Source organism: Ylistrum balloti, unplaced genomic scaffold (genome assembly GCF_031769215.1).
Source record: "Ylistrum balloti isolate Yb309-2 unplaced genomic scaffold, AGI_CSIRO_Ybal_v1 Utg370898, whole genome shotgun sequence".
NCBI lineage: Eukaryota > Metazoa > Mollusca > Bivalvia > Pectinida > Pectinidae > Ylistrum > Ylistrum balloti.
The window spans coordinates 25,871-147,766 of NW_026782510.1; the positions used below are offsets into that span (position 1 = coordinate 25,871).

At 36.4% G+C, this 121,896-nt stretch overlaps 4 protein-coding genes across 4 annotated transcripts; 1 reads left to right on the forward strand and 3 right to left on the reverse strand.

Moving 5' to 3' along the window:
- The first annotated feature begins 18,643 nt into the window (after positions 1-18,643).
- On the forward strand, positions 18,644-43,453 carry LOC132559367 (adenylate cyclase, aggregation specific-like). The gene is made up of 8 exons (XM_060223975.1): positions 18,644-18,868; positions 19,646-19,885; positions 29,825-29,956; positions 40,820-40,931; positions 41,210-41,308; positions 41,418-41,509; positions 42,216-42,544; positions 42,808-43,453. The coding sequence occupies exons 1-8, from the start codon at positions 18,644-18,646 to the stop codon at positions 43,451-43,453; spliced, it is 1,875 nt and encodes a 624-aa protein (XP_060079958.1).
- A 17,709-nt stretch (positions 43,454-61,162) lies between these two features.
- On the reverse strand, positions 61,163-64,315 carry LOC132559368 (uncharacterized protein K02A2.6-like). Its single transcript, XM_060223976.1, has one exon. The coding sequence runs from the start codon at positions 64,313-64,315 to the stop codon at positions 61,163-61,165; it is 3,153 nt and encodes a 1,050-aa protein (XP_060079959.1).
- Positions 64,316-74,691: 10,376 nt separating this feature from the next.
- Positions 74,692-99,777, reverse strand: LOC132559370 (forkhead box protein J3-like). The gene is made up of 10 exons (XM_060223977.1): positions 99,412-99,777; positions 93,110-93,184; positions 91,007-91,093; positions 88,156-88,272; positions 82,402-82,537; positions 80,073-80,141; positions 77,813-77,941; positions 77,029-77,175; positions 76,488-76,618; positions 74,692-75,693 (listed from the first exon to the last, which is right to left on the reverse strand). The coding sequence occupies exons 1-10, from the start codon at positions 99,766-99,768 to the stop codon at positions 75,577-75,579; spliced, it is 1,365 nt and encodes a 454-aa protein (XP_060079960.1). The 5' UTR covers positions 99,769-99,777; the 3' UTR covers positions 74,692-75,576.
- Positions 99,778-113,589: 13,812 nt separating this feature from the next.
- Positions 113,590-120,519, reverse strand: LOC132559372 (protein mono-ADP-ribosyltransferase PARP12-like). Its single transcript, XM_060223979.1, has 8 exons — positions 119,739-120,519; positions 118,486-118,633; positions 117,494-117,781; positions 116,990-117,173; positions 116,432-116,649; positions 115,409-115,571; positions 114,282-114,421; positions 113,590-114,070 (listed from the first exon to the last, which is right to left on the reverse strand). Exons 1-8 carry the CDS (start codon positions 120,517-120,519, stop codon positions 113,662-113,664), a joined length of 2,331 nt encoding a protein of 776 aa, XP_060079962.1. The 3' UTR covers positions 113,590-113,661.
- Between the last annotated feature and the right edge of the window lie 1,377 nt (positions 120,520-121,896).

Consider the following 121,896-nt stretch of genomic DNA (forward strand, 5'->3'; position numbering starts at 1 on the left):
GTTCCTGCCTGATAGTTAGTTTAGGTAAAAGTTTGTTTATTTCAGGTGGCTTCTGTACATTGTTAGGGTTAATTAAAAACACTCACTGAGCCGGTTAAATGTCTTTCATGCTAAACTTTACTCTTGTAAAATATATAATAAATTGTTGAATCTGTTTAATTCTTCTCGTCATTATTGCCAGTACTTGGTCAAAATTTGTTTGTGAAATCTGCAAGCGAAAGCGGCAGTCGAACCCATTGGGCACTTTTATTATTGTAACTACAGAGGTGACGTCCGCGGGGCGGCCACTAGCGGGTCGCGAGACGTCGTTCGTTACACATGTATACTAACGGGCTTAGGTTACGTAAACACATGCATGCTAACGGGTTTAGGTTGCGTGAATACATGTATACTAACGGGCTTAGGTTACGTGGGAACATGAATACTAACGGGCGCTTAGGTTACGTAAGTACATGTATACTAACGGGCTTAGGTTACATAAGTACATGTTTAATAACGGGCTTAGGTTACGCGAGAACATGAATACTAACGGTGCTTAGGTTAATTAAGTACATGTATACTAACGGGCTAAGGTTACTTAAAACATATATACTAACTGGTTTAGGTTACTCAAAACATATATACTAACGGGCTTAGGTTACGTAAACACATGCATGCTAACGGGTTTAGGTTACGTGAGTACATGTATATTAATTGGCTTAAGTTACTTAAAACATATATACTAAAGGGCTTAGGTTACGTAAACAAATACATGCTAACGAGCTTAGGTTACGCGAGAACATGTATACTAACGGGCTAAGGTAACGTAACCACATGTATCCAAACGGGCTTAGGTTACGTGAGTACATGTCTCTTAACGGGCTTAGGTTACGTGAGTACATGTGTACTAACGCTCTTAGGATACGTAACCACATGTATACTAACGCTCTTAGCTTACGGGAGTACATGTATGCTAACGGGCTTCGGTTACGTAACAGCTTTTATCCAAACGGGCTTAGGTTACGTAAACACATGTAAACTAATAGGCTTAGATTACGTAAACACATGTATACTAACGGGTTGAGGTTCCGTAACCCCATGTATCCAAACGGGCTTAAGTTACGTAAACACATGTATACTAACGGGCTTAGGTTACGTAACCACATGTCTACTAACGGGCTAAGGTTACGCGAAAACATGTAAGCTAACGGGCTTAGGTTACGTATGTACATGTTTACTAACAGGCTAAGGTTACGTGAGTAGATGTATACTAACGGGCTTAGGTTACGTAACCACCTGTATCCAAACGGGCTTAGGTTACGTAAACACGTGTATTCTAACGGGCTTAGGTTACGAAAACACATGTATACTAACGGGCTTAGGTTATGTAACCACATGTCTACTTATGGGTATAGGTTACGTAACCACAGGTATACTAACGAGCTTAGGTTACGTAAGTACATGTATACTAACGGGCTTGGGTTACGTGAATACATGTATACTAACGGGCTAAGGTTACGTTACCACATGCATACTAACGGGCTTAGGTTACGTGAGAACATGTATGCTAACGGGCTTAGGTTACGTGGGAACATGAATACTAACGGGCGCTTAGGTTACGTAAGTACTGTATACTAACGGGCTTAGGTTACATAAGTACATGTTTAATAACGGGCTTAGGTTACGCGAGAACATGAATACTAACGGTGCTTAGGTTACATAAGTACATGTATACTAACGGGCTAAGGTTACTTAAAACATATATACTAACTGGCTTAGGTTACTTAAAACATATAAACTAACGGGCTTAGGTTACGTAAACAAATACATGCTAACAGGCTTAGGTTACGCGAAAACATGTATACTAACGGGCTAAGGTAACGTAACCACATGTATACTTACGGGCTTAGGTTACGTGAGTACATGTCTCTTAACGGGCTTAGGTTACGTGAGTACATGTGTACTAACGCTTTTAGGATACGTAACCACATGTATACTAACGCTCTTAGCTTACGGGAGTACATATATGCTAACGGGCTTCGGTTACGTAACAGCTTGTATCCAAACGGGCTTAGGTTACGTAAACACATGTAAACTAATAGGCTTAGATTACGTAAACACATGTATACTAACGGGTTGAGGTTCCGTAACCCCATGTATCCAAACGGGCTTAAGTTAAGTAAACACATGTATACTAACGGGCTTAGGTTACGTAACCACATGTCTACTAACGGGCTAAGGTTACGCGAAAACATGTAAGCTAACGGGCTTAGGTTACGTATGTACATGTTTACTAACAGGCTAAGGTTACGTGAGTAGACGTATACTAACGGGCTTAGGTTACGTAACCACATGTATCCAAACGGGCTTAGGTTACGTAAACACATGCATGCTAACGGGGTTAGCTGACGTAAGTACATGTATATTAATTGGCTTAAGTTACGTAAACACATGTCTACTAACGGGCTTAGGTTACGAGAGAACATGTAAGCTAACGGGCTTAGTTTACGTACGTACATGTTTACTAACGGGCTTAGGTTACGTAACCACATGTATCCAAACGGGCTTAGGTTATGTAACCACATGTCTACTTATGGGTATAGGTTACGTAACCACATGTATACTAACGAGCTTAGGTTACGTAAGTACATGTATACTAACGGGCTTAGGTTACGTAAACACATGTAAACTAACGGGTTGAGGTTCCGTAACCCCATGTATCCAAACGGGCTTAAGTTACGTAAACACATGTATACTAACGGGCTTAGGTTACGTAACCACATGTCTACTAACGGGCTAAGGTTACGCGAAAACATGTAAGCTAACGGGCTTAAGTTACGTATGTACATGTTCACTAACAGGCTAAGGTTACGTGAGTAGATGTATACTAACTGGCTTAGGTTACGTAACCACATGTATCCAAACGGGCTTAGGTTACGTAAACACATTTATACTAACGGGCTCAGGTTACGTGAATACATGTATACTAACGGGCTAAGGTTACGTTACCACATGCATACTAACGGGCTTAGGTTACGTGAGAACATGTATGCTAACAGGCTTAGGTTACGTAAGTACATGTATACTAACAGGCTAAGGTTACATAAGTACATGTTTAATAACGGGCTTAGGTTACGTGAGTACATGGGCTTAGGTTACGTAAACACATGCATGCTAACGGGTTAAGGTTACGTGAGTACATGTCTCTGAACGGGATTAGGTTACGTGAGTACATGTATACTAACGGGCTTTGATTACGTAAGTACATGTATACTAACGCTCTTACGATACGTAACCACATGTATACTAACGCTCTTAGCTTACGTGAGTAAATGTATGCTAATGGGCTTCGGTTACGTAACAGCTTGTTTCCAAACGGGCTGAGGTTACGTAAACACATGTAAACTAATAGGCTTATGTTACGTAAACACATGTATCCTAACGGGTTTAGGTTCCGTAACCCCTTATATCCAAACGGGCTTAGGTTACGTAAACACATGTATACTAACGGGCTGAGGTTACGTAAGTACATGTTTACTAACAGGCTAAGGTTACGTGAGTAGACGTATACTAACGGGCTTAGGTTACGTGAGTAGATGTATACTAACTGGCTTAGGTTACGTAACCACATGTATCCAAACGGGCTTAGGTTACGTAAACACATTTATACTAACGGGCTTAGGTTACGTGAATACATGTATACTAACGGGCTAAGGTTACGTTACCACATGCATACTAACGGGCTTAGGTTACGTGAGAACATGTATGCTAACAGGCTTAGGTTACGTAAGTACATGTATACTAACAGGCTAAGGTTACATAAGTACATGTTTAATAACGGGCTTAGGTTACGTGAGTACATGGGCTTAGGTTACGTAAACACATGCATGCTAACGGGTTAAGGTTACGTGAGTACATGTCTCTGAACGGGATTAGGTTACGTGAGTACATGTATACTAACGGGCTTTGATTACGTAAGTACATGTATACTAACGCTCTTACGATACGTAACCACATGTATACTAACGCTCTTAGCTTACGTGAGTAAATGTATGCTAATGGGCTTCGGTTACGTAACAGCTTGTTTCCAAACGGGCTGAGGTTACGTAAACACATGTAAACTAATAGGCTTATGTTACGTAAACACATGTATCCTAACGGGTTTAGGTTCCGTAACCCCTTATATCCAAACGGGCTTAGGTTACGTAAACACATGTATACTAACGGGCTGAGGTTACGTAAGTACATGTTTACTAACAGGCTAAGGTTACGTGAGTAGACGTATACTAACGGGCTTAGGTTACGTAACCACATGTATCCAAACGGGATTAGGTTACGTAAACACATGCATGCTAACGGGGTTAGCTGACGTAAGTACATGTATATTAATTGGCTTAAGTTACGTAAACACATGTCTACTAACGGGCTTAGGTTACGAGAGAACATGTAAGCTAACGGGCTTAGTTTACGTACGTACATGTTTACTAACGGGCTTAGGTTACGTAACCACATGTATCCAAACGGGCTTAGGTTACGTAAACACGTGTATTCTAACGGGCTTAGGTTACGAAAACACATGTATACTAACGGGCTTAGGTTATGTAACCACATGTCTACTTATGGGTATAGGTTACGTAACCACATGTATACTAACGAGCTTAGGTTACGTAAGTACATGTATACTAACGGGCTTGGGTTACCTGAATACATGTATACTAACGGGCTAAGGTTACGTTACCACCTGCATACTAACGGGCTTAGGTTACGTGAAAACATGTATGCTAACGGGCTTAGGTTACGTGGGAACATGAATACTAACGGGCGCTTAGGTTACGTAAGTACTGTATACTAACGGGCTTAGGTTACATAAGTACATGTTTAATAACGGGCTTAGGTTATGTAAACACATGCATGCTAACGGGTTTAGGTTACGGGAGTACATGTATACTAACGGGCTTAGCTTACGTAAGTACATGTATATTAATTGGCTTAGGTTACTTAAAACATATATACTAAAGGGCTTAGGTTACGTGAGAACATGTATACAAACGGGCTAAGGTTACGTGAGAACATGCATGCTAACGGGCTTAGGTTACGTGCGTACATGTCTCTTAACGGGCTTAGGTTACGTGAGAACATGTATACTAACGGGCTGAGATTACGTAAGTACAAATATACAAACGCTTTTAGGATGGGTAACCACATGTATACTAACGCTCTTAGGTTACGTAAGTACATGTATACTAACGGGCTAAGGTTACGTGAGTACAGGTATCCAAACGGGCCTAGGTTACGAAAACACATGTATACTAACGGGCTTAGGTTACGTGAGTATATGTCTCTGAACGGGCTTAGGTTACGTGAGTACATATATACTAACGGGCTACGGTTACGTAAGTACATGTGTACTAACAGGTTTAGGTTATGTAACCACATGTATACTAACGCTCTTAGGTTACGTAAGTACATGTATACTAACGGGCTAAGGTTACGTGAGTACATGTATACTAACGAGCTTAGGTTACCTAAGTACATATATACAAAAGAGCATAGGCTACGTAAGTACATAAATACTAACGGTCTAAGGTTACTTAACCACATGCATACTAACGGGCTTAGGTTCCTTGAGTACATGTATACTAACGAGCTTAGGTTACATAACCACATATATATTAAGGGGCCTAGGTTACGTAATTAAATGTATACTAACGGGCTAAGGTTACGTAACCACCGGTATACTAACGGGTCTAGGTTACATAATTACATGTATACTAACGGGCTAAAGTTAAGTGAGTACATGTATACTAACGGGCTTAGGTTACATAACCACATGTATATTAACGGGCCTAGGTTACATAATCACATGTATACTAACGGGCCTAGGTTACGGAATAACATGTATACTAACGGGCTTAGGTTACGTAACCACATATATACTAACGAGCTTAGGTTACGTAACCACATGTATACTAACGGGCTTAGTTGATGTAAGTACATATATATTAACGGGCTTAGGTTACGTGAGTACATCTATACTAACGGGCTTAGGTTACTTGAGAACATGTATACTAACGGGCTTAGGTTACTTGAGAACATGTATACTAACGGGCTTAGTTGATGTAAGTACATATATATTAACGGGCTTAGGTTACGTGAGTACATCTATACTAACGGGCTTAGGTTACTTGAGAACATGTATACTAACGGACTTAGGTTACGTGAGTACATGTATACTAACGGGCTTCTGTTACATAACCACATGTATATTAAGGGGCCTAGGTTACGTAATTACATGTATACTAACGGGCTAAGGTTCCGTAACCACCGGTATACTAACGGGTCTAGGTTACGTAATTACATGTATACTAACGGGCTAAAGTTAAGTGAGTACATGTACACTAACGGGCTTAGGTTACATAACCACATGTATATTAACGGGCCTAGGTTACAGAATCACATGTATACTAACGGGCCTAGGTTACGTAATTACACGTATACTAACGGGCTTAAGTTACGTAACCACATAGATACTAACGAGCTTAGGTTACGTAACCACATGTATACTAACGGGGTTAGTGGATGTAAGTACATATATACTAACGGGCTTAGGTTACGTGAGTATATGTCTCTGAACGGGCTTAGGTTCCTTGAGTACATGTATACTAACGGGCTTAGGTTACATAACCACATATATATTAAGGGGCCTAGGTTACGTAATTAAATGTATACTAACGGGCTAAGGTTACGTAACCACCGGTATACTAACGGGTCTAGGTTACATAATTACATGTATACTAACGGGCTAAAGTTAAGTGAGTACATGTATACTAACGGGCTTAGGTTACATAACCACATGTATTTTAACGGGCCTAGGTTACATAATCACATGTATACTAACGGGCCTAGGTTACGGAATAACATGTATACTAACGGGCATAGGTTACGTAACCACATATATACTAACGAGCTTAGGTTACGTAAACACATGTATACTAACGGGCTTAGTGGATGTAAGTACATATATATTAACGGGCTTAGGTTACGTGAGTACATGTATACTAACGGGCTTAGGTTACTTGAGAACATGTATACTAACGGGCTTAGGTTACGTAAACACATTGATACTAACCGGCTTAAGTTACCCGAGAACATGTACACTAACGAGCTAAAGTTAAGTGAGTACATGTATACTAACGGGCTTAGGTTACATAAGTACATGTTTACTAACGGGCTTAGGTTACGTGAGAACTTGTATGCTAACGGGCTTAGGTTACGTGAGAACATGAATACTAACGGGCGCTTAGGTTAAGTAAGTACATGTATACTAACGGTCTTAGGTTACGTGAGTACATGTATACTAACGGGCTTCTGTTACATAACCACATGTATATTAAGGGGCCTAGGTTACGTAATTACATGTATACTAACGGGCTTAGGTTACATAACCACATGTATATTAACGGGCCTAGGTTACAGAATCACATGTATACTAACGGGCCTAGGTTACGTAATTACATGTATACTAACGGGCTTAAGTTACGTAACCACATAGATACTAACGAGCTTAGGTTACGTAACCACATGTATACTAACGGGCTTAGGTTACGTGTGAACTTGTATGCTAACGGGCTTAGGTTACGTGAGAACATGAATACTAACGGGCGCTTAGGTTAAGTAAGTACATGTATACTAACGGACTTAGGTTACGTGAGTACCTGTATAATAACGGGCTAAGGTTACTTAAAACATATATACTTACGGGCTTAGATTACGTAAGTACATGTATATTAATTGGTTTAAAATACTTAAAACATATATACTAACGGGCTTAGGTTACGTAAACACTTGCATACTTACGGGCTTAGAATACGTGAGAACATATATACTAACGTGTTAAGGTTACGTAACCACATGCATACTAACGGGTTTAGGTTCCGTGAGTACATTTATACTAACGGGCTTAGGTTACATAACCACATGTATAAGGGGCCTAGGTTACGTAATTACATGTATACTAACGGGCTAAGGTTACTTAACCACATGTTTACTAACGGGTCTAGGTTACATCATTACATGTATACTAATGGGCTAAAGTTAAGTGAGTACATGTATACTAACGGGCATAGGTTACATAACCACATGTATATTAACGGGCCTAGGTTACATAATAACATGTATACTAACGGGCCTAGGTTACGTAATTACATGTATATTAACGGGCTTAGGTTACGTAACCACATTTATACTAACGGGCTTAGTTGATGTAAGTACATATATACTGACGGGCTAAGGTTATGTAAGTACAGGTATACTAACGGGCTTAGGTTTAAGTACATGCTGATGACAATAGAAATTCATATCCGGTTTCATCTATCTCAATCTTTCGAAAACATGTTTTGAAAACAGTCATCCTTTTATGAAAATGCTGACATTGAGAACATTTCCTTCAATATGGATCAAGTGTGACGCGTAGCCGTCGTCGGTTTGGGAAGCCCGAATGTTATCTATGAACAGATAGCTCATAATAACTTAACTGAAATCATCATAATTATCATACAGACTAGTAGAAATAAGCCCCTGTTTTTGTTTGTAAGTATCTACTGATATTACATGGTGTCGATTTCCAATTCTGGCGGCGACTCTGTGTGTGAAACCCCTTGCAGATCGAAATTCTATGATTATTACTGTCGATAGAACAAAAGGGAGCCTTCGAATATGGTATGCAGCATTCCACTGCATGTTCGTATGTGAAATAAGTTTTTTTCACCATCCGTACCTTCTACTATGAGGGCTAAAATGACCAAAACAAATCCGTTGCCGCAATCGCAACATCCAAGATCTTGATATTTCCTTCCTGTTCCTCTTTCTTTCTGTATTTTGTTTCCATTCTTGGCGTTCCTCCTGACATCCAACCTCTTATGACCTGACACCCGTCCTCTGATGGCATAACACCAGTTATCTTATGACCTGAAACCTGTCCTATTATGACCTGACACCTGTGCTCTTATGACCTGACACCTGTCCTCTTATGACCTGATACCTGTCCTATTATGACCTGACACCTGTCCTATTATGACCTGACACCTGTCCTCTTATGACCTGACACCAGTCCTCTTATGACCTGACACCTGTACTCTTATGATCTGATACCCGTGCACTTATGACCTGACACCAGTCCTCTTATGGCATAACTCTCGTCCTCTGATGGCATGACACTAGTCCTCTTATGACCTGACACCTGTCCTCTTATGGCCTGACACCCGTCCTCTGGTGGCCTGACAACCGTCCTTTTATGACCTGACACCTGTCCTCTTATGACCTGACACCCGTCCTCTTATGACCTGACACCTTTCCTCTTATGACCTGACACCTGTCCTCTTATGACCTGACACCTGTCCTCTTATGATATGACACCTGTCCTATTATGGCCTGACACCTGTCCTATTATGTCCTGACACCTGTCCTCTGATGGCATGACACCAGTTATCTTATGACCTGACACCTGTCCTCTGATGGCATGACACCATTCCTCTTATGACCTGATACCTGTCCTCTTATGGCCTGACACCTGTCCTCTTATGACCTGACACCTGTCCTCTGATGGCATGACACCAGTTATCTTATGACCTGATACCTGTCCTATTATGACCTGACACCTGTGCTCTTATGACCTGACGCTAGTCCTCTTATGACCTTACACCCGTCCTCTGATGGCATGACACTAGTCCTCTTATGACCTGACACCTGTCCTCTTATGGCCTGACACCCGTCCTCTGGTGGCCTGACAACCGTCCTTTTATGACCTGCCACCAGTCCTCTTATGACCTGACACCTGTCCTCTTATGACCTGACACCTGTCCTCTTATGACCTGACACCTGTCCTCTTATGATATGACACCTGTCCTATTATGGCCTGACACCTGTCCTATTATGTCCTGACACCTGTCCTCTGATGGCATGACACCAGTTATCTTATGACCTGACACCTGTCCTCTGATGGCATGACACCATTCCTCTTATGACCTGATGCCTGTCCTCTTATGGCCTGACACCTGTCCTCTTATGACCTGACACCTGTCCTCTGATGGCATGACACCAGTTATCTTATGACCTGATACCTGTCCTATTATGACCTGACACCTGTGCTCTTATGACCTGACACTAGTCCTCTTATGACCTTACACCCGTCCTCTGATGGCATGACACTAGTCCTCTTATAACCTGACACCTGTCCTCTTATGGCCTGACACCCGTCCTCTGGTGGCCTGACAACCGTCCTTTTATGACCTGACACCTGTCCTCTTATGACCTGACACCCGTCCTCTTATGACCTGCCACCAGTCCTCTTATGACCTGACACCTGTCCTCTTATGACCTGATACCTGTCCTATTATGACCTGACACCTGTCCTATTATGACCTGACACCTGTCCTCTTATGACCTGACACCAGTCCTCTTAAGACCTGACACCTGTCCTCTTATGGCCTGTCACCTGTCCTCTTATGACCTGACACCTGTCCTCTGATGGCATGACACCAGTTATCTTATGACCTGATACCTGTCCTATTATGACCTGACACCTGTCCTCTTATGACCTGACACCTGTCCTCTTATGATATGACACCTGTCCTATTATGGCCTGACACCTGTCCTATTATGACCTGACACCTGTCCTCTGATGGCATGACACCAGTTATCTTATGACCTGACACCTGTCCTCTGATGGCATGACACCATTCCTCTTATGACCTGATGCCTGTCCTCTTATGGCCTGACACCTGTGCTCTTATGACCTGACACCTGTCCTCTTATGACCTGATACCTGTCCTATTATGACCTGACACCTGTCCTATTATGACCTGACACCTGTCCTCTTATGACCTGACACCAGTCCTCTTATGACCTGACACCTGTACTCTTATGATCTGATACCCGTGCACTTATGACCTGACACCAGTCCTCTTATGGCATAACTCTCGTCCTCTGATGGCATGACACTAGTCCTCTTATGACCTGACACCTGTCCTCTTATGGCCTGACACCCGTCCTCTGGTGGCCTGACAACCGTCCTTTTATGACCTGACACCTGTCCTCTTATGACCTGACACCCGTCCTCTTATGACCTGACACCTTTCCTCTTATGACCTGACACCTGTCCTCTTATGACCTGACACCTGTCCTCTTATGATATGACACCTGTCCTATTATGGCCTGACACCTGTCCTATTATGTCCTGACACCTGTCCTCTGATGGCATGACACCAGTTATCTTATGACCTGACACCTGTCCTCTGATGGCATGACACCATTCCTCTTATGACCTGATACCTGTCCTCTTATGGCCTGACACCTGTCCTCTTATGACCTGACACCTGTCCTCTGATGGCATGACACCAGTTATCTTATGACCTGATACCTGTCCTCTTATGGCCTGACACCTGTCCTCTTATGACCTGACACCTGTCCTCTGATGGCATGACACCAGTTATCTTATGACCTGATACCTGTCCTATTATGACCTGACACCTGTGCTCTTATGACCTGACGCTAGTCCTCTTATGACCTTACACCCGACCTCTGATGGCATGACACTAGTCCTCTTATGACCTGACACCTGTCCTCTTATGGCCTGACACCCGTCCTCTGGTGGCCTGACAACCGTCCTTTTATGACCTGCCACCAGTCCTCTTATGACCTGACACCTGTCCTCTTATGACCTGACACCTGTCCTCTTATGACCTGACACCTGTCCTCTTATGATATGACACCTGTCCTATTATGGCCTGACACCTGTCCTATTATGTCCTGACACCTGTCCTCTGATGGCATGACACCAGTTATCTTATGACCTGACACCTGTCCTCTGATGGCATGACACCATTCCTCTTATGACCTGATGCCTGTCCTCTTATGGCCTGACACCTGTCCTCTTATGACCTGACACCTGTCCTCTGATGGCATGACACCAGTTATCTTATGACCTGATACCTGTCCTATTATGACCTGACACCTGTGCTCTTATGACCTGACACTAGTCCTCTTATGACCTTACACCCGTCCTCTGATGGCATGACACTAGTCCTCTTATAACCTGACACCTGTCCTCTTATGGCCTGACACCCGTCCTCTGGTGGCCTGACAACCGTCCTTTTATGACCTGACACCTGTCCTCTTATGACCTGACACCCGTCCTCTTATGACCTGCCACCAGTCCTCTTATGACCTGACACCTGTCCTCTTATGACCTGATACCTGTCCTATTATGACCTGACACCTGTCCTATTATGACCTGACACCTGTCCTCTTATGACCTGACACCAGTCCTCTTAAGACCTGACACCTGTCCTCTTATGGCCTGTCACCTGTCCTCTTATGACCTGACACCTGTCCTCTGATGGCATGACACCAGTTATCTTATGACCTGATACCTGTCCTATTATGACCTGACACCTGTCCTCTTATGACCTGACACCTGTCCTCTTATGATATGACACCTGTCCTATTATGGCCTGACACCTGTCCTATTATGACCTGACACCTGTCCTCTGATGGCATGACACCAGTTATCTTATGACCTGACACCTGTCCTCTGATGGCATGACACCATTCCTCTTATGACCTGATACCTGTCCTCTTATGGCCTGACACCTGTCCTCTTATGACCTGACACCTGTCCTCTGATGGCATGACACCAGTTATCTTATGACCTGATACCTGTCCTATTATGACCTGACACCTGTGCTCTTATGACCTGACACCTGTCCTCTTATGACCTTACACCCGTCCTCTGATGGCATGACACTAGTCCTCTTATGACCTGACACCTGTCCTCTTATGGCCTGACACCCGTCCTCTGGTGGCCTGACAACCGTCCTTTTATGACCTGACACCCGTCCTCTTATGACCTGCCACCAGTCCTCTTATGACCTGACACCAGTCCTCTTATGACCTGACACCCGTCCTCTTATGACCTGCCACCAGTCCTCTTATGACCTGACACCCGTCCTCTTATGACACTGGCTGTTGCAAGGATGCTAAATATCGTATTCAAACGCGAACACAAATACAGGGAGAACTCACAAATTAGTTTTCCTTTACAAAATGCAACATTCAAATGAGTGACAATGCCAATGCTACCTCCAAGGCAACACTTGGGATATTGACCAGTTCGTAGTGTTTGTGGTAACTTGTGACGTTTGCCACGTCAAATGACCCTGCATGTAAGACGTAAATCAACAATAAACTAAACCAAGCAACCATCCCATCAATCAATCAAGCGACAAGTCCTTGTACCGATGTCTGTCGTGTCGGACTTCATTGTTAGACGAACGGCCATTCCGCTATAATTGCAGCTTACAGTCTCATCATTACTACCGTTGTACTATTACCATTAATACTACTTCAATAAAACCAGAACGTTGTTTGCTGTCACACAACAGCAGCACCTCCTCAATATGAAGACTAATTACAAACCGTTTCCAACGTTACCATCCAGGTAGATCTAATGAACCGGAAGTTATTACCATGATCTGCTGTGCTAGAATGGCCTTAGTATGGATATTATTTCGGTAAGTCAGTTTTCACAGCTAAATATGCATTGAGTAGCGGAACCATTAGCTGTGCTGATATTAAGGCAGCTTCACTAGTAGATTGAATACTTTATATCACGCTACCTTTTGTGTAATTTGAGTTCATTAAGATGTACAAAATGGGAAGGAATGCTGACAAACTATATCATGTAGTTTTATCATTATCATTAACGTAATCGTATCCGGCAATATGATATAAAAGTATCTATATTTGATAAATGCTGGTCTATGAAACGAAAATGATGTCTTAGCAGAAAAAAAAAAGAATCTATCAATGATATGAGATAAATGCTCTGCAGCTATTTAATATTATTTATCAGGTTAATTCCGCTTGATGCGCGTATGAATAGTGAATAGATGTTCAATGAAATATTCAATAAGTAGTCCGGGCATTTTTAGTTTTTTGTTTTTTTGTTTTTGTTTTTAGGTTTTTTGCTTTTAACAATGATATGTTAATATAGCCAAATGACGATATATACACAACGTATACATTCTCTGTTTGAATTCCTCATTAATTATCACCAACAAAATCGATGTTTACGTCTCTCGATTTTTATCGTTTAATCCCCATTCTAAAAGAATGTTTATGTAACGCATATTTTGATTGGATACTTTTCGTGATGTAGTCCCTGATATACTCATAAATTCTAAAGCTTGTCCAAAGATGGCTACCATATTTCTGGTTGTGGCAGATGATTGACATTGACATTGGAGAAATTCATTATAGCGACATACTAAAAGGTGTCCTCGAAATTACACGTGGATAAACGATGTTGATAACCTTTACATTCTGATGGACTCCTTTTCAGCTGGCTTTGGTAGTGATGGCAGAATGTCGACAAAGACGATACAATTAATCGTAACGAAAGGTGATACTTTTAATCCAGGGATCAACTTCATCACAACTAGATAAAATCAATCTCCGTTTGAAATAAACTAACTGACAACTTCAGATGAATTTACTCTCTTGTCAATGTCTCTCCATAACGTCCATTTTTTATCGATATACTTTAGTGAACAAATACCTTTACCATTCAAAGATAGGTATGACGAATGTCAGTGATGTACAACAGGAATCAACATAAACAGACAGATAATCCATGCAGAGTATTTTATCCTTCGAAAAAACAATCAGGTGTTTTCAAGGAGTTGTATATAAATACTAATCATCCGAAGAAAGATCTCGATATTAATGTCCTATGTTACCTTAAACAGATCGTCAAAATTGCTACCTCGAGCAATATCTACCAAAACGCGAAGTTTCCCTGGCTTCAAATGCTATATCGGCACACAGCGCACATACGTACGAATTTTTAGGCAGCAAAACCTAAGAGGTTGGTTAGGGATGTTTATATCTTACAACAGATATGAACACATGAAGAGAAGACTTGTGTCAATTGATAACTTAACGACTCAATGACGTTCAATTGTCTCGTCACACTAAAAGGGCATGATACACCAATCGGCTATATTTTACAGACAAGTTAATTCTAGTTTATTAAGAGTTTTTATAATTCGTCAAGTCATGAAGTTAAAATCTGCCAGGTACTGACAAAGTTTACTCCAAACGACATATGCGATATTCTAAACCTTGTATCTGATTCGTCTATTGCGATCTGTGCATTTCTCGCGGTAAGATCGTAAACATGATAGCGAAATCTGGGCCAGCAACCGTAACTACAAAGAACAATTGTCCATAATCACATAATGCAATTAACTCTCGGGTCCCTTTGGTAGGTCACAGTACAATTGCTGCCGTTTAGTTACATTGACTTCTGATTGCAATTGTTTATCAGCAGTATTGGACTAGCATTTTATATTAGAATTTGCTATTAGATTAAAATATTCGGAACTTGTCCCTATAGAAATAAATATCAAATAGGATACATCAAGATCCATGTTGTTGTTGATTTGCCTTGATCACAACAAATACAAGCTGTCTTCGCTATTAAGCAAAGCAATGTATTATCAAAGGAAAGGGATAGTAAGATATAAAGAACACAAGAGAATAACATATTACTATGCACATTTACAATTAGATGCAGTAGTCCCAAAGTTTATTACAGCTGTTTCGTCCTTCTCTCCGTAAATGAATCTAAAATCTTGGCATATTGAAACCAAGGAGGTGACTAAGGTTTGAATTCCTGAAAACATTGACAACAAGTTGTTATTGGTAGGTTGCTGCCATTAAATAAATCAATCTGTATTGGATACAGTAATGACAATTTGTGGCGATGTTATTCAAGTCTAGTATCGATTATTAAAGGCCTACATGCCTTCTGATTTCAATTAGTGAACACCACCTTATAAAGGAGTGGAAGATTTATCGACCAAGTAGAATGTATCTCCTAGCTGATAGTAAGTGATTTAATTAAGATTTAAACTCTGTACAAATATACCCTATAAATATCGTTGCCTTGAAATTGGAACTGCGATAGACATATCGAAAGCTAGAATTGTGAAATGAAGTGGTAAGGACATATTGATAAAATGTAGTAAGTGATGGAAAATATAAACCACCCAATTCCAAAGTGATAAGCATTTTTAATTTTACCAAAATGAACAAAATATAGAAAATGGAATGATAATCGTGTATTTAAAGTGCCAATTAGAAAGCACAAATTCATGTCATAGGTGAACATCTGGAAACTGAGGGAAAGGAATTCTGAATAAGATAAAGAAAATTAGAATTACAAAGGACCCCAACATTTCTAAAACTATTGAAGTTAATATTCTGTCGAAGAAATCAAAATCCCACAGCCATATTAGAAACTATTCCAAAAGTTTGAAAGGTATTCGGCAAAAACTAGGAGAGGAGATCTGAAAAAAAATTGAAATACGAAAACAAGGAGCTAAAACACATTCAAATAAAATGTACATATCTACTGCGTTTCAAAGCGTAGGAAGAAAACAGAAAATTAAAATGTTGAAAAAAGCCAATAAATCTATCTAATATAGTTTTACTCAGGAAAACACAACGTCATGTCTGAGGGATAGAGGTTTTCAACATTTCTGTTGTGTTAGTCTAGAATTGTTATACCTTGCCGTATGCATCTTGACCCGCCAAGGAACACAACATGTATTCTTAGTTGATTTTTTTTGTTATTAAACAAAAAGGGTAATTGACTGACACGAACTTACAATATATAATAAAAGTTGAGGCGACCCTGTCATTATGGGTCATTTTTGAGCGATCTTTCCGATTTTCAGCCCGCAATCTACAGAAGCCTGCTGTGTCTCATTCGTATCAAAGAAGAAAATTTATTTCGAGAAACCATCCAGAATCAGAGTCTCTCTACATTGTCTTCGCCTAATGGGACCTTGAAGACCAAAATTGATCTGTAACCTCATTTGCAAAAACATTCTATTTATTTTCCTGACTATCTTTCTGTGTTTTTTCCTTCTGTTAAGTGGTTGTCTCGATACTCATTCGAATATTACCCTGGCTGTAATATAACGCCCTTGACAAGCAGGCATCTAATAATGGCGGGCACTCCCTGTCGCTTTCTGTCTGTCGTCAATTCGCAAGTTCATTTCATAGACGATTTTTATTACCATAGTTATGAAGATATTTTAACCAGGCCTTGAAACATAAAGATGATAAGCTGGTATGCTATATTTTGGGATTAAAGATATATTCAAGATGCCCTTCAACAGACATTTTGAATTTTGACATTTAAAGTTTGTCACTACTTTTCCGAATGACGACAGTGATCTCTTTTATATGCACTATGCTGATACAACATCAATAAAAATTGCAATATATCCTATGTCAAGAAAATCATAATCCCTAAAAAATGACACAAAGTTAAATGGTGTTTCTTACACCATTGTGTTGTTCATTGTTGAATCATTGTGAACATTTCTCGTATTAATTTCCTATAGTTTGATTGTCATCGGACTTGGATGACGAAGGGAGTGTAAAATCCTGTATATGTATAATATGACCGGTTGTGTTGGCTTGGCATGTCATGGTTATAGCATTTCAGAAGGATGAGACAATAATTGGTAGGAAATGTCTTCAAATGATCTTCTGTTACGGAAACACTCAAATTAAATAAACATATAATATGATAAAATCTGACAAATTTAACATTTGGAATCAGCAGTATCTAGTGGTGAAGCGATAGAGAAATTAGCCGTTTGTTATTTTTAAATAGATTTAATATCTAACACTTCATTTACCACATCTGTTACGGAAATCGTGTAACAGTTTTTGAGACCTTCGGTGTTTGCAGTCGATGCCTCGTAACACATATATAACAAGAAGTATAGGTAGGATTTACTGTTACATCCACAGTAAGATTAACATAGAGTTTTGTCCTGGTGACTAAAGAAGAAAATGCTAATAATGATACAGTTAAAGATATTTAAGAAAAGCTTCATTGAACATGCATACATGGTAAATATCCTGCGATAACAATTGTTACATGACCTTGTACTAAGTCATACACTCAGTAAAAGTAAATAGAATCAAGCTTTTCCCTTTCAAATATTAAGATTCGATCACGGAATGTTATCCTCGTCGATAACACGATGGCAGACTGAATGTCTATAATCTACCAAAGTGTTCTGTGTAGTGTCACACGCAGTGTGTTGCGCGGAGGATTAGCTGTCTTAGTTGATGATCGTTCAACGACGCGGGGAAGTGTAACACAACAGAATCACAACCCTTAATGTGTGTAAATACAAATTGGATTTTATTGGAAAACTTCAGTCAATACCAAATACGACGGATGGGTTTATGAAGAATTATTCTACACAAAGTGGTCTATTTTAGAAAATGACTTTTCATTTAATGGATGGTTGAATTCAACATAAGAAGAGATTCGAGGTGGTGGCTCTGAAATTTAACATGAAAAATAAACGAGTGGAAAAAGTAGCGCCAAGAAATTATTCCTGCAGGAAAAGCACATAAAAGAGTCAGTCAGCATTATGTGCATGGAAAATTCATATATATGTCGTATCCGCCTTTGTGTAGCAGGGATAAAATGTTGTCGATACCAGAATAAAAAAGGCTTGCAAATGTGAATAGAGACCATTGAAAGATCGATTAAAAGTGAAAAAAAATTGCCATGTCTGTTGCAAAACAAAACAAAGTGCATCCTGCACAATCTGTACATAGTTTGGGTCATTGGGATCTCGAAAAGGGACTTTCGTCTGATGACGGTAAAAAGTGGAGAGTTAGAGTACCACGAATTTACGTGGTCTCCATGGTAGCTTTTATCCTGATTGCTGCCGTACTAATTGTTGATATCTACATAGATTTGGCCGAAATTTACATATTTGAGGAAATGAGAGTAAAATTTGATTTAGCGTACAAGCAAATATCTAATGTAATTCATATCTTTAAATTTAGGCTGGCAAATTCTTTAACGGACAATTTTGGTGACTTCCTACAAAACGATTCGTTGTCGTGTGGTATATATGATAAGTTCGTCACATCCTTTGTCAGTGCTAACAATGCATGTCGAGACAACTCGCAACAGGGTGACCTTCACAATTTATGTGAACTTTTTGACATGTGTCCGGCAAACAACAGTACGTGTGATATATGTGATATGATGGTATCTCTACACAGTATAGAACAACACGTTACAAGTAAAACTAAACATCTTATAAACGATTTGTCATTATCTAAGTTCGGTTTGCTTCACCAGATTGGAGAATTATTCCAAGTCGAAACTGTTATCTTCCTTGATGCGTTTTACTGTTTAGAAAAAAACTGCAACACTATTGTATCAGATATATCAAAATTCTATCATACTTCTAAGTTACTTGTGTTAGCGGATCTTCAGGTTACACGGCCGTCATTTCCTAACTGGAATTTCTTCAGTACTGGAAATATATCTATATCGTCTCGGTGTGAAGAAATTAATCAGTTTGCTTCTACATTTCTTTGTTATTTCTATAATGTATTCCATTTAAGCGAGTACGTAGAGCGTGAGATAGTGACACTGAAATCTACATTTATCCATGAAATCGACAGCGATGAAAACTCTGACATCATCCGTGTCATAATTCGATCCCTTCTCTGTATTTTTATATCAGGAACAATGTTCTTTATTCTCCGACAGTCGAGAGCCATCAACAATAAATTCTACCAGTTTGCCGTCCAACTCAAAGATAAAACACAGGAGCTCGAGGAAAAGCGGAAAGTAACAGAAGAGCTGTTGTATCAGATGATACCAAAATCAGTAGCTCACCAACTACAAAACAAGGAAAAGATATCAGCTGAATTCTTTGAAGCTGTGACAATATTCTTCAGCGATATAGTCGGATTTACTTCGATCTCGGCTCGATGTTCACCAATGCAGGTTCGAAATTGAATTAATTGATTGTGTACTCGCCACCAATTTAAGATGGCGGTGTTTGGGACAAAATGTTTTCCAAACGTATATTACCAGATTATATTTATGTTGACATGTTGGTATTATTTTGTTATTATTTTTTTGGTTTTTGAATTTTTTGTTTTTACCACATGTATCATGCTTGTTTTATAACCATTTAGTTATTCCATTATAATCATTTCCAAGTATAGATATAAAACACTCCTTGTAAACATAAACATACAATGTTAGGGACGGTTCACTAAGAAACTTTTTATGTTTGTCAAATTTTGATTAAGACAACAAGATATATACGGGTACTTTTTATATCGTATACATGATATGTTGAAGTGGCTTTTTCTTTTACATTTTCCTTGTTTTTGACGTCATTTCTTTTACTGTTTTGTGGATCTCTACACATTGTTTTAGTATTGCACTATTATTTATATAAGAGTCCTAGTTTTCTGTTCTGTATTATAATCATGAAAACATAAGCAAGCATTTCCATTCTGATAGATCGAAATTTTAGATATCTCAGAACATTGCCAACAGAAACTGAATTTGATTACGTTTGCCTGTAATATAATCAAAAGGTTGAACGCTAAGCTGTTTGATGAGCGTGTTGGTTTCGGTTTCCCTATGGCGATTTGTCCATTTCTAGAGAGAAGCAACCTATGCCATCACCCTGGATGTGTACATATTACAGTTGATGTAATTATTCGAGGGCTTCTAGCCAACATCAAGAGTTCCGGGGAAAATGTGGACAGCTTCAGACAAACTTATCATAGAGGGTCTTGAGAGATACAGATTAATGAAGAATAAAGTTTATGGTTTCGCCATCATGACCTCAATAAGAAGTATTATTTTTCTTGGTGACGGTAGATATGTTCCATGCTCGTTAGAGTGCCTGATGCTTTCTTGATTAAAAGCCTGGTTCTCGTCTGGGAACGTGACATCACTTACTTTGATTAACATGCCGGATGTCGTCGATAAAAAAAACAACAGGCTTCCCCTTCCGGAGAACCTGGTCTTGGCAAGCGATTATCTTTGTATTTTCCATTGTCTTTGATTTTTACAACACTAACCATCACATAGACATAATATCTCCACCGAGGAAAAAATATACGGTTAATAGAATGTTAATTTAACAGATCCACCATATCAATATGTTTTTGTACTGTTCGGTGTACGATAGAACAGGTAGTAATATGTTTTTGTACTGTGAAGTGTACGATAGAGCAGGTAGTAATATGTTTTTGTACTGTAAGGTTTAAGATAGAGCAGGTAGTAATATTCCTGTTTTGTGATTTACGATAGAACAGGTAGTAATATGTTTTTGTACTGTGAAGTGTACGATAGAACAGGTAGTAATATGTTTTTGTGCTGTGAGGTGTACGATAGAACAGGTATTAATATGTTTTTATGCTGTGAGGTGTACGATAGAATAGGTAGTAATATGTTTTTGTACTGTGAGGTGTACGATAGAGCAGGTAGTAATATGTCTTTGAATTGTGAGGTGTACGGTAGAACAGGTAGTGATATGTCTTTGTACTGTGATGTGTAAGATAGAGCAGGTAGTAATATGTTTTTGTACTGTGAGGTGTACGATAGAGCAGGTAGTAATATGTTTTCGTACTGTGAGGTGCACGATAGAACAAGTATTAATATGTTTTTATGCTGTGAGGTGTACGATAGAACAGGTAGTAATATGTTTTTGTACTGTGAGGTGTACGATAGAGCAGGTAGTAATATCTTTCTGTGCTGTGAGATGTACGATAGAAATAGTAGTAATATGTTTCTGTGGTGTTGGGTTTACGGTAAGAGCAAGCAGTAGTATGTTTTTTGGTGTTGTGAGGTGAAGGATAGAGCAGGTAGTAATATGATTTTTTGTTGTGAGGTGGACGATAGAGCAGGCAGAAATATGTTTTTGTGTTATTAGGTTTACGATGAGAGGAGGGCAGTAACATGTTGGTTTTGTTGCGATGTCTACGTTAGAGCAAGTAGTTATATTTTTCTGGATTGTGAGATGTACGATAGAGCAGGTAGTAATTTGATTTGTACTGTGAGGTGTACGATAGAGCAGGTAGTAATATGTTTTTGTACTGTGAGGTGTACGATGGAGCAGGTAGTAATATGCGTTTGTGCTATGAGGTGTACGATAGAGCAGGTAGTAATATGTTTTTGTACTGTAAGGTTTTCCATGAGTGCAGGTAGTAACAAATTTTTCTGTCGTGAGGTGTACGATAGAGCAAGAAGTAATATCTTTCTGTGCTGTGAGGTGTACGATAGAGCAGGTAGTAATATGTTTTTGTACTGTGAGGTGTAAAATAGAGCAGGTAGTCATGTTTCTGTGCTTTGAAGTGTACGACAGAGCAGGTAGTAATATTTCTGTGTTGTGAAGTGTACGATAGAGCAGGTATTAATATGTTTTTGTGCTGCAAGGTGTACGATAGAACAGGTTGTAATATGTTTTCGTACTGTAAGGTGTACTATAAAGCAGGTTGTAATATGTTTTTGTACTGTGAGTTGTACGATAGAACAGGTAGTAATATGTTTTTGTACTGTGATGTGTACGATAAAACAGGTGATAATATGTTTTGATACTTGAGGTGTACGACAGAGCAGGTAGTAATATGTTTTTGTACTGTTAGGTGTACTATAAAGCAGGTAGTAATATGTTTTTGTTCTGTGAGTTGTGCGATAGAACAGGTAGTAATATGTTTTTGCACTGTCAGGTGTAGGAAAGAACAGGTAGTAATATGTTTTCGTACTGTAAGGTTTTCCATGAGTGCAGGCAGTAACATGTTTTTCTGTCGTGAGGTGTACGATAGAGCAAGAAGTAATATCTTTCTGTGCTGTGAGGTGGACGATATAGCAGGCAGTAATATGTTTTGTACTGTGAGGTTTACGATAGAGCAGGTAGTAATATCTTTGTGTGCTGTGAGATGTACGATAGAGCAGGTAGTAATACATTTCTGTGTTGTGAGGTGTACGATAGAGCAGGTAGTGATATGTCTTTGTTCTGTGATGTGTACGATAGAGCAGGTAGTCATATGTTTTTGTGCTGTAAGGTGTACGATAGAGCAGGTAGTAATATGTTTTTGTAGTCTGAGGTGTACGATAGAGCAGGTAGTAATATGCTTTCGTGCTGTGAGCTGTACAATAGAACAGGTAGTAATATGTTTTTGTATTGTGAGGTGTACGATAGAGCGATTAGTAATATGTCTTTGTAATGTGAAGTATACGATAGAGCAGATAGTAATACGTTTTTGTACTGTGATGTGTACGATAAAACAGGTAATAATGTTTTGATACTTGAGGTGTACGACGGAGCAGGTAGTAATATGTTTTGTACTCTGAGGTGTACAATAGATCAGGTAGTCATATGTTTTTTGCTGTGAGGTGTACGATAGGGCAGGTAGTAATATGTTCCTGTTTTGTGATGTACGATAGAGCATGTAGTAATATGTTTTTGTACTGTGAGGTGTAAAATAGAGCAGGTAGTCATGTTTCTGTGCTTTGAAGTGTACGACAGAGCAGGTAGTAATATTTCTGTGTTGTGAAGTGTACGATAGAGCAGGTATTAATATGTTTTTGTACTGTGAGTTGTACGACAGAGCAGGAAGTAATATGTTTTTGTACTGTGAAATGTACGATAGAACAGGTAGTAATATTTCTTCGTACTGTTAGGTGTACTATAAAGCAGGTAGTAATATGTTTTTATACCGTGAGGTGTGCGATAGAACAGGAAGTAATATGTTTTTGTACTGTGAAGTGTACGATAGAACAGGTAGTAATATGCTTTTGTACTCTGAGGTGTAGGAGAGAGCAGGTAGTACTAGTACTTTGTTTTTCTACTATGAAGTGTACGATAGAACAGGCAGTAATATGTTTTGTACTGTGAGGTGTACGATAGATCAGGTAGTCATATGTTTTTGTGCTGTGAGGTGTACGATAGAGCAGGTAGTAATATGTTTTTGTACTGTGAGATGTACGATAGAGCAGGTGGTAATATGTTTTCGTACTGTGAAGTGAACGATAAAGCAGCTAGTAATATGTTTTTGTACTGTCAGTTGTACAATAGAACAGGTAGTAATATGTTTTTGTACTGTCAAGTGTGCGATAGAGCAGGCATTAATATGTTTTTGTACTTTGAGGTTTACGATAGAGCAGGTAGTAATATGTTTCTGTGCTATGAAGTGTAGGATAGAGCAGGCAGTAATAATTATGTGTTGTGAGTTGTACGATAGAGCAGGTAGTCATATGTTTTTGTGTTGTGAGGTGTATGATAGAGCAGGTAGTAATATGTTTCTGTGTTGTTGGGTTTACGATAAGAACAAAGAGTAGTATGTTTTTTGGTGTTGTGAGGTGTACGATAGAGCAGATAGTAATATGTTTTTGCATTGTGAGGTGTACGATAGAGCAGGTAGTAATATGTCTTTGTACTGTGAGGTGTACGATAGATCAGGTAGTCATATGTTTTTGTGCTGTAAGTTGTACGATAGAGCAGGTAGTATTATTTCTGTGTTGTGAAGTGTACGATAGAGCAGGTAATAATATGTTTTTGTATTATGAGTTGTACGATAGAGCAGGCAGTAATATGTTTTTTGTTGCGAGGTGTACGATAGAGCAGGTAGTGATATGTAGCCGTGTTTTAAGGTGTACGATAGAGCAGGTAGTAATAATTCTATGTTGTGAGGTGTACGATAGGTTAGGTGGTAATATGATTCATTGTAATGAGATGTACGATAGAGCAGGTAGTAATATGTTTTTTGTACTGTCGGGTGTATGATAGAACAGGTAGTAATATGTTTTTGTACTGTGAAGTTAACGATAGAGCGGGTAGTAATATGTTTTTGTACTGTGAGGTGTAAGATAGAGCAGGTAGTAATATTTCTGTGTTGTGGAGTGTACGATAGAGCAGGTAATGATACGTTTTTGTGCTGTGAGGTGTTCGATAGAGCAGGTAGTAATATTATTTTTTGGTGTTTGGTTTTCCATGAGAGCAGGCAGTAATATGTTTTTTGTTGCGAGGTGTACGATAGATCAGATAGTGATATGTCGCCGTGTTTTAAGGTGTACGATACGGCAGGTAGTAATATGTTTTTGTACTGTAAGGTTTTCGATAAGAGCAGGTAGTAACATGTTTTTCTGTCGTGAGGTGTACGATAGAGCAGGAAGTAATATGTTTCTGTGCTCTGAGGTGTACGATAGAGCAGGCAGTAGCATGTACCTGTGTTGTGATGTACGATAGAGCATGTGGTAATATGTTTTTGTACTGTGAGGTGTATGATAGAGCAGGGAGTAATATTTCTGTGTTGTGAAGTGTACGATAGAGCAGGTAGTAATGTTTTTGTGGTGTGAGGTGTACGATAGAGCAGGTAGTAATATGTTCCTGTTTTGTGATTTACGATAGAACAGGTAGTAATATGTTTTTGTACTGTGAGGTGTATGATAGAGCAGGTAGTAATATATTTTTGTAGTGTGAGGTTTACGATAGAGCAGGTAGTAATATCTTTCTGTGAGATGTACGATAGAGCAGGTAGTAATTTGTTTCTGTGTTGTTTGGTTTACGAGAAGAGCAAGCAGTAGTATGTTTTTTGGTGTGGTGAGGTGTATGATAGAGCAGGTAGTAATATGTTTTTGTATTGTGAGGTGTACGATAGAGCAGGTAGTAATATGTCTTTGAATTGTGAGGTGTACGGTAGAACAGGTAGTGATATGTCTTTGTACTGTGATGTGTAAGATAGAGCAGGTAGTAATATTTTTTGTACTCTGAGGTGTACGATAGAGCTGGTAGTAATATGTCTTTGTAATGTGAAGTATACGATAGAGCAGATAGTAATACGTTTTTGTACTGTGATGTGTACGACAAAACAGGTGATAATATGTTTTGATACCTGAGGTGTACGACAGAGGAGGTAGTAATATGTTTTTTTACTGTGAGGTGTACGATAGAGCCGGTACCTATGTGTCTTTGTAATTTTAGGTGTATGATAGAGCAGGTATTAATACGTTTTCGTACTGTTAGGTGTACGATAGAACAGGTAGTAATATGTCTTTGTACTGTGAGGTGTACTATACAGAAGGTAGTAATATCTTTCTGTGCTGTGAGATGTACGATAGAGCAGGTATTAATATGGTTTTGTACTGTGAGATGTACGATAGAGCAGGTAGTAATATGGATTTTTTTGTTGCGAGGTGTAGGATAGAATATGTAGTAATATGTATTTATACTATGAGATGTATGATAGAGAAGGTAGTAATATGTTTTTGTACTGTGAGGAGTACGATAGAACAGGTAGTAATATGTTTCTTTGTGGTTTGGTTTTCGATGAGAGGAGGCAGTAATATGTTTTTTGTTCCGAGTTGTATGATAGAGCAGGTAGTGATATATAGCCGTGTTTTAAGGTGTACGATACGGCAGGTAGTAATATGTTTTTGTACTGTAAGGTTTCCGATAAGAGCAGGTAGTAATATGTTTTTCTGTCGTGAGGTGTACGATACAGCAGGAAGTAATATGTTTCTTTACTGTGAGGTGTACGATAGAGCAGGCAGTAACATGTACCTGTGTTGTGATGTACGATAGAGCAGGTAGTAATATGTACTGTGAGGTATACGATAGAGCAGGTAGTAATATGTTCCTGTTTTGTGATTTACGATAGAACAGGTAGTAAATATGCTTTTATACTGTGCAGTGTATGAAAGAGCAGGTAGTAACATGTTTCTGTGCTGGGAAGTGTACGATAGAGCAGGTAGTAATAATTCTGTGTTGTGAGGTGTACGATAGAACAGGTAGTAATATGTCTTTATACTGTGAGGTGTACTATACAGAAGGTAGTAATATCTTTCTGTGCTGTGAGATGTACGATAGAGCAGGTAGTAATATGTCTTTGAATTGTGAGGTGTACGGTAGAACAGGTAGTGATATGTCTTTGTACTGTGATGTGTAAGATAGAGCAGGTAGTAATATTTTTTGTACTCTGAGGTGTATGATAGAGCTGGTAGTAATATGTCTTTGTAATGTGAAGTATACGATAGAGCAGATAGTAATACGTTTTTGTACTGTGATGTGTACGACAAAACAGGTGATAATATGTTTTGATACCTGAGGTGTACGACAGAGGAGGTAGTAATATGTTTTTTACTGTGAGGTGTACGATAGAGCCGGTACCTATGTGTCTTTGTAATTTTAGGTGTATGATAGAGCAGGTATTAATACGTTTTCGTACTGTTAGGTGTACGATAGAACAGGTAGTAATATGTTCCCGTGTTTTGAGGTGTTTGATAGAGCAGGTATTAATATGTTTTTGTACTGATAGCTGTACGATAGAGCAGGTAGTAATATGGTTTTTTTTTTGTTAGGTGTATGATAGAACAGGTAGTAATATGTTCCTGTTTTGTGAGGTGTACCATAGAGCAGGTAGTAATATGTTTTTGTACTGTGGGATGTATGATAGAGCAGGTAGTGATATGTTTCTGTGTTGTGAGGTTTACGATGAGAGAAAGCAGTTCTATGGGTTTTTTGTGTTGTGAGGTATAGGATAGAGCAGGTAGTAATATGTTTTTTTGGTGTGAGGTGTATATTAGAGCAGGTATTAATATGCTTTTGTGCTGTGAGGTGTACGATAGAGCAGGCAGTATTATGTTCCTGTGTTGTGATGTACGATAGAGTAAGAAGTAATATGTTTTTATACTGTGAGGTATTCGATAGAGCAGGTAGTAATATGTTTTTGTATTGTGAGCTGTACGATAGAGCAGGTAGTGATATGTTTTTGTACTGTGAGATGTATGATAGAGCAGGTAGTGATATGTTTCTGTGTTGTGAGGTTTACGATGAGAGAAAGCAGTAGTATGGGTTTTTTTGTGTTGTAAGGTGTACGAAAGAGCAGGTAGTAATATGTTTTTGTACTGTGAGATGTATGATAGAGCAGGTAATGATGTGTTTCTGTGTTGTGAGGTTTACGATGAGAGAAAGCAGTAGTATGGGGGTTTTTTTGTGTTGTGAGGTGTAGGATAGAGCAGGTAGTAATATGTTTTTTTGGTGTGAGGTGTATATTAGAGCAGGTATTAATATGCTTTTGTGCTGTGAGGTGTACGATAGAGCAGGCAGTAATATGTTCCTGTGTTGTGATGTACGATAGAGTAAGAAGTAATATGTTTTTATACTGTGAGGTATTCGATAGAGCAGGTAGTAATATGTTTTTGTATTGTGAGCTGTACGATAGAGCAATTAGTAATATTTCTGTGTTGTGAAGTGTACGATAGAGCAGGTAATAATATGTTTTTGTGGTGTGAGGTGTTCGATAGAGCAGGTAGTAATATGTATTTGTACTGTGAGATGTACGATAAACAAGGTAGTAATATGTATTTGTACTGTGAAGTGTACGATAGAACAGGTAGTAATATGTATTTGTACTGTGAAGTGTACGATAGAACAGGTAGTAATATGTATTTGTACTGTGAAGTGTACGATAGAACAGGTAGTAATATGTATTTGTACTGTGAAGTGTACGCTAGAGAAGGTATTAATGTTTTTCTACCGTGAGGTGTACGATAGAGCAGGTAGTAATATTTTTTTGTACTGTAAGGTTTTCGATGAGAGCAGGAAGTGACATGTTTTTCTGTCTTGAGGTGTACGATAGAGCAAGAAGTAATATGTTTCTGTGTTGTGAGGTTGAGGATAGAGCAGGTAGTAATATGTGTCTGTGTTGTGAGGTGTACGATGAGAGCAAGCAGTAGTATGTTTTTTGGTGTTGTGAGGTTTAGGATAGAGCAGGTAGTAATATGGGGTTTTTTGTGGTGTATAATAGAGCAGGTAGTAAATATGTTTTTATACAGTGAAGTGTATGATAGAGCAGGTAGTAATATGTTTCTGTGCTGGGAAGTGTACGATAGAGCAGGTAGTAATAATTCTGTGTTGTGAGGTGTACGAAAGAGCAGAAAGTGATATTGCGAATATTTAAAGTTGTATGTAATGATAAAGATCGGCAAGGAAATAAAAAAAATGATACACAAATGTTTGATATTGTGATATGGTGTGTTAAGGTCATATATATAGTGTTGATGGATGAGGAAGCACTCGAAATATCCTCTTGTACCATAGTGCTGCCCCGCCGTCATGACATCCATCTGGTCCCAATCTACTAGCAATTAAAAAACTCGTTCTTACAGCGAACTCATTGTAAATATCAAAAGACAGAAACATCGAAATGAATAGACATTAGTTTGTTAAGTACAGGAAGTTTAATACTCATTTACAAATGTGTGTTAGCCTTTGCTATAAAGAGATAACAAAGAAAATTGTGATATGTCAACAGTATCTGAATGCATACTAAAATTCTACGAAACGAGTACATAAAACGAAGAAAATAACAATTAACACAGAGAATTCTTTAAAAAGCACACTAGGTGTTAGGAGAGGATAAGCGTCTTTTGCCTCCTCGCCGACACAAACCATATAAATATTGGACAATACAAGTGCATTTAAGTAGTGTCACTTTGAACCACCAGGGATACTACTAAGCATCACACTCAGCTTCAGACAGCATAAACAATCAAAATAAGATCGTTTTGACAACCATAAAACTTCCCCATAATCTTCATCAACCTGTTACTCTCGAAACTCAGAGTTGTTAGTCTAATTGGCAGTTGTCGACATCTTGCACAAAAAGAGTGATATTCTCAATAAGCCCTTGATATGTTGAAACACCGGCGGCGTGTAAACACCATCGTTGGGGAATCAGATATATGCCTAGCCAAAAACGGAAAATTCACAATACAGAAATTGAAAATCATTATTCTTAAAATCATTTAAGAGAGGTGGATAGTCAGCAGATAAATATTGTTTACCACTTAGTGAAGGGTTCATGGCAAACAATTCAGATATCAGTGTTAAGTGATTGTATTTCATATATTTTTTTTCAGGTTGTGGAATTGCTGAATAGTTTGTATTCGACGTTTGACATCAGAATTGATACTTATGATGTATACAAGGTGGAAACGATCGGAGATGCCTACATGGTAGCCAGTGGAGTACCAGAGAGAAATGGAGAAAGGGTAAGATATTATTTTAAACGCGTTGTTTCTTTGTATTCGGTTTTCTAGAATCCATGTCAAATTTTTTAATTGTCCAACTCTTGATGACAAAAAGGAATAAGGCAACAGGACTATCCCATGAAAGTCTTCTCCATACAATTACAAACAATATACATACATATTAATAAGTAAATTATAGAATGATATCAGATAGCACTGAGACTGAACATGAGAATCGATTACATAGTTATAAATATAGAAATAACTAAAAAGGAAAAATTTACACTAGTATCATTAATGTAAAAAAAACAGCTTTATATATGTATCAATAGTTATTACGAATGTCTCTTTATGTGGAGGCAGGCACAAACACAAATCTCCATTTGCCCTCAAAATCCTGGGCTTGGTCCATAAAAAATGGACTAGCATACCTTGAGTCAATATTTGTTGACTGAATGAATGAGAAAAGGAATTGACATAAAAGAGACGTCCGATATCGACAATGAATATCTTATCTAACATAGATACATATATATTCATGTCTGCATTAGGTGTATGAAGACCTTCAGGGAATGCTTACACGTTAAGAATAAGAACGGAAATGGAGTTTAGGAGGAAATGTCTCTGAATAGTGAGAAGGAAGAAATGAAAAAAATTGTCTTGGGGATGGCTACAATTACAGGCAATTACTTAAGTGGAAACTACTTAAATCTGAATTCAAATTACTAGTAGAGTACCTTTGCTAACAAAGAATTATATTTACCTTTATGTTTCCACGATATTAAAAAGATGTCTGGTGATATACATCAATATATGGTTGTAGAAAAATACCTTATTCTGGATGTCGTTAATAGAAACAGACAGGATGTTACATTGAGAAATGATTTTGGGGAAAAAACTGATGATATATTAATGAATACTAACTAGATGATCAAAAAGTACATTGTGTCGAAGAGGATAATTATCAGTAGAATAATTGATAAATAGTCGGATACAATCTGTTTACGCGAGGAGTTTATCTGTTGTTTAAAGTGTTTTTTTCAAATGGATATTTTGATGCAAATGCCAATGAAATTATGCCTGAGTCATTATATAGGATAACATGGCAGTGTGAACATTTGCCTAGAAAAGAGTAGTGATTCAGTCTTTTCAGTATTACAAATGAATTAAACAATGACATAGTCATCAAGATCCCCCTCCCATGTTCATTTATAAAATATATACATTCAAAGTGAGCAACATAATACTGTGAATATTAAAATCATTTTCATACCTTTATATTCCCTTCTTTTACTCAATGGTGATGATAGAATATTTGTCACTTAATTTCAGTGATGATGGATCAATCAATGATTATATTAGCACTCAAGTATAACAATTTGTTCCTTCAAAAAGAGTGCCAATCAGGTTACAGCAGTCTCATTAAATGTGCCGTTAATCGAACTTAGGCAGGGAATTTAGGTAACAAGTGTACCAATCAAATTCTATCAAGGTCCGACCAGTCCTCCAAAAGATATTTGAATAGATAAAAAAGTACCTAACTCCGCCATTTCCAGAATCTTAAAGACGAGGCTGAGGATCCTGTATCTAGCATCGAATAATTCTATTATTTCATTTTCTGTACTCTTGTTTGTGCCTTATGAAATAAAACTTTGGCAGTTGACACGAAAGAACAGTTCGTACGTGTTTTCAGATAATCAAAGCATCTCTTTAAAAGTTATTGAGAAATCACTAAAGAAGACAAAAAGAAATAGCTAGTGGTGATAACATGGTGCAGGTCATTGAGTTATTAAGTGTCTTCAACACCACAGCAGGAAATGAGAGGATCGTTTATATTGTGCCGAAATCAAGTTTGTATGCGTCTGACCTGAGAAGTAATCAATAGCAAGCCCTTTCAGAACTGAAGTAGTGTTTAACCAAAACGAAAGTAGTGATGTTTTCCAAAACGAAAGTGATAAAATTTGTTTTTCAGAACAGGAGTAAGTAATAAGGTTTAGTAGGCACAAAGGACGTTAGTGGGGTTTTTTCCCCCAGTCAATTCAGGTGTCGCATTTCTGTTAAAACAATACATTTTGTCAATATCTCCTGTGACGAGTTATTCTGTTACCGGAAATGGAAAACAAAACATTTTCTCTACATGAAATCTTGCATTAGAATAAAAACTGGGTTTCTAATGTTTTGAAATAAAATCTGTCGTTACAGGAAGTGGCCAACATTTTACATAAACTTTAACTGACATTGCCATCAGAACATCAAAAACTTCATAAACATGTGGGAATAGACTTGATGTTGTCAAGATTAATATTAAAATGATCATAAATGAAACTGATCTGATATAGTGCAAGTCGTTAACTATAAATTACTTTTGTTCTATAAAAGATGTCATCTGACGTTGTACGGGCAATGCACTTAACCCTGGGTACAATAAAAAAAACAAGAATAAAGACGAAGATTTCTTTGATCAACTTGGTTGTCACACTTGATTATTAAAGTGAAACCATGTAAATGATGTGAAGCGGATGTATACCTGCTGTACACGTACTTTACTAATTCGTGACATTTTGCTCCATTATCCATGCATCTACCCAGCAAGTCATTTGAAGGATGAATGCCGATAGTTCAAGAACGCCGTCAGTTTCCTTCTCCTCGTGGATCTATAATATAATATTTCCATTTATGGATATATAGAAAGTGAAAACGACGAGAGTGTATGAATAACATATCGGCAATAGACGGGACATGCTTATGGTTAGGAAAACTGCTTCATCAAGTTATTAGGTATTGAAGGAAGGTTTAACCGTAATTGTATGGTATTGTATTCCATTGTCAAAGAAACGTTTAAGTTAGAAAATGCCTAGAATTTCTCATCACCCTGAATACCGTCTTTTAAAGCGAAACTTCTCATTGACGCAAATTCGCGGGCCAATCTGTCAAAGTAACCTGGCTCTGGGCATCACGGTGAATAGTGAAACGCGTGTTAACATCAATATCTCATCGACTTTTTATGCTTTTATGAATTGTAGGATAAGTTAAATGATATGTTTGAGTTTCGTTTCAGATGACTGCATTTGATATTTCAAAACAATCATTATTCATAATCATATTTATAGTAACAAAAGATCTCCTAATATGACGTCAGACAGCCAAGTGAAATGAAGCAACATAGATACCTGATTCAGAGTGATATCTGATCGGCTAAAAATGAGGTTTCGTGTTTCGTTTCAAGGATTTATTTACTTATCAAACGATTACATCGCGTGAGTGACAGGTGGATACGTCATCTCCTCGTGTTCATTAAGCGATAATTAGTACTAACTGTGTTGTTTAGTATATTCCTGTAAATAGAGATACTAATTTGTTACATGGCGTGAAACTGTCATGGTTACCTTATCTTTTAGAACCTAATTTTTCCATCACCTAATGGCCCATCTATCCAGGTCAGTGATTGGTGGAAAATCAGGAAACCTGAAATAGACCGCAGAAAAAGAAAAAAATACAAAATACTATTTTAAAATTTCATTTTGTGTCCTGTGGAGACAAATTATGTAATCAGTTGATGTAGATGAATATGTCTGCATTCGTTCACTGTTTGTTGTAACAGGCTTTGTAGTTGTTAGTTGTCGTCACCATTGTTTGCTATCCGTCTGACGCCAATCCTTCAGGGACTCGGGCTTATCTAATTGCTGGTTCGATCAATATCGTTCAAATTATTCATGTAAAGTTTCAGATTGCGTCATGTACTTCTCTTCGTTATCAGTGTATCCGTTATCGTTTCATTGAGTGAGCAAACAAGATAACGGGTACTGTCTAGACAGGGTAACGGGTACTATCTAAATAAAGTAATGGATACTTTCTAGACAGGGTGAAGGGTACTGTCTACAAAAAAGTAATGGGTACTGCCTTGATAAGGTTACGGGTACTGTCGAGACAGGGAAACGGGTACTGTCTAGACAGGGTAAAGGGTACTGTCTAGATAAGGTAACGGGTACTGTCTAGATCAAGTAATGGGTACTGTCTAGATAAGATAATGGGTACTGTCTAGATAAGTTAACAGATACCTTCTAGATAAGGTGACGTGTACACTCTAGATAAGGTTATTGGTGTTGTCTAGATAAGGTAACGGGTACTGTCTAGATAAAGTGACGGGTACTGTCTAGATAAGGTTATAGGTACTGTCTAGATAAGGTAACGGGTACTGTCTAGACAAGGTAACGGGTACTGTCTAGATAAGGTACCGGGTACTGTCTAGATAAGGTTATGGGTACTGTCTAGATAAGGTAACGGGTACTGTCTAGATAAGGTAATGGGTACTGTCTAGATAAGGTAATGGGTACTGTCTAGATAAGGTAACGGGTACTGTCTAGATCAAGTAATGGGTACTGTCTAGATAAGATAACAGGTACTGTCTAGATAAGGTAACAGGTACTGTCTAGATAAGGTTATGGGTACTGTCTAGATAAGGTTATGGGTAGTGTCTAGATAAGTTAACGGGTACTGTCTAGATAAGGTAACGGGTACTGTCTAGATAATGTAATGGGTACTGTCTAGATAAGGTAACATATACTATCTAGATAAAGTGATGGATACTGTCTAGATAAGGTAATGGGTACTGTCTAGATAAGGTAACGGTTATTGTCTAGATAAAGTGATGGATACTGTCTAGATTAGGTAACGGGTACTGTCTAGATAAGGTAACGGGTACTGTTTAGATAAAGTGATGGGTACTGTCTAGATAATGTAACGGGTACTGTCTAGATAAATTAACGGGTACTGTCTAGATAATAAGGTAATAAGGGGTACTGTCTAGATAAAGTGATTGTACTGTCTAGATAAAGTAATGGGTACTGTCTAGATAAGGTAATAAGTACTGTCTAGATAAGGTAACGGGTACTGTCTAGATAAGGTGACGGGTTCTGTCTATACAAGATTATCTGTACTGTCTAGATAAGGTAATGTGTACTGTCTTCATAAAGTGATGGATATTATCTAGATAAGGTAATGTGTACTGTCTATACAAGGTAATGGGTACTGTCTAGATAAGGTAACGGGTACTGTCTAGATAAGGTAACGGGTACTATCTAGATAAGGTAACGGGTACTGTCTAGATAAGGTAACGGGTACTGTCTAGATAATGTAACGGGTACTGTCTAGATAAGATAATGGGTACTGTCTAGATAATGTAGCGGGTACTGTCTAGATAAGGTAATGGGTACTGTCTAGATAAGCTAACGGGTACTGTCTAGATAAGGTAACGGGTACTGTCTCGATAAGGTTATCAGTACTGTCTATACAAGATAGTAACGGATACTGTCTAGATAAGGAAACGATTACTGTCTAGATAAGGTAACGGGTACTGTCTAGATAATGTAACGGGTACTGTCTAGATAAGGTAACGGGTACTGTCTAGATAATGTAATGGGTACTGTCTAGATAAGGTAACGGGTAGTGTAGTGCCTAGATAAGGTAACGGGTACTGTCTAGATAAGGTATGGTACTGTCTAGATAAGGTAATGGGTAGATAAGGTAACGGGTACTGTCTAGATAAGGTAGATACTGTCTAGATTAGGTAACGGGTACTGTCTAGATAAGGTAACGGGTACTGTTTAGATAAAGTGATGGGTACTGTCTAGATAAGGTGATGGGTACTGTCTAGATAAGGTAACGGGTACTGTCTAGATAAGGTAATGGGTACTGTCTAGATAAGGTAACGGGTACTGTCTAGATAAGGTAACGGTTACTGTCTAGATAAGGTAATAAGTACTGTCTAGATAAGGTAACGGGTACTGTCTAGATTAGATAATGTGTACTGTCAAGATAAGGTAACGGGTACTGTCAAGATAAGGTAACGGGTACTGTCTAGATAAGGTAACGGGTACTGTCTAGATTAGGTACCTGGTGCTGTCTAGATAAGGTAACGGGTACTGTCTAGATAAAGTGATGGATACTTTCTAGATAAGGTAATGGGTACTGTCTAGATAAGGTAACGGGTACTGTCTAGATAAGGTAATGGGTACTGTCTAGATAAGGTAACGGGTACTGTCTAGATAAGGTAATGGGTACTGTCTAGATAAGGTAACGGGTACTGTCTAGATAAGGTAACGGGTACTGTCTATATAAGGTAATGGGCACTGTCTAGATAAGATAATGTGTACTGTCTAGATAAGGTAGCGGGTAATGTCTAGATAAGGTAATTGGTACTGTCTAGATAAGGTAACATATACTGTCTAGATAAGGTGACGGGTACTGTCTAGATAAAGTTATTGGTACTCTCTAGATAAGGTAACGGGTACTGTCTAGATAATGGATACTGTCTAGATTAGGTAACATATACTGTCTAGATAAAGTAATGGGTACTGTCTAGATAAGGTAATGGGTACTGTCTAGATAAAGTAAAGGGTACCGTCTAGATAAGGAAATAGGTACTGTCTAGATAAGGTAACGGGTACTGTCTAGATAAGGTACTAGATAATGTGTACTGTCTAAAGATAAGGTAATGTATAATGTTTAGACAAGGTAACGGGTACTGTCTAGATAAGTTCATGGGTACTGTCTAGATAAGGTAACGGGTACTGTCTAGATAAGTTCATGGGTACTGTCTAGATAAGGTAACGGGTACTGTCTAGATAAGTTCATGGGTACTGTCTAGATAAGGTAACGGGTATTGTCTAGATAAGGTAATTGGTACTGTCTAGATAAGGTAAGGGTACTGTCTAGATAAGGTACTGTCTAGATAAGGTATGGGTACTGTCTAGATAAGGTTATGGGTAGTGTCTAGATAAGGTAACGGGTACTGTCTAGATAAGATAAGGTAATGAGTACTGTCTATACAAGATAATAATGGTACTGTAGATAAGGTAACGGTTACTGTATAAATAACGGGTACTGTCTAGATAAGATAATGGGTACTGTCTCGATAAGGTTATGAGTTCTGTCTATACAAGATAATAAGTACTGTCTAAATAAGGTAACAGATACTGTCTAGATAAGGTAACGGGTACTGTCTAGATAAGGTAATGGGTACTATCTTGATTAGGCTATGGGTACTGTCTAGATAAGTTAACGAGTACTGTCTAGATAAGGTTATTTGTACTGTCTAGATAAAGTGATGGGTACTGTCTAGATAAGGTAATTGCTACCGTCTAGATAAGGTAATAAGTACTGTCTAGATAAGGTACCAGTTACTGTCTAGATTAGGTACCTGGTGCTGTCTAGATAAGGTAACGGGTATTGTCTAGATAAGGGTACGGGTACTGTCTAGATAAGGTAATTGGTACTGTCTAGATAAGGTAATAAGCATCGTCTAGATAAGGTAATGTATAATGTTTAGACAAGGTAACTGGTAATGTCTAGATAAACTAATGGGTACTGTCTATACAAGGTAATAAGTACTGTCTAGATTAGGTACCGGTTGCTGTCTAGATAAGGTACCGGGTACTGTCTAGATAAGTTCATGGGTACTTTCTAGATAAGGTAACGGGTACCGTCTAGATAAGGTAATAAGTACTGTCTAGATAAGGTTATGGGTACTGTCTAGATAAGGTAATTGGTACCGTTTAGATAAGGTAATATTTACTGTCTAGATAAGTTAACGGGTATTGTCTAGATAAGGGTACGGGTACTGTCTAGATAAGGTAATTGGTACCGTCTAGATAAGGTAATAAGCATCGTCTAGATAAGGTAATGTATAATGTTTAGACAGGGTAACGGGTAGATAGGTAGTACTGTCTAGATAATAAGGTAACGGGTACTGTCTAGTAATGGGTACTGTCTATAGGTAAGGTAATAAGTACTGTCTAGATTAGGTACCGGGTGTTGTGTAGATAAGGTAACAGGTACTGTCTAGATGATGTAATGGGTACTGTCTAGATAAGGTAACGGGTAATGTCTAGATAAGGTAAATTTGAACTGTATAGATAAGGTAACCTGTACTGTCTAGATAAGGTAACAGATACTGTCTAGCTAAAGTGATGGATACTGTCTAGATAAGGTAACGGGTAAGGTAAGATAACAGGATAAGGTAATAACGGGTACCTAAGGTCTAGATAAGTAATGGGTACTGGGTACTGTCTGGTGTTGTCTAGATAAGGTAACGGGTACTGTCTAGATAAAGTGACGGGTACTGTCTAGATAAGGTTATAGGTACTGTCTAGATAGGTAACGGGTACTGTCTAGATAAGGTGATGGATACTGTCTAGATAAGGTAATGGGTACTGTCTCGATAAGGTTATGGGTACTGTCTAGATAAGGTAACGGGTACTGTCTAGATAAGGTAATGGGTACTATCTTGATTAGGTTATGGGTACTGTCTAGATAAGGTAACGGGTACTGTCTAGATAAGGTAACGGGTACTGTCTAGATAAGGTAATATGTACTGTCTAGATAAAGTAATGGGTACCGTCTAGATAAGGTAATAAGTACTGTCTAGATAAGGTAACGGGTACTGTCTAGATAAGGTTACGGGTACTGTCTAGATAAGGTAATGGGTATTATCTTGATTAGGTTATGGGTACTGTCTAGATAAGGTAACGGGTACTGTCTAGATAAGGTAATGGGTACTATCTTGATTAGGTTATGGGTACTGTCTAGATAAGGTAACGGGTACTGTCTAGATAAGGTTATTTGTACTGTCTAGATAAAGTGATGGGTACTGTCTAGATAAGGTAATTGCTACCGTCTAGATAAGGTAATAAGTACTGTCTAGATAAGGTAACGGTTACTGTCTAGATTAGGTACCTGGTGCTGTCTAGATAAGGTAACGGGTATTGTCTAGATAAGGGTACGGGTACTGTCTAGATAAGGTAATTGGTACCGTCTAGATAAGGTAATAAGCATCGTCTAGATAAGGTAATGTATAATGTTTAGACAGGGTAACGGGTACTGTCTAGATAAAGTAATGGGTACTGTCTATACAAGGTAATAAGTACTGTCTAGATTAGGTACCGGTTGCTGTCTAGATAAGGTACCGGGTACTGTCTAGATAAGTTCATGGGTACTGTCTAGATAAGGTAACGGGTACTGTCTAGATAAGGTAAAGGGTACTGTCTAGATAAGGTAAAGGGTACTGTCTAGATAAGGTAACGGGTACTGTCTAAATAAGCTAACGGATACTGTCTAGATAAGGTAACGGTTACTGTCTAGATTAGGTACCTGGTGCTGTCTAGATAAGGTAACGGGTATTGTCTAGATAAGGGTACGGGTACTGTCTAGATAAGGTAATTGGTACTGTCTAGATAAGGTAATAAGCATGTCTAGATAAGGTAATGTTTAATGTTTAGACGATAAGGTAACGGGTACTGTCTAGATAAAGTAATAGATAAGGTACTGTTTATATAAGGTAATAAGTACTGTCTAGATAAGGTACCAGGGTTGTACTGTCTAGATAAGGTACCGGGTACTGTCTAGATAAGTTCATGGGTACTTTCTAGATAAGGTAATGGGTACCGTCTAGATAAGGTAATAAGTACTGTCTAGATAATGTAATGGGTACTGTCTAGGTAAGGTAATTGGTACTGTCTAGATCAGGTAATATATACTGTTTAGAAAAGGTAACGGGTACAGTCTAGATAAAGTAATGGGTACTGTCTAGATAAGGTTATGGGTACTGTCTAGATAAGATAATTGGTACCGTTTAGATAAGGTAATATTTACTGTCTAGATAAGTTAACGGGTATTTTCTAGATAAGGGTACGGGTACTGTCTAGATAAGGTAATTGGTACTGTCTAGATAAGGTAATAAGCACCGTCTAGATAAGGTAATGTATAATGTTTAGACAGGGTAACGGGTACTGTCTAGATAAAGTAATGGGTACTGTCTATACAAGGTAATAAGTACTGTCTAGATTAGGTACCGGGTGTTGTGTAGATAAGGTAACGGGTACTGTCTAGATAAGTTCATGGGTACTGTCTAGATAAGGTAACGGGTACTGTCTAGATAAGGTAATTGGTACTGTCTAGATAAGGTAACATATACTGTCTAGATAAGGTAACAGATACTGTCTAGATAAAGTGATGGATACTGTCTATATAGGGTAATGGGTACTGTCTAGATAAGGTAACAGATACTGTCTAGATAAGGTGACGTGTACTCTCTAGATAAGGTTATTGGTGTTGTCTAGATAAGGTAACGGGTACCGTCTAGATAAGGTTATTTGTACTGTCTAGATAAGGTAACGTGTACTGTCTAGATAAGGTTAAAGGTACTGTCTACACAAGGTAACGGGTACTGTCGGTAGTTAACCATGTGACTGTAATGGTTCCGAGGACGAGAAGCCGCATACAAACCTTCAAATAGCATCGTGATAGGCTATATTTTCCACTACCTACTCACCAATGGAAAAATGTTACTGGTGTTCGTCACACCATAAGACTTCCCATAAATCGTTCATTGATCTCGCTTGTAGATCTTAATTATTTCTGTTGCTAAGTTATTCGTTCTAGTGTATTACATTATTGATGGAAACTGTTCGTCCCGACTGTCATTCACGGTTTGCCGTGCTGATATTGCCTTAAAGCATCAATAAGTGTATAGGTACATGTAGTGTGACAAATAGATAACAACACATAACAATGTAAATTATTCACTTGTTTTGAATCATCTTGTTGACAAATTTTACTGTTGTTGTAGTTAAAAGCGACTGACAAAGAGAAATATTTGACAGTGAGATTCGTTTCAATGATATTAAAACGAAGTTGATAATAGGTCTCAAATGTTTACTCTATACAGATATTGCAATTCCGGAAAACTCGTAATCCAGAAGATTTAGGCCGGGAACGAAGGTGTCGAGATCATCATGAGTCCTCTGTGTAATATATGTGAGTTCCCTGGTACAGGTAACCCCTGTCAAACAATTAAGAATTGACCTGTTTTGGTATCTGTTATTGCAGCACGTTGAAGAGATCGCCACTATGGCCATTGATCTACTGGCAGCCATCAAGCAGGTCAAAGTTCCCCACACCAATTCTGAACATGTCCAGATCAGGATAGGATGTCATACAGGTGAGCTTCTCCCCTAAAACGGCCATAACGAAGGCTACCCAAATAAGGACCAGACATTTTAAAAGAACACTTTCGAACATAACCAAAAAGTACAAACTGTTTTACAAGTAATTCTAGCTTTCATTCCTGGTACTTATGTGACTTACAGTGCGATACTATAATGTACAGTATAAACAATACATTTTGGAACATTTCCGTAGGGTTTGTAATGTCAATAGCAAAGAAATCTACCGTAATCATGCTGAACAACATCTTCGTCATTTGTTTTTGTTAATAAGGCGCATGTGTGGCTGGAGTAGTCGGACTGAAAATGCCACGTTACTGCCTGTTTGGGGATACGGTCAATACAGCCTCGAGAATGGAGGCGAATAGCCAACGTAAGTAACAAATTAAATGTGAGTTTTTATATGAGGAGACGGGAGAGTATCCCGTAGGATATACCAAAGTTGTCTCCCATTAAACGCTGTTTTACAATATTTTTTTCAGCATTGAAGATCCACATCAGCAAAGATACACGTGACAGACTTGTAGTGAGCGATAAGTACACAATGGAATACCGAGGACTGATAGAAATTAAGGTACGTAGTTAAATTGGCTGGTAGTTATCAGGGTCTCGTATCTTTCAGCAGGGGTGGGGGGTTGGCGGTTCTGACGCAAAAATCAAGGCCATTTTTAATAGAAAAAAAATTCTGCAGAATTGATTCAACTCTATCTCAATGATAATACGATATTCTCCGCTGCTTCTTCATAGGAAACGCTAGGACGAAATTGCTTTTCATGTTCAGATGTCAAAAGTCGATGCCACCTACCGCCGAAAATATATCATATCTGAATGTTAGTAGTAAACATCTGTTTATAATGAAGTATAATTGACTGAAATCAAACGATAAGTCACAAGTCCACAGGCTAAGGTCATCAGGTCAAAGGTCAAATTCAAATTCGAAATATCTCAATATTTTGAAGTGATACAGCGAATCACTAATCACTCATCAGGACAAAAATCAACTTTCCAGTATTCCAGTTTCACTCGACAGCAGTAGTTGACATCGGTAGAAATTATTTCTCGAAATCGATTAAATGGATTAAAAGTATAAATACAAAAGAATAGTAAGATACAATCTCGTCACCATTCTAAAATTCAAAAATAAATATGGTTAGTGTTGAATATGTATCATTTGGTTCAGAAAAATTGTTCAAAACAATTTGTCATCTATTATCAACTTAACTTGTTGAGTGATACGAGTATGATTTCCGAAATCAAAATATATTGATATATTTGAATAGGGAAAAGGACAGATGGACACTTACTGGCTGACCGGAAGAAAGGATATGGGAGAAGCCAATGAAAGCATGGTTTGTAAATGGCAACCACGTAAAAGGAAAAAGAAAAAACAAGACAATTCTACGAGTATTGAGCATTCGGCAGTATCTGTAGGATCATCTCAAAAGGAGAGTCAATCAGAATTGAATTCGCAGACGATAGACGATGACAATAGTTCCGTGATCGGAAGTACATCTTTGGTGAAAGGAATTTATAGCGAAATAAATGCTGATTCTAATATACATAATCCTTCATTAATTGACGTTACCGGTTTAGAAGGAGCCGTAGAACAGCAAGGAGCAAGTAAACAAAACCTTTGTATCGAAAAACAAAGCGAATCCGATAGTAATGGGATATTGATTAAGGACGACATATCACCCGCGTTGAGTGACGTACAGATTCAAGTGACCGAAGCGTCCTCTGATGGGGTTCCTGAAACACCAATTTACGTTAGTGAAACAGAAATACGTCAACCTACACCAATCTGTGACACTAGATCTGAACGTTCGTCCGAAAACCAAAGTCAGTATTATCGCTCAGATGATATATCAGCAGACACAGGAAGTGTCATAGCGACAAGCAATGCATCGTCAATGACATTGTCAACGTCACATTCAACGTCACTGCCAATGTCACCTTCAACGTCACTGTCAACGTCACCTTCAATGTCACCTTCAACGTCACTGTCAACGTCACCAACAACGACACTGTCAAAGTCACCTACAACGACACTGTCAACGTCAACGACACTGTCAACGTCACCTTCAACGACACTGTCAGCGTCACCTTCAACGACACTGTCAACGTCACCTTTAACGACACTGTCAACGTCACCTTCAACGACACTGTCAAAGTCACCTACAACGACACATTCAACGACACTGTCTACGTCACTGTCAAAGGCACCTTCAACGACACCTTCAACGACTCCTTCAACGACACCTTCAACGACACTGTCAACGTCACCTTCAACAACACTGTCAACGACTCCTTTAACGACACCTTCAACGACACTGTCAACGTCACCTTCAACAACACTGTCAACGACTCATTTAACGACACCTTCAACGACACTGTCAACGTCACCTTCAACAACACTGTCAACGACTCATTTAACGACACCTTCAACGAAACTATCAACGTCACCTTCGACGACACTGTCAAAGTCACGGTCAAAACAGAACAATCCATCGCCAGATAACGCAATTCTTCCTTTACACACAATATACGAAGATAAATCCAGTGTAGTCCCTTATAAATTTACAAACTAAGAATTAAACAATGACGGTATGGATGTTGTTCATACGTCCAATACTGCGGATGATATGCAATAACCCGAGCCAATGTCACATTTTATACAAAATTCGTCATTCTACCTGAAAACCAATTATAGTGTTCTTCATGTTTATGACACCCGCAATGTAATTGTATGCCCAAATCAAAGAGCAAAGAACTTGATAGCATATGACCTTAGTAAAAAGGTGGAAAAGTGATAGATCTGTTTAGACCAAATACCTTAATCAACAGAAGGACAGTTGCTATGCTAGAAATGTAAAAAAAATCGTTTACGAGTAACTGAAAATAAAGGAAATTGGCTACAGCGTAAAACGTAGCTGTTGTTGGTGACGTTAATGAAGTTGGTGTTAGAAGTGTTTGTAGTTTAAATAGATAGCGAGCACAGCGAATGATGTATGGTAATGTGTGTGATCAGCTCGTTTGTTCTCCGGGTTAAAATTCAGAAACTTATATCACTTTCGGTGAACGAGAAATGCATCTTCTCTAACATGGCAGCAGTCGAAAGGTCCCGATTTGACGTGAAAAAAATGCAATATTTGTGCATGTACAATAGATATTTGATTGTGTTTTATATGATAAATATTTGAATGTTTGGGGGAGAGGTAGTGTAGAAAAAGGCTGATTAAGCTTTATTTTGTCATGACAAAAGGTGTGGAGAACTTTCTGATTTTAATCATGAAAACGGGTTAAGTATATCAGCAACGTCTTTACAAATCACTCAAAACGATATGGTATTCCACAATATTTGAAATACAAACTCATTCCTTTTTTAAAGCAAAACGGAAAGATAGTCCTCTCTTCAACCTCTAAAACACTGAAAGGAAAACAACTGTACATATATTTTGAAAATGTGATCAATTCCAGAGTTCAGTTCAAAGTATAGGTATGTTGTCGAAGGCGTTATTCCTACATTTTTTACTAAATAAACAAACACATATTTTCGGTAAGATCAGCAACATTTCAATATAAAAGTTTATCTAACAGATGTGACGTCAGCTGTAATGGCCTTTCGGCAGACAAGATAAAGTTGACGATCAGGTTATTCAGCATATAAAAACATGTCCGTACACAAGTCACTTAATATTAATTTAATAACCGAGATGTTGTTTTACTTGATATCAATGTGCATCACGGGATAGGTAATGTATACCGAACGTATGTAAATCAGATCCGCTACATCAGAACCCAATAGCCATATTCGCGAAAATATTGCTACGTAGTTTGCTACTTTAAGCATGAATGCCCCTCGATAGGTTGATTTTATTAGTTGCATTGAATTTTAAGTGAAACAGCGTAATGTATGCAAACCCACACAGACGACTATATACATCAAAGGGACAACGATGGGCATGTCCTCAAAAGCAGGCTTTCAAACGGGTCATGTAGGGTATGAACTTAAATTTGCCTTAAATATCGGCGTTGCGTCGTACAAATTGTATAAAAAAGAAAAACAAAATAGGAAGACTTTGGTATTATTTTAGTGATACTATGGCTGATCAGAACAGTGTAGCTATTTAAACTGGAACACTTTTTAAAGAAAATTGTAAAACTTTTCTACTTAGCCTTCGAATCCTGTTTTTTCTTGGTATTTCACTAAAAGATACCCTCAGCTTTCATTTTATGCTTTCGTTACTTGCCAGCAGTGCACGTGTAAATAATAAGAACGTTTAAAAACATGATCGAATATTTGTGTTGTCGCATGGCTTCATTTTCCGGGATTTTCGTTTACTTTCATTTTGAAAATTTCAAATAGAGATGATAAACAGCAGGGAAGAGAGAGGCTGCTAAAACATGCCATGATTATCTATAAATACCTTAAATCTTGTTCCATTTTCGGTAGCGCCACGATAGGGCCGTCCTTCTCTCAATCCATCTGTCGCATAGTGCAAAACATGAAAATCATATTGTCATATATACCCGTTCATATCTAAAACAAATAACAAACGAACACTACTTTCTCTATTTTCACATATTTGCCTCACCGAAGTCATAATTTGATCACGGTAAAGCAAATTGATTATCAAACTTTAACGTTTATTCAACGTGGAGTTCGATACAGCTGAGCCAAATAATGAACCAAACTGCATGATACAACGTGGAGTTCGATACAGCTGAGTCAAATAATGAACCGAACTGCATGATACAACGTGGAGTTCGATACAGCTGAGTAAAAAAATGAACCAAACTGCATGATACAAAGTAGAGTTCGATACAGCTGAGTCAAATAATGAACCAAACTACATGATACAACGTGGAGTTCGATACAGCTGAGTCAAAAAAATGATCCAAACTGCATGATACAACGTAGAGTTCGATAGAGCTGAGTCAAATAATGAACCAAACTGCATGATACAACGTAGAGTTCGATAGAGCTGAGTCAAATAATGAACCAAACTGCATGATACAACGTAGAGTTCGATAGAGCTGAGTCAAATAATGAACTAAACTGCATGTACAATGTAGAGTTCGATACAGCTGAGTCAAATAATGAACTAAACTGCATGATACAATGTAGAGTTCGATACAGCTGAGTCAAAAAATGATCCAAACTGCATGATACAATGTAGAGTTCGATAGAGCTGAGTCAAATAATGAACTAAACTGTGTGATACAACGTAGAGTTCGATACAGCTGAGTCAAAAACGAACCAAACTGCATGATACAACGTAGATTCGATACAGCAGGTTTTTCCTCGGTGTAGCACTTGCCAACGATAGGGTATTAAAAGACAAGCCTAGGAAGCGACTAAGGCAAATGCAAAGACTTAACTTCAAGTGTTAATTTTATCAGTATAAATGCTTAGTGTAAAATGACATTCGGGTATCAGTTTTCTTTTCTGAAAGAAACATTAACATTCAAAACTCGGCTCCAAAGGTACTTGGTCGAATGCAGCGTTTATCTGTATTTTTTTTAATTGAAGAAATATTACACGGTATTTTTCCATCTTCCTTCCTGCGAATATGGGACAAGTAAATGTGCACATATATCTATTAATTCTTTCATTGTCTCAAATCACAGTGTATGTCTCTTTCTCCATCAACAACACAAATGTGGAATGACATAGATATTTGTATTAGAACCTCTACTCTCCATTAATTGAAATCAATTATCATTAAGACAGAAATGACATAAAAATGCTTTCAGGTATGAGGTTTACATTAATTAAACATACTTCACTTCCGTTTGAGAAATTGTGTTTGCTCTATTAATTGTGTTACCATTATTCTGAACAATTAAGTGAATTTGAGTGCCAATGCTTTTTTTCGCAGTAATTGGTGATGTTCTTAGCAAGTGAAGCGAAGCCTGAACTAGTCGCTCGAGCACGTGTACTGTATTAAGTATAAGGCAACTTCACAGAATTGTACAGTAGCAATATTACGTTAAAGGGTTCAGTAAATGTTTATTAAAGAAAGATAGTTGGTGATATTCAGCTGTCAGTGGGTTATTTTGTAGTATTTGGTACTTTTCCTATATGAAGTACAACCTGTAAGGTCACGTGTGTAACTTTTACTTCCGGCGCTGACCGGAAGCTTGGGGAAATGTAAACAAATATGTGACTAGATGGAAAACAAAGAGTTTTGGTCTTGCAGGCTCCGTGGTGATTGTGTGATGGGGTAGACAACAGGATGGGGACCAGACCAGGACGGCTGGGCATGACTGCCGCTGATTTCATACCAGTTCAACGTACAGGAGAACATAGGCGAACAACCTAAACTGTATTAGTGACTTGGGCGACGTCTATTAGCTGACCACACGGACCATCCCTCTACGGATCTGGGACAGCGGCACATCAACGTAGATGGTGATACACCTGAGGTTCTCGCAACGGGACTCTCATTTGTGAATGGTGGTAATGAATCGGTGGCTTCCAATATGTGACCATCGTGTAATTGGTATTTAAACTGTGTACTGGAACTGTGAATTTTCAACTGTTACTGAACATTCAGTGTTATCATAGTCTGTATAATGGAAGACTCACAGTGAATAGGATAGAATAATAGGCAGTTAGTAATGCTTAACCTATATTTGTTGGATAGATGCACTCTAACGAAGGTAATGAAATAGTAATGTTAGATATCTTATGAAAATTATCCTTCTAGTCATATTTCAATTGATGAGTAATCTCCGTGGCCAGTATTGTTATTTTTAAGCTGGCTTGACATGAGATGGGATCTTAGAACTAGGATTGAATACTCTGTAAAACTTAATGTTCTTCCCTTGTTTCATATTTGTATATAAATTTATTATTTATATTCGGGTTTGCGTGTTCCTTTCACTTAGCACCAGTCCTGCAGCTTAAATTAACAAGATGGTGGTAATGATTATGGTGTTGATGTTGATGATGGTGGTAGAGTGGTTGTGGTGGTGGTGGTGATGATGTTGGTGGTGGTGGTGGTGGCGGCGGCGGCGGCGGAGGCGGTGGTGGCGGAGGTGTTGTTGTTGTTGTTGTTGTTGGTGGTGGTGGCGGTGGTGGAGATGATGATGGTGATGATTGTGATGGTGGTGGTGGTTGTTGTTGTTGTGGTGGTGGAGATGATAATGGTGATGATTGTGATGGTGGTGGTTGTTGTTGTTGTGGTGATGGTGATGGTTTTGGTGATGATGGTGATGGGGATTATGTTTGTGATGGTGGTGGAGGTTGTTGTTGTTGTTGTGGTGGTGGTTGTGGTGATGGTGGTTGTTGTTTTTTTGATGGAGTTGGTGGTGGTGATGCAATGGTGTTTAGAAGAAGACGATAATTACCTAACACAATTTACCTATGGGTGATTCAGCGTGTATCTTGTGCAAATCTTACATTTAAACAATTAAAAAACACGTTTCAGTGAAGTCATGATCCGACAGTTAAAAATCTGCTTCTTGTTAATCATGTTGCGCATGCTTTTAGGCAGTGTTATACGATTGTCATGATTTTTTTTTGAAAACATCACAACATAGATATAACTTTATATCTTAACACAGCCTTGGCAAAGTCTGTACGATCTGTTCTGATAAGTTCTTTCTCATATGAATACAAAGACAGAAGCCAAAAGAGGGTATCAGCGAGCCAGCACTGCCATGGATACGTCATTTGTCTAATGAAAGGCATAGTAACCAACTTGATTCAGTCCTTCTCATGATTTCATTCCTGGTGTAAAATTACCTGTATCTTGGCTTCAGTCATGGTTCTCACTTGCTTTGCTCTAAACAACTGTGTTTACACTTATATTTTGAAAACTGGGAACCGAAGGTACGACTACATTGTTGAATTCGGAAAGTGTTATTTTAACATTAAAAACCAACGAGAACACTCCTTCATCTATAAGGGATGAATCGCTTTATTCATATCTTACTAATGTGGATATTCTGTTCACCTAGTATCACCTCGAGACATAGTTTAAAATAAGTGAAATAACATTATTTTTATGACAAAACAGCTTGAGTAGATATTACGACAAGAGGCCTAGCGGCCTTGACAGTATGACACTGAATATAAACCGTGCCAATTCATGCATACCATCAAAACTGTCATCCTATAATTGACTTCAGTTTAGCCTTATCTTTGGATGGATGAGAATACGTGTCTGTGCTTGACATTTCAGTGCAGTGTCAGACGTCTCAGCAGTCCCAGTGGCAGATCCCTCATCATCACGGGATAATTGAACAGCATCATCTTCGTAGGCTGGGAACGAAACTGTGGTGTAGTGTCACGAGAATTTGTCGTTGAACCGTTGGAACCAGCAGTGGAATCGGCATCAGACTGTGGTGTCTCTTGTGTGGGTGGTGTTTGGGGTGTAGTCGGTGAACCGACCCTGGTTCTTCCTCTTCCTTTCCCTCGGCCTCTGCCTTGCTTCCTTCCAACCATGGCTAATCTCTAGGAAGTGCCAAAACTGAATGACAATCGCATTATTTAGGCACTCGTTTTTATACAACGCGACAATGACGCTGTGACTTCGTATCAGAAACGCGATGAGGACTTCAAAAACGTCTCGCGAACGCAATGGACGTCGTAAGGACGTCATGAAAACTCCGGATGAACGCCGAAGACGCCGTACGGACTTGTAGTTTGACTTCACAAGAACTCATAGAGGACGTGGTAATGACGGGGTGGACTACTTGTGAACGTCCTAAGGACGGGCTAGAACTTGCCAAAGACGCCTGATGGATTACCGGCACCCAAATTTCCGCAAAATTTTTGAGAACTTCAAGAACGTCGCATGAACGCCATGCAAGGACGTGTATGTGTGACAAGCCCTTTAGAATAGAGCACCACGAGACTCAGGTGACCTAAAAACAAATGGAAAGTACGGTGTATCGAATCTTAAGAGGTGAATTTATCCATGGTGAACCAAGGGGAATAAAACTGTTTAAAACAATCACCAGCGAAAAATTTTAACCCTCTAAATTACCAACATCGGATAGCATTCGCTTGTGAGCTTCGTTGATTAAAAAGCAAGTATATAAAGACATATTAAGAAACCGCATACATTTAGCAAATCTATTCCAGAAGCAATGTTACGGCCATATACTAATGTTGCATATATATAGAATAATCACATAGTGAATCTTAGTTAGAATATCTCGTGTCGCACTAATGACCTACATGAAATCAATCGTCCGTTGAACACGCAAGAATCGGATTCATTAAGGCAAGGTCACAGTACTAAAATCAGTGACCATTAGGCGAAAATACCTAAGCGAGGAAGATCCATCGATGCTATTGGGTAGTTTAATGTTACGCATCGATCGCTTCTTACGTAGTTAGGCACTGCAGACGAAACTATAACTGCAGGCGTCATATTTAGTTTATCGCGTCTAGAATTATGAAATGCTGAGAAAGCCATTTTCAAATACAATCCTATTTTTGGGTGAGCTGGCCCCAATGATCTGGAGGAGATATCATTTTGTTTGTCCGTCGTCGTACGTAAATCTTTCATATTTTAAACTCGAGATAGTCCTGATCAAGTATTGATATGCTTCAGCTTTATCTCGGAATTAAATATACGCATACCATCGACAGCTGACATCACGTAATGGCAACCTTTTTTTTTATTACACTTTGGAATAAAATCTTCGCATTTCATTGGATAATTTGGTCACTTGACGACCATTAGTACTTTGGTAAACTACTGTCTGTTAATAGAAATATACAGGGTCTATCAGATTGCCAAGCAAAGACCCTCAAAAAGTATGTAGACTGAGAGTAACCACACCAACATTTTTTCCTTGCGGAGGAACTTTCCGGGAGAAATTGTGTAGAAGATTTACTTTTTTTCTCTATCCCTGAAAGATATCAATTTTCCGGCTGTAAACCAACAGGAAGGACGTCAGGGAACATAACTGATACCAATTATGACACAGTTGTGATTATGTTTTCTTTGCACTGTTGACGGCAATAGTTTTGTCTTTTATTCAAACGATGGGTAGATTGGGAAGAATGCAGCTAGACTTTCTCGATCATAATTTGGCCGCCGATATCGTTTCTGGTACATTCACTGCTTCTGACCCTTTTGATTCCGTCCACCAACAGATCTAATATTATACACTAGGTAACGTTTTATGGCAAACAAAAAAAAAAAACATGAAGTCATCATAATGGTTTGACGAGTTAACGTGGAGACTAATTGTAACTACATAACTGTGTAAATTCACGGAACGATCAGACTGAAAGATCTACTCAAATACAAAATTATTATGATTTTAAGAGACAAAGGAAAGGTTATTTTTATACAATGGCGATAAGTCTTGAAGGCCAGTAAATCATAAAGAAATATTTCGAGTTACTTAATTGTTGACTAACTTCATAAACAAATTAGGCCACAAATACAACGCACTATAGAGGAAATGGAAAACATCGTCAAACGACTTTACAGAGCCATTATTTGGTCTTTATTTGTTCTATAAAAGGATTACCTTTTCCCGTCTTTTTACTATTTTTGGTCTTAATTATATGGAATTTGAAAATTTCCCTAAAGAAATACCGGTAATGATTTTTAACTGCCAAATCCAAGATGATCGTCTGTCAGCATTAAGATTATTTTCTGATCAGTCCAAAATTAGTACAACTAGTGACAAAAGGGTACCGACACATCAAATCCATCCCGCCCGTCTCAAATGTAGTGATAATAACTTCCATAGTCTAAATCCAAGGTGGCTTTCTGTTAGCCATAAGATAGGAATAACAAGAGACCAAGGGAAACCTACATATAAAACCTGAAAATACTCATACAGTACTTCCTAAAGAAATAGCAGAAACAAACTTATTCGTAAATGGTCGAAATCCTTGATGGCCAGCTGTCAGCCATTTCATTTTCTGATCAGTTGCAAAATTAAAAGGGCACAACAAAGGAACCTACATATGAAATTGACAGGCCCATTAAAACACTTTCACATATATGGTACTGCATTTGGTAAAAATACGTTTATTGCAACAGAACATCATTTGGATTTTAAAAAGTGATTTCCCTGTTTCCTGTTATTGGTTCCACCCCGAGAAGAGACAGACCAATCGTTTGTACCAAGTTGAGTCTCCTTCTACCAAGGATGCTTCAGACCAAATTTGGACAAAATCCATTCATTTCTTGAGAAAGAATTTGCTTACTGTTTCCCTTTGAGCTAGGTTCTCAGGCCCAAGAGACCAAACATATAAACAAAATTGTGTCCTTTTCTCCTACGAGAATGTTTCTGATAAATTCTGCTCAGTCGTTCATGACTAGGAGTCATTTTTTGGAAAAAAAAGTACATGGATACCGTGCCTTTCACCGGTCCCGCGGCGAACATGAAGGCATTATTGAGAACCTACAGATGAAATTTTACAATTATTTATCCTTACGTAACGATAAGAATTCATTATGTTGAAGACCAACATTTCGACGAACAGTCATCTTTCCTTTCCGATCAGTCTCCAAAAATGGACAATCTGCAACTAAAGATCAAGAGGAACTTCAGTTGAGAATGACACAGTCAGTACTTCTTCAGAAATTACTAACAAGCATGATTGTCAAAAACCCAAATGATCACATCACATGAACAAGTAGAGACAAATAGGAAACTACATATGAAATTTGAGAAAAATCTATTTAGATCCAGTTATAACAAGATTTGTTTAAGGACGGATGGACATACAAACGGACGCGGTGCGAGTTGAATAGTCAATCATTGGATGGTATATCCGTTTGGACTTATGCCAGAAAAGATGAAATGAGGAAGGTGATAAACCAGCATTTACAACCAATTGAAAAAAACTTACTTATGGAGATTTGAAGCATCATATTGCCAAACAGTATTTTTTTTATTCATTGTTTTATTCAATACAATGACAGGTACATAATATAGCAGTAGTATATACATGTGAGAAGCGCACCTCCACACTAACATACATTTTCACATCCATGGATGCATGAAAACATGACCACACACATACAGATGTACATCAAGAGAATACTTGCATGTATACACATTACATGTACAAGTAATACGTACATGCGAACAGCCATACCCCATACACCTTATAGAACCGTTACCCATGTAAGCAAGGGCATGTATTATGCATCATGTACATACACGCACTCACACCTACAAGTTTCCATACCTACAACCACACCTATAAACCTGATATGTAAACTACAGGTGTATAAATATCAAAATTTACTAACCACTTCTAAAGTAGTTAATTAGACATATTCAAAGTTGTAATGTTGTTATGGAGAGCTGTTGTTGTGAGGAGGTATGGAAGTCTTACTGTACATTGTATTGTTTTTGTTTGCTTTTTTTAGAAGAAAGTGAAAGAATAAATTAGAATAAGAGAGAAAATGATTAGTTATTATTCTATATTTATTTTGAGATGTTTTTTTTAGCGAAGAGCTTTCGCAACACAGTGAAATAATCAAATATATATACAGCAAAGCAACTGCAATGTATAGAAAAAGATGGAATACTAGTGTATATGAATTAGAAGGGGCAGGTGTAAGACCAGAAGACAAGAAGAAGAGATTGAGAAGATAGACAAAGGAGAAATGAGAACAAGCATGATATGGAAGGAACATGACAGGATTACTTTTCGGTAACAGAGGTTGTTACCAAATGAGTTCAGTATTGAGTATATATATATATATATATAGATAAAGAAATCATCAGCCTGAGAACTGCCAAGTTTTAAGTGATATCTGCTAGTTGTTTTTTTTTTCCATTTACTCCATCCATTTGAAAAGATTAGTAAGGAAGAATTACCTTTAGCAGTTGAAATTACCTTTTGGACAATATAATTTTCTTGTATAACTTTAACTAAAGTCATGACCGATTAAGTACTATGTAGAGTTCTTGTTCTATAGATATAAGATTTAATAATCAGAAGTACTTCATTATCTACTCGATTGTAGACACCGGTATTATTTGCCAGGCCGAATAAGATAGATTCTTTGTTTATAGGAAACACTATTGTACGATCATCTAATGGTGATTCAAAACTGGCAAAAAAATTTGAACTTCATAACATTCCCATAACATATGAACAATTGCCTTCCTTTCTCTATTACAAAAAATTACAGTTAGGGTTGTTCGAGATAACAATTTCGCATGCTCATAGGTTGGTTGTTAAAATAAAGTGATTAATCCTGAATTGTAACTAACGATGTCTAGTGTTTTGAGTTGATCTAAAAGGTATACTGTATATTTTTGCCCCATTTCTCTTTACTAAAATAAAAAATACTTCCCCATTTATGTTGACCTGTAATGTTAACATCATTTTTAATAAGCAGTCGATAGAAGTCTTGTGATCCTTTTTTCTTTAAAATCAATTCAAAACTCAAGGGGATAGAGGAATACATCAATAATCCACTTAGAGGGATATACTTTGGATTACTCTGTAGTATTGTAAATTATTAGTTACTAAACCATATACATTAGAAAATTCATTAAAATCATAAAATAGAAATTCTCTAGTCTTTTAATAAATCATTTACTACTCTCACTCCTGCATTAAACCATTTTCATAAAAAATGGTTTATCATCTATGTCAAAGTTTTTTTTATTAAACAATAGAGGCAGTTTAAGTATGGACTCATCATCATTTCTGAAGAGTTCTTCTTTAACTCTAAATTCATACCAAGCTTGAAAAACATTTTTCCAAAAAATATTTTACATCTGGTTTTTGCAATGAGTAAATACTCCCTATTCACATTTTTTTCAAAATCACTAGCCACTTCCTAGAAGATCTGAAAGTTCTTCTGATCCAACCAAGTTTGAGAGCCTTAAGACCTGTGATTTGTTTGTATATATTTAATTCCTTAATGGATTCTTTGAGAGAGCATTTTGATCCGTCTAGGATAAGGGAAGTGTCATCTGTTAATTGTGAAAGAAGAATTGGGCAGTTATCAATCTCTATACCTTTAATATTTTTATTGTTTCTAATACGTATTGCTAAAATTTCTGCGCAAAGGATAAACAAGTACGGTGCTATTGGGTCGCCTTGACGACAGCCACGCTTAATCTAAAACAAATCTGACAGATCTTTTTCCTCATGTCATGATCACATTAAAAAATCCAGAACTTCATCAATAAATTTTCATGAAACCTAATCAAAGGCCTCTTCGAAGTTAATCATCAAAAGCATTCCAGGAATATTACATTCTTCCGTGTATTGCATAATATCAAAAATAAGTCTAGAATATTCTCCCAAATATCTCCCCGATAGAAATCCTGTTTGGTCATCATTTATTAATTTTCCTAGTAATGGTGTGACTCTATTAGCAATGGAACCTGAAGCTATTTTATTGACAGTATTTAGAAGAGAAGTTGGACGCCAATTCTTTACAAAATGCCTGGGTTTATCCCCCTTAGGTAAACAAGTTATTATACCCTGTCTCTGAGTGACAGACAACTGATTGTTTCTCAAACCATAATTAATAGACCTAACTACAAAGTTTCCCAAATATTTCCATTTTTTAAAAATTCCATTGTAAACCCATCTGAACCAGGGCTTTTATTGTTTTTCATGTTTTTTTAGAGTATCATAAGCTTCCTTAAGAGTAATAAGATCTCCCAATCTATCAGATTCAACCTACTTAATTTTTGAACATGGTAATTTTTCAAAATTTTATCTAAATATGAATCTTCTAAATCTTTGTCTTCACTATATAAATGCTCATAAAAAGACTTCACTTCCCTTAAAATATCCGCCTGTTTAGTAACTATTTCCGCATTATCCAATTCTAATTTGGGAATTATTTTCGAAGTGTAATTTCGATTTTCTAAATTTACAAAATAACTAGAAGGTTTTTCCCTATCGTCAATCCACCTGGCCTTTGAGCGAATGACACTTCCCTTAATCTGATGATGTCTAATATCTTTCAATTCCTTTTTCTTCTCATTAAGTACATCTAAATTTACATTATTCTGTTGCTCAAGAAATTTGATTTCATTTTTAATATAGACCTCCTTTAAGTTCTGTTGTTTCTTCATGTAAGAAGAGATTTACCTCTAATTTCCATTAATAAGGTTTCTAAAAACAACTGGTCATGAATAACAAAATCTAAATCATCATATCTGGGATTTTCTACTTAGTCTGGATGGTATACAGGGAGACAATACTGCAGTTTAATATTCATAATCGTATTATTAATAAGCTTTGTATATTCTTGATCAAAAAGTAGTGAATTACTGAATTTCCATAGGCCTTTGCCTGTTTTGAAATCATTAAATTTAAACGTAATTATAGGAGACGAATGATCAGGCCTATAGCCAGGTTCAATGCCTGTTTCATAAGTACTAGGTAGGAGGCTACCAGATACCAAGGAAAAATCTAAACGAGTCTGTTTAACACGGTTGCTCCTCCTCCATGTATACCCCTGGAATCAGAATGCTGCTCTCTCTCTCTAAAGACATTAATTAAATCAAAATTTTCCATGATCTCTAGTACTTTTTTCTCTGGACTTTCGATTGTTTATCCTTTTGTATGATTTGTCATAATCTAGCTCGGGATTCAGGATCAGGTTAAAGTCACCACATACTATACACTTATCGGTCTTAAACTCATACGGTGTTTCTTCTATCAACTCAAAAAAGGAAGGTTCATTGTTATTTGGACCATAAATAGACATTACGGTCAAATTAGTACCCTCAATTTCCAAATTTAGTGCTGAGAAATTCCCAGACTTATCTCTTTTCTCCTTAATTACTTTTACTTCAAAATTATTGTTTAATAGAATAGCAACACCCCTTTGATTTAGAAGAACTAAAAAAGCAGGAATAGCCCCATTCCTTTCTTATTAATTCCTCATTATTATCTGTAAAATGCGTGTCTTGGAGACCATAAAGGTTAAAATATTTACTTCTTAGATATGAAAATACATCTCTACGTTTCATTTTGTCACCTAAACCCTGACAATCGAATGATAAGAACCTTATCCCTTATTGCACAGTGCAGAAAAGGATATTCTACCTCAGCTCATTATTTTTATCAACATGTTCAATTTCCTTCTTTATTACATTAAACTTTTATAAAGGACAGTTTGCATTAACGTAGAGTAAGTAATAAATTGATTATAGATTTATGTTTTACCACAGTTAAATGTGCACACGTCAAGATGTATTCCGTAAGACAGGGTTTGGTTTCATATGAAACAAAATTAGGATATGTGAAACAGTTTTACCATTATAATCTAGTCATACTTCTACAATCAGAGTACAGTAGTTATACTATACATCTAAGTATCTGAAGTATGATAAGAGGAAATTAATGTAACTTACAATGGTTTAAATAGACCAGTACATAGCCAAAGGAGCCTATTGTTCATGTTCAAATACAAGTAAAATTGTTAAATTTAGCTCACCAAAAAAATTCATATAGATGCTAGGAATGGATTCATACTAGAAGGAGCACCTCTTTAATGTTTATTATAACCATGCTACAAATTTTTACTGTCCTACAACATTATATTTGCCCAGCCGAAAAATAATGTTACCAAATCACAAGTGTAACATAATATCAACCACAGACGAAGCTGAGATTCATGTTCTACATTTTATATTAACCTAACATGTTTCTCAAGATTTAAGATGTGTTACATAAAGATTGAGGACCTGGTACACTACATCAGGTCAATAAATAGTTTATAAGTACATTTATTGGTTAAGAACAGGTATGTTCTACATGATAAATTATGATCTACGGAAAATAACATCCTTTTAATATTTTGTGATAAGAGAGCTAGAACAATATTCAGAGATGAACCAATGTTTGTATCAGTGAAACAAAACACTTGTACAAACATAGAATTCAGAAATAAACCAATGGGGATAACTTCGATGTCAAAATAAGTAGAAAACAAAAAAACAAAAACAAAAACAAAAAACAGCTGAATTTTACTGAACAGTCTGGTACTTCTGCGGTATAGCGAATTCACCTCAATTATCATGCCGTCTGAAACTGTTTCGTCAAAGCATCAACTAACAAAAGCACCCCGAAAAACCACCAACAACAAACATATTATCTAGGCTTGTTATAGGTACTTCCTCCGAACTGCTAATACCAATCGATATCTTGACCGAACAGTACCATACTCCAGGGGTCTTACCCATAGATATCTAACCTAGATGCCGCACGACCTATCCGCGACGGTTGACGCAACGTGTCTGCAGCGCCGCCATCTTGGGAAGGTATTGTCGCTAGTGACACAATGGGCCTCATGATAGAAATCCTACTAAAAAAACGGATCTCGGTCACTAGCCCACGTATCAACACAAATGACAGTTCATTTTGAGGTTGTGAAAAAGTGTTATGCTGTAGTCATCTCAAAGAGGAGTTATCGGGAATCAAAATTAAAGAAAAAATAACGGGAATATTTAAAATGTAAAAATTATTGAAAAAATATACTCCTCAGTTATTTTGCATAGGATACTTTTAACAATAAACTGACATATAATAACCCAACCCAACCAAACAAAGAAGAAAAAACCCAATAATACAGAACAATTAAGAAATAATAAATGTTTTATTCAAATTCATCCCTTTTTTAAATAGTAATAAATAACTTGATTGTGGCAACCAAAAAAGCTATATGGAAGAACATGTGAATCTATGGGCCTGGTCCCTGGACAGGTGTTCACCCCAAAAATGAATTTATTTTTTAATGGCTTACATATCACAAGGCAATTAATTATATATCAGTGTCATTCATACGACTTCATGATTTGCTGGACAACATTTCAAGGGGGGGGAGCACTTAATGTGTAGAGTGAATAATATGTGTGAATACATATTGCCAATCTATTAAAGGTTATCTCAGCATGCAGAAAACTGAATGCAAAGTGCCACACAGCAGCTAATAGCCACTGACCATGAGATGCCCTGATTAATAATATGTATAGTCACATGCACCCTGGTTGTGGGAGTCTTAGTAAAAACATGAAACTAAGAGACATTTTCATTCATATTTTAATACATAACAATATGCAGAGTGAATCTGCAAAATGACAAGAAAAACAGGTGCACAATAAAAGTATACCTTGATATTTATATGAGTAATTATAAATAATATAATTCCACTGCCTACTTGAATTTTGGTGCATTAGGAAAGAGGAGACCTCATAATTTATATACTCACTATGATTATGACACATATTGTATCTGATTCGCAAATAGTGCTAATATTGTTGTACGTATATATTTGGATGATGATAAACATAAAATGTAATGCAATTTGCGTGAAGACTTTGTCAGCATGCCGATTTGTTACATCCAAGGGGGTGTGAGCTTAACTTTTGGTCCTAGCTAAAAATTCAAATACATCCAGTGGGAGTTTTAATGTTAAATTGAAGATTAGATAAGCCTCTAATCGAATGACAAACCCATGTTGCACCAATCAACTGCCTACATATGCAGCACTGATACCATAAACCAGTCAACAAATCATGTCTTCTGTCTACATGTTTTGTATTCATCACTAATAAGCCCAAGATAACTATGTATTGTACAAGTCATATGCTATTTACTTATTTTGTGACTAAAATGAGACTACTGCCAAACACAAAAGGTAACTGTTATCAATCACACTACTTTGTACACAGGTCAGTGCACAACAGCATGTTACAGCAAGATAAAAAAAACTACTCCTTCCATCAGGCGAATGACCATCTCTTAGTATAGTTGCTCAAATACTTAATGATAGTACTCCAAAAAACCCTTTCATCATTACTTGAAACACCGCCTGTTACAATGACATCTACTAAACACTATATATATGTTTACAAGTCAAAATGAATAGACCCTATCATACAAAGTTAAATCAGATAAGGCACGCATTCTGTAGAACATCAATTTGTACAAGGTAGTAACTTGACAGCTTGTATAATGCCTTTCCAAGATGGCGTACCGCTTGACACGTCACATGCGCCGCCGCGCGGCATCTAGGATTAGATATCTATGGTCTTACCCACTAAAGATAATGTAATAACAGATTATTATAACTATAGCTCAATACTTTCGTATATAAGGTACTGTCGCACAGTACATATAAATATTTTACATAAAGCAATATTTCCAGATTTACAAACATTATTCCGACTAAACGACTGCATATAAACACTCGTGATCGTGCGATGGATAAGACTTTTCAAGATGGCGGACCAACGTAACAACGGAAGGTAAGCTCTGCTTTCAAACGGTAATACCCATAATTTATATACTCACTATGATCATGACACATATTGTATCTGATTCGCAAATAGTGCTAATATTGTTGTACGTATCTATTTGGATAATGATAAACTTAAAATGTAATGCAATCTGCGTGAAGACTTTGTCAACATGCCGATTTGTTACATCCAAGGGGATGCGAGCTTTACTTTTGGCCCTAGCTAAAAAATCAAATACATCCAGTGAGAGTTTTAATGTTAAATTGAAGATTAGATCAGCCTCTAATCGAATGACAATCTTCTCTGACGGAATGTGTCTTCTCTGACGGAATGGGAAGCGTGATTGGAGAAAAAAAACAGGAAATTTTGACCATGCGATGGCTAGGTCCTTAGTAACACGATCACAAAATGCACCGAGACCGAGCCTTCGCAATTGCCAAATCAAAAATGGTCACCAGGGAGACATGTTTTGTCCTAAAATCAAACTAGGGACCATGGGGAACCTACTTATGCATTTTGAGAGTTATAAACGCAGTAGTTCTCAAGAAATAGCGATAACAAACTATCACAGTCAAAATTCATGAAAGTCATCTGTCGGCCTTGTATTTCTGATAAGTCCATATATCAACTGGACATAGTCATACATTACGTCATACATTACATCTTTCCTTTCATAGAAAAATAGTTGGATCATTTCCAAAGCATTATTCTGATCAACTGAAAATACACATTTTTAAGTAAAGAATTTTAAGTAAAATTTGTTTCTTTACTGTTATCATAATATTGAATTGATAGTTACTAAATTTACTCATGAAGTTATAATAAACACTAATGTACATGTTATGAGTAATATAAAGTCAATTAACCATGTCAATGAGATAATTTCACTATTAACCTGAAAAAGAACATTGAGTCTTATATGAAACCTAACTGAACCAGTCTTTCAAAAACTAAAACACTAACTGAACTAGTTGTCTTTTAAACTTGAAACTCGTTAACACAAAATCTATTGAACAAAGTCTTTGAAACTTGCTGGCGTTTTGATAATCCTTCCAGAACTGGATAGGCGTGGACTATCCAAAACTGATGTAGGTGGAAGTTGGTTTTGCACGGCCTGACGGGTTTCCTGTGACATATTGCTATCCTGGATGGATGTTTTTGTAGCCAAAGTTTGCTTGGACGGTTGATTACTGGGCGGCCAGCAATGTAAATTAAGGTCAGCTGGTTCTTGGTCCAAGTCTGCCTTTGACCTGGTTGGTCGTAGATGTCTGCAGTTTCGCCGGTATGCCCGATTTCCTGATCGGATTACATAGGACCTTGGGGTCTTATGTTTCTCAATTACTGTTCCATGTTTCCATTCAGATCTACATGTATTTGGATGTTGTTGTAGCAGGACCTGGTCTCCAGGGCTCAGTGGTTGTAGACCTCCACTGGCATGTCGATCATAACTTTGTTGTTGTTTTTTCTGGCGTTTTACCAGTTGTTCCCGCACCTTATCAAATGCTTCAGCCTTGAGTAATGGTAATGACGTCGGTATTGTAGTTTTCAATCTTCTTCCAAGGAACATTTGAGCTGGTGAAAGTCCAAGTTCATCAATATTAGAGTTCCGATATTCTAATAAGGCCAGATATGGGTCATTTGATTTCTTCAGTAAGCGTTTGACGGTTTGAACCGTTCTCTCAGCTTGCCCATTTGACTGTGGATAATGTGGACTTGAAGTAGTATGTTCAAACTGGTACTGCTGTGAGAACTGTTTAAATTCAAAGCTAGCAAATTGGGGTCCATTGTCACTGATTACTAAATCAGGTATACCATACTTTGCCATTTGACTTTTCATGTGACTGATGACACACTTTGCGGTTGTAGATTCAAGTCTCACAATTTCTGGCCATTTTGAAAAATAATCCACGGTCAGTAGGTACGATTCATTATTGTAGTCAAACAGGTCCACACCTATTTTAGACCATGGCCTAATGGGCAACTCTGTCGCGATCATTGGCTCCTTATGGTTTGCGTTATTATGCTTGGCACATATCTCACATGAGTTGACTCGGTCCTCAATGTCTCGTGACATGCCTAGCCAGAACAGTATGTCCCTTGCTCTGTTCTTACATTTCACTACACCAAGATGAGAAGAGTGAATAAGGTCCAACATTTCTTTTTTCATAGACCTGGGCACTACGAGTTTATGAGATTTGTACATGAGCCCATCAATGCACGATATTTCATCGCGAAAGGTCCAATATGAACGTAGCTCAGCTGGTACGTCCACCTTGTTGTCTGGCCATCCGTACAGAACAATATCCTGTAACTTCTGTAACTCATCATCTGTAGCTGTAGCCTCTTTGAGTTGTTTGTATTTCTCTGGTGAAACAGGTAAATATGCAGTCAGATGAATTTCATTAACCTGTAAGTCTGGAACCAAAACTTCTTTTGTTTCTTTCAAGTATGCACGACTCAGATGGTCTGCTAAAAACATGAGCTTTCCTGGCTTGTAAACGACTTCCACATCATAACGTTGCATAGCTAATAACAATCTCTGTAACCTCGGAGGTGTTTGTAGAATTGGTTTTTTGAATATTGCCTGTAGGGGTCTGTGGACTGACTCCACGGTAACTTGTCGCCCATACACGTATTCATGAAATTTCTCGCAACCAAACAGAATTGCCAACGTTTCTTTTTCTATTTGTGAGTATTTTTGCTGTGTAGTGGTGAGTGCCCTCGAGGCATATGCGACCGGTTTTTCCTCTTGTACCAGAACAGCACCTAGCCCTTTGCTACTGGCATCCACTGAGAGGGTAAGTGGTTTACTGCTATCATAGAACTGTAGTACAGGTGCAGCTGAAACCATCTGTATTAGAGTTTGAAACGCTTCTTCCTGTTGTTTCTCCCAATGCCATTCAGACTTTTTCTCAAAAAGACTTCGTAGTGGTGCACTGACCTCTGCTAGTCTTGGTAAAAACTTATGTAGGTACTGCACGAAACCCATTAGGGTTTGGAGCTCTTTTACATTGATTGGTTTCTCCATATTTTGTACTGCTCTCACCTTCTCGGGGTCAGGTTTCACCCCATTCTTAGTCAATAAATGTCCCACATAGGTGACCTCTGTCTGACCTATTACACACTTGTCTTGGCCAAGTTTTACATTGTACTCGCGTGCCCGTTCCAGCACTCTCTGTAGCCTGTGATCATGTTCCTCTTTGGTGGTTCCCCATACCAATATATCATCAACTATGGCTTCTGTCCCTTCAAGGTCTGATACCATTTCTGTTATTACCCGTTGAAATACTTCGGGGGCTGACTTGACTACAAAGGGCAGCCGGGTGAACCGGTACCTTCCAAATGGAGAGTTAAAGGTACACAACTTTGAGCTGTACTCGTCCAATTTTAACTGCCAAAATCCTGAAGTAAGATCTAATTTACTGAAAATCTTAGCTCCGGGCATCCTTGAAACCACCTCCTCAATAGTTTTGAGTGGAAAATGCTCTCGTTGTATAGCTCTATTCAGATCACACGGGTCAATACATAACCTCAGTTTCCCATTAGGTTTCAGGACTGTCACAAGGGAGTTAACCCATTCAGTGGGTTCTTCCTGTTTTACTATAACTCCCAGGTTCTCCATGCGGTCCAGTTCATCTTTGACTTTATCTCTGAGCGATATAGGTACTCTCCTTGGGGGGTGTACTACTAGCGTAACAGATTTATCAAGCTTAATGGAGTGCTCTCCTGGCAAGCATCCTAGTCCTGAGAATAGGTCCTCGAATCCTTCATCAATCCCTGCGGGTACTTTTCCTGCTGAAGTTTGTATTGAGTGTATCCGTTTAATGAGACCTAGTTCCTGGCAAGTAGAAGCTCCTAATACTGCTTGAGCGTTCATGTCAACAACATAGAACTGTACTTTCTGTTCAGGCTTGTTTTGATAGGAACACATCATATGTGTTGTTCCGATACACTTTATCTGATGCCCTGAATATGAACGTAGCGGTGTTTTACATGGCTGTAGTTGCTTGTTGTTCAACTTTTCATACAGTCTCCTCGACAACACATTACATTTGGCCCCTGTATCTAACTGAAATGTTACTGGGTGTTCGTTGACAACTACAGTTTCTACCCACTCTGAATTCTCGACATTGTTTACATCCAGACTTTCACTTATCATTCCGACGAAAAGTTCATCTTCTGTATCAATTTCAACCACATTTCAGTTTTTCTGAGGATTGTTCTTACCTTTTGCTAAACATGCAGTAGCGAAGTGGTTCATTTTGCCACATTTCATGCATTTTTTCCCGAATGCAGGGCAATTCCTTGGTGGATGTTGTCTCGCACACTTTCTGCACGTTTTGTCACCATTGCGGTTAGAGTATCTGGGCGGCGCGTTCGAGTACTTAGCTGACGGCGCATTCCACTTTTGACTCTGGTCTTTCTTGATCGCGTTTATGACAACTCACAACAATTTCTCTCGGACTTTGTTGTACCAAATACAATTGCTTACAGGCTTATTACGTTCTGTTGGAGCAAAAAACCCCATTTTTTCGGGTTTTTCACACTAAAATTAAAATATCAAATAAGCGTAGTTGGGGGATAGAAATATATCAAAATAAAGTTTAAGACTTCTATTTTCTTATTTTGGTAATTATTTTGTAATAAGATATAAATTCCTACCATTGCATGGAGTTCGAAGTGAAGTCGTTTCCAAAAATTCGGCCGCCATGTTGATTTATGTGTCAACAAGTGTGCCAAGTTCAGAATTAAATCCGCTGGCTATTACTGGACCAATTTTTACCATTAATGGCTTAAAATTTAGGAAATATAGTCTAGTTTTTGAAACTGAGTGATCTCTTTTGAAAAAGTATAGGGATCACACTGTAAAAAATATAAATTTGCAAAACAGTGTTTTTTTACCGTGATATCACTTCGCCGCGAACAGGGATCACTCGGATTATGGTAGCCTGGACCTTCATCTAGCGATTGGTAACCAAGGTTTCAACAAAATAACAAGAGCAGCCAGCGGAAATCATTGGATATTTGAATGACTTTTGCCACAATGTTTTGTTCGTATGAGTTATCGAACTTTGCTGCTGCTGCAGGCCGGGTGCAAATCCTCCCGACCCGGTAAACAAAATTGACCAATGGGACATCAGTATGTCCATTCGGAACATTTTGGGGTTTTTATGTTAAATATCAAAGGAAACATTCGATTTTCTTTAGGATTTATATAAAAGTATGTTTTAGAACAAAAGAAAAAACGGGGGGGGGGGGGGGGGAATAGTTGCTGTGGTTAAGAAAATATGTTTGGGGGTATAACAAAAACATTTTCTGAACACAGAACCATACTTTACTTTTCTTAATCTTTTAAGTCACAAATACAAATTATTTTCCATGAAATAAATGAATGAACATTTGATGAGAAAACAATTTTCTCTGTAAAATATCATGATTATACTCCCTCTCAACTAGCCCATTCTTCTTAACTCAGAAAGTTGATTTTGGTCTATATCTTGGTTGTTAAATTCCTTCTGAATGTAAGAACTGCCCTTCTTTATCAATGCAAGGGGGTATTGTTGAAGTGAAAGAAAGTTGTTTTATTTATTTTGTTGAAATTCTTTATATTTTTAATTGTTTTGCTAATTTATGACACTTTTTAAAATCTCTTTTATTTATTTAAGTTTTATTTTACCTTATTTTGGTTTCTTTTTAAGTTGTCAAATTTTTCAGAGGAAGAATAATAATTGTGATTTATTTTATTTAATTTTTAATCTAAATAAATCTTTTTCTAAAAAAAAAAATTATTTTGATTTATTTTCTTTTTAGTTTTTTTACACGCTCTGATATACTGATTTTCATTTTATTTTTGGTAAGTGTGATAAGTTTTATTTACAATCCAATACACTTTTTTATTTGCAGTTTGATAAGTATGTGATGATTGTTTTTACTTTTTTTTCAATACTATCAATGAATTAATTAGATAACAATTTTTATGACCGTTAAATTTTAACATTGATGTTAAAAATAACTTATGCTAGATAATGACAGATTTACCTATTTTTTGTGCTTTTATCTTAATCTTAAGGATAAACTTATAAAGACAAGAATAACCGTGTTTCAACTCTTAAGGCTTATAAAAGGTGAACTAATATCAACAGGAACATTTTTTCTCAAATGATATTGTTTGTAGGAGTAAAAAAAAAATTGGGGGGGGGGGGGGGGGGGGGGGGGTTCACCTTCTGAGAATGTTTGATTTTGGGGTAGGGCTAGGTTTTTATAGAAATACTTGGTGCTGTTAATAGATAGAGGTACAAATATGTGCTAGTTGCATTCTACATATTTCTATCTTTAAAATGATACCTTATACACCATACAATAGTTTATATTCTTCTCGCATTTCATGATTAAACACAAATTTCAGGTTTTATCCAAAATTTTCAAAACGTAGAAAAACAACCTTAAATGTTGCAAAAAATTGTTGTTTTGAGTTAAAACTTGATCATTTGTATGTAGAAATAAGCATTCTTATATAAATTGTCATTTTATTACCACCTGGGAGTAGTTGAAGATCTTTTTGTCCTGAAAAAATGTTATTTTTCGTCTTTTCGGGGCTAAAAATATACCTCTTTGGCAGCTGTATTTTGGAGCTGTTGCTTTCAAAAAAATTTTTTAGGGGAAATATTACATATTTTCTGATAAAACATACAAAGATCAACAAGAAACACCATATAAAAAAAATTCCAGATTTTTTTTGAGCTTTCTGCATCAAAAAAGTCATTTTTTCTGAAATTTTCGATTTCGTCTCAAAAAGGGGCTGCGCAGGGTATTTGATATCAAAATATTAAAAAAAATAATGATCTTAAACCCTAACTGGAATTTTTTTTCAAGAAAATGCATTGTGATCTGTAAAAATAAGGAGATTTGGATAAATTGGGTGATTACTTTTTAAGATAAAGTTCTTCAAAAGTGGTAGTCTAGCAAAGAGGGGTGCCGACACATTTCTCAAAAAAACTAAGTCCAAACGAATAATTCCTCATGTTCAGCTGCCAATTTTTTTTTTATCTGTCCCCACCTAAACTAAGTAAATGTTTCTTTTTGAAGCTTAAGGGGAACTTGGCACCCTACAACAATCAGACAATACATATCATAACCACATTTTCAGATATAAGGCCTCAAACATGCCTCTTTTAGGGACTATTTGCTAAAAACAGAAAAAGGGTCGCTTTTCGAGGTACAAAAATTGATGTAACTTTTGAACCGCTCAACCGATTTCCAAAATTTTTGCACCAAAATTCCTCTTTCTTTGAGTTTTGTCCAAAAAACATGTTTTAAAATGTTTTCTAGGTGGTTCATTTTTTGAGCTGCGGACGAACATGTGCTTCAAACTTTTCAGTTAATGCCGTGAGTGATTTTTTTTCATCATTTGTCAGTGTCCATGTGGTATATATGTCCCTACCTTTGTCTCCTACCCAAATCATGAGGTAGTTGCATCTTTCTTCCTCGTTTTTCTTTGAAAGTGGTCCTTTAAACCAAAAGTCAACGTGGTTTTTAAATGTTTCCCATGCCACCACGAGGTCGGGCGCATCCCAATTCATTTTTGGCGTTCCTTGTGTGTTTCCTGTATCCATTTTGATTTCTCTGTATTCTTCTATGTCTCTTTCAACTTTTTACATTGAAATATACTGTTGATCCTTTATCATGAGGACGATGTTGTCCGATTCAGGTTCTGACACCATGTTGTATATTCAAAACATGACGCCATGCTGACTGCTAGCCAAATTCCTTTATTACCTCTAGAGACCGGAGAGTTCCAGTCATACATTACGTCATACATTACAACAACCAAGAACCAACATGAAATTTGAGAGATCCGTCCAATACATCTTAAGAGATATCGATAACAAACTTTAATTAGTCATTCCAAAATGGCGCGACAAAGGGGAACCTACAGATGAAATTCAAAAGAGATCTAAAAAAATAGCCTTAACAAACTTTACCTTGTGCAATCCAAAATGGCAGTCTGTCGATCATTTTGTTTTTTTTTATTAGTTCCACAATCAGGGACTAAGGAGAACCTACATATATTGAGAGGTCCATCCAGTACCTCTAAAGAAATAGCTATAAAAAAGTTTATTGTAAAAATCCAAGATGGCCACATTATTTTTCAGATCAGAACAAGATCCATCAAGTACTTTCTAAGAAATAGCGACCAAAATATTGTTTACGGACGGCAGATCTAGGAGTTGGGCGATTCGAATAGTCCACTATCAGATGATGGTTTGCTAAAAATGTGGATAGGGCCATGTAATTCCTTATTTCTTCATTTCTACATAAAGCAGTACACTTACATTCTTGAGTCAAAGACTAGTGAGTATTTCAACTCATGCTTAGCCTTTTCTCAACAATGTCCACAAACTACGTGTAAGAAAGATATATAACAGGTGGTGTGGACATAGATACAGATGATACTTACACTTCTACAACACTGGTCTTTTTCTCCATGTACTTTTCTATAGGTCTTTTGTCAAGTTTTCCCTCTAGTTTCTTTACCTTTGAATTCAAATTCTTTTCAGATGTTGGTATTTTCTGTTAATCGACAAACTGACCAGGGGAGAATGTCACATCATATATAAATGATAAACTAACACATTAAATATCATTTCTTTTATTTATAAATTCAGCCTTATAACTGCTGATACTAAATTTGTTACCTTCATCGCATATCAGCTCTTTCCAGCAGATCATTAAAACATGTGAGGCATAAAAAACAGTTAAAACATCAACAATTTTGTAAAGATATAGAATTTGTTTCTGTATGATGTTGATTATTCTCAAAAAACAAATAGAAAATTAATGTATGCATTGGACTATATACACAAGTACAGTGCAGATAGAGATACAATAACAATAAAATATCCCCAACATAAGATGATTTGCACAAAACAGGCATTGCTCCCTGTCAACCCCAAAATAGATACTATCATGCTAGTACAATATACAGTGAGATCATCAGATAAAAATTGACTACATAATGTACACACATAAGTCATCTGCTACTGGAGAATAATTAGCAACTCAAAGAAATCACAAACTTTTGTCTATATAAGTGTCACAATGTCATTTTTATAGCATACATCTTCTGTAATCTTTCCACTTTGCATTAAACAATTGACTTTCTCAAAACTCAAATATAAAGCCCTCAGTATTTGGGTAAATCCAAAACCTAAATGTCATATCTTACATCTACCTGCTATCCAATCATAATGGGCCACAATTGTGTTATCTTCAGCCAATGGGAATGATTCATTAAAATCTTAAAATAAAGCTTTACTTAAGTTTTATATTGTCAAAATTACCAAATTCCATGTCAACAAACAAAGTAGAAACAAATGCATACAGTTTTCTACTACAAGATTACCCATGGTAACATCAGGTAACACAGTTATACTATGTACATGTCAGTAAATAGCTACCAGAGAGTCTCATTATCAAGCTGTATGTTGTCTCATTATAAACCTGTATGTTGTCTCATTATAAACCTGTATCTTGTCTCATTATAAACCTGTATCTTGTCCATATATTCTAATTCCTTGATTTCAGGGCTCACATTGGTAAAAGCAATAATCTTTGTAGCCTCAAGTCAAATTTCATGATGCATGGTTCAATGCTCCATTATCATTGCAGTTTGCATTTTTGGGAAGTCGAGAAACGGTCTTGTCTGTGCTGACCTTATTGCGTCCTTTGGCGAGACACTATCCAAAATGCATGGCATGTGACAGGCCTAATGTATGTTGTTCATTGAAGTAGCCAATGGACATTGCCTCAAAATGACCCTAGCTGTTCATAGGCGATAAACACAAGAAACTAAATATTGCTAATTATTCTGTGTGACCTTTGAATGTAAAATTAAATATGACTACTCCTTCTATCTTTTCCTACAACGTAAAAGCTGCCATTTTAAAAGTTGAGATATGTTGTAAATGAATTTATATAATGAAATGTATGTAGTCATTTCTACACAAGATTTGATGATTTTTGTTCTGCATAACATAAAATATAACACACCATAAAATGTTGAGGAAATCAGATACCTACCAGATATATTCTCTGTGATGCTTACTCTTCAAATACAGCTTTTATAAATTAGAAACGAAGAATTTGTATTAAAACATATCACGGTAAGGTAATTTTTTCTTTAAATGACATTTGTTCAATGGTTTTTAAAAACATAAATAAAAAATAATCAATCATTACATTTGGGAAAGTAATATTTTCACAAATTCTTTTTACTTTTCACCATATTAAGGAAATTTACAACCTTAGTTCAGATTATTATGAGGTAACCAGATACTATGAGGTTTATAACATATTCTATTTAGTTCTGTTGTTTCTACTGTTAGAAATTTTCTAGATTAAGTCTACAATGATTTTAACTACATTTCTTGACACTAACATCATTTTTATTGCATAGGAACTGATTTGAGGTCATGATTAGATTTATTTATTCTACAGCCAAATCCTCACAATACATTTAAAGAGGTTGAACAGTGATTATCGGTAATGCAGGTAAAATACAGGTCTGTTACATATATACTGCTCCAAGTTGGTTATCAGGTTTCGTCTTTTACATATATAGGGATATACAACAATTTGCTTTTATACTAGCATAAACAATAAAAACAATCTGTTCAATACATATGTATTCCTTATGAAATAGCTTGGTTTTATCAAGGGTCTAACTACATCATGTATGTGGGAAATTCCTGTATCTTTAGTGCTAAGTTAATTTCTGGAACAGCCAAAGCTATATACATATCTGCATCCTTTATCACCTCATTCTAAAAATGTACAAAAAGTGGAAGGACACAACAATGGTGATCTTATAGTGTTCAGCAGATATTTGGTGTGAAAGATTCCTGGTTTTATCCATAGCACCAGTGCTATTCTGAAATAATTTTTTCTTTATTCATAATCATATATTGAGAAAGGTAGCATCCACCTTTAATTAAGAGACAGGAGATTGTCTCCCTTTGATAATTTTGTCTACTACAGAAGGAAGCAGTGCCAGGTTTAAAGGTATTACACTAGTAACAACCTTTAAATATATCAAAACAAAATCTTCTCAAAAGGTGAGGTTTATAGACTTCATTAAATTTTATATACCATTCTGATATTAACATGCTGTTTCTCTGCTATGGAAATATTGTGCTTCTGTTTAATAAGTTTTTTCACAAAAAAATAATTTTAGTCAAAAATTTACAAAATCCTACAAAATATGATTTTATGACAACAGTTACTAAATTAAAAGGTCAAGTTTTTGCTGTTTTGATCAGAGATAGTTGAGTTAATCATGTGACCTTTCGGAACCTCATTTTAACCCACCATTTTGATATGCTTTCTTACTATGTATAATTATGTAAATAGCCAAAACTTAATTTGCCAGCCATGTTTCAATTCTTACTTTGTAAAATGGCCTCTTGTTTTATGCTATACATGTGACAGAGTGAAATAAATGAATTAGAAATAATCTGAATCCAAAATTGAATGCGCAAAGACATTGTTTACACTCTCCAAACAATAATATGAATTAGTGTTGGGTCGCTCCTATTTTATTTCAATTTTTTGACGTCAATCAAACTGTTATGCAAACTTTAAAATATCATAATTAACACACAATTTTTAACAGATATTTAAATGTCATATTGCTTTTTATCAGTTATGAAATGAATATCTAACCATTTAGTCCCCCTTCAATGAGAAAACCTTTTAAAGAAATTTCTTTCTTTTTTAAAAGTAATATTTCAATAATTTCATATTGGGGTTTGAAGTCCTGCATTGTTCAATCTTTTATAAGTAATCATCTGAGTTACTGATATATTGATTCAATGATGAAATGTAGATTGGTAACTATTCATTATTTCTTTTTCTATTAATACAGTGAGTCTTTTGAAGTCCTATGAGGACAAAACACATTTATGGTTCAATTTGATTCACTCTAATGCATTATTTGACTTAACTGTCAAATCTACTTCTACTATATATATCTAATTCTTAATTTGTATTGAGGAGTAAAGAAAGTGTCTCAATCAAGGTAGGCGGTAGTATCATATTCCTGCAATTTTAAACAAGAGTCAGAATCAGTTTCATAAATCCTTAGAAATTGGTACCAAAGTACCAAAGTGAGTAACACACAGATTTATATAGAAACTGTGATATAAAACATGGTATCTGTTGTCTAAAGGAGATTAACATACATAAAATAGAAAATTGTTCTCTACAATTGCACAAAGTATTGATGATGTTGAGAAACAATGAATCAGTATAATACTAAGATCCAGTTCACAACATCTGTTTCACAAAATGAAATTATAGCGTCTTTACAAGTGACATTCAATGTAATCAGGTCTAATTCATGCTTCCAAGATTTCCAAGATCTTAAAACCAAGCAACAGAAAAAATACTGAATTTTCAAAAATACACATTCCTTTCTAATGATATTTTCTCATGAAATTCATATAAACCTGAATAAAGCAACAGCTTATTTAAATATATTCAGCAAACACCACAGAAATGGTATGAGGAGATAACCCTGTGACAAATTATATATCTATTCACATCATAATTTGCATACAAAATCTAAACCATACGTTGTAAAAAAAATTGAAAAATAGTCATGACAAGGTTTGAAATCATCTCACACACTCATTCATCTTGATTTATATGACTGTACAGGAAGTTCCCTCCAATTACACATTCAAACTTCAATCTTTTATTAATTCTTAATGTAATATTTTTCAGAGTTGTCATATTGTTTAATTTATAAACTGACAATAAAAAATTAACAAAAAACTTTTTTCTTTTGTCAGCATTTCTCAGAAAGTGGCGCCTAGAAGTGCAACCACACAACACAACAAAATGTCATTTCTCACAGCTGTAACAATATGTGTGCCTTTAGTGAAGTTTTGACACTCTGAGTCATAATGACCCGAAATTTATAAAAAAACAAGTTTAAGTTTGGGTAATGTTACCTTAGCAACAAACTTATGCAAACATTCTTAACAAATTTTACATCAATTGAAGAAACTCTGGACATTTCTCAACTCCAGCAGGGACAGCCTCTAATTCAAATACTTCACTTGGTGTGAAAACTGAAATTCATGAATACCTGGTGTTTCTATATAGAATTATGCATTTCTGGACTGTATATAAATTCAAACTTAATCACAAACAATTAATATATATTACTTTTATTACAACACTTTTCTTAAATAAATTGAATTCAATATATTATAATTGAGTTAAGCTATCACTGAATATTCAATTTCTTTTCTTGAAAAATAAATACAGTAAGCTCTGTACATCTATTATATACACAAAATTTCTGAATTTACAACAACAGGACACAGTATCTCCATCTCAACAGTTTTCTTAAGAAAACAAATGTTAATGCATGAACAGGTGTATGAATGGTATAGTGGAAATCATAATACTGAATGGCACATAATTGTTTCCATTCACAATGTCCCAACTTTCATTCCGTCTGCCTTTACATTTCACCAGTAACTATTGAGATATTCAGAATTTTAATCTATCATCTAACACAAATGCTTTTAACAAGAAAAAAATATATATCAGGATTCAGAATTTTCACTTACCCTTATTGGAAAAGTGTTGTATGACTTTCTATCAAAACATTTAATTCCATAGCTGCTTAAAATTAACAAGGTTTTGTTTCCAGATAATCAACAAGAAGGATGATATAGAACAGGCATTGAAAAAAACACATGTAGCACAACCAATTCCACATATTCTTGTACTCACACTATTACTACACACACCTATCAAACACACATTCGTGTCCACACACTATTACTACATACACCTATCAAACACACATTCTTGTCCACACACTACACACACCTATCCAACACAAATTCTTGTCCACACACTATTACTACACACCTATCAAACACACATTCTTGTCCTCACACTACACACACTTATCAATAACACATTCTTGTCCACACACTATTACTACACACACCTATCAAACACACATTCTTGTCCACACACTACACACACTTATCAAACACACATTCTTGACCACACACTACACACACCTATCAAACACACATTCTTGTCCACACACTATTACTACACACACCTATCAAACACACATTCTTGTCCACACACCTATCAAACACATTCTTGTCCACACACTACACACACCTATCCAACACACATTCTTGTCCACACACTATTACTACACACCTATCAAACACACATTCTTGTCCACACACTACACACACCTATCAAACACACATTCTTGTCCACACACTACCCACACCTATCAAACACACATTCTTGTCCACACACTATTATTACATACACCTATCAAACACCACTATTACTTCACACACCTATCAAACACACATTCTTATCAACACACTATTACTACACACACCTATTAAACTGTCCAAAGTTTGTATTTAACTTGGTGAAATTATTGTCAATCACATAAATATATGTGAATGACACAAATTTGCCATTTTCAATAGAAGTTGATAAAAAAGTATTGGGAAAACAGACAATATCACTAGTAAGATTGTTTGTATAGTTCACTTGTTTTTTACTTCTTGTAAAAAATCCACAGTAACTATAAATTGTAAATTCAAGGACCACAACAAAGTAAAGAAAGATATGAATGTTGAGCCAAACACAAATCAAAAATAGTGTCCTGTGACGAATCCAGGAAGTATGTCAGGCATAACCTACCGTTATCATTCACAAAGATACGTAAACAACTGGAACTGAGAGATTTCACTATGGTGTATATGTCTATTATGTAAATTGTCAGGTATCACTGATTCTGTCTAGTGAAACCATACAATACAGTTGAGCTACATAAATCAAAATATCACCAGTCAGATTGCCTTTCTCTCCTCCAAGCGCTAAACAAACCATGCACATCCAAGAATAGATAAAAAAAAAAAATAGATAAAAAAGTCTCTCTGCCAACTGATGGTAGTCACTTCAGTAATTTTCTAGAATGAAAATACATCAAGCCTTGCAGCTAGTATATTTTATCTAATTGAGCGTCTGCTGCAGCAGTAATCAAGCTTAGTAAGTATAGAAAACGTAGTACACAACCAGCCATACTAATGTAAAGAATCTATAGCACTCCATAAGTCTCTACCCAACAAACCTTTAGTTCCTTTTGTCAGGTCTCTCATTCTAGCACTAGACATTTTCTCTCTTCCCAGAACAATTAAATCAACCACCAAATGTTGCACAGCTTCCCACATGTATAAATAACAGACGTGATTGATGAAGGACAGTCACAAATATACTGCAGAGTGATGACGATGACAATGACAATGATAGTGATGATGACTCATGTTGACGATAAATGATGATGTTGATGAGAATAATGTATCATAGAAGTTTATCCCAGTTAAAATCGTCTTCAATATCATCCCGAAGCTGGTACTGTGCTGTCTGTGTTGGCTGAACAATAACAGCCTGTGATGGCCGTGGACTGTATCCTCCTCCCTGAAACACAAAATGGTAGTGATAAAGAGTGATAGTCTTATAATGAATTGTTAACTTCTATTATCTTTTGTTATAACTGCACAAATAACCCATACGTAAGTTTTTTTTTTTTCTGTCAACAATCATTAATAACATGTGTGAACTGTGAGGACAAACCTGATACAATTAGTAGGGGAGGTAATCTCTATATCACAAGTTGATGCCAAGAGAAGTTCCTTTATATTTTCATTTCTTAGATTTCGGCCTTAACATTCCAACCAGACAAAGTTGCTTGAAAAACAAAGGACAAACTTGCAGCATCCATTGACATAAACGGAATAGTGAAATTTCTTTGTAAGGACAAAGACATTGGGGTAATGAATGACATAGATTTAAAACTGATCTGTGAGAAAGTTGATAGGAAGATTATTGTAGATTGAATAATGACCTTTGAAGTGGTTAATGGGAAGGTTACATACCGAAAACCCGAGGCTGATATGTGTGAAGGTTGATGGGAAGGTTACATGTGTAGATCAAAGACTGATTTTTAGAAAGATGATGGAAGGTTACAAATAATAGACTGAGGACTGATCTGTGGAGCAGTTGATGGAAGGTACATACTGAAGATAGCTGGCTGATCCTCTGGGAGGTTGATGAGAAAATTATGTACCACTAAGCAAGGACTGATGTGTGGGGCAGTTGATGTAAAGTTACATTCTGTTGAGTGCAGACTGATCTCCCGAGAGATTGATGGCAAGATACATATTGTAGAATGAAGACTGACCTTGAGGGAGGTAGATGGGGAAATTACTCACCGTGGACCGTGGACTGATCTGTGGGGATGCTGATGTAGATGTGATTGGAAGAGTGAGGTGAGATCCACTGCTATTATTCAATGATGTGATTGTCGAGTTTGTATCAGAGTTGTAGTCCTGTTTAACATTAACTGAAAATAAAAAAAGAAATAAACAAAAATGTATCGCTTGTCTGGATATTTAAGTCAATATGCCATTTAAAATACAGAATATGTCACTGTAAATAGTGTACTCTCTCAGTTTTTGAAGCAGAATCAAGGATATGAGGATATAGCAATACATATCTTTTAATCCTGTGGACAGAAACTCATAAAACTTTGAAAAGATGCCTCAAAATTAAAGAATCTTACATATTCTTATTTTTAATCATAGCGACATTATCATTGTCCTATGAAATTGATGACTATACTTTGCTTCATTATTACCCCACATAAGATGATGATGCCACCCATTGTGAGTAGTGTCATAGTGTTAGCTTTCTCTCCCATGTGACACAGTTAAATCATTCCTAGTAATCATGCGAGAAATTTATCCTTCATACCAGTTAATGGATTACTGGGTGGAGTTTGTGGCAGACTTGTTGTAGATTGGTTGAAGAAGTTATTTAAAGATGAAGCAAGGTCCTGGAACTGTTCTGGATTAAGAGACCAGTTAGAATGGTCAGCATTTTTCATTGTGTCCATCAGACCTAGAAATAAAAATTACAATTTACATACTCAGTTACCATCAGCCATGAGTTCAAATAATTGAATTACATATTCTTCCATGTTGTATAAAAATGCACTTCAGCAGCATACAGGTTTTAAGTTAAAAATGTACAAGTACAGAATGTTGTGTTAACACCTCCATAAAAAATAATGATTTTTCAGTAATTCTGTAGACGCTTATTGTAAAACAATCAGGGGCATTTAAAGAGGTATCTCAAATATGAAATAAATTGTTTGATCAGTTAAAACTGACTAAATCTTTAACCATTACATTAATTTGTAAACCCAGTAATTATATAACAATACCATTTAACAAATCAATTTTTGTTGTGACTGATTAAGTAGTTTGGGAGGAGATGATATGATGAGCCAAGGTTTTTTAACAATGAGCGACCTGATTTTGTAAGCATGGTAAATATTTTGAAACAAAACTGAGATGCTCATCCTACAGTATATACAGTACCAATAAGTAACCACTGTAAGTCCTGGTTAACAATAACAGTATATATTCTGGTCTGTAAACTTATCCTATCACTGTACATTTCTTTCCTTGAAATTACTCGACAGTTTTTCTAGTACTTCATACAACACCAGGAAACTGAAAAAAGAATGACTTACCTTGAAATTGAGATATATCAATATTTTGGAAGTCATAGTTTCCTGATCCTGCCAAACGCAGACTTTCCTTTAGTGTGTCCACATTTTGAAGCCAATCTGTCAGGGAGCCTCCTAGTGATGTAGTTTGACCTAGAATGACAGGAAAGATAGATGCAAACTTATCAGCTACAAACTGTCCCATACTCCTATTTATAAATGACCTGATTATCACTATAAACAAAGATAATCCTTGAAGAAGGTGATGGTTTTTCTACTTTTAAACTAAAACCGATGATTTTGAACATATTTTGATAAACCAAAAAGCCCTGAAGGTACTTTCTTCGCAAACATTTTTATTTCACCTTCCTATTTGGTTCTGCAAACATAAAAATGTTGAAATGTTGATTTGATCTACCAGCCCATTGACAGCTAAGGCCTTTAGGACCAGACTATATGAATTGAAGTAAAAGAAAGGAAAAACTAATATAAAGTTAAAACGAAAGAAATGAATTAATTATATACAGTATATTTTATAATAAAAAATGAGCTAACAATGGTGTTGGTTCATAAAAAGAATGATTCAAAATTTATTAAAAACACTTGTTAAAGTCTCAATAAGCGTTTTGAGAATGTGTGCAGTTGTTTACATAGTTGTACATAAACAATTTCATAAAAAAAATGGTTATTATTGCATCATGAAAAGTTGAAGACAGAAAATGAAGAAAAATGAGATTAATCCGTAGAAATCGTAAAGCTTTATTTATAGCAAAACTCAAAAGGGAGTAGAATTTGTCCTTTAATACATGGTACAACATCAAGTCACAAGGTCTCTTGGACTTCGAAAAGAAAAGGTAGCCGATGTCATTTATCCCCTGTGACATAGAAATTTCATGAAGAAATTTCACAACTCTTAGTCCAAGAAAGTTACTTAATACATATAGCTATTGCTTTCTTATTAAGTAAGAATTGGTTTGAGGATTTTAACATATTTGACCCCAGTGACCTTGAAAGTGGGTCAAGGCCACTCATTCTGCCTCTTGCTGGCCGGACATCATTGTTGTTTAATTAAATGAGAGAAAATGACAATGGTTAACAGAAAAAGATGCCAGATAAAGAAGAAATGCTTCGTCATAGCTTGATTATGAAATCATTGACCTGAGTTGACGATTTATCATAATGTAGTACTATTCTAAACACAAAGGTAAAATATATGTATTTCCAAGCAAACTGTTGCAACTGAATACACAAATCTCATGCTTGATAAAGCAAAATAATCAAGCAAAATAACCTGGCAAAGTAAGGTATTTCCCTTCTATAAAATATTTAAGCTTCCACAGGTAATGCTTCACAATAAGAAGCCTTTTAAAAGCTGTGGATATTTAGTTATCAAAACAAGTCAGTTATTGTGAAAATCTACCTCTTGAACTGACAGTATTAAACATACAATAATTATCTTTGTTTAGAACTTTATGTTAGTTATTGAGTAAAAGGTTTATGATTCACTATGATAATACCCAAATTATTCAGGATATATTTCGCTATAAAGATCTCATAATTTACTGTATATATGGATTGTTTGTTACTGAAATGTTCAGATCTTTATATACTGATACAGGAGTGAAGTCAATCATGATGAAGTTTTCAGGAAAAAAAATCCAAGGTGTCAGTGACATAACAGGTAGTGAGTCATCATTTGTAGTCATGGAGAGCGAAGAGTGACAAAACTAGTATAGATCTAAAACCAAACACTGCTGGTTAACAGGTGTATAATCAAGAAGGAAATCACACAATGTAAATACAGGCAACAGAAAGAGTGACAGGTTGATTTTATACCTACCTGGACAATAACAATTTCTTACTCTCAAACTTTTAAAATCTAAAATCCACACTGAGAGTGACAATTGATATGCAAAACATAAATTAACAATTCTCCTAAAAGAATGGAAAAATCTCTATTATGTAAAGTTAGAAGGTGTGAGGTTGATATATATATATATTTTTTTTTTTCGCAAATACACATATTTAATTAATCTCTTTTTTGCTACAAATCAATTCCATATTGCATTTAGATTTAACATAAGTACTTATATGTGAGAAAAAGCAGCTTTCAGCTTATTGTAATGATTACTCCCCAAGTAAAACATTAGTTTGACTGCAAGTGGTTTAGATGGAACAATAACAAGTGAATGGACCGAATGATGGGTTACAGATGCCAAAAGGTTAGCAGTGTTCTAAAGTACAAAGCAGTGTCTTGGTATGTAGCAAAGGTCATGACCTTTACCTAGGTTCGCAGATCCATTCAAGAGCTTATTAATGTCAGGTTCTGTCAAAGAATCGGTGTTTCCTTGTCCTACAATAAACACACAGTTGTAAGTAAATATTTGTCTATGTAATTATCTATCCTTGCCAAGGAATCACCTAATTAATGTTACTTTTCAATTTAAAATTCATCTAATCAAGACATATGAAAGCATTGTTTTGACAGCCTTTGCATGGCATGCAAGTCATAAGATGTGTGACTTATACCCATTTGTGAGCCTTTTGTTTCCAAATTTAGGTGATTCAAGAAAGAGTATTTATTTGACTGAACTATTGATGTACAACACTATATTTACCAAGATAAGGACTACAAGAAAACCAACTAGATATCAGATCAACAATGTACATATCACAATTAATTACAAAAGTGTTAAGAGTTAGAATCAACATCTGCACCATATGTTTCACATTTGTAGCTCCATCATTCTATAACCAAAAAACAACTTTCAGTTACGACACATACCTGTATCAAACTTCCTGGAAAGCTTGACCTTGTCAATTATCTCTTTAATCTTATCATAACCCCTGTGTCATACTTCACAGAAAAGCTTTACTTATTAATTTTCTACCTAAACTTATCATAACCTGTGTCACAGAAAAGTTTTACTTATCAATTTTCTATTTAAACAGATCATAACCTGTGTCACACTTCAGAGAAAAGCTTTATTTATCAATTATCTCTTTAAACTTATCATAACCCATGTCAAACTTCCCGTGTAAGAATCAAACAAACAAAAAATGTTAAGTCTCATTTTCTAGAGGAGAGAGAGAGGGAGAGAGGGAGAGAGAGAGAGAGAGGGAGAGAGAGAGTATTTATTTATCCTATAAAATTATGGGGCCAACACATTAACTTTTCCTCAAAGTCAGGAGGTGGGCTTATTACATTAAAATTGTTCATTTGAACATCAGTTTTATATAACTACTTGTTATCAATTTAATAGTTCGAATTTTCAAAATTGTGCTCATATGTGTGTACTTTTTAATGTATGGTTAGGTGAAAGCCTTTTCAAATCAGATTAACACATTTTAAAGCCCATTCAATTGAAACCTATTGTTTGATCATATATAATTGTATGGGACCAAAGAGATAAATGGTCGTCAGTTTGAAATGAAATAAAGATGCCATCCAATTTCTTCCACAACCAAGTCTATGATTAGACTATATAAAATTCAATAATACCTGATCCGTGATGAAGAACATAATATATATAATCTGTGACCTTAATGTAACCTTGAATGCTATATCTTTTCCAGCAACTGACATTTCAAATATTCTTTCTGACAAATCACATTTAAACTTCTATAAACTGGTAAGTTAAATTGAAAAATTGTCACGACAGGAAAGTGGCCAATCTCATGACTCTCACCCCAAACATTAGGATATCTCAAAAGAAAAGTTAACAACTTCAGAGGAGAAAAAAAATAAAAGAAGAGAGACCTCATGTAATAAAAATAAAAATACATGTATTTTGTAATTGTTTTGGGGAATACATCAATCAATGTTACATAAATCAAACAGATTAATACACAACTGATGGACTATATTCAGACTTATGCCGAACATCCAATCAAGCTCAAGATATGACATGCATACCAAGGCACCAATATAAACATTATGTCCTAAGTATCAAGAAAATCCTTCTAATAAGTAAAAAGTACTGAACTTGAAATATAAACATAAAAAAACACTGGCATCCACCTTGTAGATAATATTGTGCTCAAAATGAAACCAATTTAGGGTAGGGTATTTGCAGTTATTGTCTACATCTATTTGGTTTTGTGGTGTTAATCATGGCCTGAAATATGTAACAAAATGCATCAAAAATTTATTCGGGTATAAATTTCCCAAAATGCACTAAGTTTCCCTCCAAAACAAAAAGATGTCATGCATGTCATACCAACTCATGCATGTCTAAGCATCATACCAACTCATGCATGTCTAAGCATCATACCAACTCATGCATGTCTATCTACATCTCATACATCATGCAAGTTCAAATACACAATACAAACTTCAGGGTAAACAGTGTCTGCATATAGATCTCTATCAATAGATCCCAGACCCTCATTCTCAGCTGCATCAAGTTTTTTTTTAAAAATAAAAACATTTGCTTTTCTTGGATTTCAAAATATAATTTATAATCACAGGCTTCCTGTGGAAAATTACCATTACTAATATTGTTAATATAAAACTTGATAGTAATTTTCCTACATTGAGTGGGCCATACTATTGATCTATAAATAGAATCTAGTTCTATATATAGACATCTATAAATAGACAAGTTAGTGACCTGGTGGTCCCCCTCCGCCTTCAAACATGGATTTGTACAGACTCCTAAAGGATGCACTAAGATCTTCTATACCATGGTGGCTGTCCATAAATGTTGGCGGTGGTGGGGGAGGAGGCTGCCTATGTGTCTGGGAGGTCTGAAATAAAGAGGAATCTCAGAGATAGGTTAATGATCAACAAGATGGTTATATCATGAAAAAATGCTGTAGTATGTAAGCAACAATTAATGTCATCATTTGTGCAATTTTTTGTAGAATAAAACACAATGTTACGTCAATATCATGACTTCTTTAAATTTGTCGTGAATTGCTGATATATTGTTTAGCGCCAATATTATATTGTGTACATTATTGTTATGATGACGTCATCGAGTAGTTTTAGAAATTAGATTTGTACAAGATGACGTTGGTGTTTGTTGCTTCTGTCAATACATCGTTTTATTAGTTATTTATTCTTGAAATTGTTGGTGCCGTGACTAGGATAAAAACACAACGCAATGGAGAAGCTGAAAGCATTAAGGGTCGGGAATCAATCCACAATTACCTGTGCTTTTCATCGTATTGAAGAGTTTCTAGAAGGAGAGAATGACGAAGAAACAACACAGAGACTACTGAATAGCATCAGAAAGAAAAGAGAAATCATCGTAAAGTTAAACAAACAGATACTGGACATCGCATCGCCAGAAGAAACCGAACAGGAAGTTACGGAGACAGATGAGTATCACACAAATTTAGATATTGAACTCTGTAGATTAAAGAAACGCTTAACCGTAAATTCTCAATCTGATGCTTGTGAAATCACCAAAGTCAAACAAAATATGGAAATCAATTCAAATCTCAATCCAAATGCTAACTCATTCGTTCATCAGGAAAATGTAAGACACTCTTATCAGAATTTAAGCTCAATTACACGCTCGCATAGAAGTAACGCCAGCCAAATCAGTATGCCATTTAGTGGATATTCCTCGCACAAACTCCCAAAATTAAGCTTACCAAAGTTTTCCGGAAGTTTATTGGAGTGGCCAAGTTTTTGGGATTCCTAATTACAGTAAAGCGATCTCAATTTTTCTTGAAAGATTTGGTTAAGATCACAAAATCTCTCAAACCTATATTGTTAGAGGTATCATCACCAGAAAATACTTCACAGAGCCTGAGTGAATTTTACGTTGAGTTCTTTTGGATTGCTACTTACCCCAGTCATATTAAACAAATTGCCCGGAGAAGTGCGAAAAAATATCACCCGAGAAAATGAATCTACAAATTGGCAGTTACCAAAGTTACGGAATTGTATGTGTCATGAACTAAAAATAATGGATGCAGATTACTCTGTTGATTATGTTAACAGAAAACTATCGTACACAGCCACCTTTATTATTCGTACAAAATCTCGTAATGACTATGTGTGTTGTGTGGAGATGTACATGCCCCTGCTAACTGTCCAACCTTTACAGACGTGAATAAACGAATTGAAATTTTCAAACAGAAGAGACTTTGCTTTAATTGTTTGGGAACACATAAAATTTCAGAATGTCAGTCGGCAAAAAATGTAAAAATTGTAATGCTCGTCACCACACAAGTATCTGTAGAAAAAAATGTCGTTCCAAGGACAATCCCGTTATCAACAGAGGAAATGAAATTTCTGAAAATCAATCAAATAAATGCACAGTCAAAAAGTCAATTCAGATGCTTACCGGTACTGAAGTAATGTACACATCTGCGGAAACAGATAGTTCACACGTACTTTTGAAAACCGCGGTTGCACCAGTTTGGTTCGAAAACTGTATCGAGGGAAACATTTAATTTGACGAGGGTGCACAACACTTGTTTATAACTGAAAAGTTGGTGAAAAAGCTTGATGTGAAAAAATCGGGAACGGAAACTACATATTGCCGGATTCAGACAAAATTGAGACAAAGTGCGTCATCTCAAGTGCAGAGTAATCGAGATACAAACAGTTACAAAGGAAATGATACCGACAGACGTCTTCAAAGAACTGACTATCACAGTTTCACTTAGCGTATGCTGAACACAGATTTGCAACCTGCCTCATCTGAGAGGTTTGAAGTTAGCACACCCACTCCCGACAGGAGATTCATTTGACATGTCTATTCTAATCGGAGCAGATTATTATTGGCAAAGACCACTTTATCAGAGGAAACAGACCTACTGCTGTCCATTCGAAAATTGGATATTTACTTTCCGGTCCAGTTGGTGTCAATAATCGTTTTGCAGTTTCAAAACAAAAAGCCTTCATGTTGAATGTTGTTTTATCACATAAAAACGAAGAATGCGACCTTGAAAAGTTTTGGGAAATACAAACGCTCAGAACGGTAATACCCGAAAAATCCCAAAAGGAAACATATTTAGATGAGTACGGACAACAAGACAGTCGCAAAACGAAGAACTGCAAATGATGTAAGCTAAAGATCCAGTTATGCTACAGACATTCGGTAGCATCATTGCAGAGCAGGAACACCGAGGATTTATCGAAAAAGTGGACAAAGAGGAAAATGATGTCATGTGGTAAAACCCATTATATACCTCACCATCTCGTACGAAAAGAATCGTCTACTACACCACTGAGGATCATTTACATCTGTACTTGTTGCCAATCTTCTGACACACCAAGTTTCAATGACTTTTTGCGAAACGACCCCCCAGATTTGAATGATATTTTTTCAATATTGTTGAGGTTCAGGATGAAGAAATTTGCAGTCTCTACAGACATTGAAAAGGCTTAATGTTAAAAGGAGGATTCAATCTACGTTTATGGGCTTCTACCGACGACAAATTGAATGCCATTGCACGGGAAAACGCCGTACACAACAAAGATGACTTAGTTAAGATACTAGGATTACGTTGGAACACTAAAACTGATACTCTTTGCTTCTCTGTTAAAGAAATATCCACCGGTGAAAATCAGTTAATCACAAAAAGAGAAATATTAAAGCAATCATCGAAAATTTACGGGCAAGATGGTAATACAAGAGGTATTGAAAAACGGCTCTGACTGGGATTCTGTGCTCCCAGAGGAAATTCAGAATTTGTGGATCTAAATCAACAAAGATTTACAACGCATCAATGAAGTACAGATTCCAAGATTTTACTTTTCGGAAAATATGGATGCCATTCAGAACGAAGATGCTACATTGCACATATCCGTTGACGCCAGTAAGAAAGCGTACGGAGCCTGTCGTTATATATCACAAGGACAACAAACTAAGCTTGTCATTGCGTAAAATTGTAAAACCTTTCGTGAGACACCGCGTTATGGAAATTCAAAGTCTAACCAAAAACAATTCATGGATGTATTGACCTACAAACGACAACCCGGCATATATTCTTTCCAGAGGAACTACATGGAAACAGTTCGCAAACAATGCTCTTTGGAACAACGATCTGAGATGGATACATAACGAAGGAAAATGGCCATGCTGGAATTCACCGGAAAGTCACATTTTAACGACAATGGAAATCATGGATGTCGGACGCAGGGATGGGAGCCATACTACTAAAGTAAACTCAAAGGACAAGATTGTAACAAATGCAGAAGGTGTAATAAATTTGGAAAGATTTTCCACCCTTACCAGAGTGCTTCGTGTAACGGCTTACGTCAAGTGATTTATTGAAAATTGCAAAAAGCCACATGAAAGATCAACCAGACCATTTTCAACAACGGAAATTCACAATGCAAGGTTTACTTGGATAGAAAGTGTACAAAACAGTGAATACAGAACTGTAAGAGAAACTTTAAGTTCAAAGTCAAACAACGCGCTGATATGACAGCTTAGGCTTTATCTAGATGAAGAGAAATTCATTCATTGTGGAGGTCGCATAAACAACGCCCCACTTCCTTTTGACGTGAAATTTCCGTACTTACTTCCTCAAAAGCATAGATTTAAGACTTTTGATTATGGACACACATGAAAGAAATATGCATGCCAGTAAAGGAACAACAATCACGCTGTTACCTCAGAAATTCTGGAACCAAGCTGCATGTCAGGCTGTTGGAAATGTGATAAAGAACTGCGTGATATGCAAGAAAATTACAGGAAACATATACTCTACACCAGAACAAGGATCGTGTATGTGATGATTTTCCATTCTTGGTTACAGGTGTTGATTTAACGGGAGCATTACACATTAAGGAAAATGGACAGGACAGAAAAGCCAACATTTGTCTCTTCAGGTGCGCAAACATGTGTGCTTTTCATCTCGAACTAGTGAAGGATTTATCCGAAGAAATCTTTTTATTAGCATTTAGACGGTTCATAAGTAGGAAATCAAAACCACAGGTTATGATATCAGACAATGCAAAAACATTTTAAGCAGCATCTCAAAAACTTGGGAGAATCGAACACATTGAAAGATAATTTCCGATTATATAGTACTACGTGGAAGTTCATTCCCATGGGAGCACCTTGGTATGGAGGGTTCTGGGAACATTTAGCTGGACTCACCAAGACTTGCTTAAAGAAAGTTCTCGGATGTGCATTTGTCACCTATGATACGCTGACTACCATTGTAACAGATATGGAAGCAACTATGAATGATCGTCCTCTAACTTATGTTAACTCTAACATAGACCATTTATCACCGTTGACACCATCGCAGCTGCTATACGGAAGACAGGTCAGTTCATTGTTATATCCTGTACACAACGAAACGTCGACGATATATTCAAAGAACAGTCACATGAGAAACTCAACAAACAGTTGGAAAGAATATGTCTACTCATTGACCAATTCTGGAACAGATGGCGGCATGAATACCTCACTTCTTTAAGAGAGTTTTACTGAGTATCTGGAAAGCCGAAGGACAATGTGATACGGAAGGGAGATGTAGTTCTAGTTCATGACGACTGTGTTTCGAGGTTATCCTGGAAACTTGCCATGGTGGAAGATCTTGTGTGTGGTAAAGACAGACTTGTGTGTTCTGCCGTAATCAGAACAAAAAACGGTACAACCAACAGACCGATTCAAAAACTCATTCCATTAGAACATTGTGATAAGAAAATTCCACATCCCAGCAGAAGTAAACCTTTAAATTAACATTGACAATTTGAATTGATCTCTTATTGAATCTTTAAGAACAATATTATCTTTATAATTTGCTTCGTTATATTAATTGAGTTAATGATATGTACTACGTTTTTTTTTATAATTATTGAGTTAAAACATAAATGTTTTATTTTCGCGCGCCCCCAGGATGTCGTGAATCGCTGATATATTGTTTAGCGCCGATATTATAGTGTACACATATATTGTAACGTTACTGTTATGATGACGTCATCGAGCAGTTTTAGAAATTAGATTTGTATCAAGATGACGTTGGTGTTTGTTGCTTCTGTCAATATATCATTTTATTAGTTATTTATCCTCGAAAAAATTCATTCTTTATTTTGTTATGATTTTGGCAGTTTCTTTGATTAAAATCTTTTCATCAATCTGCCGGAACCAGGTAAATCCAAAGTTTTAATATACTTAACAATATTAAATAATTCTTATGAACACCCATCCCTTCTAACTAACACACTTAATGGCTGATATGTGTACCTAACAAATTAAGAGGGGATGAAGCCTTTTTGTGATTAACATTCTGATACTATGGACTATTAATCAGGACCGGAGACAATGAATACTTCTTACTCTAAGATTGTGGAATCATTTCACCATACTCCACATTTCTATCACATCCATTTACTTCTAATGGAAATGAGTGTGTAGCCGTGTTATATCCTATGATGTTAATGTTACCTGGCTGTTAGGTGAGACAGGCAATGCACATGCAGTTACCTGTACATTGAGTGTTGGACCAGAATTCATACTGCTGGGACTAAGGCTCAGACCAGACTCCGGACTGTATGGAGAACCCTGAAACACAAATCTTTAAAAATACACATGTGGTCCTAATCTTGTCTAATTAGACTCTGGACTACAGGGAGAACCCTGAAACACAGACCATCCAAACACAACATATGTGGTCCAAATCTTGTACTAATTAGACTCTGGACTACAGGGGGAAATGCTAAGCTGATACACAATCATTACACACATTGTCCAAAACTTGTAATGATTAAACTCTGGACAGTAGATAGAACTCTGAAACAGGGTTTTCAAACAGTAAAACACTGGTCAATATAATAACAAGCTGTCAGGTCATCCCTGGATATAATCTAACATCAGCGTTTGACTTTCATGCTTCACTGAAAATGTCTAGCTTCAGTTTATATAACTAGCTAATTATAAAGGCCTACACTTGTGTACACATGTACAGCCACAAAGATCAATATAACTGAAAAGGGGAACCCCCATCAAACCATGGCCACTTCCACACAACTATACAAGCTAAATCAAAGGGATATCAACCTTCAATACAATCAGTTCAAGGCACAGAATCATTTCATTTGAACTATATTCTGCAATTTGGATCAATACAGAACATCAATATGTTGGCTGAAAGTATAGACATAGTGAGAAGGCTAGCTGCTGTGCATGTAATATTAATGGCTTACACCACCAGCAAATCAATTTGCCGGGTGGTTTGTCAGTCAGGTGCTTCATGTGGCACATCTATTTTATCTATCCTCTTTCTTGCACAAATTTACATGTCTCAATGGCCCTTACCTAAACATGTGCAGTGCAGAAATCATTGAAAACAGATTTCAGTTATTAAAAAAAAAAAATTTTTAGTCAACATGCAAATTTCTAAAGGAAAAATAGATTCATCTCTTACTAGTAAATCTTGAATTAAAACATCTATCAACTGTTCACAAATACATAAATGTATGTGTAAAAGTTTTAACAGTAGAACAAATTCAACAATCTAGTCCTGAAGATTGAGATGCCTCACATTTAATTACGGTAAAACATTGTTAAGTTGAACTCTTTGGGAGTATGTCAATAGTTTGAGGAATAGGGAATGTTTGAAAAGTAAGAGGTTAGTCATAGATCATCAGACAGCCATCATCCGAGAACATCCAGTGTCTGTGAATGATGAGTTCAATATGTTTACTATTTACATCAATCCAATATCAATAATTGTTCTCAGGTTTTGACAAACCAATTATTTTGAAGTCTTGAATTTCATTATGGAGAAATGTGTGAAAATAATCATTGATATCAATGTTCATCAACAGCAAGGCTTAACATGCAAAAAGCATGTCGCTATTAATAGATGAAAGAATGATGAGTACTTCAAGAGTCTCATCTGCTAAAAGAATCTGTAAAAGGAATAGAAGAATGTTTTGACTATTTTTACCAAACCCTCCCATTAAATATGTGCCATTACATAATTTTGCATTACACTAATAAACCAATATCTATTTGAATAGTGGTTGTTTTTCTCTTGTAGGTATCTAAAATATAGATCCATATAAAACTTCCTGATAAAACAATTATCTTGTGTAGCAGATGGCAGTACGTAATAATGCCACTGTTTATCATGTAATTGGTGTAATTGGATGGGGATAGAAATGACTTCAAGGAATGAGGGGTATTTGAGGAATAATGGTTTGAGAAATCTGAGGCTAAATCAGTCTCGACTAAGCAATCAGTTTGATGAAAAGGATATATTCAAGTAATGCATATTCAATCATTCAGAAAAAAAAAAATCCCCATGTGTCAATGTATGGTATTGTATTACATTATTATTGGGATCAAAGAATGGATGTAATAATCAGACAAATGTAATAATTAGACTGCAACTGCTTTAGTTTATGAAAATTAGAAGTATATACCAGGACAATAACCCCACTTTCTCAATAGTCTTTATTTATTTATTACATTTATAGCTATAAAGTAAGCAGCCATATCTCCACATCAATTTAAGTCATCTATCTGTTCAATTCTTTCACACTGTGTTACTTTTTCCTTTAATTTGTTTGTTTCAGGCATAACAGTGATTAACTACATTTCAAAGATTTCCTAACTACATTCAGTGACCACATACATCGCAAACCATTTTATGAGCACAAACATGTTAGACATTCGTGACAAAATCTCATAAAATTGTTCTGTGATATGTCAACACATCTACATCATAAACTAAAGTCCAACAAAATACAGAGTTTTAACAAAATATTCAGGCATCAAAATGTCACCTTATGTATACATAATTGTCAATATTTATCAATTCAGCAATGAGAACAGTTCCTTTACCTTAGTCACTTCCATCCACAATATCTGCACTAGTTTTCTGCCGGAACCATAACTCTTATTTCATCTTAGTTAAAAATGGCTAGGTTGGTATACCATATTTTTACTGCAGAATTGCTTATTGCTTAGCGCATCAATTCAAACTTACAAACATCTCTGTCCCTTAACTGGTACTACACCTGATATAATTTATTGTACTATTTCCATTATGAAAAGCTGTATAATTCTACAGTTAAGTACAATAACTTTTATACTATGAATTGTTGTATAACACTTGGCAACCTTAACTTAATCATGTTCTTCAAACTATTTTGTGCTTGATATTATTTTAACAATATTATTCCACCTGATGTTTGAGATGAAAACTTTATGTAGTGCCTATATGGAGATCAGAATCGATTCATAACTGACCTGGCACACCAACTTCTGAAATTACATGTATTGTCCTTACCCGATCTGAGAGGATAAGCTTGCGTTTTTTGTGTCTTGCAGGAAGGGGGTCATCTGGAGGATTACTGTCTATTGCCCAATAGGATCCCTGTGCAAAAGTTAAAACATAAAATTATCATCATTTGACATAGAAGTTTACATTGAAGATGCCCTAGTTGGACAATGAACAAGATTTTCTTAGGTCAATACATCAAAGTGTATCTAGGTTACTTAAGCCTTCTCATAACCATTACATATCCCTTTTTATTAATCAACAGATTTCAAGATTTCCAGATATATGATTATAATGCTCGTTTTGCTTTGTCATGAAACAATTTTTTTCTCTTCTTAAATTCAGTGAATTCATATAATTATTTCAATATAGAAATTAAATCTAGGCCCTGTGTAATCTATACATCTGATTGTACTATGTACATTCCTATTTTGTTGATCTAACACCTAAGGTCAACCCTATGCATTTCTGTTAATCCATAATCAAGTATAGGGTATATGTATAGGCTTAGCCTAAAACATGGACAAACCCTGGCCACATCGACAGGAACATACACAACACATTGTTCCTTGTCATACATTTTCACTGCTTAACACATTAATTGACTTAGTAACACGATACTTGTTGCTGTGATGTATTGATTTACGATTTTTGAATTTATCAAATCAAATGCCAGTTACAATGCGCATGAAAACTACAGAACTTGACAAGAGCTTAATTATGATCATCAACTTATCCAACCCATCATATCGCATGCTTAATTAACATACAGTTCATTACCATAATGAAGTTGGTAGACATTTGAGAAATCTTGCAGTGAGAAGAAATTATAGTGACACACTTGATAAATATACTATACCGCAAACTTGAAATTATACCATTTTGGAGCACCAAACCTCCAACACTGAGGTCACTTTTAATACCAATGGCAAACCTGATGTGAGTCCTTTAATTTCTCTTCTTTTGTTTTATATATGTAACAGAGGTCATTTTTCATCTCAATGCCTCCGCTAGGAATCGAACCCGGGACCCCTGGCTTACTAGTCTGACACTCAACCAATCGAGCTAAAGAGAAGTTCTCTCTAGCCGAGTGGAATATTGCGGCTAGTATTTTACCAAGGTTACATACTCCCCCTCCAGGAAATAACTTGTCCTCGAGTTTCCAGGGGTTACAGCAATGCTGATGGGGCATGGCTAAGTATTATTCCCGGGTCCCTACATGGGCGCCAATGTAACAGAGGTCATTTTTCATCTCAATGCCTCCGCTAGGAATCGAACCCGGGACCCCTGGCTTACTAGTCTGACGCTCAACCAATTGAGCTCAAGAGAAGTTCTCTCTTGCCGAGTGGTATATTGCGGCTAGTATTTTACCAGGGTTACATATTCCCCCTCCAGGAAATAACTCATCCTCGAGTTTCCAGGGGTCACAGCGAAGCCGGTGGGGCATGGCTAAGTACTAATCCCGGGTCCCTACATGGGCGCCAATGTAACAGAGGTCATTTTTCATCTCAATGCCTCCGCTAGGAATTGAACCCGGAACCCCTGGCTTACTAGTCTGACGCTCAACCAATCGAGCTAAAGAGAAGTTCTCTCTAGCCGAGTGGTATATTGCAGCTAGTATTTTACCAGGGTTACATATATATATATATATATATATACACGAGAAGAGTTTGTAAAGAAACAATGCTTTTTTAGGGCTTTTGAGGCCAATAATAGAATCCATTCCCTATGAAATTATTTTATAATTAAATAAAAATCCCTGCAGTAAGGAACTTTTGATTCAAAAGGATTTATTCTGTAAAGGTGGCACCATATCATATTCTAGTTCTTTTATTACACTTTGCCAATTAAACCCAGTTCTATTTCTAGATCTGTTGACATACATGACTCAGGTTCAAAGTACTTGTAATGATGATGTGAAAGTTCTTCATAGAATGACTACCAACAATAGAAAGACATCCATCCAAGATTGCTGACAATGGATTTCATCAGATTGATTTTTGCCTATCTATTGTGAAGTAAGACAAGTCCCTAATTCATGGAATTTTTATTCCAGTACCAATATTATATGAATAACATATGTACAGCTCCTAAGTAAAAATCCATACTTACTTTTCCTGGGTCATCTTTAGATCTGGGCACTTTTAAGAAGCATTTATTTAATGATAAATTATGCCGTATGGAATTCTGAAAAAAAAAAAAAAAACTATTCAAATCCACAAGTTCATGTACAGATTATTTAAATCATACCAAGGTGAATTGTAAATATATCGCACAATAATTCTGACTAAAACATGTCACTAACATGTCTAAAACCTATACCCAACACCTTACGCTGCCCTTTTCTGCTCTACTGTTATGCAATACAGGAAAGGTCATAGCTAAAGGCAAAGATAGGGATCTGACTTCTGTAACAGCTCCACTCTATGATAAACATCGAAGGTCATCAACCACTCATACTTTATATTTAAATTGTGTATATTATATACATACACATCTAGCATCACTATCATTCCATTGATAAAGAAACCCACTAACAGGGCTGCACTAATGCTCACCTTCATGTCAAATACCAGTCACAAAAAATCATTCATTTACACATGTAGTAATAATACAAATAAACTTTACATTATTAAAGAGATTAAAATACTTTCTTCATAAAATTATAAGTTTCTTTGCTCAAAAAATATTTGCAGTAATCAAATAGAAAGACAATAATCAATCTACCATACCGTACTCTATTTCATAATTGGTACAACATTACAGGTGTGCTCAAGGTAATTAAGGGAACTGGTGAACTTCATTTGTGATAAAACTCCAGTACATATAGCTACAGAGAGAATACAAGGTCAGTGTCTTAAAATATACTCAACGAAAAAAGAAAGGTTAACATGTTTCCTTGGCGAATACCTGTAAATGAGTGAAAACAAAATGATGTTTGTGCAATATTAGAAAATGGTAATGTTTTACATTATAAAATCCAAGGGGGTTACCAAAATCATTCAAGCGTGAAAGTCTGTATTAGCGAAAGAGCTGCATGAGGTTTTCTGCGACTAACTTGTATCTTCGCTTGAATTTCATAAACATTCAAACTGACAACTGTTCCTTAGATCCTTAGGACTTAGAAATCACCGAATCTTGCTATCTATCAACTTTATCATTATGCCCCGGCTGTCACAAGTACAGAGAGAAAGGGCTGTAGGCATGATCCAGGCTGGGGAGTCTCACCGTCAAGTTGCACGGCATTTTGGTTGCAGTGTTAAGACAATTTGCCAGTTGGTAAGTCATTTAAACCAAACTGGGTCAACATCTGATTGTCCCCGAAGCGGCCAACCCCGTAAAACGACTGCCAGGGATGACTGTTGTACACGATTGATACACTTGTGCAATCGATTCGTAACCGCAGTAGAGACTACAAGGACATTGTTTGGGCATCGTGTGTCTCCCCAAACCTTCCGCAACAGGTTGAGGGCCTACCAATTGAAAGCGCGGCGTCCCTACACTGGACTCAATTTGTTGTGACGTCACCGTAATAATCAACGTAATTGGACCCGTGTTCACCGTCGTTGGGCCTTACGACAATGGAACAATGTTCTGTTTTCGGATGAGTCCAGGTTTTGTCTGCAACACAGTGACGGAAGGCGCAGATTGTGGAGGCGACAAGGGGAGCATTTTGAGAACTGCTGCGTCGCAGAACGGGACCGCTTTGGCGACGAAAGTGTAATAGTTTGGGATGGTATTTGTTGGGGACTCGTACCAGGCTTGTTGTTTAAATGGCAATTTAACCGGCATTCGATATCGGGACGAAATTTTAAGACCAGTGGTTCTGCCATTCTTAAGACGCCATGGCGTTGGTGCCATTTTTCAACAGGATAACGCACCAGCGTACATCAGTCACGTCAGCAGACCTTTCTTGCAGCAGAATAACGTACAGGTGTTAGATTGGCCATCTAAATCACCTGATTTGTCACCGATTGAGCATGTCTGGGACCTTCTTGAGCAACGCGTGAGAGAACGTCAAAATCAGCCGTCAAACTTGCAGGAGCTGACCCAAGCCTTGATCACTGAATGGAACAACATCTCTCCTCGAATTATCTGCCGCTTTATGAGTTCCATACGACAACGCTGCAATGCTGTTTACTTAGCAAACAGTGGCCATACCCATTACTAATAGTGTTACCTTTGAAATTGACCCCAACATCCTTTACAGTCGAATAAAATCAACTGAACGCAAAGTTTAATAATGAACCATGAGTGCAGTTTTATCAGAATTGATCAATTACTTTATTCGGACATAATTGGTAAGGATTTATTAAGGGGTTAATTAATTAATCACAAAATAAAGTAGTGTTACCTTTCTTTTTTTGTTTAGTATATAAGCTGTACTTTGGTGCAGGTGAAGAAAATAAAACTTTTGTCTTTCTGTCCCGAGCCAAAATACCACTCATATTTTAAGTCACGAGCAATATGTTCTATTTACCCTGCAACACTAATTGAAAACCAGACTACTGAAACTTAAAAACAGTCTTACTGTTCAATCTGTGTTTACTCGACGTTGATGTTATGCTAAATTTTGCCTGATGTAATTGCTCTGCACAGATATAAGTTCCAAACTTCATCTGATAAAGCAGCGATTTTATGAATTTTCATAAATCAAAATGTTCCTTACAACATGTAACTTCGTTTATTTCAACAACTATTCATATTTCTAAATGTAATATTTAGGTAAATTAAGTAAAAAGAGGAAATCTGTTGAATCACTGCATGTGCTGAAATACAGCTGTTTTCTGTCACTGCCGAATACAGCAAATATATATGTGGCAGTTGTATTGAAACAATGGCAGTGCCAGTTGCAAGATAAATAATTACACTCTTGTTGACACAGGAATGCAAATGATAGTGCATCCAATCTGATGAGTTTCTTGAAAAGATTTTACATTTGTTGTAGTTTGTGTTTTTTACAGCAAAAACAAAAATGCAAAGAAAGAGGAAATAATAAGTACCACTTGTGCATGTAAAAATTTTCTTTAGACATGCTTTCATTTATGATATCTGTAGACATTCTTTTTCTAAATTGAATCTCAAAGTCTTACAATTTTCTTTTATGGCAATGTCATTTAAAAGCATTGGATTATTTGTTAATATTGAATTAAAACAAGACTTTTTAAAAATTATGTATGCACACATGTACAACTGCAAATATCAATCAAAGGGTAACAGGAAAATGCTATAGTTAAGCTTTAAAGCAGCTATTACCTTAGATTTCAACATCAGGAAAAGGAGAATTTGGCTTATGAATAATAAAATATATCCGTAATAAAGGGATACACATGCCTATAATGTCAAATTTGTTGTTTTTGTACACATTTTCGGCATCTGACCATTGTTTATCATGCCTATTGTTTATAAACATGTTCACACTCGGTTTATTACAAGGAAGCCGAGTGGGTCACATGGTTTGTCACATCATTTATATTTGATGCAAAGAAAAAATGGATGACGCGGTAAACAAATGCACATGTCTTGTGTATGACACTTGCTTTTGCACTTTTCTGCTAATTCTTGTTTGCACTAAATGATTCTATAGTGTTATAATATGTAATTTTTAACAATCAATCTTAGTAATTCGTTTTGTTTTGGCTTTGTCATGTGAGAATTATCTATGTCAATTGCGGGCGCTAAATTAGTGGGGCCCCAAAGGGGGTAAATACAATCGGAAAAAAAAAAAAAATCATTGTGCAGAAATGCACAGAAATTGATACTTTGTCTGTACACATTAATAGATATTGCACTGTTTATTATGAAGGTTATGTTTATCATCATGGTTGTTATTCTTACAGTGACACAAGTACTGTCATATTTTTACACTTTGAACAAATACCCCCAATTGGGCCCCACTTTGCAGTCAACAACAAACACATGCTGTAGATAGTAAATTCAAACGAATAACACAACTATTTTCATTCAACATTTATCAGAAAACACCTTTAGTAGTGTTGTTCATAACATATTCACGTGTCAAACATTCGATATTGGATATAATCAATGACAGGCAGATAGGTAATAATTATAGGGCTAACGTTAAGCTAACCAGTCAAGCAGCAGCTTCGCAAATTCCGAATCCGTATTCAGTCCAAGATCCTCCTTCATCTTTCACCATCTATTGATCTCCTGTCTAATATAAATTCTTGTCCGTCCTCTTTTCTGGTCTGACTCCTTCCTCTTACGCTTTCAGACACTTTCTGTAAGGTAACTTTAAAGCCCCAATATACGTAACATTCACCAAACATTTAGTGTAGAATCACACATAATTATTGAGATATTCTCTAAGATGTAGTTAAAATTAAGTTATTCAAACAATAGTTTCCATGACTTTGTGCATTAAGTATTGATATATGAGCAGTTGAAACTCGCTATTTGTAAACACACCTCCATTTTAAACACGCCGCCATCGAAATTACGATTGTTGCCGAACCACGTCGGAAAGTTCATGACCTGATCTCGCGAGAGTTGAGGTTTCTACTTATAGAGGAAGCACATGCAGATATGTCTTCGGTAAGTTTTTGTTTACAAACATTGTTTGCAAAGTCTTGTCGTGGACTTGAGGTATTCCTGTGATAAACATTCGTTTTTTGGGAAATTATTAGAAGGAATAATTAGTTTAGAAACGATACAACGCACAATTATAACGTAAGAATTCAGAACTGGCCTGATGTATGATTGGAAAAAAGGAAGCGACTGGTGAACATCTGTACTGGGTCTGCCATGTTTACACACCAGAATATGCGCATGCGCAATGTCATCGCTACGAGCGGTAATGTATGAATTATTGTGGGTCCCACATTGTTTATTTTCCGATTTTTTCAATTTTTATTCAAATTGAAAACAGTCAGTTTTATTTTCTTTGATTAAAGGAAAGTCTTTGTTTTGTTACATATATTACGGGGAAAATAAGATAAAGTTTGTTTTTATAGTGATTTTTACGTATATTGGGGCTTTAAGGTCCTCGTCGCTTTTTCGTATTTGCGTCTGCCATATTGCTTCTTTCTAGACTTATACGTATGCACAGAATCAGGGTTACGAGCAGTAATGTATGAATTATATCAAGAACGCACTGTTTACATTCTTTATATTTTAGATATCAATTAAAATGCTTGCATTGAGTTTTAATTTTAGTAATCAACAGAAAGGCTCAGTTTCGTAACATACTATTGAAAAAATAGAATATTTTATATTGTTTTCTTTTAGTATTCATGTTATGTCAGATAATATACTATACAAAATCTTGTCAAATGAAAACAAAAGAATAGCAACTTTGTTTGATGGTCAATTCTTCGCATATGCAGGTAATCGTGAAATTTATTTGTAAAAGTGTCATAGTGTTCTGTGTTATAAAAAATATTTATGCAATATGAGGTTTAAACTTCACCTGGTCTTGTAAATTATTAAGTAGAATTACAGAGGATACAGAAGATGCTCCATCTTTTACATTCATTGTATTACTACTTTCTGTGATGGGACTCTACAGAATACTTCTGGGTATATATCCATCTTGTTATTCCTATAAGATCTATGACCAAAGACATTGATTCTCTCGAACTCCATCAGCATGACAGTTTTTATTTAGTAGTACTGAATTTCAATCGTAAGTCTTTTTTACAGATTTAAGTTGAACATTTTCACAGCATCGAACAGGGAATGAAACTGTTCACAGATAGTGGGACCACTGATCATGAAAGTCAGATGCTGATTGTGTCTACCTTAACAACAGATAGAACCAACATGTTATAGTAATAGTACAGAACTAAATGTCAATGCCTGCTGGTCTGTGACATAAAAGGTAAATAATATTTAACCAGTGATAATATGACAGGAGGATATATAGAGTAAAAATACTGTAGTGATTACATACATGTATGATATAATACTAAATCACTATATGATTGAAACTTTCACTGATGGTTTGCCGCTGAAAATTTGAGGAGTTTGTACCCTAATTCTGGGGTAACATCGAAACACTGAAATGACACCAGAAAAAGCGGAAACTAGGGTTTAAAGAAATTTACTTAGATTGATAGTCTAAAGCATTTTAATGTTTTCAAAATCTGCCCCCACATTGTATCACAAGAAAATGAACACACAGTAATTGCATTTGGCATCGTTCCTGATTAAACCTTGCTTGTTATCATGACGTGACCTATTCTCAAAACTTAACCGAACCAATCCAGCGACATTTAACATTGCAACGAGTACACAACAGGAAGCTTAGGTGGTACTCAGTATCCTTGTAGATGTCAACACCCATGCCTTTCGCGATTCCTCTAATGTTATTATATGTGCAGGCTACCATTCGCCTTATTCAATCGCCTTATTTTAACTGATCAGCATATTGCACAATATCCTCATCAACTCACCTTCCAACCATTCCCGGCCTCTTTATAATATGGAAAGTTATCACATATCCATTGATATATTTCACTTAAGGTCATTTTCTTTCTCGGTGAACTATTAACAGCGAATGTGATTAAATTAGCGTAGCTGTAAGGAGGTTTTCCGTCTCTTTGACCAGTCACTTCGTTTTGCTCTAAAGTTGCACTCGTATCTAATGGTGAATTCGGTCCTTTTCGTAAAGCAACATGTCCACAACTTCCCTTTGCTAATGCACTACTAGTTGATCCTTCTTTTCCGACAGCAGCTCCAGCCATCGCGCCCCCAACAGTTAACCGCGGAAGCCAGTCCATGGCCGTGAGAGAACTCTCCAGGTCCGCCATCTTGGTTATTTGGATTCCATCGACCGCTTCACCTATGACGAAATCGCGCATTGATATCTGTGTCAGATATCAACATTTTTCGGGTATATTTTACAGTATTTTCATATTTTCTTACTCGAAGGGTTTTTTATTTCAAATATATTCATTGGTATCGTATTTCTAACATATGTCTATCAACAAAACACAAGGCATGTTTTGTTCAATTTTTGATCGCGTAGTTATGAGACTATTTGCCGCCATTTGGCTTCATTACCCCCAGCAGTGTTGCATAGCAGCGCAAAGTGCCCTCTATGATCATTTCTCAGCAGTTTCATTTAGCCAAAGGTGAAAATGAAAGTAGAACGTAATATTTTGTAAAGTCGCGAATACTGAAAAAATGAGCCCTAAATAGCAAAAACGGAAAGTAAAGAATTACTTGACTGCTTTTCCAATCAACTTTTCAGGGAATTATGTATTATACATGTATATATCAAAGTTCCGATTTACGTCAATTAATACCGAACAGATTAAAGTCGTTGGTTTTATCAGTGAATGGATTTGAGAAAACTATATCGTCTCCCAGTTATATCATTTAAGTTAAAGATTATGATTTATAATGAAAATATAAATAACGTCCCATACATTCGTCATAAGAGTACTGATAAGTATATAACTACAATATACGGTCCGACTGTGTTTTCAACGAAAACAAAGTTGTCGTGACTTAAGATTTTCTAATTTATTCCTATAGAATCGACACTCCTTACTCGTGTTGGTTTGTACTTCTCTAACGTGATTAAAGTTGTGTCCTATGTAGAGTAGACTCTACTTACACGTGTTGGTTTGTACTTCTCTAACGTGGTTAAAGTTGTGTCTTTGGGCAAGACAGGCATACCGTATGTTGTTCAGCAAAGTTAGGAGACCTACAAAAACAAACAAACAAACAAACAAAAACAAAACCAAAAAAAAAAAAGAACAGTGGAAAATCCAGAATGCTGATTGCTTAAACATCGAATAAAATTTTCGAGTAGAGCTTTTATTATATTTGAATTATTTTGAATTTCATCATATATTACAGCAAGTCAGCCACTTTTTCAGTGTTACATGATAGCACTTTATCGAAAAGGCCGATTTACGTCAATAGGAGTAAACCTGTTCTTGTAATTATGCGGAAAAAATTCAATACGTACGTAAATAAATACATGAAAGTAACGGTGATTAATTCTTATAGCAAGTTTGAAACAGACATATAGTTCTTACATTCAAGCAATGATATAAAATTACTTAAGGCTAATTCATAAAAGCAATTTCAACGTCACGTGTGTCAAAAGGTATCTCTTTTCTCGCGTTATTTCATTGATTTCATCCATGTACTTGCAGATCTAGGTTACATTGAAAAAGAATTTCTTCCTAAAAAGTGTCATTGAATTTTGTGCACATTGCAGGTATATCAAGAAGGATAGAATTGAACACAAGTATCGATATTTGAACTATGAAAGTACATCCCTCTACGTTAAACAATATAAAACCAAACCAAACTGCCAAAATATAATAATAAAAGGGTACATTTTACAGCGAAATCTACGGAAACTGTTATAGGCAGTTGAGAGTTAAGAGAACTGGTATTTTTTAATAAAAATTGCTAAGACGTCACAGGAATAGCATCGGGATTAATTTTCCTCTAAAATCAATTGAAATGAAAGCTGAAAAATACACGAATTAACCATGGACACATACATGATTATCCTACACGTGTTCTGTTGATTAGTGTACATCAGAGTGTTACGGACGTAGTCTAAGGTAGTCTTTAACGTTAAACATCACAGTGTCACGGACGTAGTCTTTAACGTTAAACATCACAGTGTCACGGACGTAGTCTAAGGTAGTCTTTAACGTTTAACATCACAGTGACGTTGCAGTTATCTAAACCTACATATATGGTGAGATATTTATTTTTACCGTGTGGGACTCTCCACCGCCCCCGCACTTATCCGTCTGACCTACTTTGTCCATAAACCACGTATGCGTCTGCCCTTCGAGGATCTACTTTTTGAGTGCAAGTAAAGACAGGTACAATCTTGAGGACTACGCCACACTCAATATCACAATTTACACAAAAAATCAATGTCGAATGTGAAACGACATGTTCAAGATATTTTTATCACAAGTTAATCATTCTTTGTATGAGCAATTCAGAATCATACACAAATCATAGGAGGCTAATTAAATGTAAATGGCAGTTACAAATGTATTTCTATCATAGAAGCTCAACGAACAACCACATTCTCAAACTACGAGTGTTTTCCCCCATAAAAAATTACATTTGAAAACGTAGTAAAGAGGTATCGATGTTTGTACTACTTTTTCAAAAGTAAAATTTTCTGAAAAATTCCTCATCGCTACTAAAATAGAAATTATTTGAATAATTGTCATATCAACATTGAATTAGCCCATCTGTAACACAGATGTATACTTATAATCTGTTACGTTTTGATGAGGTATCAATACAGTCTGTATTGAATTATACCAACATCAAAGACAATTAGTTATTGGGACTCTGCCCTCCATAGCGAGTCACTGGTACACAAAATCCCCATGGTCCTGTCTATCTACACACTGATCAAATAGTACAAGGCCATCGTTCGAACATGATCAGGCGACCTCACTTACTCATAAGATTTAAGTGTAAGTATTACCGTACAACCATGTCGAGGTTTTACCGTACAATCTATGTCGTGGTTTTACCGTAAAATCTATGTCGTGGTTTTACCGTAATATGTCGTGGTTTTACCGTACTATCTATGTCGTGGTTTTACCGTACAATCTATGTCGTGGTTTTACCGTACAATATATGTCGTGGTTTCTACGTACAATCTATGTCGTGGTATTGCAATACATCTATGGCTAGGCCTTAGTATTAATGTAAGTCTAAGTCATGTTGTAATTATCATAAGAACAGTAAAATTTGTGGTAAAATTGTACAGTCAAAGTCGTGGTATTGTCGTACAGTCAAAGTCGTTGTATTGTCGTACAGTCAAAGTCGTGGTATTATGGTACAGTCAAAGACGTAGTATTATCGTACAGTCAAAGTCGTGTTATTGTCGTACAGTCAAAGTCGTGATATTGTAATTGAATCTCAGTATTGATACTGTTGTGTAGTCTATGTGGTTATAAGTTATACAGTTTAAGTCCTGACATCATTGTACAATGGTCTTACAGTTTAAGCCGAAGTTTTGTTGTGCAATCTAGGCCGTGGTACTATCATTTGTGTACATTTCGGGAATGATTTATTTCACGAGCTCGCTTCTTCAGATATATTCGCGAATTCATGGCTTCGCGAATGTTAATATATAAATGGATTTAATTCGCGAATGATTTGTATTAGAGACATAAACTCTACAAAAATCTGAAATCGGTAAGGAATCAGCATTTACTATTTTCGTACAGATAAAAGCGAGGGATTCGAATTTGCGATTGACAGTACCTGTGTTTTAACGTGAAAATAGGTCTCCTGCAAAAAAATACATGATTTCCAGTATCAAAATCGAAAACAAAAGTCAATAAACCAAATTATCGTTCAACATTAATATTCTGCAGATCGTCATTGCAGAATTAACGACTTGAAATCTGTATACATTTACAGATGTATGTGACTGAATATACTCATCTTCTCATCCGTATTTCTTCTAAATTTCAAACACATATTGTTCCAAATGCAAAGCTGAAAAACTTTGGTCGTCTAAACCTTTCAACCGCCAAATTCGTTCCTTTTGGACGCCGAGAGAGAAGAGTCCTTTCATTTGGTTACATGAAGAGAAGCACCCTGTTTATCATTGACCCTGAGAGGGAAGCCCCCAGTTCATCATTGACCCTAAGAGCGAAGTACCCTGTTTATTGTTGACCCAGAGAGAGAGAAGTAACCCGTTTATCATTGACCCTGAGAGGGAAGTCCCCAGTTCATCATTGATCCTAAGAGCGAAGCACCCCGTTTATCGTTGACCCTTAGAGGAAAGCATCACGTTTATCATTGACCCTGAGAGAGAAGTACCCCGTTTATCATTGACCCTAAGCAGGAAGTACTCCATTAATCATTGACCATGAGAGGGAAGCCCCCAGTTCATCATTGACCCTAAGAGTGAAGCACCCCGTTTTTCATTGACCCTTAGAGGAAAGCATCACGTTTATCATTGACCCTAAGAGGGAAGCACCCCGTTTTTAATTGACCCTAAGAGGGAAGCACCCCGTGTATCATTGACCCTTAGAGGAAAGCATTCCGTTTATCATTGACCCTAAGAGCGAAGTATCTCGTTTATCATTGACCCTAAGAGGGAAGTACCCCGTTTATCATAGACCCTAAGAGCCAAGTACCCCGTTTATCTTTGACCCAGTGAGAGAAGTACTCAGTTAATCATAGACCCTAAGAGCCAAGTACCCCGTTTATCTTTGACCCAGTGAGAGAAGTACTCCGTTTGTCATAGACCCTAAGAGCCAAGTATACCGTTTATCTTTGACCCAGTGAGAGAAGTACTCCGTTTATCATAGACCCTAAGAGCCAAGAACCCCGTTTATTATTGACACTAAAGAGCCAAGTACCCCGTTTATCTTTGACCCAAAGAGAGAAGTAACCCGTTTATCATAGACCCTAAGAGGGAAACCTCTTCACCACTTTCATTCTCTGCGAGTGGAACCTCTCCACCACTTTCATACTCTGCGAGATTGAAACCTCTTCACCACTTTCATACTCTGTGAGAGTGAAACCTCTCCACCACTTTTATACTCTGCGAGATTAAACCTCTTCACCACTTTCATACTCTGTGAGATTGAAACCTCTTCACCACTTTCATACTCTGTGAGAGTGAAACCTCTCCACCACTTTCATTCTCTGCGAGTGGAACCTCTCCACCACTTTCATACTCTGCGAGATTGAAACCTCTTCACCACTTTCATACTCTGTGAGATTGAAACCTCTTCACCACTTTCATACCCTGCGAGAGTGGAACCTCTCCACCACTTTCATACTCTGTGAGATTGAAACCTCTTCACCACTTTCATACTCTGTGAGAGTGAAACCTCTCCACCACTTTTATACTCTGCGAGATTGAAACCTCTTCACCACTTTCATTCTCTGCAAGAGTGGAACCTCTCCACCACTTTCATACTTTGCGAGAGTGGAACCTCTTCACCACTTTCATACTCTGTGAGATTGAAACCTCTTCACCACTTTCATACTCTGCGAGAGTGGAACCTCTCCACCACTTTTATACTCTGCGAGAGTGGAACCTCTCCACCACATTCATACTCTGCGAGAGTGGAATCACTTCACAGATTTCATACCCTGCGAGAGTGGAACCTCTCCACCACTTTCATACTCTGTGAGATTGAAACCTCTTCACCACTTTCATACTCTGTGAGATTGAAACCTCTTCACCACTTTCATTCTCTGTGAGAGTCCTCTTCACCACTTTTATACTCTGTGAGAGTGGAACCTCTCCACCACTTTCATACTCTGCGAGAGTGGAACCACTTCACAGATTTCATACCCTGCGAGAGTGCAACCTCTCCACCACTTTCATACTCTGCGAGATTGAAACCTCTTCACCACTTTCATACTCTGTGAGAGTGAAACCTCTCCACCACTTTTATACTCTGCGAGATTGAAACCTCTTCACCACTTTCATTCTCTGCAAGAGTGGAACCTCTCCACTACTTTCATACTTTGCGAGAGTGGAACCTCTTCACCACTTTCATCCTCTGTGAGATTGAAACCTCTTCACCACTTTCATACTCTGCGAGAGTGGAACCTCTCCACCACTTTTATACTCTGCGAGAGTGGAACCTCTCCACCACATTCATACTCTGCGAGAGTGGAATCACTTCACAGATTTCATACCCTGCGAGAGTGGAACCTCTCCACCACTTTCATACTCTGTGAGATTGAAACCTCTTCACCACTTTCATACTCTGTGAGATTGAAACCTCTTCACCACTTTCATACTCTGTGAGATTGAAACCTCTTCACCACTTTCATACTCTGCGAGAGTGGAACCTCTTCATTACTTTTATACACCAAGAGAGAAGAACCCTTCATCACTTTTATACACCGAGAGAGAAGAACCCTTCATCACTTTTATACACCGAGAGAGAAGAACCCTTCATCACTTTTATACACCGAGAGAGAAGAACCCTTCATCACTTTTATACACCGAGAGAGAAGAACCCTTCATCACTTTTATACACCGAGACAGAAGAACCCTTCATCACTTTTATACACCGAGAGAGAAGAACCCTTCATCACTTTTATACACCGAGACAGAAGAACCCTTCATCACTTTTATACACCGAGAGAGAAGAACCCTTCATCACTTTTATACACCGAGAGAGAAGAACCCTTCATCACTTTTATACACAGAGAGAGAAGAACCCTTCATCACTTTTATACATTGAGAGAGAGTAGAACTCCTTAATTACATTTACATCCTGGGACAATAAAATTCCTTTCAGCAGATAGGATAGAAAGATAACAAACAAGCCTTCTAGTGGGTTGACTAATTGTCCATTATGATTGACTTTGTTTAGGTGGTTAAGTTGATTCCTGATTGAATCAGTATATAATATCCCTAATTTCTAGGGCAGAACACTAAACTGACAAGTGTACACCAGGGTTGAATGATATATGCCTTAACCATGCCAAAGAGAAACAAGGATCACCCAATTATACAATATTGATTCCCCTTCACTGAGGAATTCTTCAGACCAAATTTGAGCAAACTCCAATCATTCAATGGCTCATCAATCCTTTGGACCCAGAGAGCTAACAAGAGGGCCATGCCCTTAATTTCATCTGACAACTGATGGATAGACATACAGATCACAGAATTTGCTGATGTTTGTGTAACAAATCTGATGAATTCATAAATGGTAGGTTTTGTTCATGAAAAATAGTTGTGCAATAGTGTTACAAAATGACTACTGTAGCTACAACATTGAAGTTTTGACAAGCTTAAGAAATAACAACATTACATGTTTTTTCTCTTTAACATATTAAACAGTGCAAACATTTTTCTCAATAGTGAAAATGAAACATGAGAGTTTCAGACTATTGGTTCAAGATGAGTTATGATAGATTTTGGAAAAAACTGAAAAATAAGATTTGGTCAGGACAATCTCAGGATTACTCATGCATGTTTGATATCATAGTCACTCCCTGTTAATGTTTTGGACCAAGTTTGAATGAAATCCATCCAGGAATTAAGATGGAGTAGCGTTTTTAAGTGGAAACCGATTTTCCATTTAGGACTCTGCACTGAAATTCCTAGGAGTCAAAACAACTTTCTTAATTTAAGAAATGAATCCCCACCCCAATGATATTCCAGACCAAATCTGGTGGAAATCTATCCTGGTGTTAAGCAGGAGTAGTTTCTTAAATGAAAATTTTATGAATGGCAGATGGCAGACGATGATGGATGCATGATGCAATAAGTCAGATGACCTAATAACTACCATAGTCCCCTCTCCCCTACTTCCCCAACCCTCTGTTCCTAGTGAAGTACTTATAAAACCATTTAGTCATAACAGAGTATTGATCATTTCCATGAAGTTGAATTCAAATCCTCAGAGGTATTTTAGTTACGAACATTGAACATTAATGGAAATGGACAAACATGGATTGCAGCAGGTTCTTGGCTTAATTTTGCATTGATAAGTGTAGAAAGTCATACTACCAATTTCCTTGTTACATTTGATTTGTAGGATGTGTGTGAGGAACCACATGAGATATCATAACCGCAGTTTTTATGCGATTGTCTCAACTATTTCACCCAGAGAAACCAATCTCTGTGTAAGTCTCTGCCAATATGTTTGACAATAACAGCAATAATAGCAATAAATATGTTTCATTTCTAAAATCAGTTTTTATTTTAAAAAATTATTTAAAAATTTCCTCATTCCAAACTGAAAAAAATGTCTACAAATAATGCATTCACAAAAAAAAAAAATACCCTAATACAGAGATGTCAGAAGTACAGGTTTGTGTGGACCAAATAAAGTACTAGACAGCATTACATATAACATAGTACTACAACCTACTGTCAACGACCACTGTACACCTTAAATTACCTTACTAACTACCATAAACATTGCTTTTTCAATGGCTGAAGTTTCTATTCTTTTACATAAGACCAGAGAAGCCATGAGGTGAATAACTTAGCAATCTTATTTTTGAAGGTATCTATATATTTTCTTTTTCAATTTATTTCTGTTTTTCAAACAAAAAGGGAAAAAAAATTTGCTTTGAAAATAACAACTTATTATAATTAATATGAAAGTAATACATTTGTATAGATAACAAAGGTGTATCTATATTGGCAAAACGAAAGTGCACACAAAAGTTACATACCATGTCATGTTTCACAGGCATGAGTGTTGTATTGGGCTTTGAAAAAATAGACATGGTCAATACATCATCAATATGGTCTAACTTTGAAGAAAACTGGGGCACCAGAAATTTATATATATTGCACAAAACTTCTGTAAATGGTTTCAGGTTTGTTATACAATAACAAAGATTGAAAAATGTTAGTGCTGCTACCTTGAGAAGTATATTAGAAAATGCTTATAGGTATACAATTTCGTTATTTGGAAATGTCTTAAATTGAAACAAATTTAACATTACAATAAAAAAAACTTTATAAATGTGATATTGTAACTGCTGAAAAATATACATATTCATTAAACATTTGTGGTTTGTAAATTTTAACACCTTTATGTATGTGATTAGCGGGACAAATAAAGCTAAATTTACGCTGAAACAAAATACTTAAACCAGCTTTTACATAAATCCTCTTTTATAAAATGTGATTTCTAACTACACTACATATTAACATTGCACACAAGTACACAAATAAGTCACAACTGTACAACTTGATTGATAATCAAAGGACTGCCAAAACAAAAACAAAAAAATAATTATATACAAAATGTATATTTACAATATATGATTCTGTTAGTATCAATTTTGAAACAATTTCCTTACAGAGTAAAATTTGAAAAGGCAAACATATATATACAATACAAAAATGACAGATCTTTATTGAATTTGACTTGTATATACTGTCTTTATTCAATGTACACATTATGGGTAAAGCAGATTCCAGCTGTACAGTATTTTTAGTCTCTTTTTGCCATCTGCTAATGGTTCCCTAATTTTTTTCAATATCACTAGACAGAAATGTCCTTAGCATAATAATCCAAAAGTATAATAAAGCATTTCACCATTTTTTATCTTATCGGATTGCAACCACCCATTAAATTAACCAGAAACTTCAAATACCATGAGATTCTACCAAGTGAACTATATTTGTTTATGGGCAATACAAGCTCTGTTATGGTTCACAAACATCAGTTTATCATCTTATTTAATAGTGGAGTCATCGAAAACCTTGCTCACTTATTTACAGACCCTGAGGTGGGGTCTATTTAACATTGGCTCAATAAACATGAAGAAAGTTTCATTTGTCGTCCTCTAATTTCAGAAAATACTTGTATGATAACTATAACAAAGGGCTAAAGGCCTCTAACAGAGGGACATACAGTTAACCTGTCTTTGAGGCCACCTTTTTACAAAAGTCATCTGTTTATAAAGGTCACTTTTGAATCCCTCTGTAATAAATTCATAATAGTTTTACTTCTTTATATATGCAGCATTTAAATAATCCCAAAAAACTAAACCTGAGTTTGTCAAATACAAACCAGAGTATTGTTACAGTTGGTGCTAGTATTTGGGATGACTGAATGCTTTTAGGTATTTTGAGTGAAAAGCATTTACACACAACATGAAATGATTCAGGATTTTCAGCTGAAAGACAATGAGCCAGGAAATTGAAATAATTCCAAATTTTTGGATAAAGACATTGGCATGAAATATTAAAAAGATAGTTATTTTTAAGTGCAGATATTAGCCTACATGAAGGAATGCATATGTGATCCTACATTTTTGGGTGATGACACAGACACAGTAAATGAAATGAACTGATTTTTAAATGACGACATTGACATGGGAAAATATAATGTGACTTTCAGATGATGACATAGATCTAGTAAATACAAATACTTATGGTTTTGAGTGACACAGGATGTTGGTAATTTTTTGAAACTTAAACTCAAAATGAACAAAACATTTTGAATTTGCAAAGTAAATAGGACTTTTAGGATTGGATTTGAATACACTAAGTCTACAAAGAAAGTGCACTTTGTCTACAAAAAAAGTACACTTTGTCTACAAAGAAAGCACACTTTGTCTACAAAGAAAGTACACTAAGTCTACAAAGAAAGTGCACTTTGTCTACAAAAAAAGTACACTTTGTCTACAAAGAAAGCACACTTTGTCTACAAAGAAAGTACACTAAGTCTACAAAGAAAGTACACTTTGTCTACAAAGAAAGTGTCTACAAAGAAAGTGTCTTCAAAGAAAGTACACTTTGTCTTCAAAGAAAGTATGCTTTGTTTATAAAAAGAAAGTACATTTTGTCTACAAAGAAAGTAAACTTTGTCTACAAAGAAAGTAAACTTTGTTTACAAAGAAAGTACACAAAGTCTACAAAGAAAGTGTCTACAAAGAAAGTACACTTTGTCTTCAAAGAAAGTATGCTTTGTATACAAAGAAAGTACACTTTGTTTACAAAGCAAGTATACTAATTATACAAAGAAAGTACACAAAACCTACAAAGAAAGTACACTTTGTCTATAAAGAAAGTACACTAAGTCTACATAGAAAGTACACAAAGTCAACAAAGAAAGTGTCTACAAAGAAAGTACACTTTGTCTTCAAAAAAAGTATGCTTTGCTTATAAAGAAAGTACACATTGTTTACAAAAAAGTACACTTATTCTACAAAGAAAGTACACTTTGTCTACAAAGAAGGTACACTTTGTCTACAAAGAAAGTATACTTTGTTTACAAAGAAATTATACTTTGTCTACAAAGAAAGTACACTTTGTCTACAAAGAAAGTGTCTACAAAGAAAGTACACTTTGTTTACACAGAAAGTGTCTACAAAGAAAGTACACTTTGTTTACACAGAAAGTGTCTACAAAGAAAGTACACTTTGTCTACAAAGAAAGTGTCTACAAAGAAAGTACACTTTGTTTACACAGAAAGTACACTTTGTCTACAAAGAAAGTGTCTACAAAGAAAGTACACTTTGTCTTCAAAGAAAGTATGCTTTGTCTACAAAGAAAGTAAACAAAGTCTACAAAGAAAGTACACTTTGTCTACAAAGAAAGTACACTTTGTCTACAAAGAAAGTTTCTACAAAAAAAGTACACTGTCTACAAAGAATGTACACTTTGTTTACACAGAAAGTACACAAAGTCTACAAAGAAAGTACACTAAGTCTACAAAGAAAGTACACAAAGTCTACAAAGAAAGTGTCTACAAAGAAAGTACACTTTGTCTACAAAGCTATTATATATATATATCTGAATATTTAAAGACTTAGTGTCAACGGTGATTGAAAGTATCTATAATACAGCAAGTTATTCTAATGTATAAGAAAACTTCTGACTGTTTATATAAGCTTTAACAAGTTACAAAGACTAATTTTAAGCCATACAAAAATGTAACATATTTGTGTAATATCATGAGTAAATGCATTCATGTCAGGTTTTAGTGCACTTACGGGAAAGGTGTCGATGTTGGTACTTCTATTAAAATAAATCAGGATTATAATCCTATTTATTTTTTTCATGACTCAATTTAGAAGTTCCTCTGGATGAAGATATTCATTTTTTCACAAGCCCTTCCCCTCCTTTTGGATCACAGGCAATGTGATCTTCCATGGGATTATCACTGGACAAACACATCTTTACAAACATATATAAATATGAGTACAATAGTAGTAAAACTATACAGCACTACATCAGACAGATATAAGTTAAGTTTACAAAATACTGTGTTATAAGAACAACACTTGTATATATATACACAACCCATGCTATTTACAGGTACGACCACAACACTTTCACATATAAAAAGTACATCACACACTTCACACCAGTGAAAGACCTCAACACTTCTGTATGTAGCAATTACTGACTTAAAACACTTAAATAATCATATTATTACAAACTTTATCAAACATTTTGCCTTTTTCTACCTTGGAATTTCTATGTGACTAGGATATAGAAGTCACATATCTATGTACAGTGTTGCCCCAGTTTCACAAACATTTCTTAAGGAATTTTTCTTGACTAAAAATTGACACATGGAAATCACTCCCTACGTTTCCTTAAATCTAAGCTTTTCCTTCACTTACATAATGCTTTTCTATGTTAGTTAAGATTTCCTTAAATTTAGGAAGATTCATGAAACTGGGGCCTGGTGCAAACACCTGTACATTAGTGTAACATCATTATCGTCAATGTTTCTGGACCTCAAACTGTCCTTAATTGATTGTATTCTATCAGAAAAATAGACATATCAAACAAACTGATTTATACAGATGTACACAGTGTATATCAAAACCTCTCCAAATATAAAATGGTCAGGTGGAACAAAAATCAACTTCTGAATATAAGTATTATGCCAATAAAACATTTATCCTAATGCAAGACTCCAGGCTTTGTTTAAGACACTGTCCATAGAATGTAATTCATAATTTATTCATAATAGTTAGTAAACTTAACAATGGATAAAACCAATTTATTTTGAGTCTTTAGGTCAAGTAAATGTTTTACTTGGATGGCTCCATAATGTAATAGTTAAGCATTAGTCTGGTATTGTCAGTAAATGTACAAGTGTTTATTAAAAAAACAATAATGATAACAAATAAAATTCCCAAAATACCACAATAAAACAGCCGTTCCTGAAAAGTTTTGTTGTACTTGGTCGTAGATAAGCAGAAAATGTGAAAACAACTTTTTTATACAAGTGAACATGTAGGCAAACAATCTAGCACATGAAATTTATGAGGGTTATCAAGCATTAAACACCATACTATAAAAAACGCATATTTCATCATTGCAAAAGAAAATTTTAAAGCTGTTTATACTTAAATTAAAAAAAAATTATTTCCTTCATATTCATATTTGCGAGAAGGTAGTCAAAAAACTATCAAACGTTTTGGATACAATAAACAAAAATATATCCTTGAGATCATAGCAACAGAGACAATCCTGGGATACATTCCACTGAAGATAAAAAACACTTATGTAATTTATATTTTCTTAGAAGAAATGATAACATGGTTTCGGCTTACAAATTTTGAAGATATCAATCATAATCTGAAAGAAGAGATCCCATAACAATCTTTCAAAATGCTGCACGTCCAATCAAGTTTCAAAGATATTAAGTAAAAACTGAGAGAGATCTTCGGAACAGAACAACAAAGGGAAGTTAATCCAGTTTCAAAGAGATTGGAAGTTTAAAATGGATACACAGATAATGCCTTGCCATCACGTAATCTGTTACTTGTATGTGTTTGAGATTTGACACATCACAGCTAAATGCCAATATTTAGTAACATATTCTTTTCCCTGATGAAGCTGAGAGCAAGATATGCCACAGAATGTCAGCCGCTGACTATGAAAAACTCATCTCTTTCACGTACAAGTAACAGTTTGTTCATACGTTATAGTGTGAAAATGCAAAAACCTATGAAATATCTTTATTTCTGAAATTTCCTCTAAATCTAAATTAAAAAATTTGAAAATGAAAATATTTCATGTAGTTTTAGGATCACCCAATACAAACTGTGGAAAAAGTCTCCTAAAGACCATATGCTCTGACATTCTGCCAAATGTTGCACAAAGCTATCAAACAGAGATAGAACAATCTAACACTGGGAAGGATGAAGATTTAGGATGATAAAAACTAATCACAATTTTGGACATAGGTATAAAAATGTTTATGTATTTTTCACTAAATTACACTTTTCTTGTATTTGATGACATATTCTGGATAGACCTGGTCAAACGTAAACATAACAAAAATTCCTGGATTTGAGTCACTGTCCACACAGGAGTCATACAGCTCAAACGGATCCTTAGGATTGATTGGTGGTGGCCGGACAAAGGAAGACTGTCCCCTGGCATGCTGACCGACAAGGACACGGGCCAGAAACATCTCTCCTCCATTACTGTAGTGGTCAGCGTAGGCAGCAGACTTGGCAAAGTAACTACCACGACCATATTTGGTGCCAGATGTCTTTCCAGAGAAACGAAAGTCAAAGCCTTGTTGACAAATTGCATCCACATACTGCCCATTGGTGCCATGAAACAGTTGTTTCTCATTGGGGTCCTTTTTCTTAAGCTTCATCTTTTCCTTCTTACTGAAAAATTTAACACATGAAACAGCTGTAACACCATTTACATCAAGCAATATGAGGAAGCCTTGTGATGACCTCATCTATATCCATTGTTGGCCAGGAGAATTACTATTGTAATACTGTTAACTAATTAATTCCTAATTTTTCATTTTTACTTAATACTTACAATTATCAACCATAAATTTGAAACTCTAGTTTAGATATAGCGCCATACCTTACAAAATTCATCCAGAGTTCCCCATTCTCCACGCGATCAATTCCTAGTATCTGTGCACTTTGTGGCATGGTCAAGTAGAACAAATCCTTTATTTTCCGACATTCATCTTTTACTGATGGTAAGGACTGCCCAAGAATCTATTAAAATTGAAGAAAAAGCAATAGAAAAGTATGAGACAACAACTTACTTGTACTCTACTTAAGAGCAAAATGAGATCTTAATTACCAGCACTAGATATATATAAGAGTGAGATGATAATTTGCTGACAACCTGCTTAAGTGTTAGAAGAAATCCTGTGTGAGTTAATAGCTTAACGATAGGTACTTATACATAAGGTCAAATGTACAGACAACCTGTTTAAGTAAGTGTGCAATGGAATCTTATCATCAGGTGCGTATGTGTTCAATCAAAATTTATTGACAACCTACTTAAGTGTTAGATGAAAATTTATTGACGACCTACTTAAATGCTAGATGAAAATTTATGGACAGCCTGCTTAAGTGTTAGATGAAAACAGATAGACAGCCTACTTAAGTGTTAGATGAAAACAGATAGACAGCCTGCTTAAGTGTTAGATGAAAACGGATGGACAGCTTACTCAAGTTAGATGAAAACTGATAGACAGCCTACTTAAGTGTTAGATGAAAACAGATCGACAACCTACTTAAGTGTTAGATGAAAACGGATGGACAGCCTGCTTAAGTGTTAGATGAAAACTGATAGACAGCCTACTTAAGTGTTTTATGAAAACGGATGGACAGCCCACTTAAGTGTTAGATGAAAACAGATAGACAGCCTGCTTAAGTGTTTTATGAAAACGGATGGACAGCCTACTTAAGTGTTAGATGAAAACAGATAGACAGCCTATTTAAGTGTTAGATGAAAACAGATATACAGCCTGCTTAAGTGTTAGATGAAAATGGATGGACAGCTTACTTAAGTGTTTTATGAAAACAGATAGACAGCTTACTTAAGTGTTAGATGAAAACAGATAGACAGCCTACTTAAGTGTCAGATGAAAAAGGATGGACAGCCTGCTTAAGTGTTTTATGAAAACAGATAGACAGCCTACTTAAGTGGTAGATGAAAAAAGATGGACAGCCTACTGTGTGATAACAACTTACCGGCACCCTACTAAAGTGTGAGCTAATACGGTTGGTTAGATCTGTATTTAAAGTACGATCAAAGGCCCACTCCATTGGTATATAGGACATCAGTGGTTGTGTTAAGGGTCCAGCCATAATCACTGCAGGACTGGCGCCTTGGTGACTTTTGCTCTGTGGATTTCTATACCATAAAAAATTTAAAGTTTAACATCTCATTATGATATCTATGTTGTATCATTAGCATTATTATCATGATCATATTTCAAACTGTGTGATTATGGCAGAGAGTTAGCAAGATTTCTGAAGGGATCTTTATTGACATTATTGCAATAAAAAGTAAGAGGCCCATAAGGCAAAAGGAGACAACATCCAGGTGTCATACAGAAGAAGGATTTTTAAAAATTTGTGCTTTTTGCCATATTGGGCCCTGCCCCTCCTGCCCCAATGGCCAAAACCCATCCTTTATACAAAACTGATTCCTCTCCACCAAGGATGCTTCAGTTTAAATTTGGGAAATATCTAAATATTCCACCTGGAAGAATTGAACTATAAAGAATCTCTATTTCCCCTATTCATCCTCAATACTCCAAGGGTTATGATCAATGTTGCTCTCTGCACCCCTGGAACCATCCTCAATACTCCAGGAATTATGATCACTTTTGCTCTCTGCACCCCTGGAACTCCTCATGGCAAATTGAAGGCACAAGCAAAGTAATTTTATTGGTTCCAGGAGAAAAAAATGACCAATCACAGTCTGTTTTGCCCCTCTGGCCCCAGGACCCCAAGACCCATGGTTTATACAAAACTTATTATTCCTCACCCAAGCATGCTTCAGACCAAATTCAGACAATATCCTGCAATTCCTGAAGAACAAGACAGATTTTAAAGAAATTGACAGATTTTCGTCATTAGACCCTGCCCTTGAGGGCAGAGACTCACAATTTATAAAAGAACGATTTACCTTCACCCAATCATACTTCATACCAAATGACTATACTAGTGTGAGGATATCAATTCTTACCAAACTAGCTATTTACTAACCTTTTCTTGCGCTCAGCCACATCTTTTGGGGCTACAAAAACAGGCCGGCGCCGCACAAGTCTTTCAGTTTGATAAAAGAGATTCTGTTGGACCATCTTTTCAAAGTCCATGAGGTATTCATGGCCGAGGGTAGCAAAGCGAAGCTGTCCTGTAGAGTTCTCTAAGTATCGCTGTTCCATCTCCTCACTACTGATGATAGCCTTGTACCCTGTAATGTTCTGTACCAACGTATCGCTTGCCATTATTAATCAGTGTGTATATGATGGGAAATGATTATATAATTTGTGACATTATCATTCTGACTTGACAGCATTAATTACTATGGACAGAAACTAATGGAAACACTACCATCTACTTGTAGCCCTTATCTGACACGTTAAAGGACAAGGCATATTCATTACCTCTGATATCTGTGTGGACCACCTGACATTGACAACTGGCAAACCTTTGTTTACAATGTCTATCAAACAGACAACAACTCAGACACAATACATATCTATTTTTCATTATGCTACTTGTTTCTAAAAGAAATATCAGTAAAAACATAGAATCCTATACCTGTTCTCCATACTCTCGCCATGCCTGGCCTTCGTCTAGCCAATACCACTTCCACTGTGTTGCGAGCGATGTGAATTTCTCTGCCCCTGATGAGGCAGTAGACAGTCTACGTAATTTACGTGACACCTGATCCTTATCCACTCCAGTCATAGTATCAAAGTTCAGTTGAACTACCACAGGTGGTCTGTGAAGGGGAAAATATTTGAAGACCCACAATAAAATTTTGACTTTGCACTTTACTGCTATAGGTCAATTTATGCTAATGTGAAATTTTGTTAGATCATGTCCTGCAAAAGTTTTACTTGGTAAAGTTTGAAACCATTTTATAAAAATTCTGTTTATCATTCTCATCAGTTTAATAACCCATAAATTCACCTTAAATGATAACAAAAAAAAGATGCTACTTGTAAAATCTAATTTCCTTCTTTCTTGATGAATCTATAATTCAACTGATTCACAATTTGCAACCAGGTTAAAATAAAAATATTATGTCTGAATACTTACACAACAGTTGTTAACTTTACGAAACATTCACTTTTTTCTACATCACTGTAATTTATCTCCAGGTCAACATTAGAGCTAAGGGGCAGATCTATCCACTTCTTCCCAGACTCATGGTACTGCCACTGGTAAGGCAGGTTTTTGTGGGACTTGCGGCATCCACGACCAAATCCACACCTTCCACGAAGGTGAAATATACAGATCTCCTTGGTGGGGTGCGCCTGTGGGGGACCATCCAACTCTTCATCAGAACTGTCTTCTTGGCTCTGCAAACTCAACTGGGACATTTGTCTGTAGGGAATAAAGAACACAACATCAAAACAAGGATTCTTTAGATGCGAACATATTGGCAGACAGGCTGAAGCCATGGTCTGATTCTGGCACTATTTCATTTCACTGCATGATCTGTCTAAAACCAGAATGGGCACAAGTATGGATCATGGATCCATGTGGATACATACTGATTTTGAGAAATACATGTATCTCTCCAGTACTTAAGAAATAGCAAAAACAATCTTCAACTGAAAAATCCATCATGGGTGTATATTTAACATTTTATTTCACTGAGAGGACTCAAAATTGAATGGCACAATTTGTGACAGAGGGGGAACATTACCTGTACATCAAAGGTAAGTTTAAAATATATCCCCCCAGTACTACTCCACAAATAGTGATGACAAACTTTAACATGTCAAAATTCAAAATTGCCTACTGTCAGCCAGTTTTTCTCTAATCAGTCTCAATATTAAATGAACAAAACTAGGGACCATGAGAATCATACACATCAAGTTTGAGAAATATTCTTCTAGTACTTCTCAAGCTATAGCAGTAACAAGAACTGTTTACAGAGGGATGGATGATGGATGAAGGATGACAGACAAAAGATGATTTGAATTGCTCACCATCTGATGAAGGTGGGCTAGTTAATATATTAGTGATATATCTGTCTATTATAGACTGGATATGGTACAAACACTAGGATTCTAAAACCTTACCTTTGTGTCTGAGCTGTGCTGGATGAGCTCTGGCTACTCTGACTCATGTTATCTTGCAAATCCTTTGAACTCAACACTGACTCTCGTAAATCAGCTAAAATCTCCTTGGGTGCTCGTTTTAGATTGATACCATGTTTTGCAAGGATTTCTGTGAACAGTCCATATTTCATTATTTGCTTTGATTTCCAATTTCAGTACTAGCAGGATATATCTTGGAATAATTTGATAATCAAGACTTTCTGTGTTTCCATTACCCCTGAACAAGGGTAAAAAACTAAACAATTCAAGACTAGTATGTCCAGTCTCAAGCACTCTCCTATATAAATGTATTCACACTTACCTTTGAAATTGAGAGTATAATCTTTGTTATGCTTAATATCATTACAAATGGATAATAATTGTATCTTGTGTGCATAGTGATATGATGTACAGAATGTAACGTCAGTCATGTATCTAAGACTGGGCTGAAATTTCATGTGTTTTAAAATGCCTCCATGAAATAAAGTCCATTTGAAATACGGTCCTAATACCAAAATTTTGAAGTTTTCTTTTACAGAATGTCAAAAGAATAAATGTTTGAATTTGGGGAATGTTTTAAGAATACATATGTGAAATAATGAAAACTTTTCCTTTTGGTTGCTATGGTTTCTAAAAGATTAAAGAAACAAGAGGTTCTATGATAAAAATGAAAGTGTATTTTAGAGATGAAAAAACTACAAATAGAATGAACATTCTATTTTATTTAGGGTTATAGGGAGATAATTACAATTCAATGACTTAAACTCAATATTTTTGGCGTACACTGTACCCTATATTACAAAACACAAGTGGATCATTGCCATTAGAAATATTCCTGTGTATCACTCCAACAAAATTGTATTGCTTTAGAAATAAGGCATGTCCACATTTCCTTATCCTGCATGAACCTGAAATAATAATTGACTTATATGTATGCCAGCCCTCAGCACTTTGGTGGATTGGAAAGTGGAAATCGTTACATGCTACTATTGGACTCGAAGTATAATAAAAAGTGACCATACATATAAGTGAAATTTGATACAGTTGATACATAGTAGTTTATATCTAAAGGTTTCAACTATTTGTCCATGATTTTTATCAACCACAACCAGGATATAAAGTAAATCACAGAAATATATGTATTTCAAGTTTGAATCCTTCAGACTAATGCATGAAGGCAAACATGTATACAACAATGCCACATATACCATCAAATCAATGGTGAATAAACAAACCTCTGACTTGTGCATGGTTGATGTCGTGGTTCCGCTTGCATCCTTGGCCAAATTTACATTGGCTGATCACATAATGGCGACATATATGGAGATAAGGACATGGTACACCTTGCGTGAGATTTCTACACCCTGCAGCTCCTACATTGTAAAATTTACAGATATGGGGCAAGGTGGACTCATTTCGACTCTCTGTAGACTGGAACAGGTATCTCAGTTCTTGAACTGTTAGATGAGCAAGCCAGTGTTGTTGCAGGGCAGCTCTGTTATGCTGGGTAGTCAAATCGTGACCAAACATACACGTACCTTCTTGAATTTTAGAAAACCTACATGAATTTGACAATAGATAAAATTTGCATATATGTAACTTGTCACAAACAGGAAAACCCATGCAGGCGGTTTTCCGTGTGCAATGTTCACTGCACAAAGCCAGTTTAGATATCGCCTGAATAACATCTAAGTTGGTTCCCTCTTTCCGTGTGATACAGAAGTTGTTTGGGAAACTCCGGAACAGCATGTGGAGTTGTTGTTCACTGACTCGAGGCAAGTCCCTCGCGACATTGTAGATTTCCAACGCCAGGTCACGGATGTAGAGGGGCCCGCCAACATGACACAAGAGTTTGATGGCTGCTTGCACGATACTGGCAATCTGTATGTCGCTGAGAGGTGTCGCCATCTGTGGTGGCATTGGCTGCATTTGCTGATAATATGGGTGCGCCATCATAGCAAAATTCGGTGGAGCGTTAGGCACTCCCGAGTTACCGGTAAACTGAAAGTAGCTCATGTCATTAAAATGACGTTACTTCCGGATCCGGGAAAGCTCTCGCTAAAGAACTGAACACGGGTAAAACTAGAGTGTGAGGAATCCACCGATAGGATATTTTTTAAAGAATAAAGATTTTTTTACCCATTAAATTATTTATACAAAATCAGTCATTTGCTGGCTATTCTTACATTTAATGAACTACACAGCAATTCAATTACATGTGCCTAACATTATAAATATTAAGAATCCTTTGCCAACGAATAAATGAATTATTTCTGTAGCGGGGGACATTATATCTTGTGTAATGATATATGATATAAAGCTGTCAATGCTTCAATTTTAGTCAGCTTTATACAGGTGTCCGTGTGTCAGGTCTACTGTAGTGTTTGTACCCTGTGTACCCGTGACCTCTCCATTGTTTTGTCCTTTCCACCTGTTACCCGTTTTGTCGGAGGTCTAGGTATATCACGTGCAAGTTCTCCTGTCTTGTTTTCCTTGCATTTTCATCCGTGTCAGGGGTGTTCTGTCTGTGGTGATGTGTTGTGATTGGTTCAAACTGTCTCGTATTGTCATTTTAGGGTATAAGATGCAGTATGTCTAATAATTTGGGTGCAGAGCGTTGGATTAACTTCCACAGGGTGAAAACCTTCTCTGAGGTAGGTCGGGGGATGGTAGCGTAATTCGTTATTTTATCGGGTGGGAATCTATAGCTGGGTGGAATGTAATTTTGTATAGAGATAGATAAGTTTATGTGTTCGGTGTAAGATGGGGGTCTCTGTGTCGGTATAGGCCTATGCCGGTGTTGATAATTCCTGTTAATTAATGTTTGCTGTTAAATAAATTGTTACATTTAAATTAGCAGTGTTTGTCCACCTTCGAAAACAAAATACAAGCTGTACCCATCGAACCTGGGTTGACGGTGATACAGGGCGAGACGGGACAGGGTAACTGTTGACCCCCTCTCCCTCCTGTTACCTTTCTAATGAAGTGAGAAATAACAAAGTAAGTTATTTACTCTGTGTGTAGGGATATGTTATCGTGTTATGCGTTTTCCATGATACTAGTAACTAGTATTGGCTGAAAAAAGTTTTACTGGTACGATTCTACACTATGCTATACGGATATACACACCAACGTAGATTTGCGAAAAAAACTGAACTATATTGAAAAGGGATCGAGTTTGAGATCATCACGATTACTACTAATATGGATTAGTCTGCAGTTTTTTTTATCACACTAAAAAAGACAGCTTAAAGGCAGCATCACATACATAGCGATTTCTACAGTAGGCTACAAAGAAACCGTTGGCACTTGCCGTTCAATACGGATTTAAAAGCTTTATTCAAACATCAATTATAATGAAATTAAGTTAGATACATATCATTGTTATTCTAA

Bases quoted from the DNA above. Each gene is read 5' to 3' on its own strand.
- LOC132559368 (XM_060223976.1), bottom strand. From the start codon at position 64,315: ATGATAAGTGAAAGTCTGGATGTAAACAATGTCGAGAATTCAGAGTGG.
- LOC132559370 (XM_060223977.1), bottom strand. From the start codon at position 99,768: ATGGCGGACCTGGAGAGTTCTCTCACGGCCATGGACTGGCTTCCGCGG. The intron at 77,176-77,812 runs GTAAGTCATTCT...TTTTATTTCTAG, and splicing joins TGATATATCTCAATTTCAAG to GTCTGATGGACACAATGAAA. The intron at 76,619-77,028 runs GTATGAAGGATA...TTTTATTTTCAG, and splicing joins ACCCAGTAATCCATTAACTG to TTAATGTTAAACAGGACTAC.
- LOC132559372 (XM_060223979.1), bottom strand. From the start codon at position 120,519: ATGAGCTACTTTCAGTTTACCGGTAACTCGGGAGTGCCTAACGCTCCA. The intron at 117,782-118,485 runs GTAAGGTTTTAG...TATTCCCTACAG, and splicing joins AGCACAGCTCAGACACAAAG to ACAAATGTCCCAGTTGAGTT. The intron at 115,572-116,431 runs GTTAGTAAATAG...TTTATGGTATAG, and splicing joins GTGGCTGAGCGCAAGAAAAG to AAATCCACAGAGCAAAAGTC.
- LOC132559367 (XM_060223975.1), top strand. From the start codon at position 18,644: ATGTCTGTTGCAAAACAAAACAAAGTGCATCCTGCACAATCTGTACAT. The intron at 29,957-40,819 runs GTAAGATATTAT...CTGTTATTGCAG, and splicing joins CAGAGAGAAATGGAGAAAGG to CACGTTGAAGAGATCGCCAC. The intron at 40,932-41,209 runs GTGAGCTTCTCC...TTTGTTAATAAG, and splicing joins CAGGATAGGATGTCATACAG to GCGCATGTGTGGCTGGAGTA.